This window comes from Odontesthes bonariensis, chromosome 20 (assembly GCF_027942865.1).
Source record: "Odontesthes bonariensis isolate fOdoBon6 chromosome 20, fOdoBon6.hap1, whole genome shotgun sequence".
NCBI classification, from domain to species: Eukaryota; Metazoa; Chordata; class Actinopteri; order Atheriniformes; family Atherinopsidae; genus Odontesthes; species Odontesthes bonariensis.
Window position 1 is genome coordinate 20656454 of NC_134525.1, and position 144179 is coordinate 20800632.

At 40.0% G+C, this 144179-nt stretch overlaps 4 protein-coding genes and 1 long non-coding RNA gene across 8 annotated transcripts; 3 read left to right on the forward strand and 2 right to left on the reverse strand.

Moving 5' to 3' along the window:
- Window positions 1-641: 641 nt before the first annotated feature.
- insig1 (insulin induced gene 1) lies at window positions 642-9224 on the forward strand. Its single transcript, XM_075452475.1, has 6 exons — window positions 642-907; window positions 1021-1368; window positions 2701-2825; window positions 3090-3256; window positions 3648-3747; window positions 6186-9224. Exons 1-6 carry the CDS (start codon window positions 850-852, stop codon window positions 6213-6215), a joined length of 828 nt encoding a protein of 275 aa, XP_075308590.1. The 5' UTR covers window positions 642-849; the 3' UTR covers window positions 6216-9224.
- An 11786-nt stretch (window positions 9225-21010) lies between these two features.
- en2a (engrailed homeobox 2a) lies at window positions 21011-25028 on the forward strand. The gene is made up of 2 exons (XM_075452792.1): window positions 21011-21939; window positions 23758-25028. Exons 1-2 carry the CDS (start codon window positions 21453-21455, stop codon window positions 24075-24077), a joined length of 807 nt encoding a protein of 268 aa, XP_075308907.1. The 5' UTR covers window positions 21011-21452; the 3' UTR covers window positions 24078-25028.
- A 1613-nt stretch (window positions 25029-26641) lies between these two features.
- Window positions 26642-48021, reverse strand: LOC142370298 (uncharacterized). 2 transcript variants are annotated; one of them, XR_012767838.1, is made up of 8 exons: window positions 47764-48021; window positions 47123-47194; window positions 45091-45148; window positions 44396-44457; window positions 32873-32976; window positions 30258-30331; window positions 29970-30143; window positions 26642-27206 (listed from the first exon to the last, which is right to left on the reverse strand). It is a non-coding gene; the product is annotated as an uncharacterized LOC142370298 (long non-coding RNA). The 2 variants fall into 2 exon arrangements; XR_012767839.1 differs by lacking the exon at window positions 45091-45148.
- Window positions 48022-54953: 6932 nt separating this feature from the next.
- rbm33a (RNA binding motif protein 33a) lies at window positions 54954-87549 on the forward strand. 3 transcript variants are annotated; one of them, XM_075452931.1, is made up of 19 exons: window positions 54954-55138; window positions 63593-63671; window positions 64397-64445; window positions 64829-64902; window positions 65028-65334; window positions 67124-67273; window positions 67651-67819; window positions 68346-68566; window positions 70369-70681; window positions 71876-71937; window positions 75283-75412; window positions 75820-76184; window positions 76593-76865; window positions 77083-77382; window positions 77666-78442; window positions 80133-80309; window positions 81547-81726; window positions 82110-82198; window positions 82356-87549. In XM_075452931.1, the coding sequence occupies exons 1-19, from the start codon at window positions 55120-55122 to the stop codon at window positions 82402-82404; spliced, it is 3783 nt and encodes a 1260-aa protein (XP_075309046.1). In that variant the 5' UTR covers window positions 54954-55119; the 3' UTR covers window positions 82405-87549. The 3 variants fall into 3 exon arrangements, with proteins under 3 accessions (XP_075309046.1, XP_075309048.1, XP_075309047.1); XM_075452933.1 differs by having other exon boundaries at window positions 82110-82172; XM_075452932.1 differs by having other exon boundaries at window positions 75820-76172.
- A 196-nt stretch (window positions 87550-87745) lies between these two features.
- On the reverse strand, window positions 87746-98063 carry shha (sonic hedgehog signaling molecule a). Its single transcript, XM_075452422.1, has 3 exons — window positions 97349-98063; window positions 93346-93607; window positions 87746-91619 (listed from the first exon to the last, which is right to left on the reverse strand). The coding sequence occupies exons 1-3, from the start codon at window positions 97646-97648 to the stop codon at window positions 90928-90930; spliced, it is 1254 nt and encodes a 417-aa protein (XP_075308537.1). The 5' UTR covers window positions 97649-98063; the 3' UTR covers window positions 87746-90927.
- Window positions 98064-144179: the final 46116 nt, after the last annotated feature.

Here is a 144179-nt window from a genome sequence, read left to right on the forward strand (position 1 = left end):
TCAGTCCTTGGAGGAGGACACTGAACCTTTTTTTTTTTTTTTTTTTTTTTTTATAGGACACTGAACCTTTGTGCGATTACATTATCGCTGACTGACGTGCCGAAGCTCCACATCCCCTACCAAGCCCCCTTCCAAGCCACACCTCTTCCAGACTGACCCATAGTTCAACAACTTTTCACCGGAACCGATAGTTCCACTAACCCCGTTTCCCAATACCTGCCTATATAGAGCGCCTATAAATGAGATCAGAGTTAGTTGTAGCAGGTGTAACACACTGATTTAGTGCGAGAGGAAGCTTTTTTCATTCATATACCCGAGGGATTAAGGCTTCAGGCTTGAGTCCTGCCTGGTAAAACACCACTTATAGTTTCATATAGAGCTGTAGGGTTTAGTTATTACAATTGCTAAGTATTAACATGTCCATCTTTTGTTTTATAATATCGATTTTTGATGCTGTAACTGTATCTTCTGATGACCATCTTCGAAGGCACGTTTTGCCATTCAAAGTATTTCTGTTTCTACTTTCGCTTCAGTCCTGCAGCCTCCTGATCTGTGCGTCTGAACCGGACGAGGGGGCGGTGGGGTGGCGACACGTCATATCATCCGCCGCGCTCTGATTGGCTGCCGCCTCTCACCCGACACAGCTGTGATTGTTTTCTGCAGAGGAAGCTCTTGTCCGCGGTATGAGCTCTGTGCGGTGGAATGAAGCAACACTGTGTTTTTTTCCCCCCTCCCTCTGTGCGTGTATTTACTAAAGATGATGTGAACAAACAACGTGATTGCGATCCGTGTTGTAAAGCTCAGGAAACCGAGGAGGGGATCCTGGGATAATCATTGGCCGAGGCGCGAATGAACAGGAGTAGAGGTTTCTGTTTCAAACAGACACAGAAGACGCCAGGAGATCAAGGTAAGGACCACGAACTGTGACCCTTTCTCGTTGCTGTTTTATAGCCTTAAAAACGCATTCTGACACCAATTAAATCTTCTAGTTGGTTAAATGTGTTTATTTTTAACAAACAGACTCAAAGTGCCAAATGTCCAGACTTGAGAACCACTGCTGGAGCTGCTCTTGTTCACCGAAAGCTGAAATTAAGCATTCATCTGGAGCAAAGTGGTTTGCATCCAAAGCTGAAGAAATGATGTCCATCATCACCACGGTGCTCGGCAGCGCCTACGGCTCCCTGCACGACGTCCGGACCGCCAATCTCATCCGCCGGGGTGTCGTACTCTTCACGGTCGGAGTGTTCCTCGCCCTGGTGCTCAACTTGCTGCAAATACAAAGACATGTCACCCTGTTTCCCGAGGAGGTGATGACAACTTTGTTTTCGTCTGCCTGGTGGATCCCACCTTGCTGCGGCACAGGAGCAGGTGAGCGGACTATAAGCTGATAGAAAATTTTGACTGGTGGGTTATAAATAGGTCTGGGGGGGCAGTTTTACACTGTTTCTAAGTTGTTAGCTCCTATTTGGGACAAAGGAATGTAGAGAGAGGAGGGGTCACAGTGCAGTACAATTTCCTTATTAACAGAAAATGAAAGTGAGGAATGTAATCTAGTTTAATTTTTCTTTCAATTGTAGTGACTAAAACTTGAGAAATCCCTTCTGCGAGGCGTATTTTCATTGCACGCCTAACGAGACTGCAAATAGTGCCATCTTAAACGAAATACGATAGAATCAGAACACCTTGATTGAGTCACCAAAGTCATCAACTTCTGTAGCATCACATGGTGATGTATCATCATTAGGCTTTGTATTCATTAGCTATTATTTAAGCATTCTTATCTCGGGCAACGTTAGTTCTTATGGTTTTGTCTGGCAGCCAGTTATCGAAAAACCTGACTCGGTACAGATGGTAGAGATTCTTGATCTCTGATTGGTCGCAACAACCGGACACGACGTGTGCTGTACGCTCATTGGCTGGTGTCATAACGGGTGAGCTGAGGGCCTTCCCCTTTTTGAGGCCAAGAACCAGGAAGCTGGGGAAAAAATAAAGAAGCATCCGTGTTAGACTCCTCCTCACATGTGCTGCAGGGAGGAAAACAAACCCGAACAAAAGGGGTATAGCGTCAAGTTTCACGGTCTGTTCACTTAAGTATCTGCCTCATTAAAGTGTCAATGTCAAGCAACAGCTTGTTCTGAGGGTTTTTTTTGTGTAAACTAAGTACATTTAATTCTCAGAAGATTGTTCAGAGAAGCTATCACGGTGCCATGTCTTTAATCCCTTACTATAATAATAATAATATATTTTATTGTAAAGTTTCAATTGAAAAGTTGACCAGTAACAGCAAAATATCATGCTTTGTTAGTTATTAGCATTCTTTCTAATAATCAACTTCAAAGAAAGGTGAAATTGCTGTGCTATTTTCTTACAGTAAACTACAGTAAAAAGCAGTTTCTTCACAATTTCTAGTTTTAAATGTTCTGCAGATATGTAGTAAAAGAGTGCCAAAACATACATTAAATGGACACACAAACAAACAAGTCGGAGACAAAATAAGTAAACTTTTTTTTTTTTTTCCTTGCCAGTGTTTTAAGCATACGCACAGGTTGTGTATAAATGAGTCACTAAGTATGGAAACACAAGCTCAGCAAAAAAAAAAAATCTCTTGCAGTAGCTCTCTGGCGGGATTTTCCATCTGTGGTAAACATAATTTTTTGCTTATCCTGTGTAATTTTGGCCTGTTGCTTCCTTTTTTTGCAGCTGTTATCGGCCTGCTGTATCCCTGCCTCGACAGTCATTTGGGGGAGCCACACAAGTTCAAGAGGGAGTGGGCCAGCGTAATGAGATGCATCGCAGTGTTTGTCGGTATCAACCACGCAAGTGTTGTATCCTTTCATGATGGACTCATCCTCTGCAGACTCGGTTATTTTCATTGTTTCCCACATCCCTTTTAATTTTTCATTGTTGAAATCAGTGGAAGGTTCACCAATAATCCATTTGTTAGCAGGGCTAGAGCAGTGCACCAGCCTGCATTACCCTTTGACGTCAACTGTTGGTGGAACAAACTGGTCGTACAAATATTTGAGTGAGACCTAATCACATGTCAGCTTCATACTGTTTGACTTTGTCCTTAACTTACCATAACGCAGAAACTAGACTTTGACAACAACGTGCAGCTCTCCCTAACGCTGGCAGCCCTGTCCTTGGGCCTGTGGTGGACATTCGACCGCTCCAGGAGTGGCTTTGGCCTGGGCATTACCACCGCCTTCCTGGCCACCGTGATCACACAGCTGCTGGTCTACAATGGAGTTTACCAGTAAGTCTAAAGGTTTCTGCAACACCACGGTGTTCAGGAACAGTTGTATAAGTGGGTCAAAGTAAACCCAGCTCTGGTGGGATTGAATGAGATAAAATACTTGGAACTACCTTTCTGCTTATAGCATGTGAAGCACTGAGGGTTATTTATGGTGGTCTCCTTGTCTCTTGGATTCCAAGTAGTAGTGCCTCAATGAGAATTTGTGGCATATGACATCCAAAATATGCAGCATAGATGGGTAACTGGTCGAAAAAGTAGCTGCAAAATATTAGAGCAACAAAGCAGAAAGCTCCTAAAAGTGTTGTGAGTTGTAATCCATTTATCCCACATTAGTAACAATTATATAATAATTGTTGGGGTTTTTGTTTTGTGTTTTTTGTCTCCTTTTCAGGTACACATCTCCAGACTTCTTATATGTGCGCTCCTGGCTCCCATGCATATTCTTCTCAGGCGGGGTTACTGTGGGTAACATCGGACGGCAGCTTGCCATGGTAACGTCTGCTGCCATTTCTAATCTGTAATCCTCTAAGTGAAGGATCAGTCTGATGTATTAATGCCTTTGTATGCTGCTGACACTGCCTCAGGTCACACTTGACATAACACCTCACCTCAACCCGTCTTTGGAATGTCGCCATTTTAGGATTGACCTCGACCAATATATCTGCTTATAAAGTGGCTCCATTACATACCTGAAAAGACCCCCTCATTCTGCGGCTGTTGCTCCGCTGTATTTCTTCACACTGATAAATCAGAAGCAGCACATTGGCATCCCGCTGTCTCCTTTCAAATAGAAAGCTTGCATTGTTGAATCAGAGGTACGACAGTGGTGATGGAGTGAAGTCTGACCATGCCAACACACCTTTCTTAAATCGCAAAATTTCGGAGTCCGCCGTGAGAAAATCTTTATGTTGTCTTTCGTGATAACAAAGTCTGTCATTGTTTCCAAACACATGGTGCTCACACCCTGTGTTCTGGAACCACGTAACTGAGTTATGGGTCCCAAAGTTTAGCGTTTAACATGCTTAAGATTGATCCTGTCCATTTAACACACTGAGCCAAGGGTTGCCCATCAATAGTTAAGAAGCAAATCACAGATTAAATGATCATGAGGCCTTAGTGTCGTGAATTTCGTCATCCTCAGCAGCCTGTGAAGGCCCACCGGGTCCCTCTGTGGCCAACTGCGTGCAGCCCAAATATTTGTCACTGATACTGGATCAGTTTCCATTCAGAGAAACAACATACGAGGCTGATGGTGCATTCAATTCAGACGCTGGAGTGTTTTGTAGCACTGTAGGACAGTCAAGCATTTACCCATTTAACATGATTACATTTGTTCTGCTACCTGTCGCCAGCTACAACTGTAATCATGAAGCTCCGGGATCTCAATGACAGCTATGTTAAGTTTAATTTAGTGGATCACTGCCATCCATTCGTAAAGGAATCTACTGATCCTGTGACCCGGTGATTGGAGGATAGATACATTGGATGCAATGGATCCCAGGACAAAAACCTGTGATATCCAATTGTGTTACCTAGTTTGATCATAAGAAAAAGTTTTGTCACATTTTTCTTTTCCTTTAAAGTGCTTCCAAACTGTTTTTTCTTTCTTTTCTTTTTTTTAAATCAACTCCAGGTTTTATGTGGAATCAAGCAGAAAGATATCTTGATATCGATCCATGGCCTTCTCATCCGCCCTGTCAAAATTCAGTGATAATCACATAATAATTTATCACTGTCAGCTTCTGTTACAAAAAAATGACTTCAAAAGACACCCTGCGCCACACATGCTTTATTTGTTACGCAGCTGAGCCACAGCAGCAGATGAGATTGTCAAATTGGTTAAGATTTGTTGGAAAAACATTGGATGCCCCCCTTTCCTTCATAATTATCCCATCAACTCAGCTTTGATGTCTTCATTAAGCGTCTGCCCGGAAGCCTCACCTCATTCTGTCTGTAAAGTAAGAGTCCCGTCACTCCCTCAGTTTGACTCAGTGAAAGCGTGAAAGCAGATTAAGAGCTGTTGTTTTTCACAGTCGTGCCGAGACACAGAGCCAGTCAGGACTCGGCTGACCAGAGGGTCATTTGCTACTTGTTGTTTTTGTTTGTGATGAGGCCTGAGGAATGTTGGCACAAGTTGGAACTCGTGGTTTTGTTCCGTGTTTTTCCCTCAGTCGCTCCAGTGGATAATTTATGAGAGAGATCAGAAGGAACGGGAGACTTTCCTTCTCAAAATTGTTTTTTGTGGCTTTTTTTCCCCCTTTCTTTTATTTTAAGTTTAAGCCACTTAAAGTGAAACAATCTCTTTAGCAGAATTATCCATGCAGAGTTAGAAAAAAATTCTAAATAAACCCCTGTGTAGCACTGGTAATAGATTTTTTTTTTGTTTGTTTTGAAGCTAATTAGCTGCTAAGTTTCCCATTTCACCAGTTACAGTCAGTGTGGTTTCAAAATTCATGGGCAAATAGGCTTACAAAACTGCCAACTTCTATCTGAAAGAAATTTAGAAAAATATTTTGGGATGGGTAAAATGAGAAGTTAGGAAACACGTATGCATTTTATTCATTTTGAGCAAGCAAAATTTTCTCCACTGACGGTATAGCAAGTTTCCACTTTCCTAGAAAAGGGAACAAAAAGAAAAAACAAGACACTTAGGGGAAGTTTTTAAATTTCTTCAAACAGCAGCTCGAACAGATCCATGGTTACACGAAGGATTAAAAATGTGTGAAGGTTTTAGGGAGCTGAGACTCGAACATGAGGTGTCATCAGAACATTGTAGCAACTTCTCACAATGCAGGAAATGTTGTTTTAACTTGTGAATGTCTGCTCTTTTTACATGTAACTGTTTGCATTGTGTGAAGAGTTCTAATCACCGGATCAAATGAATCAATATATTGCTAATACGGGATTACGGGCCTTCTTTATCTTTCAGGGTGGCGTTGAGAAACCCCACATGGACTGAACGCTGAACTGCACAATGGCAGAAAGATGGACAGCAAGGCAAAGGGCAGCCAAACTAGAGACGGATTAGTTATGTGAGGAATGAGAAGAGTAACTGGAGGAAAAAAAAAGACTCATTGTTTTTTGACTCCATCCTTTGTTCTCATCTGTCATGAGAACAAAGTGCAGGTCAGAGAAGCCCCTCATCTAACGTGCCATGTCCTCTGCACCTCCTTGCGGCCAAACAACCTCTCGCTCCCGTCTGTGTTCTCCATTAGCATTAAGGCTTCCTTCACACGCGACGGGAGGACAGCGTTTGCCTTTTCTGTTTTCTTGTTTGAAGTGAACAGTGAACTGCTTTCATTTATGGAGTGGACGTGTGCACTTGAGCGTGGGATGTACTGTATCCTGGTCTTAGCACAACAGACTCGATGGGGATATGATGTTTGTTTGAGTTTTTTTTTTTTTTATTAGCCTGAGTATAATATTATCATAAAAGGGAAATGTTGCATAAGTGGGCACAAATATGTCTTCACTCTCACATGGAAATGTATCCAGTGGCCTCAGTGGCGTCAGTGTGACACGGGGGAGATGTATGTTCCCAATCAAAACCAAATTAAGTATTTATTTTCTAAGCTCTCACTGACCCCAAACCAAATGTATGTGCGATAATGAATGATGCTGCTCATTTTTGAGGAGTTGTTTGGGAAATGTTTTACTTTCTTTCTGAGAATTGCTGTATGTCCATAGAAAGAACTCACAAAAGGAACTTTTTTTTTTTAAGAAACTAAAAAGATTCCCTCAGATTAAAGACTCGTGAAGATGAGACAAATTAGTTCTCCAATGAATGACAAACATGACGGCAACGATGCTATAACTGGTTTCTAGTTGGTAGTGATAATCCAGAAAGACTGTGCAAGAACAATGAGGCAACATAAAGCAAGGAGCAGGCAGCGCTGTAACAGTAAGCATGGAGGAGCATGGATTTGGTTCCTGCTGCTGTAAGTCTTAATTTACTGCGTGCAAGTGGGGTCATTGATTTTGATGCTGCAAACAAGACGAGCAGTAGCAACAGAGCAAATTCAAAATGCCCACAACCTTGTGGGAGACTGGCCATTTTAACTTTTGCAGAAACTGTACGTGATATGACTAGGATGGACTGAAATAGAATGTTCAGCGCTGCTAAAGTTCCTGCAATATCAGAAAAAAACAACCCATTCCTTGCAGGGACTTATGGGAGTTAAAGAAAATTTCTTTGGAGCCTAATTTAGACTTGCTTCAGATTCTCTGTTTTTGTCAATAGAGTGGCAGCTTTTTAAAAAAAAAAACATAACAGCAAGCGGAAGTGCTGTAGTTCCCTTTTCTCTCCATAGTCAGAACATAGTTTCATACCCATTAAGACCCGATGCAACATGTGGGTATTGCAGTTGTCTGAGAAAGCGCCTCAGGTCTAAATGGGTTGACTTGGGCCTCATTGATCTAATATGAGTAAATATTCAGCCTCTAAAACAGGCTGGGCTCATGCTCAAACCCCACAGGCTTACAGAAGTAGGCGCCTGGGTAGACTAGTCTGCGGCCCGGCCCTTATTTAAGTTTTTGCTGTGGAAATGTTGCAACAGAAGTGAACAGAGGGGAAACTGCTCGCTTTGGCGGACTTGTGGCTTGTTTGACTTGAGTCTAAAAAGTCAAGGTAATTTAGCTACGTATTGATTTCCTGATCTTTAGAAAAAAAAGCAAATGAATTCCAGAGTATTTCCTTTTTTCATAAATTTTGGTAAACGAAATGCAGAGAGACAGGGAACATGCATGAAGTGCCAGTGAGTTTACTACCCATCTTCCTTGTGGATATGAGCATTTTCACTTCTGTGTATTAGGCTTTAGGTGACATGCTGTAAAATATTTTGAGCACAAAATGCAAACTCCTTAGGTTACTCAGTGGAAATAAGTCGTTATTTTCCGGTGGATATGATATTCACAGTCTAAGCCGTCTGTCAGTACAAGATTATCTGGATCTTTTTTTTTTTTCTGCTTTAGTTCGAGTAAAGCAAAGAGAACTGTTTGTAGATGAGAAGGAAAGTTTGGACGAGTACAACACATGAGCATTAGTCTGGGCTGAAAATATGTCAGTACTATGCAGAGGCCACCAAGGTGGTTCTGGAAGAATGTACCAGAAGTATATCCAGTGATTTTTCACCTATGGTCTAAATGTCATGTAGAATGGCCCTTTGTTTCCCATTTACACATTTTTCTGTGTGATCTCACACATTTCCCACTTGTAGCTTGAAACTTGCTTTGATAGTTTGGGAACATACAGAATAAAGGGGAGGGCACCACGTTTCTTAAGATTTGCAATCCGTGATTGCCTGTGTATTATAGAATGTAGTGCTTCTGTCACTATAACATTTTAGGTTTATTTGTATAAAAAGAAAATTTAAAAAAAGACATTACTGCTTGTATATACAGTATAATGGCTTGCCAATATAATCAGACAGGTATTACCGAAATAGACCTACAGTATGTTAGAGTTTTTTGGGGTCTAGAGGATTAAGTGCAATCAAACAACACACGAGCCGATTATTCTTTATTTATTATTTCTGACAAAGGCTAAAAATTATAATTATTTGTTTGTAATGCAGTGTGGATCATCCAGAAAAAGCAATAACATCTTTGTTTTTGTGAAGAAGAAGTTTTTGTCAGAGATCACATGCCTTTGGGGTTCATACCAATGACTCTCATCAGAGAGACGAGATGACAAATTGTGTTGTGTCAAACTGTTATTTAGGTCTCATTTGATAGCGTTAAGTGAGGAAACCTGATTTATTTTTCTAAGTAATCTTTGTGGCAGACCACTTCAGGTTACGTCTGCTTTCATTCAGGTGTGCTAAACAGAAGACGAAGCTTCATTTTGTTGAAGTGGTGAAGCACCTTTTGTTGTGATGTGTTAGAGTATCCGTGTGTCTGATATTTCAGCTGTGTATTGTTTTTGCTACGTTGGATTTAAGTGAAAAATAAAAGAAAAAAACACCGACAAGGATGTCTGTTATCATTTCTTGGGTTCGGGGCTGGATTAAGGAATTCAAAATGTTTATTAATGAAGATGAGCATCAAGATTTAGCACTGATATTATCCATGAGAAATAAAAACAAACAATTCCAGCCTCCCATTTGTAGATATTTACCATTACCAAAACAACAAACTGATTAAAAACTGAAGTAATTAGATGTACTAACAGCTTCAGTTCATAACAATAGTCCACTAATGTTATTGAGCTCCTTAACGCTCAGTTGGAATGGAGCTGTCTGGTGTGTCGATGGTGGCACTTGTGTCTGCTGTCACAGCCAAGTTGAATAGATGAGGACGCTCCTTTGTCTCTGATTTCTGTCAGTCTTCGAAGCCATCATAATGTCTTTGGCTGTATATTCCCTCTTCTTCGTCTCGTCTGTAACACCCTCCCCAACCACCAAAATGCCCTGAAAACACCCCCCTCCCCCTGTGTGTCACAGGGATCATGAGGAACTGCCCCCCCTCCTTCTCCTTCCTCTGTCTACCCCCTCTCTGAACACGCCTTTCTGGAGGGCAGACTTCTATTTATACCTAGCGGGGGACTGACAGTTAACCTTTTGCACTGGGGGGAAATTTCTGGGAATGGGGCCAATATCTGTGGGTTATTTTGAATCAACCCCTTATTCTGGAAAGCTCTCTGTTCATCTACGTATCCATGTATCTATGTATCTATCTATCTATCTTTCTATCTATCTATCTTTTCCTCCATGTCTCTGCTGGGACAACGATCCAGCGCCACACGCCAGCTCTTTCCACTGCTTCCTCGGTCTCTCCTCGGGCAGAATAATTGGCCAGGCTTCAACCTCCTTTCATTTCCAGCCACAGCAAACTCAAAGACTCCATTAGAGCACCTCCTTATTGCCAAAAGCACCCCATCTCTCCCCCCTCCTCACTCCCTCCATCCTTCCTCCAAGGCAATCAGGGGAGCCGAGGAGGGCCTATCTCGCATATTGATTTGCGCCATCTATGGGTTTGCACTGGCAGACAGCTCTTTGCTGCACCTTTGTGACTTTAAAATTTCTGTTATGTCGGCCATTGATATAATGTAGTGAGTCAACTGCCAGAAAATATGAAGACATTGAAAGTTTAACAACTATGCACTCAATCGCAACCTTTTTAACTTCACTTTAACGTCTTAAAATCTCATCGTTCATGAGAGAAGTGGGAAACCATGCCCGTTTTGTGGAACATTCTCAGCAATCAAGATCACCATGAATGGGATAGAAGCAGTCTTTATTGATTTCAGGCGGAAACATTGCAGCAGCAGTCTGAGAGGTATACATGGTTTAAAAAGAAAAAAAGACTACAGACAACAATAAGAACACTGAGATAAACCCTAGTGCAAACTTTACAGTTAAACTTTCTGACAATCCAGTTAAAACCAAAGTAAATAGAGCATGTTTTAAATCAACACAAATATGCGAAGGTTGATAATGAATTTGTACAAAATTTCAGAAATAACAATATCATTAAAATCATGCATACGTGCTTATGTAACACAGAGGCTGTGCAATCTAGACTATGAGATCAAACCACAAAAGGTTGAACTAAAGTCACAGTTTAAGAGAAGTATGATACAATACGTTGGTTAAATTACTCCCTTTTTTTTAACTTTACAATTTCTGTGATGCAGCTATAACTCAAATACAAACTTCTGCCCAGGACAGAAGTGCTGTTCATGTATATATTCAGAAAAACTATTCGAGACTTAAGAAACATAGTTTAGTACTTCGACTGCATTTCACATTAGTATCCCTCAAAATATTGTGGAAATGGAAGATCAACATGATCATTTTTGTTTAATGAAATATACTATTAACGGCATTATGTTCACACCTGGATACAGGTTATTTTCCTCATGGCAGTGTTGCATTAAAAATGCATTCATTAGCCTTACAAAAGGTGTTGCTGTTGATCAAACCATTTATTCCCATGCTTCTTTTTTAGAGGAAGTTATTCCGCGTTGTCATATATTTCATATAAAGATAAGTTATAAGCAGATCCATCAAGGGAATCTTTCTCCTCCAAAATTCTCAGTTGAGTTCATATAAGATGCTCAAGGCTAAAATAAGTAAATATTTTCATGAATTAATACTTATTTTTGCAGCGTAACTTAGTTTTTTCTGCATTCCTATTTAAACAGTTGTCTTACAAGCTCTCAGATTCATCTTAAGGCCCTATGGGAGTGGCTAAAATCAAAGGTTTGGAGCCACTGGAGCGGACTACTAAACTTGATATATCAAGTTTAAGTTTACACCCACCTTGAGCAGCTACAACAGAGAAATGCTGCTTACAGATCGATGCATCGGTATTAATAAACTAGTTATGCAACACAGCTATTTCAGTCCAAAGTACATTATTTTGGCACTAGTGTACTTTCCCTCTGAGCATCAATTTCTATTGTCTTTCGGTCAACTCATCCTGCCTCTCACACACATTTAAAATCTGTACAGTGCTGCATACATGGTAGTTGCTTTGCTTTACATCCCTCCCTTGTGTTTAACTGATGTTTGGTCTTCCTTGGCTGGCTGAAGTTCAATCTTAATTTGTTTTGATGCACTGAGGACGCGGCGGAGAAACAAGTTGAGGGGCAGAGGAATAGGAAGATATTGAAATACATAGGCTCTGGAGCTTTTAGCCGTAAAGCAGAGTACAAGATAACAGTGTTGTCTCCTCAGTAGTGATGGTCTTTGTTACCACCAGATGACAGTGTTTATCCTCTCAGCTTGTCTGGACATGACATCTATGGACCCCTAGTGGAGGGACAGGGAACTAAAATGTCTTGGAAAGCAAAAAAAAAAATAATTGCCCTATCACTAAACTGTACTTCCATGAAAATATAGATACGTTTTTTAATAAATCACACGCTGTACATCCCTCATTTGAGAGAGCAATTCTTTTATGTTAAAAAATGCATTTCCAAGACAGGAAATGATATCGATAACTTAAAAAATGTATACACATTTTCCATGAAGCCTCTTAAAGCTGCTGATGAACATGCAAACTTGGATTCCAAAATATGTTTTATCAAACAGTGTCAGGAATATTATTCCTGGAATATTTTTCGCACACTGCAGTGAGTAGGCTGAGTCACATGCATGATAGAAAAGGTCAGTGGAATGGATTTAGTGTGGAGAAAATCATTGCACATTCTTATTTCTCAGCCAAAAGGTCTTCAGCAGCATTAATATCCTGCGCTCTCTGATAGATAATGAAAGATTGTGTGTGTGCAAGTGTGTGTGTGTGAGAGTCGTTTAGGTCTACTGAGTCTTCATTACACCAGAGCGGGGTCCACTCCTGTCCTCTGCCCTCACTCATTGCCTCTCCCACTGCTAGCCAGGAATAATGAATTACAGTCGATGCCATGGGGGGGCTGAGTGAGTGGCTCAGAAGTGGACTCCATTTTAGCTCAAATTACCTCTCAGATCCCATTCAAATAGCAGTCTCAGGCTGCTCTCTGCTTTCCCTCCATATTCCAGTCTAAAGAAGGAAATCATCCTTTTACCTCTTCTCCATTTACACATCTAAGTTGTGATTCCCACTTTTTTGGTGGTCATTTCTTTGTGCTCTTGTTTAAAATCACAGGAGAAATCAGGAGAATCCAAAAAACTAAATAAGCACAAACATTTACTTAAAACAATTGACTAAATCAGCTTTAAAAATGTAAACCCATCGGTATCAACATATAATCATCATGCGCAATTTACCATTCCTGTTGCTCCCTCCTCTTCCTTCCACAGAACAATAACAAAATGACAGCACAAACCTCAGGTGATGGCACATTATGCATGCCATCCAAACAAATCCCTCCCAGTGTAAATTAAACACACCCATTGCATCTTACAGCACAGATCAGACTCTGTAAAATCGACCTGGGTAATAACACCACCAGCTGAATGAAAGGTAATGGAATAAATCAAGGTGAGCATTTCCACTGCATGATCTATCCTGACAGGCAGACAACAAAAACTCTGCATTTTGTGAACTCGCAAACAAAAGGCTAAAAGTATACCTCAGGTCAACAACTGTGCTCATTGTTTTCTAGGGGGAAAAAATGAGTGGAGATAATTCAATTCATGATTGAAGAAGATTAGTCACGTTCTCTGGCCTGGGTGTGGGCTTCATTTGCTAAGGGAAGCGCTGTTGAAATATAAACAATTTGGTGGGGGGGCAAAAGCCCTTCCTGCTGTTTTGTGGCTCTACAGAGTCAAAATCAAATTTAAACACACACCAAAGCAATATATGTCACCTGTTTTTTCAATTTTTCAAATAATGGAGACTTAATCTAAATAACCTACAGCAAGCTTGCTGCCACACTTGCTAAAGGTCAATGTTAGTCATCTTTTAATTAGCCTTCATTCGTAGGCCTATAGGCATATGTCTAGTAAAAGAAAGAAAAATAAAAAAGGCATGCTTTTCACCTGACTGTTGAGAAACACACCAAGTTGGCAGACTAAAACCGTCCGGGAAAGTTGCCGTGCACCTAAGTGACACATTAACAGCATATCCGCTAAGTGGGGGGTAAAAACAACTCAGGTGCGCAGGGGGTGAAAGGGACTCTTCGGTAGCACATGGCGCTTTCAGGGGAGTCCTGCACTATTTTGGCGAGTTTAACGGCAAAGGGCGCGATGCCACACAAGAAGAAGGGTCAAGTGACCGCATATGAGTGACCTCCATCCACTATAATTAAAGTTGCAAGCTGGACTCGGAAACATAACCCAAAGTGTTTCTCGCGTTTGGAGTAGATTCCGATCTCGACAAAGAAAAGAAAAGAAAAAACTTGATAGCTTTGCTCGCCCTCACCCACCCTTTGTTTCCCTTCCTTGACACTTAAATGTGTAACTTTTGAATCACCTTGTCCTAATACAACATTTGGCTTGTTTTTTGGCTTTCTGTAACTGTTCTGATACAGAAACTATGGGTTGAGTGGAATTTATCAACCTCTCGTGAATTTTGGACAAGGTATTCCTCAATGGTACCGGTGCAAACAGTGTTGGTCTGTATTTTACCTTTCAGACTAACCTTTAAGAGATCTGAAACTAAAATAACACAGTTTGACAACAGTTAGCACGCAACTTCAGGCACATTTCGCGTCGTAATGAGTTATTTACCCGTAAAGCAGCTCTCAGAGGAACAAATATGTGTTTATTCTGCAGCAAGTGCTTTCCACCTGTCTGTTCGCCACTTGTTCCTCTTTTCCTCACGCGGCAGGTGCATGAGACATGCAGAATATCCAAAGCATTTAGGATAACCCGCACAGGAGAATGAAAGACCAAAAACTTTATGGGGGGCCACCTTGCAGAGCCGAGCGAGGATCGGTGAACATCAAGCTGTCTGTTGCGCACGGCTGCTGCTTTGTTGCTTTTTGCATTACACTGGCTTCACTTTGAAGTCTGTTTAGCGACACATTTTCATTCAAAAATGCCCATTCTTGTCCCTCTCGCACTAAACCTGCCCACCCTCGCCCCCATGACGCACGGCAGCTCATTTGTTCTGTATGACTGAGAATGTAAACCCATTAAACTTACAGAAATAGCCAACACGTGCAGCTCACTCCTTGCTGTCGGAGGTACAACTCCCTGACATGTGAAAAGTTCTGCAGACCAGCTGCAAAACTACAGCTCATGAGTAGAACTGACACCAGTTGAGCATCACGTACGATAGCGGTTTGATTTTTTTTTTGCAAATTACATTATAATTTGTAATAAATACATAAACTTGCCTTTAGAAATGCAGAAATTAGGACTTTTGATTACTTTAACGCGTTTTTTTGGACATATCAATAAAAGCGCAACGTCTCTTTTATAAGTTACTGGTTTAAAAAAAATAAAAAAGGAGGACAAAAATCCATGTGTACCATGTCTTGTGTTTTTTTCCCCCTAATATCTGATATCCATCCAACTCAAATGTCACTGGTTCCTAAATGAACAAAGAAAGATTACGCTCCAGTTAAGCAGAGGTGTGTTTGAAATGAAAACAATAAGGTTTTTTGTTTTTTTTAAATATATCGATTTGAACATTTTTTTTTTAATCAGACTATATGGCTGGGTTGTTATTCTATGGGCTCTCTCTGTGTCCCTAAGTAAAACCCAACACTTGCAAATACATTTTTAGTGTGCTGATTAACATCCTTCCCTGTTGCGATATTCTCTGCTGTGCAGCAACTTTTCCTTATAAGTTTCTTTTCAGTCACAGGCAACATGATCCATATCCAAGGCCAAAAACTAACACCATGGTTATTAAACCTGTCACAGTGTACATTAAACTGTATTTTCTACTAGTTTTATATTGATTCAGCCTTTGGTTACAACACAAAACACAACAAAGGGCACAGAAGAGATTAACAAAACAAAAGTAGACATTTCATTTTGGCTTCTCTTCTAAGCAAACATGTTTGTTCTTTTCTAAGAACAGGCAAAAGAAGGGTTGCTTGCTTGCTTGAGCTTCTTTCTTGGTATTTTACTAAATAGAAATAGCAGCCCTTAGAAAAGTAATAAATAGTGACCATCAAATGGCCGCTTTCCTCACATTAGTAAAGCTTTCGAGAGTTTGCTGATGGGAACTCAGCTGCATTCAATTAGCCTTGATCTAATTTAGCTGGGGCCTTAATTGCGCTCAGGGTGGTGCAGTTGTTTGTGCTAAGCTCTGTTTGAGACTTCTGTGGAGAAAAACGAGCCGCTCCTTTAGAACAATCCTAATTCAAATGAGACTTATCTACGCCACACCGATCAGACGGATTAAGAGTTATTAAAACCTATAAAGGGCTGAAAGCAGAAGATTCAGCGGCCCCAAAGTCCGCTGCGTGGCGGCTCTAGAGGATTTCTCTCTAAGCACAGTCGAACCACGGCTGAATTATATAGACATCATCTACCTGTAGTGGGATGTAGGATGAATTAAGATTGGGAGAGAGAAGGAAATATTTTTTCGTGGAAGTATGATTTTTCTCACACATGCTAAGCCAAACCAAAGTTTTGCATAATTTCAAAGCTTTTGGAAGAACTGGGCCAACAGCAGTAACTTCCCAGTAAGATGGAGCAACAGTGGACGGTAAACACAAAGGCTCCATCATAACTGAAAAGATGCCTTATCTCGATACAAGATGCAAAATGTGTCCCAAAATAACAGCCTTTGCTAAAACTCAAACCTTAATAACTTTTACTCATCTGTCATGTTCGGCTAAATTTCTGGGAAATTGTTGGGGGAAACAACGGGGCTCTCCCATTGTAGCCTACTTTAAAAAATATTGGGATTTAAACGTGTTTTCTAAACTGATCTACTGTTTGCATTGTCCACTACACGCAATTTCGCCTGCTTCCAATCTTTTCTAATTCGGCTGCCATGCTCTTGGCTGACCCGGGATGAAAAACAGGGGGCTGTCGGCTTCCAGGCCCACAAAAGGGCAGAGAGAAAAAAAAAATCATACAGGATCATCAAATAGGAGAGACGTGCTTTCAGGTTTTGAAAGGCACAGGAAGCAGGAGGATTTGGGTCGACCCCTGCAACGGTGACAGAGCTGATATCTTAGAGACCCCCATTCATCTGGAGGCAGGGATGGTGACCGGGAGAGGGAGGGGTGCTGGGCCTCGGGGTGCATCTGCAGAGGTCCCACCGCCCTCTGATCTGTGAGCTGGCACACATCACGGCGTCCATTCACAAATCCTCCTTCTGCGCGTCACCTTTTGTAGTACTCCATAGTACTCAGCGCTGGTGACGTTAGACAATCCTACCACAAAAAAATACAGAAGGGGAAAAAAAATAGGTTATAGGAACTCAAGGACAGAGCACATGCGCAATGCATGCGATTGATTTATCGTGGTAGGGGTGTGTGTATATGTTTATGTATATATGTGCGAGTGCGTGCGTGTGTGAGGAGGAGGGAGGGTGGGGTAGAGCTATAAGTGAATATGAAATAGACCCAGTCGCTCTGTAGGTAGGTGCAGAAACCCAACGTTTAAAATGTGCCTTTAAAAGCAGGGCTTTTAACCCTTTCCTGCAAGTCAGGGGAACCCCAGGAGCTTTTTAACAAAAAGCACAAGATTAAGGGGGTAAGAAAAGGAAGAATTATTATCATTATTTAGGAAAACCTGACGGACACGGTGGACAACAATCAGTGCTCCCCGTGAACAAAGACAGAATAAGTTACTATTTCATCCAGCCTAAATGGCCACATTCTCAATGTTCATTATCAAATGGTTGAATGAGCTAATGATCAGGTGATCCAACATGAAAAAAAGACAAATAGTGGTAACAAAAATGGTCACAAACATTACATCTTTTATTGGTGCTTTTGCGTTGATTTGCTGTTTGGAGGAAGCCTTCTAAAAAATAACGGTGAATAACTGCGCGGATATAATGACTGCATTTATGTTCCACATGTGAAACTACTGCGGACGAGGCCTGGTTTCACGTGCTGGATTTGCAGCAACAGCTGCGAGGCTGAACACTGGACCACGTTTTGTCTTACTGTGAAGAGGCTGCAGAGGCACAGCTCACAAAAGTCATCTCAGACAAACAAACAAAAAAAGCTTCGCCTGAGCTGTTTGTTTAAATCAAGCATTAGCTACACATTCAGTTTTTCAGTATCAGATAATATCCCAAGAAAAAAAAAGACATTTTTAAAAGTGTGTTCACCGCGGCTGGACAGGCCAGACACCGTGAGACAAAGGGATGAGCTACCACCATAAAAGCTTCCACTTGAAATTGCATTGTTTTTTTTTATAAATCAATAGGAAACAACAAATATAAGGAATTTAAAGTGGTCTCCCCAAAACACCAAGAGCAACCAAACAGCCAGTAGAAAGCTAGCTACGCCGATGCACATCGTGCAATAAAACAGCCAAATTAATAAAAAGACAACATTTGCTTTGAGCTTCATGTGATCCTGGTTCCATTTGATCAAGAAGAACAGCAGTATGCTATTGTAATTTGCCAGTTATTTGAATACAACAGCACTAATTTAACCCTTAATCAGCCAAGCCAAGATAGAGGGAAAAAGAAAAATATTTTCAACCACAACCAGAAAAGTCAACCAGAGTCTCGCTAACATGTCAAGTCACTTTTCTTTCTTTCTTTTTTCTCCAGAAGATGAAGCAACAACAATGATAACAACGATGAAGACGGCGGTAATCATAATGAGGATGGTTTTCAACACAGTCATTTTTTTTGTCCTTTTCATCAGTGTGCAGACCCAAACAAGTCAAAATGAGAAGACAACAGCGGCGATTCTGGGCTGGTGGAAATAAAAAGAAAAGAAAAGAAAAAGAGTAACTTATTTTGGTCTAAAAGCTGCATCCAACTGTACGATATTTTGCTGTTTCACTTGTTTTGGTTGTCTTTCTTTCTAAAAATCAATTTCCAAACAAAGGGACTCACTATTCACACCCGCCTTCCATTCAAGCCCCTGTTTTAAAATACGTTTTTACATTACGACACACTGAAATGAAGGGGTGATATTCCTTAAAAGTGGGAAAAAAATAAAAAATAAGATATAAGCGTTTGTATTGCAGGCCGGTTGATGTGTTGAAATGTGTAGTTTTTGCATTGCACAAAGGCTCTTATTAAAATTCAGAGTCTGAAATGGTGTCATTTCCTCCAGACATCCCTGTTTTGCTGGGAGGTTAGAGGCCAAGCCCAGGCGGTAGCGGCCTGTCTGTGAATCCATTGTCTGCCCCTTATTTAGCGCTCAACATTAATCTGCGCTTCCCCTCACAAGTGAGAAACAATCGCAGCATGAGAGTGGCCTGTCTAATTACATCTTTCACTCTCAACTTTCACTGTTTGGATTGGGCCCTTTGTGATGGGGCACATGTGCGACAGGAGAAGGTAGGTTTGGAGTAAAACATGTTTTGTTTTTTGAGGGCGGGGGGAAAAAGCTGCGTTATAGCTTTTGAAATAAATGAACTGAGCTACACAAAGATTCACTAAAACCCCGTGATGCTAGACTTTTGTGAGCCTGAACACAAACCCAGATTAACTCACTGTAAAGTGCAGGCAGTGAGACTTAACCATAATTGCTTGTATTACACACACATAGCCTAAACACACACACAAAAAAATAACTAGTTGATGTTTCCTGTGGGACAAAGCCGGGCCAAACGAGCTTAAAACACTGAATCTGTGCCATAAATACAAATGAAAACGATTATGGACATAGTCACTGACGTATTTTTCTGTTTGTCCAAAAGCATAAATTCAAACAAAACTAATATGTTGACACCATAACGCCTGGTCGGCCTCTAGTAGGCTACCAAAAATAATCACATTATACAAGAAAGTAGGTTATGCGCGTGGGTTAATTTTAGAAATGTGGATGCTCCACTCAACTTAAGGAAAAGACGATGCGTGTCTCTAATAGTAAAAAAGAAAAGAAAACACAAAGTTGAACTGTTCGAAGGCTTCTTACTCAGTCGCTGCCTTGCTGTTCCTCTGGTCCTCCTCGGATGCCCCCTTATTTTCGCGCAGCCCCGGCTCAAAAGCCACAAGAGAGCCGGCTGTGCGATCCTCGCTGGCCGGTGGCGTCCTGGGAGGGGAAATGCAAACTTAGTGCTGGTCAGCAAAGTTGCTCAAAGTTTTGTCTTTGGCGCGACTCTGGATCCCGAGCAGTGCGCACAAAACAGTTTGTTTGCATCACTGATTTTCTTTTAAAGGGATATGGACCCAGTTCTGGGTCGACCGCAGCGTCGCGAGAGGCAAACACCAGAAAATGAGAAATACCTTACACGCATCCCTGCGCGTTTCAAATCGGACAGGAAGGCTTCTTTAGCTGTCACGTTTTTAGTTTTGATGCATTTGGTTGCCAATTATGAAGTGACTGGAATCTACTTGATACAACAGGCAAATTAGAGTGGTAAAAAGCCACACTATATGAAACACATGCTGTTGCTATGGGAAGAAATTAATGTATGTTTGAGGTACAAATAGTGTTTTTTTTTTTAAACAAAAATGCTGTTACTGCGTCTTTAGGCATACGTGCGATGATAGCCATCCAGTAGTACTGTTTTTACGCATGTAACCTTGCCCAGGACGAACTGTTTTTAAGTTACTCTTCTCCCTCTTGATCTGAAAGCAGTGATTACAATGTTTAATGTAGAAAAATGTTGAATATGGACAATACTCAGCATACACTAGGGTTTTTAACAGAGCAGTTTCAGATGATGTTTTAAGGTATGCTAACATTTTGACATCACGGATTTTCAAATAGGCCAGTGAACGTATTTTTAGTAAAATAAATAAATAAATAAATTGTCTCATTTGTCTTCACGTCACTAGATTTTCGATTGCTAATTAGTTTAAATTAACTGCACCTAACTGTGGGCAGATATGAAAGTGGAGACGATGAAACTTATTATCATTGAGGTGCATTAGAAAATAGTGAAAATGTGCTTTCACCGTCATGTTAGTGGGAATGCCTGCCCTTAAAGCAAGGAACCCCGGGGGTCCTCGCTGCTCACTTTGACAACCAGTGCTCCATATCTATTGTTTTGTTTTACGCACAAACTGGTGCGCATCGTGTTTCCATCTCCCAACTAAAACTCCCAAGAAATAAAATAAAACCTGTCACGGCTTCCTAAACGCAGGTGAAATATTGGGAGTATCTGGGAGCATGCACTGGATTTAAATTAGGCTTCCTCCCCGTTAGTTCGGGACTCTTTCTCTTTACTAAGGCGAGAATGGGCGTTTGTAGACTGCTCTGGAGTCTGCGTCACGTGGCCTGGTTTCTGCCGTCCTATTGGTCCAAGGCACGTGTCTGGGAGGACGGTGGAAGAACGTCACTTGGGGGGCTCGTATTGAAAATAAGAACAAAACTCCAGAGTGAGAGTATTAGAGCATCAGTTTAGGAGCCTCTTTATTTACCCTTAGTTTAGTTTAGGTGTAGGCAATACTGAGCACGCTGAAATCGGATGACACTGAACTGGATGGTGCGCAAATGGCAAATGTTTTAGCTCTGAGAAATCAGTTGTAACCCGAGGTTGAGGGAATATATGTGAAAAAATTATGCTTATCTCAAAGGACACTATCGCAAAGCTTTGCATGGTGTCCATGGGACTCATCACTATCTGAGCTTTTTTTTTTTAAATTTATTTCTACTCGTGCAGTTTTTGGCAATCTTATTTCCTTGAAGTTCTTCGCAAATTTCATTGCAGCGGAGGGAGCGATAAAGGGGTTAACGAGAGTAAAGCGGGGAAAGTGAATCAGTATGGAAGAAAATGATCACGGCAACAGAGATGTGGTGGAGCGGCAGGAGTCGGCGGATGAATCCAACAGAGCCATCCTTCCCCTCTTACAGGCGCCGGGTAACTTGCAGATCCCTCATCGGGTTACCAATTTCTTCATCGACAACATACTGCGGCCGGACTTCGGACGGAAAAAGGACGGGAGCGCAAACCGCGAGGAGAGTAACCTGGCATCGCGGGAGAGCCACAACAGCCCCGCAGCCCCTCAGACAGAGCCGGTGGGGAGCACGGTGCCAGCGGAGGGGACTTCCACCCCGCACACGGTTACCGGAGCCAAGAAGCCTGCGATAGCCGCCGAGGAGCCTCTGAAACCCCGCGAGGAGAATGAAGACCAGTGCCTAAGCTCAGACTCAGACAGTTCCCAAGCCAGCTCAAAAGCATCCATGTCTCAGCCCATGCTGTGGCCAGCCTGGGTCTACTGCACCCGATACTCGGACAGGCCTTCTTCAGGTTGGTGCCATGCGTTTATCTATCTTGTATTCTCGGTAACCTGAAATACCCCGTAACACTGACCCCAGATGGCTTGACCGACTTCTCGCTGAGGAGTAGCGCGGAATGGAGCGAACCGTGCTGTGGAGCGCACAGTGAGAATTTACAGAACACAAATCACTTTAGAATTTACAAATACGTAATAATATATATCCAAAGCAGCCAGAGGGAGAGTGTATGAAAAGCGTGTTTTTGCACAATTTAGAAAAAAATGTACCACATGAATATTACATTTAAAACAGCTTTTATGTGAGAGTAGGCCTATTAAAAACAAACGAGAATGAATTCATTTTTTAAAATAGTAAAACTTTCTCAAATGCTTTTATATCAAACGCTTGACAGAATACATAAATACAACATATTTGTCGAACTACTTTGCACAGATTTCTTGTTTGCAAAATGCTACAATTCGGGTCTTCTTGCAGTGAATTTATTCGGGTTAAGAGCATCCTATTGGGGTCCTACATAGGACCGTAAACATGAGCCCGCTGATAGGCTGCTCGTCTTTCAGAGACGGTGCATGGCTGCAAGTTAATATTTGGTGCGCTTGTTTGGCTGTTTTGGTTTGCGGAACTTGTGTTTGGGATTGTACAAAATCTGTTTTCACAACGTTGCTGTCTGCTGGCCAGCAAAGTTCGCTTTTGATACCATTCATAATCTTTCTCTGAAAGGAAATACATCGCTACTGTTCAGTTGCCAGCAAGGTAGTGACTGTATATGTCTTAGTACCTATCAAAAGTGGAGTACAACTTGTTCTCATGCATTATGTAACGCCATATAGTGTGGCGTAGGCGACTACTACAAGTTGTAGAGCTGCAGTTTTCATATGGGCTGCTCGAAAAAAAGGGCACGCTCGCTGATTCACGAACTTTGAAGACGTATTGTGTTGTTTCCTGATTGTTTCGCACAGTTTAGGAGGAAGGCACCAAGCAGGCCCCCATCCAGATGGAAAATTAATCTCTCGCCAATGCGTGCTGCTCAGATTCTGTGCACGTTTGCCCATTGAGGCGCTTTTCAAGTGGCCCACAAAAAGTAAAATGCAAAGTAGCAGCACTGAAATTGATCCCGTTTTTCCACGAACACCAGCAACACAGAGGCTGAGCTGTGTCAGCGGTGCTCTTCCAGCGTTATCGACTAATAACTCCTTATTACTATAGACAGTTGCAGAGTGTGTTCAGTGTGTGGGCTTGTGTGAGTGTGTATGATGTGTGCAAGCATGGAAGAAGGATAGCAACAGGGAGGCATGGGTGCTCTCTCTGGCTTCTTGGATGTTTTTCTCAGTGAACGTGACAACACTTGGGCCCTCGTTCTTTTTCCTTTTCTTTGAAAGTTTTGAAAGAAAAAATAGTCTACTTTGCGGGGTCAGACGAATATATTTTTGCATTCATCATGGACCATAAAAAGTCTACGCGAACAGGCACATGAAAAGCCATTAGTTTACATGTATAGTTTGGAGAGTTAGAGCAAATCAAATTCTTGCAAAATACACTTTACGCACGTGTTTTGGACACATTTTGAGGCACTGTCTTCAATGCAAAGTATCCTAAGAGCATGCTGTTCACATGTTACTGCAGTATTTCTATGAGGAAAATCTAAAAATTAATCGATGATGCTCACAAAGTTGTTATTACGGCGTTTCCAAGACTATCCCTAACGTAAAGCTCTGGGTCTATTTTTCATTCTTTATCTCCATTTCGCTGGTGGCCATGTTGTGATACTGAAAAACCAATGCATATGTGTCTGTGCACCCCCACCTCCCAACCCCACTCCACACTACAGGGCCAAGATCTCGCAAACCAAAGAAGAAAACGACCAGCAAAGAGGACAAGCGACCACGGACGGCCTTCACAGCAGAGCAACTGCAAAGACTAAAATCGGAGTTTCAGACAAATCGGTATCTGACGGAGCAGAGGCGTCAGCACCTGGCGCAGGAGTTGGGCCTGAACGAATCCCAGATCAAGATCTGGTTTCAGAACAAGAGGGCCAAAATCAAGAAGGCCACCGGCTCTAAAAACTCTCTGGCCTTGCACCTGATGGCACAGGGACTTTACAATCATGCCACCGTCTCGTCGAAAGACGAAAAATCAGACAGCGATTGATTTCCAGAGATGTAACGGCAGCCTCCTGACGAAAAAGAACCTATAGTAATCCTATGATAGATGTTTATAGAGATATCACAGAAAGAAAAAAAAACTCTACAGGAATATTTTATGTTGCCACAGCAGATAAAAATATGACAAAGTACTTACTATAACTATCACTCACAATGGATGTACAATGGTTCCAGGACACAATAACAAATAAAAAAGGAACAATAAGGTCACTACCAAGAGTCCCTAGCTGAATTTTTAACGATACCATGGCTCTCTGTAGGTTCCTATGGGAATATTATAGTGATTTTTCGTTATATGGGAGGTTAAATCAAGCCTACAATGCAATAATATGACCGATTAAAGGGCCAGTGTATAGAGTATACCAGCATAAATTGTTTAAAAATAACAGAGAGATATTTCTGCAATATCACGTCTATAAAAGATGTTGTATAAAGGTATGTTTTCATTGTTTGTCGTCCCCGCCCCTTCCAGGAGGTACAACTGCTCACACCCTTCATTTTTATATACACAGTAGAATTACTGCTTTCCACGATGGTCATCATTTCACCTTTAACTAACTGGCACCTGACGTTTCGATCTGTCAGTAGTGAGAAAAGAAGAAAAAAAACAAGAAAAAAAAAAAACTGAAGTCCAAAGAATATTTTTCTGCTGCATCCAGGCTACTGTGAATTTAAATAAATGCTAACACGGTTTCTATTGCCATGCTTGGTTTTTCTTGGTTGTGTTTGGTGTAAAACTGGACAGAGGAAGGTGTTCCGTGCTAGCTCCAGAGCTAATTGGACAGACTTTGAATTTTTATACGCTTTGTTGTTGTAATTCACGGGATCAGTTTGTTATAAGTGACCGAGAGAGTAATTTTTTCTTCTTTTTTTTTTCCTAACACGCCACTTAACTAAAACGCTAAGTTAGGCTTTTGCTTACTCGAATTATGGTCGTCTCACAAAACGTGCGTGTTCCCTTCGTTATGCCAATGCATCAGTGCAGCTATTATAGTTTTAAACAGCAATATGAATAATTTTTGTAGCTAAGTGAAGGTTATAATGCTGCCTTTTGAGTCACAGAAAACAACTCTGTAGCATAAAGACAATGATGACAACCATTTTGCGCACTCTTTAGACTATAAATGCAGGTTATTGGATGTTCTTGGTAAATAGGCTACATTTTTATTACATATCCATATATCATAAAAAGAAGGCAAATCCGTCAGTGACTGTATTACAAATGTTGGAAATCTCTTATCGTTGTTGAAAGGACTTCATATGTGTATTTATATAGATTATATTGAGAAAAAAAAAATCTATCCAATGACCAGTGTTGCTTTAGAGTAGATTTCTGAGGTGTTTACACTGCTTGTTTATCTTGCAATAACTTCTTTTTGTTTTCTTTCCTTGTTTCTTTCTTTTTTTTTTTTTTCTTTGTGAATGAAATTGTTTATGGGGCCTTTGCATGAAAGCTGCAATTTGTTGTACTTGGGCAAATAACTGTGTTTATAAACTTTGGTCTTTCTTGACAAAAGTATGATCAGCTAAGTTTCAGACTGTATCCATACCAAATTATGGACTTTTTGCCTTTCAAAGTGTTTTTGTTGTGTATCTGCAAAAAGTGTGTGTGAATTAAAATCCACCAAACAGAAACACACTTTGCCTTAAAGTTCAAGTGGGAACTTTCTATGAAACAGAACTGTGCCGAATCAGAGAAGCAGTATTACTTCAAATGCAGACTACTCAAGTTTAATGCCTTTATGAAAACTGCTGGTACGACATTATGAATTTACTCATCAGCGTATATCTATCTATATATGAACATGTTTAAATGAAATTACAACACAGAGTTGTAGAATACAATGCTATTTTTTATTTTATGTTGGAAGTATTCTTTGGTATAAATGTACATAATTTGTATCATGTATTAATTGTGTAATTAACTGCCTCCCGGAGACTGCAAAAGAAGAGTAAATAAACCTTGAAGTTTATACACAAGTTTCTGAATCCTTTATGCAAAGCTTTGTATGGTGCTCTAAAACAGAGAAGAAGCCTGACTGAAGAAGTACATGTGACCCTTGATCAATGCTGAACTTTTTCAGGACTTTTTGGTCCCCTTAAAACAAATTTAGTACTTGGTACATGTGTCAAGAAAAGAGAAAAGAGAAATACATTCAGTGTTCACAAACATAACCACAGACAGAAATACACTGCATTGCTTGACAATCCTTTCCATGAAATCATTTTCAGTTAGATTTACAGAAGATAAAATTCATGGGTTTGGAGATTAAAACATTTGCAAAAGCATCAAAATATTATGCAAGGGAAAGCCTTGAACAATTCCCAGGCATGTTTCCACAACAATGCCTTATCTGCATTTCCATACTTGCACCACTAGTCTTTGAACGCCATGTCTAACGGCCGGTGACTAGCATTAGAGCAGATAGGGCTGCTCCCAACACTGTCTTCAAGACGGTCAGTCTTCCTCGCCGCCTCTGAAAGGAGCCTGTGCTTCTATCACGAGGCAGAAATGGGAATAGAGAGGGGGGAGGAAGGGGTGGGGGGATGAGAGAGAGAGAGAAAGAGAGAGAGAGAGAGAGAGAGAGAGAGAGAGAGAGAGAGAGAGAGAGAGAGAGCAATGAAGGTCAAAGCCCGTCATGGCTGCAGGTGGCTGGTTTCCCCCCCTCCCGTCCCTCAGTAACCCATTCTCCACACACAGCTTTCTCACTCTGCAACTCATACTCTATCTGCCTCTCTCTCTCTCTCACACACACACACAAATGTATCACTGGATTTTATTTTATTCTTGCTTTACACACACACCCACATTCCCAGACTCCATTCATTTCTGTTCCTCCTCACACCCGTTGTTTTGATCCTTCATTCAGCGCATCAATAGAAACCTTCATCAAAATATTCACAGGCAGAGGAGCTGCCTGAAGTTCAGACAGGGACACCAAAAAAAAAGAGAAGAAAAACAAAAATGGCTGTAAGGCTGCATGGACACATTCTCCTGGAACAAAAGCTATTATCTGAGAATAATTTGTCTCATATATGGAAGTGAGATTCAGGTGCAGGTGACCTCAACCCATCCATCTTTTAGGCTCTCAACTGCACCATGCAGGTCTTGCATCTGTCAAAACATAACACACGACAGTGTAAGTAATCAGCAAAGTGATATAAAGAAAATCTCCGTAGCAACTGCGGAAACTTTTAAAAAGGTGTCGAGCAAAAGTTTTTATCTCGCTGTGACTTTTCATGCTGTAAAAATGGAAGTGAGTGCAGGATAGATCAGGAAAGTATCAATGTCTACCTCTGCACACAAAAGAACCCCATCCTGCTATGACCTCTCCTACCATCCTCCCCCTCCCCTACTGTGTCATTTACCCACAGTTTCTAAATGCTTCCTACGGCCAGAGTGGAATCTGCTCAGAGGTGCCTGGGCTTTGTGGCGGAAACATAATTAAAGTGGTGAAAGATGTAAAAGGTGAAGAATGGGGATGACATCAGGCCAATTTCACACTTGGCACTCGAATGGCTACGTCCAAGCCAGGACTCTTGCCTCGCAACACAGATCAAAGCCCACTGTCAACGCACCAGTGCAGGAAAAAAAAAAGAGGCAAAAGGACACCTAACTATGCTAATCCCCAGGACGAATATATTTTAATCTTGTTAGAATACAAGTTAATGCCGTGGCTCAGTGGCTGAACTTTTTTTGGTAAGAATAAGAGGTGGACAGAACTACTTTTACCTTTTCTACATGAGGTGCCTCTGTCTGGCACCGCCGGACAAACTGTGAGAGTCTGAACAAACTTTCTTTTGGGCAAACTTAGTGTATTATCAAGCCACATACTGTACAAGCAGCAGATAGTCACAGGCCACTGAAAAGGCAAGCAGTTTTCATTAAGAACAACGATGGGAGGGAAAAAAAGAAGCTAAACATGCAGTGGCTGTGTCAGTGACCTGATCTGAATCCCCACTAGGGCACCTAACAAGCAAAGGAAATGAGTATTTTGTGGACCGGTTTGTCCCCTCTCACATTGAGCCCTCCTTTCTCAAAAGCACCTTGGTAACCCTTGATCTCTCATGTATGGAAAGTCAGGGCGCTGGGGCCTGCAGAAGTTGACTAGGCAGACAATAGCATGTGGATGCTTTCTGCTAAAGTCACACCCAGGCAACTCTCATTTCACACACCGTGTTTGAGTGACCCTTGAAAAAAAGATGCAAGACTTTTAAGCACAAATTCTTTCCGTTCATTTGGAGGAAATCCTGGAAAATAAGAAAAAAACCCACGACTTATTCACATTTCTTCCAGAATGCTGCTTCCATATTCTATTTCTAGAAGGTTTTTTTTCTGCTCAGTAACTAGAATTAGTGGATTACATTTCCCAAAGTTGTTTATAATGGTGCTGCTGCTCCAAAGTGGCTGATTGGTTGATGAAAACAGATTAGACTGTTTTGGACAAAATGTAGAAACAATTAAAGGATGAACGACTGAAGGAAATATCTTAGAGGTAGCTTTTGTAGGTTCAGAAAAAAAAAAAAAAAAAATAGCTGACGCGTTTGATTTGATCACAAAAGTTGCACCATTTGTTTTGTTTACACTTTAAGTCATGATGTATTTATGGACTGTATCTGAACATTTGTGATGTTTTTTAGGAAAATTCTTCTCCGATACTCTGAACACAGAGACAACGGATCACAACAGGCCCTTTAAATACTCTAAAATCTAACCCTAACATTTAAAATGACGTCTTGATTTTAGTGGGATGATTTGGCAAGTGGAAGTGGAGCATATTCAAAGAACAAACTAATAAAATCTTTATTTCTAATGCATGCAATGTCTCCAGATTTTCAATTTCAAGATATTTGCTCATGGACGAGCAGCAACCATGACTTTTGTTTCAAAATCAATAAACAGCTTGCTTATAATTTTCATGAGTCGATCAAATTCCTTGCGGACGAATACAGAAAAACGTGTTTCATCCAGAAAAGAGCCCAAAAGTCTAAATATATTCATCATACTTATTCGACAAAAAAGAAAGAAAAAAGAAGAAGCATTTTCCAATTTCAAATTTCTGGATCACTTTAGTTTAAAGCAAGTTTTGTTCAGGGCTGATTAGATTCCTTCCAATGAGAAATTACGATGAATGAGTTACATTTTCAAAACTTTCTCATTCTAATCATAGTATCAGTGTAGGTTAGATCACCTTCACATACTGTAACACATGGAGTTGTGTGGGATTTTTCTGTCATTTAGCCTTAGATCCTGTTGTTCAACTATTCTTATGAAAGGTTTTCATAATTTCCAGCTACAATTTGCTGGTCTTCAAATTATACTTGAGGTTTTTGTGGTGGCTCCTTTGCAGTGCAACAGTGAATATTCGTCCGATCTATTCTATAGTGGATACCTGCATCAAAACAAGACCTGTGTCATACAGAAGCTTTTAAAACAAGCTCGATTTTCATATATAAACATACACATTACATCCTGACCGGAGATTGGGTGTTCTGTGCTGTATCCGATGCACTGAAGTGAGAAATGTTGAACAGCGACCAAAAATCAGTGTGCGTTTCAAACATGTTTGTAACAACTATCAAAAAGCTAGAAGTAAAACATTCAGTCCCTTTGTGGGACAAGTAAACACAAAGCTGTCAGGTATCGATTTTTTTATGTGATGTGCTGCATTATTGTATCATAATTCACAAGTTGAGGGAGTCTAAGAAACAAAATACAGATCTTTTGAACAGATTGATTGGATCTTACATCACATTTCCTTACACATACCAAATAAAGATGTACAGTGTACAGTCATGCCAGTTCTGGCCCTTTTTACTGAGTTTTTGTTGCTTGCTGACACACAGCTAGACAGGGTCAAGGATACTTCTGACTCACCTCAGGCCCCCTGCTTTCCCTAAGGACTGGCCTGTCACTCACTTTGTGGTTACGGATCATGGCTGACAGAGGCACAAAGTGAGAGCTCGATGCTGCATCAACAGCAGCAACATCATCACCAAAACACATCCTTAGCGTGACATCTTCCTTCTAGTCCACCACCAGCTTTCTGCACTGTGGAAAGGAAGAAAAACACATTTACACACCAAGAGCCAATAATAAAGTGTCATTCAGCTTGAGGAGGAAGAGCTAAAAATAAAAATAAAAAAAAAGAAAGAGGATGTTTACCTTAAAATTCCACACACTGCTGGGTTGTATGTGGGATGCCTCACAATAGAGTTGTTAGGAAGAGGCATCCAGTCCTGCAAAGGTTCAAAATGATGAGGCATGATACTTAATTTCAGCTGGATATACACATCTTAGCTCTGTGAGCCACATTAAAAGGGACTAGAGATCACTAAAACAGTGTTGGGTTAGTGTAGCGTATACCCTTTAATTGGTATTAGTTAGATTACTTAATAAGCAAATATATAGAGCCATCTGACTAAGAGCAAACAGTTCCAATAATAACTGATCATTGTGTTTTGTTCTTTTGCATAAAAAAATATGGATGCTGAAATACTGTATCTTAACAGTCGAGAATGCAAAGGATACTGTGGCTAATGCACACAACCTAAACTAAGTCAAAAAACACACACATACATATATATGGAATATGAATAATTCAGATTCTCCACATTTTCTGTGATACAAAGCAGGAAATTATGCGATAATCAGTATCTCTGAGCAACTAAACCAACCTTTATCAAATCAGTTTCACAATTTAATGACAGCTAGCCTAAGAGCTGGATGAAGAGTTAAAAAAACATGAGTAGAAAAAAGGTAACAATGATTACCAAAATACATATATTTTTATAGATTTGTTCCTTTTGAATGCATTTGCATGTGAAACAAGTTGAGGCTTTATGTTAGGTTTCTACTTTTTAATCCGTTTCACATTAAAGAAGAATAAGGATTCAGTTGCAAGTTCATTAGGAACACCATACACTATATTATACTTCGGACATTATAGCAACATCATTTAAAAGTTAAAATTGTGCTGAATTCCTCAGTTGGTGTGTTATGGGAGTATGAACGTATATGCATGTGCATGCTCATGCAGAAGTATTCTATTACTTAGTATCCAAATATTAGATGGTAGTTTTTGTGACATTAATATTTTAGTTCCCGCCCCCATCTTCCTCAAAGAAAGAAAAAAGAAAAAAAAAAAAGACAGACAAACAGAAAAGGAAAAAAAAAGCTTACCCAACACTGTTGATAAAATCACCTCAAATGGTCAAATGATTTGTTGATTTGTTCTGGTCCTTGTCTTGTGTTTTGCAGCGATTGTGAGTTATTACATATTACGTTTTGGTTCTTTTTTAATGTTGTGTGTACAATTGAAATTGCGATGTTACAATTTTGAAAGTAATTTATAACCTGTTAGCATATTTTGTCCCAATATCAATCTTTTAGTGGATAGCAGGAAGAATAGCTGCAATGCCGAGGCGAACAGGAATTCAAATGAACTAAACCGGACTAAAACTGCCGTACGACAAATCCCACGTCATGTTCAGTTTGGGTTCAAACTATCGTAGAAAGGTAGTGTTCGGCTGTGTGATTACTTCAGATGATGGCGATAGTGATGCTGTTTAAAACAAAGGCCAAAATGACAAACATGTTAAGGTATGACGCAGTGCAACATGACCATGCCTTGGCAGCTTTATCAGCTTAAAGAAAAACTGAATAGAATCAAAGCCAGGATAACATATACAGCCATCTTATTTTATAACCAACATGAAGGCGAGATTCATAGCATGGCGGGTGTATTAGACTGCATCACTTTTATGGCAGTACTCCTACTGAGTCAGCAGTTGCATGAAGACATACTACAATAAATAATGGCTTTAACGGATGTCGGCTAAATCTATACAAAAGAAGTTAGCTATTTACTCATTTCAGCCATTTTTTTTAAACTTCTCTAGATATAACCCTGTACTCAGATGGTCAAATATACCTAAATTAATCCAGGGCTAAGTTGGCATACGAGACGAGCTACAGCTCAGTCGACCGTGCCTTAGCTCGCAGTAGTGGGCGTTTCCCCCCTTTCTCCCTCTCACTCATTTTGCTGCATGCTGCCATTTTAACTGCTCCTGAGTGGCAGGCAAGAGGGCGGGGTTGATACTGGCGGAGGCCATGATGGTGAAATCACTACACCCACTCCTGAAGTGTAGATTCATCATCAAATAAAGGTTCTGCATTAGTCTATATTGTCATTCTGGCAAAACCAAGGACATGAGCGGATGAGGAAATCACTGTCAGCATAGGGTAAACATTTCAACTGAAGAACAAAGTTATTACTCTTTTACAAATCAAGTGAGAAGAGAAATTTTGAAAAAAAAAAAATATATATATATATATATATATATATATATATATATATATATATATATATATATATAAGATCACGCTGATTATTTGTGCAGACTTATATAAAAATACCAAACTCATCTGATTGGTGAGAATACTACATTTTGCCATGTTTTCTGCCTCTTTCTTTTACATTGGTAAAAAGTGTGAGCTCTGAATGTTTTATGAAAAAAAGCACGTTCACAAAAGCCTGTTCTGCTGCATCTTGCTTCCATCAACCAAAAAATAAAATCACAGTCTGATAAAGAATAAAACTGAGTAAAAAAATGCAGAGATTTCCTCATCAAGACATAAAACACAATTCAAAAAGCCGAGCTCTGCTCAGAATCTGTTTAAAAGCAGTGAGTTGGGCATTTTTCTTGCTTTTGCCTTTCAAATTGTTTGTCGACTACAACATGAGAAGATGACAGAAACCAAATTCAGAAGTTACTTACTGTGCACGAGAAACGTAATGCCCATAAAGTGCATTCAGCTGGATCACAATTTGACCTCCTCTGATGTCTTGTATCCTAATTGAAATCATCAAGTGGGACAATCACTGAAATAAAGAAAAAGATTTGCCAGTAAATTCATCCCCGCGGTCTCTCAAAGCAGCATGTTTTTAATGTGGGTCACATCCATTCGCTGCTTTATTTCGCCACCTCCAACCCTGAAAATTAAAGAGAAAAAAATGCCTTCCCCTAGATGACCAGAGTAGCTTCTACCCAACTATATTTGAGGTCAAAGTTCATTAAATCCCCTTGGTAACACCACAGCAACAAGAAACAACGATGTCTAGACAGGTCATGGTGCCCCCCCCCCCCCCCCCCCCCCCTCCCCCCTCCCCTCTTCTCAGCAATGCCACCCCACCTCCCTGTGGTTCCTTCCGGAAGGAGGTGTCAGCAGCAGCCAAGTACAGGGTAAACAGGGCAGGGTGGGGGGGTGGCCTTTGGCCCGCATGGGGTCGGATCAGCACCTCCACCCTCCACTGATCAAAGATGAGTATCCTCCATGCCAGGGCCTTGGTCAAAGGGGGCAGGGTTGGGAGATGAACTCTGAGTTTCTGTAATCTAGACGTGTCCAGATCCGATTGTCTTCTTTCACGGCCCAAAATGGACCCTTCCGGTGCTGCTGATTACATTAGGGAGGACAACCTCTTTTCACAGGGGCACCCAGACAAAAGAGGCGCTTCCGTGCCCCTCGCCATCTGGTCCCAAAATAACAGAAAAGGTCCCAGGGAAGGGGAAAAAAAAAGAAAAAAAAAAAAAAAAAGAAAAAAAAAAGCCCAGCCAGCACACAGACTTAAATGAAAGGAACACTGTTTGAATAGATGGGATGCTTGGACAGATAAGCAAACATACAGTAAAGCCTCACATTTACAGAGAGATTGGAACCCAATCTACATCTGCAAATAAAGCTGTGTACGTTAGCTCTGTGATGAGTAGGCCTGCAAATTGAGAACTCTGCCAGACATACATATATACATGCATCATTATTATTGCAAGCCATCAATGCCCAGTGGCTCTTCATCAGCTTGAACTAATCTATGTCGTACCATTCAGGACCACGTTTAAAGATTTGGATGGAAATTAGATAAAAGGCACTAAAATGTGCGACGGTTCAGAGTTCCTAAAACAATGCAGTCAATAGAAATTAAGCAAAATAATTCAACATGTAGTACATTAGCCATAACTAGGGCTGAGAGAGCCAGTGCATGGAGTAGCCAAAGGGATTTTCAACACATTATGTTGATTGGCAATTGATTTCCAGCCTTAAATAATGCACACTGTATGTTTGCCATATCCCTGGTGGTTACTCTGCAACTTGTGTGCCTGTTTATGATGTGCATGTCATTAGGACTTCTTACTATAAGTGTGACAGTTTCTATATATTTTATATATTCATCTATCTTATTTTTAATACTGATGAAACTGTTCTTCAGCAATAGAGTATTTAGTCCTTCTCCAGGTCAGGTTTCCTTGAAAACTACACTGAATCCAAGTGCTGAGCAAAGAAGAGATACAAACTGGAATTCTCCAGCCTCATTTTTGATATTCTCACAGGGTTACTTCAGATTTGGGGTCCTTTATGGAAAAAGAAGAGCCTGGGTTTAGAATGGCATTACATTGTTGAGGTTATCAGCCAAATGCAAATCTTTGCCGTCAATCACTTTTCATTTGTTAAGTTTTTCAAAATCCAACTTGAGATGATTCTAAAGCACTTAATGATTTTATCTCTAAAAGCCTAAAATTTGTTAATCTTAGGAAACTACCGACTGAGGACTCCTCATTACAGTCTCTTGGAGATTATGTCAAATTCAAAATCCTGTATGTCTTTGTTCAGACTGCAATAATGTGGTCCGCTGACTTGAGTGGGCTCGTTTGAAAGGTTTGCAGGTTAAACAGGGAGGGAGGCACTTCAGGTAAGTAACCCTGTGTTATACTGTCACACGATGTATAACCTGGGACTTCTAGAGCTCTGTTTAGTTGATACTGATTATATGCTCTGTTATGCATGGTCTGTTTTTGTCTCCATTTGAGCCCAGGGAAATTTGGTAAATAAACTACCTCATTAGCAGAAAAGGTGATGATGTCCTTGATCTTGAATGGTTCTGTCAAGAGAAAGCTGAACATAAAGGACTGAGGGATAAAGTCAGATGAAGTAACTTTGTTCGTATTGTCTGCCATGCAGCTCTCAACATACACATGAAGTTCTTAAATGGTGTAAGTCATGGAACTGTGCTGGGTACAAAAAAAAAAAAAAAAAAAATACAAAATGTGTAATTAGTGCAAATCCCTGAGCAACTCAACCCTGAGACTTGAGACACTAACCATCGGCCATCGCTGTGATCAGCTGTCATCTTTTGAAACTCTGCCCATACTTGTAGATAGCAGGGCTAAGGTTATACGTTAAACCAACTCAGACAAGGAATTTTATTCTAAATAAATGCACAAATTGAGGGTTTTAGATGAACCTGTCAATCCAACTTTAACTGTAGGAGACGGGGATTTGGGAGATTTGATTAAACAGTACTGCAGAAACAAAATTTTTAATGAATCATGGCACATTTGCATATTGTTGGTACAACTAGGCCACGCAGAATTTCCAAGGCAAAACCCAAAGATGGGTTTTTAATGAAGTTTCTTGTTAGCTTTACTTGCACACCCGAGACACTCTGCTAAGATGAATTGATTGTAATGAAATTTCATGCAACTTTGAATTTTATTTCTTAATGCCTCAGAGTATACAGTACACCAAGTCTTACATAAGGAAAGAATGATATGTAGTTAAAGGGCAAACACAGCAATAAAGCGAATCATTTACAAAGTACCTGTTCATTTTCAATAGGTTCAAATTTGACTCTTTTTATTCCTTTTTCCCCTTTTTTGTTTTTAACAGAAAGTCCAAATAAATCACATATAGGCCACAAAGTCCACTATTTTTAATAGCCAAATAAAATAAAAAAAAAAAAAAAAATCAATAATAAATAATCATTTCATCTAGTCCTAAATGGTCAGAAGGCACAGATACACAAAATAAATTGAATGCAAATGACTCGTTTCTGGTGGGATTCTTGACAGCTACATCCTGAGTGGATTGGAAATTACCGTCTGTGTCTTAAAAGACCTACTTCAAGACATGACAACAAGCTCCTCTCATCCCTGCTGTGATGCGGCAACATCTTGCAAGTACTTTACATCTGATATGTTCATCTGTGTCATTTCCACGGGACGCAGTTTCTCTCCAAACAATATAGAAAGAACAAACTGATCAGGTGAGGTGCCGTGATCTTGCTGCAGTTTCTGTAGAAAGCTCAAAAGGAAAAAAAGATAGATATTTTACAATGTAGCATAAAAGTATGAGTAAAGCCTAGCTGTTCTGAATTACATTCAGACCAGAGTCAGACTGTCAGTTGCCAGAAACGCAAGTGTAATGATGACGCCTATTTTCACTAGGTTTGGTTCCTTCAGTGTGTCAATGTTAAACCTTTAAGACACTCACACAAACTCAAGCGGCCAACTTTGTTCGTCTTTGTTTACTCGAGGAGTACTTTTTGGCCTTGCAATTATTGATAGAAAAAAAGGGTCTATGTAGGAGAAGAGAATACCGAACTAAAGAACAGCTAAAGCCAGAATGTTTGCGGAGTTCGTTTGGTTTTTAGTTGAGTGTGCTGCAAGATCATAGCAATATAAAGACACTGTTGAATCATAAGAACACAAAATATTACATTAAATGCGTGGGAGTCTGACAGCTCTAGAAAACATCTAAATGTGTTTGAACTTCCTCTACTGGTGGAATACCAGCATGGATGTTAGAACCTTGTTTTCTATACGCTCAGGTGATTTCACTGCTCTTATATTCATGAACTGCTTTGCATGATTTTTTTCTTCTGCTCGGAAAAACTGGCAGTGTAAGGATTCACATGCAGCCACAGCCAGAAGTGAAGCAAACTCCTCATATAGTATGCACATGATCACACACCTGCTGTCTATTCCCCCCCCAAAAAATCTCACATTTTAAGAAAAGACAAAAGCGAGAAAACCAAAAGCTCCTCCACCTGCGGATCAAAATAAAACACCTGACGGATACCTTGCAGTTAATCACACATGTTGAATACTTCTACAGCATAAAGAAACAAAGACTGTATTTCTAGAACTTTTTCTCCAGTACTCTGCCTTAAGCCTTTCTAAACTTCACTGAAGATAGTAACAGCCATCAAGAGAGTTTGCTTACTTTTGTGGTTGCTAAATATTTCCTCAACGACACAATCTTTAAAGTTGTACGCTAATCGTTAATTAATGAGTAAAGCGAACCTAAATAACAGCAGCATTGCAGTCCAACCCATCCCAGATTTGTTGCATGTGTGTCTGCTGGGGGTTGCACAGGATTGGCAGACACCAGCTCGATATCACAGCAGTGGGATATGTGAAGTGAGTGTGACATATAGAGGGCAGGTGGTGCCAGTCATGTGGATACATCAGCATAGTCCCAATCTGTAGTGTCTGAACTCCATAATTAGTTATTTTTCTTTAGCAGTCTCCAAATTATGTCATCAGGCCTTACAGAGTCCTCATTATTCACTGCAGCAAACAAACTGCAAATAGCACTCAATCCTATGGAGACCTGAGAAATGCATTCCAGGGAGGGACTTGAATTGCTGTGTGAAACCAACAAGAACCAACATGACACCTGGCGTTTTACAGCTAAAGTGGGTTGTTGCACACTGCTGAGCACAATGGTGAGACATGCTTCTTAATTGTACGGGTTCTGAGCATACGGAGAGAGGAAGAAAACATCACGGCTCGTCTATAAAGGGCTGAACCTTTTTTTCTTTTCTTTTGTCTTTAAGATATCGACGTAGTGAAAACATGGCTCGGGCATTATCAGGGCTCATCTGCCCCTAATTGCCAGTGTAAAGAAATGTCCAAAAGCTTTCAATAGCATAAAATATCAGAGAAAAATCCAAAAAGAAAAAAAATGATTACGTTGAAAAAAAATAAAAATAAAAAATAAACCTTTAAAAGATGTTAAATTGGCACAAGTCACATAACTATGTTCTCTTTGGGGCAACAACTGCAATCAGTGGTGCTTTGCTGTCATGTTGGAGGTGTGGGGAAATATTCACAACAATCTGTTCAGATTCTAAAGCATTTGGGTCAAAGACATTCATTGTGATGTGCAAGGTGAATAAAAAACTTTAGGTGCACCAAAGGCAGACAGGTCTTAAATCTGAATTTTTTAGACTAAACATAGACAAGCTGAACATAATCTTACTATTTGGTAAAATGATTTCTTGTTGAATCTTTTCAAGGTATGTGAATGTAAAAGAAGCTTGTTTAAAAATGGGGGGAAAAAAAACAACAAAAAAAAACCCCACAGAATCGAGCTAAAATAGTACACAAGATGTAATGACAACTTTCAGTAAAATTCTAAGTATTCTTTCATTTCCTCTTCATTTCTAAACTTAAAATATCTGTCAGTAACCACATCAAAGTCACAACATTACAAACTGTTTTGAGTTTTTGGGACAATGTAATTTGAAAAGAGAATGCACGGATCCAAAAAAAAAAAAAACAACAACTCAGTTCTTTAGTATCAAATACAAAAGTGAACTACCACTTGTAGCTGTTCTTAAAAAGAAAAACAATACTTTATAATGAGCAACTATAACAAATAATGCAAAAGTTTAATGTTCACGAATGAGCAACAAACACTAGTAACTTTTGACTGTAAAGGTAATCAGTTGTTCACAGGCTCTCCACTATGATACGTGGAGTTAAGACAAACAATTCCAAATAAATAGGATCATATAAGCCAAAGCTTTTTGTTGCAAAGCTTGTGAATTGGTGTTACAGCTGGCACCTTGGAAATCGTACGGTGTGTACCTTTTCATAAAGGTGACATGTGCCCTGACTTAAAGCCTGCACAAACATTTTAAAGAGGATAATTAGTTCACAGTTAAAGGCAGCAATCATCCAGTGATGAGGATAAAAGGGCTCAAAGGAAAACGATCTGGAAATGGGCTGGTACCATTCACATCACAGTCGGATTCCAGAGGTTATATGCTAAGTCCTGTTAAGAGCCTCAAAGGGCGAACACTGAACACTGAGCACTTTTCCGTGACTGTTTAGAAACACAGCCAGAGTTTAAGCACACAAACATGAAAAATATCAATTTCACATTTGGTTTAACGCTTTCACACTTTGTGTCACTGACACCCAGAGAGAAGGGCGGTGGAAGACAAAACACAGCTCCTGGATAAGGATCATGTTAATGCCTATCAATTAGGATCAAAAAGGGATTAACCGGCATGGTTGCAGCGGTGGGATGGGAGCCCATGCAAAGTCACTGAATACTTGGGGTCGCACCCCCAACTTCATTAGGGCTGACCTTTCCACGCCATTGTGTGACAGGAGAGACCCTATAGTCTGTGGGTGCAGTCATAGCCACCTTAGAAGGCTTGTGGAGAGCCAAATATGAGACATGCAGAAAAGCTGCTGGAGATCAGTGAAATATGAAATATTCACTCTTAAAGTCCAGGGAGACTTATTAGGTTACTGCAACTTGGTGCAGGTAGGTATTTACTCATCAACTCCAACACTCAGAGCAAAGAAAATCATTTTCTTTTTCACCTTAGAGAGAAGTGAGATTTACTAATTAGTCATGGTGAAGCCTCCCCTCACTATGATGTACCGCATGGTTGACGAGCTCCAACACTACCTTGCTGTCTTAATTCATGAAAGGTCAAATGGCAAAGTGAAAGCAGGTATTCAAGGTGTGTTGGAAAAAGCCCCAATTAAGGAAAAATGCAAGCACACCCTAAAGTCTCGCATATCCGACTTAGGGGGAGAAACTTTTCGCAAAGCCCCTGCACTGGGGAAATTGTAATGCAGCTGCATGTTAGGAGCACTTCTTCAAAAGATATTCATGAATGTGAAAGATAAGAAAGAAAATAGGCTGACATACAGAAAAGATTCAACTCAAACCTGCTGTAAGGATATGATATAAATAAATACTAAATACTCATGACATAACTAACCCAGTCATGTCCAGCTTGAATTGCCTGGGTTTCTCTCTGGACCACTCAACATTAAAAGCAGTTAGTAGAGACAACATGTCCCAACTTTATGGTTACATCAGAGAATGGAACAAGTAACACGATTTTTCAAAGCATCTTTGAGAAATTCTGCATTTACAGCCGAGTGGCCTCAATGTTAAAGGATAAGACCGGTTTTTTGACATCGGGCCCTTGATTTCACATTATAACATGATGTTCTACTCACCCCTGCTTGTTGTTGGTCATTTGGAGCTGTTCCGAAGATATTCGAGAGGCGTCTGGCTGCTCTCTTGAGATATTCGGCCATGAAACGGTTTCCTATGGGCAAGTTTATACAGGCACAAACTATGCTTTTTATAATTTATTAATTACTGTACACTAGCACTGATAACGTGGAGGTGCGTCGCTTACTTAAAAAAATCCGGGTTACTGTAATTTTGAATTTTTGTCGTAAAGTGGGTGTTACTGACGTCATCGTCGTGCTACTGCCACAGACAGCCCACAGATCTGCTGCCTATTTATTCATTCGGCTAAAATTCAAAATTACAGTAACCCGGATTTTTTTAAGTAAGCGACGCACCTCCACGTTATCAGTGCTAGTGTACAGTAATTAATAAATTATAAAAAGCATAGTTTGTGCCTGTATAAACTTGCCCATAGGAAACCGTTTCATGGCCGAATATCTCAAGAGAGCAGCCAGACGCCTCGCGAATATCTTCGGAACAGCTCCAAATTACCAACAACAAGCAGGGGTGAGTAGAACATCATGTTATAATGTGAAATCAAGGGCCCAATGTCAAAAAAACGGTCTTATCCTTTAACTTGTAGTGTACCCTCAGCCTACTATGCAACAGCCTAACCAAAAGATTGTTCTCACTCTGGTAATAATAACTGCCTTATTTTTGTAAAAAAAATAAAAAATACTACAGCGATGCATCTTTAATTTAAAATACCTGTGGATTTTGATGATTTAAATGTCAGCCCTTAAATACTAATACTATATATTCCTATAATTGACCTTCATATGGTAACCCATATGGAAAAGTTTGCAAAGATACGATGTACTTGTTGTTTTAACTTTCCATACAAATGTTGAGCTGTCTGCCATGTGCAGCAAGGTGGAGTTAGGTTGGGTTAGACTGACAGTGATGCTTTTATGCTCAACAATGAAAAACAATATTTTGCCAACTCTAAGCCTTTTTATGAACAATACAGCCTTCATTAAACACTAAGCAGCAGGCCAAGTTAAATAAAGTTTAGAAGGAAAATCTTTACTTTGTCAACGTGACCCTTTTTCATTTGGAAGGCTTCAATCCAGCAGCACACGTTCACTTTCAAGTGTTGAGAACTCAGTGAAACCCAGAGTTAAATAAGCAGAAGTTCTTCTAAAGGCAGAGAAGTTTCTTCCCAGAAGGAAAGTACTTGTTCAAGCTGCTGTTCAGATTAAGCAGGCGTGTAGCCTTGCACTGCAGTTAAACAGTGGTCACCCTGACTCACAGCCTTCTTTGTGCTGTTTATGAGCGTGGTATAAATGAGCACACCCCATGTAGAAGTCAGTGCTGGATTTGCAGTCAAGTGAAAACAGGAGGCACTGCTGAAGCTGTCACCGCTACGCTGCTGACTGGGAACGGACATGCAGCATGTGCACATCTGAAGTTTGGCAGGATCACAAACAGTTGGAACAAATGCAGGCAAATACACAACATTTACACTGCCGTCATTGAGAGACCTTACCTTTCATGTGCCCCAAAAAGAATAACCGACGTTTAAATTACAGTCACGGTGGTTTTTCAAGCAGGCAGCCCTTTTTTTAAATGAGGACCTAATATTCATGAGATGCTGTGGCTTCAGCTTAAATTTAGAACCAATACTCAATTAATGGGTGGTGATAAACAAAGTTCTGACACCTCCAAGAAAGAATCTTAATGGTGGATGAACAGGATGAATTCCGTGTCGCTGAAATTTTATTTTAGAACAAAAACAAGATTCAAGAGTCCATAAGATGAGCAAACGCTATTCATCGTTTTAAGGCTTCATGAATACAATATAAATCAAATGGTAAAAAACAACTTATAAAACAATATGATCAATAGTTCAAATGAACAAAAAACATGGTTGTATCATCAGATGGGGTTTTTGTTCAAATAATTGCATCCAATTCAAAAATACTAACACTCAAAACAGTTTAAATAAATAATTTAACTGTGAAATGCCAATTCTCCTCAAATAAACTGAAGAGAATTTTGCAAAGTAACTTCACTTTTTTGCTCCCCCCCCCCGACAAAAGTCAACAGGTTTCAGTGTGAAATTGGGAAAAAATAAAATCCACTTCGCCAAACATTAATCTTTAGGTTCGGCAACTCTGACCTGCCTACTTTGGTCGTGACACCAAAACACATGCATAAACCCAGAGGTGCCTTTTTCTCCCCCTGTTTTTCGTGGCAACAGAGCAGAGACCCAGCTTAATGTTACTGACAGCCACTGTTGTGTTACGTGGCATCAGAACACTGTCTGGCTTTCACATAAGGTCTTAACAGTGAAGGAAAACAAGTATTCCAGAGGGTTAAGGTGACCTCAACCTTTCCATAAGACAAAAAAAAAGCAGTACCACATCACAGTGTAAAGTACTTTTAAATAAATGCTGCAATGGGGTGGTCGTAATTTTGAAGTGCAATTACAGCCCATGCAACTTCATTAACGTTTAAACCTTCATTTTCAATTCATGCAACATGAAATGCAAACAACACAGCATAATGTCATTATGGCTTTAATTCTAAATAAGCGCAATAAACAGAAAATAATTTTCAGATATTCATTACATTTATTGCATGCATATAGCTTGATTTATATAACAGAAATGACATGCGGCAGAATTAAACGATTAAAATAAAGAATAGATGCAAAAATGCGGTCGCCCAAAACAGAAACTGAACAGTTAAATTCCGATGACATTAAAGAAACAAATAGCACGACATTTGTTTCATATTAAATCGTGCGTTCAATGCATGACTCTGTGAAATAAAACAGCATTCTTTTTGTCGTGAAAATAATTTGTTTTGTCGACCAATTTTTATTCAGTGAATCTTAAAACCTTTCTGTTATATTCACTACGTGAAAAATTCCATTCATTAATAAATTAATTTACGTTGTGCCACTTACATTTTGCCAGCAATGTTATCTAAATACCTCATTGTTTGTAATATTATTTTTTTACAATCAACAGTATTAAATGTGTATCGCACACTACAGTTCAGAAGAAAAATAATTGGATAATGAAATGTTATGTTACTGTATGTTTGAATTTATTCATTCTTAAACATTTATGTTAAATTTTTATTTCTTATTTTAATAAACCGCATCAAACGCTGCACCAAAAGATCGTTTTGAAAAATCCAAAGAGAAAATTAAAATTAAAATACTCCGATAAAATGAAGTCTCGTCGATGTTTACCGGACCAAAATTAACTATTTTAATTATGAACCCCAATTCTAGCCATATATATTTCCAAATATCTTCAGCAGAAAAGTTTGCGTACCCCAGAAAAGTTTTGTCACTTTCCTACAGGCGTTACAGTGAGTTCTGATTCTCTTCGACTACAAACTACAGAACAAACCCTCCCTTTCGCCTAACCCTAAAATGGATGCTGATCGCTTTGAGTTATGGATGCCTAACACCAGCTATGGGTCACAGCTGTGCTCTTGGAGAATCAGCAAATGGACCCACGTGTTGGCAGACGGCCAGGAGACATTTGAAAAAATACAGTGAAGTCCTTGATTTAAAATACGCCACTCCAATATGTGTCATTACGCAGCAACAACTGGTGAGATAAACAAACAGCTATCTACAGCAGACAGTGGCAGGCCCTGCTGTCGCACAGAGCAATGCTTTGAAACATGCTCAGATTTGACTCAGTATATACACAGAAATAGGCTCAGAAATCTTTTCATTAAAGCTCAGGAAGCATTAGAGCCTAGATGAAAGCCTTTTTTTCACCAAACATCATCATGATGTTAGACCTCGTGACCTCAATGTGGGTGGAGACAATGAACCAATAGAAAAACAGGATGGAGAATCACAGTGCCTCTTGCATCAGCATTTTTCAGCTAAGCCTCAAGTGAAAGTTACGAGCTACATATCCATGATTGTCTTATGAAGAGATCAAAAATAAGTGTTAATAAAAAAAATATTGCAGCTGAGGAGTGTGTGACAGGAGTGGATTTGATTCGCCAATTCTCAATATAACATCATGAGAAATGGCATTGCAGACCAGGGAAGAACCTCTGTAAATACTGCTGCGTGCAGCGGAGTGATATTTCCCTCAGGCAATCACATTCACTCACTGCAGCATTCCTAGAATTGCTTTTCTCAACTTTAAACAAGCGTAAATGTGCTTTAATGAACAGGTCAACACAGATCTTACCATTCGGATGGGTTTACTCCCGGACATGAGGGCACGACAGTCTGCAAGAGACCTTGAATCTCCTGTGTGAACAAAAGAGAAAAGCATTATAAAACAAGTGTGTGGCTCAGTAAGAGGCAATACACACATTATTTTGTTGCAAAAACAGAAAAGTACAAACTACACTTCCAATCACAATACCAAAATAAATTAAGCATTGTGCATGCTGCATGTATCGCTTAGGGAATGTGAAAAAAACATTTAATTAACGGTAATTAACGGTTCTGAAACTTGTTTAAAAAGGGCTGAGTTGTTGTTTATCCTCAAATATTTTCTTAGCCGATTTATAATTCGAGACGCACACGTTAGCAACAATTTTATTTTAAGGTACATTTAAGTTATACACTTTGGTTTATTATCCGCATAAAGAGGCAATCACGCAAATCCTCAATTATCATCATGGTCACTATTTATCAAACAAAACAAAAAAGGATAACCTTTAATTTAACGGACAACAAACATATTACAAAAAAAATTTTAAACTCAGTTCTGATCGTACATAATCAATTTTAAGTATTTGAAAGGCCAAAACAAATAACTGTTAGCCACACTGTACTTTCAGAAAGGTGTGTTATAGTCAGTGTTTGCCAAATCATCGCTGCACACGCAAACTTAATTTAGGAGCATGAAACTCCTGCTTTGCGCTAATTTCTTACCTTCCTAACTGCAATTCCAGTCATATTTGCCAGATACTGGATCAGGTTTGGAACAGGCCTGAAAAAATGCTGCATGTTTTAAATGGGGCTGCACGTCCCAATAAAAACACAGTCCACAAGCACTCAAACCATTAGGCAATAAGACAGGGTGAGATTAAAGGAGCTGTCTGACAGCAGACGAGTATGCACAAAGTAGGTGATAATGAAGAGATCTGTCCAGGCTGGTCAATGATATGACAACAGATAAACATAGACTCAGCGAGTGGAAGTAACTTGTAATGTCAGAGTGAAGCTGGGGGCATTTTTTTTAAAAGGTAAGTATCATTTGTAGCCTTGTTTGCTCAACAAGGCTCAACAAGCCTGCTACAGTTGCTTTGACTTTTTTGTAATAATAATGATAATATAAAACCTGTAACCCTGTGACTACACATTACGTTTTACCTACAGTGCACACTGTGAATGAAGCAGTGTTACACAAAACATACCGGGAAAAAAAAGTTGCCGTTTACAAAACAAGACTTTCTGTGTTAATAAGAGATTTTAACCTGAAGATCACATGTCATATACATGCATAACAGTGATTTTGGTATTAAGATGGATTTCACTGGCTCTTAAAATAGCAGCACATGGGCTATAGTTATTGACACACTAAAAAAGTAAACTGTCTCAAAATATATTTTCAAAGCCGAGTAGCAGTGAGAGTAGCTTTTGTTTGTACTTTCATATGGTCTGCAGGGTTTAAGAGACACTCACAAGAAATATAAGAGTAGTTGGTTACTAAATACATTCAACAAGCTGCAGTGTAGTTTTCAGATGGTGTTGGTTTTCTGCGAATACTATATATATACATATATATATATATATATATATATATATATATATATATATATATATACACACACACACACAGATATATCATAAAAAAAATCTTTCAGAATTTGATGCCATGTACATGCAGAGCCATTGTGGTTCTTCTATTTTTTTAAAGCCCTGCAAGCATCTGGCAGTGATGAATCAGACAAAATGGCTACCAGGTGTCCCAAGAACAGACAGATAAGCAGCAGTCGAGAAATGGGGGACAGGGGTACAACTAATATTTTGAGAATCACAAAAAAAAAAGAAAAAAAAAAAAAAGGAAACTGGCCAGTTAAAAGGACTAAGTTGACCCAAGGGTGCTAACTAAAGTGTAAATAAACCTTCGACCAACAAACACAACAAATTAGAAAAATACACGAAAAACGTGACCTTCAGATTTCCCTCCATTTGCTCGTTTCATTATGGCGTAATTTAAATATAGAGCATCGCCATACTTCCCATGTTTTGATTTGTTTTTTCCCAAATATTTTCTCCTATAAGTCATGGGTAGCAACAGCGCTTTAGCGGCAGCCATCTTGCCCCAAAAGAGCAGACACTGGAAGGCGGGAGGAAGGCTCTCCCAAGTCATATGACTGCTCTGTCTGCAGACAACTGCAGTGACAGAGCAAAAGCGTCTAGACAAGCAGCAGATCAGGTACACTGGCACTGTCGCACACAGCTCACTTGGATTTTTTTTCTTTTGTTAAATCCTCATCAACATATTTCTTTCGCCTGAAATGTAAAGTGTTGGAAACTGTGTGACGATGAACCTCGTCAACCCTGGTCAGGCATTGTTCAAACTAGATCAATTCCAAAGTGAAGATATTCCAGGCTGCGGGAGGAAGAATAAATGCTGCGCAAAATATCAAAAACGTTCAATTTGGTCTGATGAAGCAGAGTTCTGGGTCGTGGTTCTCTGTGTGTTTGCATACCAAAACAACGGAACGATACTCTAAATGCAGTTTTATGGAAAACGTTTTCTTTGCTCTGAAGCATGTCGGGTGAAGTTAAAGATGAACACTGAAAACAAAGACTTCAAACTACAAGAAAAATAAAGATAGTTTTTTTGTTGTTGCGATAAACATCCCTATGAATCCACCTTCTTCATATTAGCAAGCACAGTCTAAAAGTGAATACACAGTTCCTATTTTGCCCTACAATGTATACAGCAACTAACCTCTCTGTGCTTTTGCAGGCTCCCTGCTGAATGGTGCACTCCTCCTGAACTCCAGTGATGAAGGATGATTTCCTGCAGAGCATAAACAAGGTCAGGACAGGACAGAAAGGTGACAGAGGGTTCATATTGCATCGTCCTTATGCCACATAACACGTGTTTTTCTGTATCAGATTAGTAGCCTAAACTGTAAGTGTGCGAGCAACCCAGTGCTTTGTAATCATAGCTAGTTAAGGCAGGGAAGCTGAAAGGGTTAAAACAAACAAACAAACAAAAAAAGGTTATGATCCACTGAAGGTTTTCTCCCTCAGGTGTCTGCTGCCTCGCGTCAGCACAGGTGCGTCACCTGCGCATCTTCCTGGAGTGGTGAGAATGAGGTCAAGTCCGCACAACAAATTAGCTACGGGCTGTTGTTTGAAATGTGGTGGAAAAGACTGTCTCCGTGAAACACAGTGCGAATCATTTCACAACGTTAAATTAATCGAGCCCCTCACAGTTTGTCAATGAACGGAATGATTTTTGATAGAGAAAAATGGGACTAAGAAAAAAAAAAGAACAAATAAACACCTTTTAAAGCAGTGGTGTAATGCTGCGGTATCTACGGTATGTTGGGCAGTTTGCACTCTGGCGCTTGCCTTGCCTACCTGTGCATAAAGAGTCTGCTGATGGACTGCAGGAGAAAAAACTTTCACACCGTTAATCTAAGAAAAAAAAATATATATATATTTTGACTGAGCGTGGCGACTCGTGGGCGAAGGCGTCTGAGGATGAGAGCGAAGATCACATTTCCCAGCAGGCGGCTTCCTTGTAAATGCGCAGAGGCATGTAAAAACTCCATTTCCAAATTTATCAATTTCAGACAGACTCCAGACAGTCTCCCAACGGTTACGTGCCTGGTTCCCTTGCGCGTGCACGCCGAATGGCGCGGGAAGTGGCGATAACAGATCCTGAGCGACGGCCCGCGCGGCCAATGGCGAAGAGGAGCCCGATCTCTCGACCAACCGCGACGGGCGACAAGTGTCAGCTCCCGCCCTTCATCCTCCTCCTCACCCGTTTGTTGACTGTGAGGGCGCTGAATAAAACAACAGTCTGAATTAAGCAGTTCATAGCATCGACATGTGGGTCACTGACTGCAGCTTATTCACTAAGGGAGAACAGCAGACATGCATGGCAGTCTGTGTTAAACAGAAATGATATCATATGTACTTATCCCAGTCATAAATCATTTAGAATAAAATAGCTATTGGATTGTAGACTGCCTCTTTATAGCCTACACACAAATACAATGACTTGACTGCATGATAGATAGATAGATAGATAGATAGATAGATAGATAGATAGATAGATAGATAGATAGATAGATAGATAGATAGATAGATAATGATCCCTTAAATAAGAAATATAGGTTGTGCCAGAGGTATGCAATTTGGCAAACCCTAATTTTCTTGGAGTACAAAAAGTTCCTATTTTCACATTAGGCAACAAAAAAAACCTCCTCAAACCTGAATGCAGTCATCTTCAAAAAGTCTGACAGGGTTAGTTCATGACAATGGTTATTTGTTTTTCTAAATGCAGTTTTTTTTTCCCCCATTCACTAAAAAAAAACAATCATTCCTCAGCCCTAGTATCACTTTTCTCAAGACAGCTGCTGATCCTCAAAAACTGACATCAAAACCTTTTTGTATCACACAAAACAACTTCCAAGTCAGCATTTAAATTCCGTCAAAGTCTACACAAGCCATACAGACAAGTTTGTTGTAAAGAACCTCTGTCCTTTGGATGGGAAATAACAAGTCTGGTCTCCTTCAGCTTTGCACCCTTTAATTTGCATTGTTATGGAAAACCGCTGGATTTGGATAGCACAGAATCATTGAGGTCACCATAATAGAGTGTGACAGCTCCCCTTTTCAAATCTATTTGGAAGTAAAATCAAAATTCCTGGGAAAGTAAATCCAGCGAGCACAGAAATATCGCATACAGCTTTAGTAACAGATGTGTTGAATGAACGTTTATTAAGATCTGTAGCAAATATTAAGTTGAATTGCACCTGCAAAATTTGGGGGGAGTTAGAAAGTACTTGGCCCTTTGTCTTTGTTACTGTTAACTTGTATACTATCAGAAAATATTGTATCTATTATGTCCAATACTTCAGTAACTTCCCGCATTATATAAACTGAATCTCATACTGTAAAAGAGAAAAGGAAAGCATTAGTCAAATCAACATTTTGTGTGTTCAGTCCCAACAGTCTATTGGAATTTAAAAACTGTTTTTGGGGGGGGGGGTTTGCCAGAAAAGTCCCTTTTTACGCTTTCTCAAATTAAAAATCTCACGGCTGATCCTCTCCATCGCCCTGCCTTTCAGATATTGACCTTGTGGTGTAACAAAATAGCCTCTTCCTCACTGCGGGACCCCATAATGAGCCATTACAATGAGGCTTCAGTTCAAGTTCACTGCTCACCTCTCTTTGGTGTCTCTCGGGGTCTTTGTTGACGTTTGTCAGCCCGGGAGGAATTTGGGGGGTTAGATTTCTGCTTGTGGCTCAACGGTAGACTCAGACAACTTTGACTCGCAGGCTTGAGCACAAAAGAGGAAAGTTTATCCACGTGATAAACAGGTTTTAAACTTAGAGGAAAGAAAAACCAAAGGAGTGAACTGAATAAAGAGTCGGCCACATTTAGAATTTAAGCCAAAGTTATCAAAATTTGAGAAGGGCAAGCATTTATACATTTTGCTGCTTTCGCTGGGGTACTGAAATTGAAAATGAAGACTCTAAATTTGAGGGTTTGACATGGTGATCTGTTGAGTTATGACTCCTGCGAACAATGGTGAGAAAAAAAGATAGAGCTGATGTTTGTTTTCTTTACTATACATGTGCCAATCTAATTTCACCTCCAGACAACAACAAACAAACTTTCTATGAGGCTATTTTTTTATAATTTCCCTTTAGGATTAATAAACATTAGTTTTCATTTTTCACTTGATTTCTTTTCATATTTCTACAATGATAATTCCACTTAAAGTTCCCCTAAAGTAGAGCTGGTATGTGGTATGAAAGATGAAAATGTCATTAATCAGCTCACGTTTTAGAGGACTGTTTTGAAGATTTCCAGAAACTCTAAGGTTTTAGGAGGCTTTTTTAAAACACTCAATATTTTGTATGACTCTGTTTTATATGCAGTGCCTTCTGTCTGTTTGACCTATCTTCAACCTGTGATTTCTTGCTATTCTGTGACGGCAAGTTTACATTTCACCCCCCCATCTCTGAAAGCTCTGTTGGTAGATTCTGGTGCCCTGGTGCTTTTCTTTTTCTAATTCCCGAAAAATGACAGATTAAACGTTTCATTAACACTGAAAGCAAACTTATCTCTAGGTTCCATCTGAAAATCTGTGAAACTGTCTCAAAACGCCATCTATTCACTTGTATTCTTGAACTCAACTTTCTCTTTTTTTGTGCGTGCAGGCTACAAGGATGTGAAAACAGATACATACAAGGGAAACACTTTGACAACATTTTGTGAAACTGTCAAGAATGGGGTATAGACTTGGTTTAATGGGCGAAGATTCAGTGTTTGTGGGTTTTAGGGGTCTAGCAGTGGAGTTACATACACGACTTTCCAACACTTGAGTTTGTTTGAGCTCGATTTGCACTATATTTAATTTCAGGCTTTGCTTTAATGTCAGGGTTTGATTAGGTTTTGGAATTGGAGCTAATTGATTAGAGTTAGGAAAACTTCATGGCTTGTTGTGAAATAGACATTCTCAAAAGATTTACTCCGTCATGGACTGGCGACCTGTCCAGGGTATACCCTGCCTGTCGCCCAATGACAGCTGGGATAGGCTCCAGCCCCTCCATGCCCATTGTCGCATATATGCTACAAACCGTTTGACTCAATCAACCAGCTGAGCTAGCATCTTTATTCCCCCAATGCCGGTTAGTTCATTTTCACTAGGGACCTAGGAACCTTTATATATATAAATATGTAAAAAAAAAAAGGGTGAATAAAAAAAACATTGTTTTTTCACTGTTATATTACTGTGTTGTTGTTATCTTATTATTGACCATTTAGCCTGGTGTTGCAAATAAGCAACATACCAAATTACATACAAAACATAACAAATTGACTCCAAATTAACCAGGATGCCTGTTGTCGCAAATTTGCAACATACCAAAATTTCTATTTATTTTTTGTGCAAAAGTTAAATTAATAATCTCAGCATTATTTACCATCTACTTAAAGACTAAAACACAAACAAAACATTTTTCTTTATATACAGCTATATAAATTCAGGCGTTAAGGGGTTAAGTGGGTATGGAAAATGGATGGATGCATGATGGACAAGATTTACTACATATATGTATATATATATAATTATATATTTTCATGTCCAAAAGTGTCATGGACATGAAAAAAAACATGTTACTGTAAAAGCTGAGTGTGGTTTAACGAATAAATAAATACATACACTATTTGTGTCCATATGAAGCATATATTTTGAAGAAACCACAACTTGTCCTCTGAGACCACTACTTGATAGCCTTCATTTGACAGATGATTTGAGTTCTGTTATCTTTGGCAAAATCTACATAACTAAATTGAAGCTGCTTTTCTATCTCTTTGTGAACAAATGTTGATCCAGTGATCTTCTGATCTTGCATTCATGTTTGGTCTGCCTAACTGTGCTGAGGATACAGCTGCAATTTCCACAAAGGACCATGCACTGAACCCTCAGAAACTCTAAGCACAGCTCTGATTTGACACTGAAAAAGACTTTCTTTGCTAAGAATAAATATATGACTTGTGACACTTTCCCTTAGTTCAGATGTTTCTTTTTACTACAACTTAGTGAGCAATGCTCTGTAGGAAACGTGAGGCAAAGCCATATTTAGAAGCTGTGAACACATTTCTGATAAGCAATGATGACCTTTTGTACAAAGGAGATAAAATGGCTAATTTAGCCCATTTTGACTGCAGAACTTGATGTATTTCATCATCTTAAGTATCTATCCATTCATTTTCTATACCGCTGAATCCGTCGGTCGGGTCGCGGGGGGGCTGGAGCCTATCCCAGCAGTCAATGGGCGAGAATCATCTTAAGTATTTCCTCTTAATTGTATTTGCAATAATTATTGTGTTTTTATTTGTGTATGTTTGGTTTATTCTAAATATGTAATATTTCTAGCAAAATATTTGAACTTTATGATAAATGAGACAGACTTTTAGACCATACTCTGCAATTTTCTGTTTGGTTACTCAGTGAAAACCTAATTACGGTTTCCACAATATGATTATCATTTCCATTTACAGTGTGACCCGAGAGGCCCAAAAGATACACAGGCTGCAGGCTGTTGTGAGGAGTGGTTTCCAGTCCCAGCTGACTGTCTCTGTTTGACGCTGAATTCAAAATTTAGTGTCTTTAAGGAGTCACTATTGGTTGGATTGTGTGAGCCGTGCAAAGTTGGCCAAGTTATTTCCTTGTAAATAATCCTGATTTTACCTTATTTTATTCCATACATTAGTAACAAAAATTTTGGACGATTGATCATCTTCCCTGTGAGAGGTCGCCTTGCAGGTTAGTTTGGCCTTCAGTGTACATAGACCTTTATGATCCAGATATCCTCGCTTCTCCTGAGAGGCCCTTATCTATTTGCTCAAGCGCACAAAGGAAACTTTTAGAAGGAGGACAAGAAGGTAACCATACAGATGCAACTCTTTGGAAAGACCATTCTTCTTTTTTCGTTGCTTGAAAGGGGTATGAGACTCAGATATATCAGGGTTACGTGTCATTTCTATTTTATGGATATCAGTTTTGTGTGCATTTCTATTGCAAGGCCTAAAGTTATTTTCTTTAAAAAAATAAAAATAAGTGTAATGAAGTTTTTCTTTTTGCTACTGCCTCTCTATCTGTTTTCATTCTTAGCCCCTGCTGCTAAGAATAGTCTGTTGGATGATTTTTATACATGATGAGGAGTCTTCATGAGAAAAATTATCATCGCTCATCACAGGGCCAACACAGAGACAAACAACCATGTATACTCACCCCAAGGAGTCAATTTAGAGTCACCAATTAACCTAACATAAATATTTTGGGGTGTTGGGAAGAAGCTATACTACCCGGAGAGACCCCAAGCATGCACAGGAAGGCCATGCAAACACTGACACTGTCTATAAAAATGTATGTGCATTTTTATCGAAAGCTTTAAGGTTTTAATATTTGACATCACTTTTATGAAAAAGTTTGATTCTTGTTTTATTGACTCCATCATTACCTTTTTTTTTATCTGCTGGCATGGGTCACTCACTGACAAACAGAAAAAAAAATCCCTTTTGTAAAGGTGTGCAGCAAAGTTGCTGAAACATCCTTACAAGACCTCAATGACCTGTATAAGGTCTTTGAAAAATTATATCTATCTTGATTGACCCAAACCATCCGTTGAGATCGTAATTTTATGTTAAGCTCGTTAAGTAGTTAAGCTGCTATAGGCCTAGACTGCTGGGGGCCTCCTATGACACACCTTTCCTTTACATTTGGCATTATTGTTGTCATTAACTTGTGTTTTTCTTTCTCAGCAGGTATCCCATGTCTGGTGTTACGGTGTTTGTTGTCACCTCTTTTCTGTCTTCTCAAACCCCAGCTGGTTGAGGCAGATGGCCACCCTCCCTGAGTCTTGTTCTGCCAGAGGTTTCTTCCTGTTAAAAGGGAGTCGTTTCTCTCCACAGTCGCCTCATGCACGCTCAGGACCGGAGATTGGACTGAAGTGAAGTTTCGGTGCATTCTGTTGGTTTCCTTTGCTAGGAATTTTTTTTTAATTGGCTCTGTATGAATGAATTAGACTAATTTTTAATTTAACAAATTGGATTTGATTGGATTATGATTACAATGAATTGGACTCTAATTGGTTTGAATTTGACAGTATCATTGAAGTGCCTCAAGATGACTTTTATTGTGACTTGGTGCTATATAAATGTTTAGGATGAATATTTATGCATTTGGCAGACGCTTTTATCCAAAGCGACTTACAGGTAGGCAGGTAGGGTAAGGGGGTCTTGCCTAAGGACCGCTACTGGAGGTTGTACCTTTCACGCAGGGGATTTGAACCCATAATAAACTGAATTGAGCGCAGATGTACTCAGAACAAATTGGTCCAAAGACTAATTTATTCCTGATGACATTCTTGTAAATGTTAATCTGTGTTTGTTGTTCTTATTGTTTTATGTCCTGTGTTACTGCTGGTTGCAGACCAAATTGCCCCCTGGTCATTATAATCACAAAGATCGTTTGTAACTTGATGTGATATATGATTTGTTCTTAAATGATAAAATGGTAGATATGAGACAGCAACAAAAAGAATAACAGTGAGGGGCATGTATAAATCGTACAAATCTTACAGCTCACAAAAGAAAAACATTAATCAAAGATTGTGATGCAGTTTCTATTTGTTATGCAGGTCTAAATGTATTACAAAGTAAATGAAAATATATTTCATATTACACCTTTTATTCCTGTTTACTATATTTCCAATTCAGCCAGGGGTTGGGAGAGAAACTTAGATACATACTGACCGCATTTACGTATTTACGTCAACTAGGATTTGACGATCTAATTGAAGTGACACTGAATGAACCGGGTACTTCATCCAAAAGTACAAGAGTTTTTTAAACCACATCAGTAACAATGAAGCGCATGTGGTAGCACAAAGCAGATACAGAGTGAAGTCAGATTCATAACTGTCTGCCAGTGTGTTTACCTTGTGTGCTAGACAGCTCTTGTGCAGCAAATCGAGGAACCTGCTGCTGTTTCTCCACCCACAATGCATCACCGCGCAAACACCTCTCTGCCATGTTTGTACCCAGGTCGTGGACAGACACCATTGCCGCAGTGAACAGGAGCTACTCCGTTGCAACTCTTCTATTTTGATCCGTCACAATGTTGAAGTACTGAAGAATAAATGCACCCTCCAGTTTTGTAGTCAGGCTTTAAGCGGGACGGGCATTGCACCATGTCAGCTGACGCACAGGGTGAGTAGCGTTTTTTTTTTTGTCGACAAAGCTAAGTCACAGTAGCTTGGAGCTAAGTTGAGCTAACGTGGCTAATGCTAATAGCGGTTTAAAAGACGGATGCAGGCATAGTAGGCCGCATCCTGCCTGCACCTCAGCCTGCGTTTGCTGATTTAATTCAACCTCGCTAAAACACCAGGGTGTTATTTTTCAAACTAAAGTAAAAACGGAAATAAGTTTCAGCAAATATTAGCTTTAGAGTGAATTTATTTGCTTGAAAAGTGGCTAATCTCCAAATAAGGTGTTGTTTAGCACGTAAGCTAGTAACCAAACTAGTGTACAACTTGTCGAGAAAATATTTCATTATTGCGTCTTGTGAGTTACGCAGAGGCTCCATTTGAATTATGAAGCCAGTTAATTAATTTGATTGTTAAAATGTCAACTGAAAATGCTGAATGCTAAGTTGATAACGCCTGGCGTTTGTTTTCGTACATAGTGTGACCCTCATCGGCGCTGATAATTAACTAAGCTAGGTCACTTTGATAGCCCAATGTAATAGTTTATAAGGACAAACAGATATAAGCCGTGTGTGGGATTTGTCATCCACTGTAAATGACTAATCCTGGCCATACAGTTTATTTTCGGATTCTGGCCTAAATTGGGGCTGGTCTTAAACGTGTATGTCTGCAAGAGGGCTTTATGACGCAGTTTACACGGCGTGTTTGCTCCATATGTCTTTCTACATTTATGGATTTTTTTTGTTGTTGTGGGTATTGGTTTATAAAGGTAATTAGAAGTTATTAAGCACGTCATAGTCAAAATAGGCCAGTAAAATTCATGCCCCGCGCCTGCGCGTCAACGACCTGGAAGTGGCACTGTGGACAAGTGTAAACACACTGACGATGAAAGATGCAGTTAATTTATTTAACGAAACGAGTCAGTTGCATGAAAGTACAGCGGAAGGGCCATGTTTATCTTAAAACACACAAGTTATATGCAATTTGAAATAGAACAATCGTCAAAATATGCTACTGTCGTGTTTGAGTGGTTTGTGAATTTGCTTGTTAGTTGTTACAGGCTGAAAGGAGCATTGTTTTGAATGTCTTTTGGACAGTAACTTTGTCAAAATCACGGATACTGTTCCAGCCTGTGCACTCCACACAGCCCTGTGAAACTAAAATCCCTTCAATCCATCCACACTATCACCTTATAGGTGTGATTTGATCCCATTTCACAGTAAGTTGGCAAGAGAGGGGAAATACAATGTAATTATCTTGAAAAAGGGGACATAAGAGGGATTCTTGGCTGCCGGGAATATTCATATAAATATTGTAGACTGTTTTTGTCAGACAACTACTTTGCACCTCGTCTGCAATTGAGCAGCAAGCATTGCTGGTGTAAAAACCGAGTCTTCTCCATAGTCTTGTGCTGTAAATTCGTTACACCATCCAGTAAAGTGCAATAGCTGGATAGGGGATTAAGCAGGTTTTCTGTAAATTATTGTTTCATACATTTTATTATTTCTTATTATTACCCTTTTACACTAGCCTGGGAATTCCCATGCTGCTTTGCGCTCGATTTCATTCTCACTGCAAAGTCAGCCTGGAAACCACCGCCCTTATTTTTGCTAGAGTTTGGGAACCAATCACAGAACGGGGGGGGGTGGCAGCAAGACGATGACGACGTCTATGCGCTACACCGAAGCTTGTAGAGCGTTAATCCAACATGACAGCGGACACAACGTTACCGTTCAATGCAGCCTTAGAAAGTGTTTCGGAGTAGATTCACCCTAGGGTCATTTGAACCGTGACATCCAGCCAAGTAGCCCACCCGAAGTTTTTCCGATATTGGCTGAACATCAGCTGAGTTACCGAGTTATCCCGAATAGCTTAGTACAAGCGCTAACGGACCCTGGCAGTATCTCCAAAATTACCACACTAAAATCACATGTCATGACACCAAACTTCTACAGTTGTACAAATATGGTCTGTACTCACAAAACGATGCATTTTGAAGTTTGTACATAGTCCAGGAGTTTATTATTATCATCAACACAAGCCTGATAGCTTTTCTGCTGCTAAAGCTTCGTTGACGTCACTTCTGGGAGCTGGGAGCTTCAAAGTAAGATGAGGGTTGATCTACTACTGTAGACAACAAAGCAAGGCTGCTCAATTTCTCCATTATTAAAATAAATTCACAACTCTACAACATAAAAAATCATGTAGAATATAGCATATAGGCCTACTTTGTTGTCAATTTAAGTAGCTTAGAGCGCAAGTTTACTTTTATTTTCCATTTTTTTTCTTCTTCCTCGTCGAATTTCTGTCGTCATCTGGTATAAGTGATACAATTGGCTATGAATCGCGCGCAAAGCAGCATGGGAAGAACCTGACGTCATTTGATAGACATTCGTAGCGCCCAATAAATGGCTCTAGGCATTCGTAAACCACGCCTCAAATACGAGAAAATGCACACCTAGTTCCCAGACCACCATCTCATCGAGATTGTGGACGCGTCAGCCAGGCTACTTTTACACATAAATACAGCCCAAATTAAATGACTGTTGTTTTCTCCTTGACTTGAATGAAGTTAAACTGAAGTCATTTAGAAACACGACAAACATGAGTTACTACACATAGTGTTTCCGGTATGTGAGGAATGAACACTTGGCTGCAGTTGCTGCTTACCAGCAATCTAGCAAAGTCAAAACTTAGTCTCAGCTCTGCAAGGGCAAATTGGAAAAATTGTTTCACAGATTTCATTGCCAAGGATGTGTTTCTGTATTCAATCTCAGAAGCAGGGCTCTTGCGTTCTTTTACACACTTTGGAACCGAGATAAAACTGCTTGTCTGTAAGAAATTTTATTGACACAGCGATCCTCACTTTCCTCGAGGCCAAACCTAAGTCATGGAATCATTGAAAAAAGCGGGCAGGATTGCTCTAACACGTGTTATAACCCACGTTGTCACAGAATCTTTTGTTAAAGTAATTGCACTCTGTCGGAAATAGAGCAGTTAGTCTCATGTGCTCCTGACAAGAGCAGAGAATGAGCGGATATATTGTTTCTTGCACATTAACATGAGGACATAGATGTTTTTAAATTTTTGTTAGTGATTCAGAATATGTTGACTTCTGTATTAATTTCCTGCAAGTGGGCAGCTGCAGGCACACTTTTCTTTTCCCGTTGGTTTTTTTTAAATGCCGGGAACAAATGTCAGCAAATATAACCTTCCAGGTAACTGGCTATGTCTCTATGAATTCCCTTATTAACAGCAGATATTGGAGGTCAATTAATTACAGAATGTTACAAATATGTTGCTTTTTTAAGTACAAAGTAGTTAAAAGTTAAGAAAATACAGTTAGTGCTGCACGGAAATATGATGCACATGTTGCTGTTCAGTTTAAAAAAAATATAGAGATTTGAATTTTGGTCCATATTTCCCAACCGACTGCTATGGCTGGCTAGTTGAAAGACACTAGGGGCAGAGTATGTTTGCTGCACCTAATCTTATATCCCCACCATATTTGTTTAAGTTAATAAGTGGGTTTCTGTCTTGAGTTACCATTCATAATGCAGGCTTCAATTAGAAGCTAAAAAATGGTGGTCTTGAGGTCTGGGCTTTTACTAGCCATTCCCATAGATTGAAAAGTTTTCCTTCAAACACTTGAGTGTAGTTGTAGCAGTATGCTGTGGGTCATTGTGCTGCTGGAAGGTGAACATTCGTCCCAGTCTCTAATCTCTGGAAGACCAAAATATTTTTTCCTTAAAGGCGGGGTAGGGGATCTTTTTCTGGAACATTTTTTTACATATTGCTTTAAATACTCTTCACACCCCCATTGCAACCAATTAATTAAAAGTTTTGACAAAAATATGAAAAGTTTTAGTGGCCTCTAGAACGTACAATCTAGGAAAAACAGTATCCAATCATTGTGAACGGACCGTTCACAATGATTGGATTCTGATGCCGTCTATCAAACTGCAATCTGCTCCTCCCTCCCCCTCCTCCCCCACCTGTGCGCGTACCCTGCTCCGTGAACGAATTACGCGTCCAGAAGCTTGGCAGGAAGCTAAACTAGAGCCAGCTTGGCTAGCACCTAGCATTATTAAACGTATAGTTAGCATAAACTAAATACTAAATACTAAATACTAAATACGGCAACGATCGATGCTTGCTGTCAGAACAGCGCTCGTGCACCTTCGTGCTCGTGCGCATTCATGTACTCTAGAGGCGTGCCTTCGGGGGGAAAGTGAAGAAAAGGGTTGGGACTTTTTACCTGTGTATTTTCAAAATGCAGCTTTGCTGGACTCAAAATCCAGGATCTCCTACCCTACCTTTAAGAATTTGCTTGTATTTATCAACGTCCATCATTCCCACAATTTTAACCAGTTTCCCTGATGAGAAACATCCCCAGAGCATGATGCTGCCACCTCAATGCTTTACTGTGGAGATGGTCTTCTTGGGCTGATGAGAGGTGTTTGCGTCAGACAGTATTTTCCTTGAAGGGCAAAAAGTTCCATTTTGTTCCCATCTGAACAGAGGATCTTCTTCCATATGTTTGGGGAGTCTCCCACATGCCCATTTAATGAACTCTAATATGCTTTCTTATTTGTTTATGTAAGCAGTGACTATTTTCTGACAGTTTTTCCGTAAAGCCCAGCTCTGTGGAATGTATATGGTATAGTGGTCCTATGGACAGATATACCAGTCCTCTTCTTTAGGGTATCAGTTGTTCTCTTTGTTGCCTCTCTGAATAATGACCACCTTTCCTGGTCTAGGAGCTTTGGTTGATGGCCCTTTCTCAACAGGTTTGTTGTGGTGTCATATTCCATTTTGTGATAAAGATGTAATGATGCTTTGTGGTATTTTTACAACTTCGTCCTTGCCCTGTTTGGAGAGCTCCTTGGTATTCATGGTGTATCCTTGGTATTCATGGTGTTACTTGCTTGGTGGTGTCTCCTGATCAGTGTGGTTGGAGACTCAGGGAGCCTTCAAAAACAGGTGTTCATACTGATATGTTGTGACACTTAGAGTGCACACAGGTAAGGGTGTGAATGCATATTTTAATTTGCCCGAACACATAGATTCCAGTATTTGAATGATGTAGTGACTCTTCTTTTGTCAAATTTCTCTGCTCAGTTAGATTAGATTTTTTAACTTCTTTACATGAAGGTGAATAACCAGAGGACATCTAATAGCAGTTGATAACTGAAATATATATATATATATATATATATATATATATATATATATATATATATATATATATATTTGTTTGTGGCGTGTTTTATCCTATTTATGACATGATTATGAATGACTTTGTACCCTTCCATCAGAGATTTGCTTCACACTTGCTTCTCTTCTTCACTTCTCTCCGGGAATAGGAGAATAGGACAAAAAAAAGACCAGTTATAGTGCTGGAGTAGCTCTTAAGGAGATGCACAGAGGTTGACTGTGAAGTTATTCACTTGCAGTGTCAAACTAAACGATAGTCAGATTCAGATTCGTCACTTCGATTTGAAAATAGACTTTTTAACTGAAAAAATTTGGTCAAATATAGATGTGATAAGAAATAAAATGAATGATGATCAGCTGCTCTGTTTTCAGGGTCATGGTACTGTGTGTGCTGGTTAAGTGACCCTCTGGTGGTTTAACCTCTCAGCATCGTCCCTATGGAGACCTGAACACCATCTTGGGCGTGTTAGTACGCTGGACATCTTGTTTGTCTCTCTCTTTAATCTGAGCAATGACAAACTTAGAAGATTATTTGGATAAAGACAGTAAGACAATCTCTCTGTAACTGTCATTAGTCTAAAGCCAGGTACTTTATTTCATTATTTTCCAATCGTTTGTGTTGTTGTTTAGCCTGCTCTTTTTTACTTTTTAGAATTGATTATTATTATTATGGCTTATTGGTGCATTTTAGTAGGAGATGCATGTAACAGGTTACATAACTGCAAAGCATGGGCAAGGCTACTAAAAACATTTCAGACACATTAATATAACCTTGTTACTCGTTCGAGCAATAGTTCACCTCCTATATTACAGAGTGCTGAAGTGTTGATATACAAGTCTGAAAAAAAAAGCCCTCGGAACTGAAATCGGAATCAAATCACAAAGTCAGACAGAACATGCTTCACGATATGTGTGCCGTGATTGTCCTGTGTTATTAGAGTTGTGAATCTTTGCTTGTTACATTATTCAGTTAGATTATAATTCACCTTTTAATGATTCAGTGCATCTAAATATGGATTCCGATTTCCTTTTAAGATGATTGTGGCAGTAGATGGGACACTTTTGAGATCAAATTATTACTTAAGCTTTTAACTCAGTTCAGTCTCGAAGTCTTGCATCTTTCAAATACTATCTGACTGCTCACTGCCACATTTTTGTTGAACGATAGAAGTAAAGATTAAAAAAAAAGAAAGATAACTGTCTTATACGAAAAGCACCATCCTTTCAGAGCCAGTGTCTGAGTGACCTTTCACTATTGTACATAATGGATGTCACGTGTGTCAGTCGCCTCTGAAGTCCACAAATTTCCCATAATGGCTATTCAACTAACTTTACTCAGCAAATCCTTTACCTGGACTTTAATTTGGCCATAGAGCGTAGATGGTGACATTTTTGTAGGGAATGGGCCTGCTTACACAGTAGCTCCAGAAACCTCTTTACAACCAAATATCTCTATAGATCCTGAGCGTTAAAAGCTGACACACATTGATGTGATTCTCTTCAATCCCTTGGAATTGGAACACAAAACTTATGGCGCAGTGTTAATTCTTTAACAACCTATCTTGTCTTCTGTGTTCTTTGACTTTACAGAGATTTATTCACGGGCCAAAATGGCTCACCTGGTTCCTCATATTAGTTGTAATAGGACAATAATACATTTTTAAAAGGCAGATCTTACTCGCTGTAGGAGCTATTTCTCTATTTCTAGTTAAGTATTAGAATTTAGATTTAGTTTATATTCTTTGTTTAGTTTTTGGTTGATAATTAGCATTTTTGTTTAATTTGAGTTTAGGATAAATTGGTTTGTAATTAATTTAATAAATTTTTTGTTTGGGAAATGGGCGTTTCACATAAATACTTGGGTTTTAGGGAGCTCTGGGCGTACTTGGGTGGTCATATGTTTTGTTTTTTTTACCAGTTAGCAGTTCTCAGTTGTCAGTTCGTCAATCAGTGGGTGAACAGGTGAGGCAAGCAGAAGCAAGTACGGGAATCAGAGCAGGAGAGACAAGAAGGGATCCTGTAAAGCTTGTCGTGTTCTGTTTTGCCTGCAAACTCGGAATAAACCCACGATGAACTACATTTTTTACGTTTTTGGACCTTCTTACTGCGTAAACCAGAAACCCACAGTGTGTCAAGTAACTATTTGAGTTCTGTTTAATTTTAGTTTGGTAACCTTTAAGACACAAGTTTTTTTAATTTTTATATATTATTATATTATACATAGACAAATAGTCACTACACTCGCTGTGTGCTTTCCATCTGGTTCATGGTCTCCTGTTACGTTAAAGTGAGTCCAGATATGTGCTTTCAAAAACCTTTTCATTACTGACTGCTTAGCTCTGTCTTCCTCCACTAAAATCACCCAAAACACCACACTGATGTTAGCGTAACAATGGAGTTGTGTACCACCACTTGTACTGCTGTTTCTGCTCCTTTTTTTTTAGTGTTTTAAGAAAGTTGAATGTCAAGTAATAATAACATGTGCGACTTTATTGTGTTCCACTGAGGCTGGAAAAATCTACATTTTTTGATTGTATACTGGAGCTGGGGCATCAATACAGAATCGTCCACATCCAGATGCATCTTGAGTTGTGTGAGGCTCATTTACACCATTCATATCTACATTTACAGATATATTTACATTGCACATCATTACATAAGAGGCACAAGAATTCCTGGAGGTTTCCAGTTTCACAAACATATGCATTGTCAGCAGCTGTACCGCTCCTTGTTGTTTCTGCCGCTCACCAAAGTGACTCAAATCTCGTGCATTATCGACTTGGTGAAACTGGCTGCCTCTTTATTTTTTTCACACACATGTACGCATCATAATGGTAACGCAGCAGTGAGAGCTCTATGTTCTTTGTACATACATGGCATACTGAAGTTGTGTTTTTCATTAAGTGCTTTTTTAAGGAAAACATGTTCAGAGGGTCTGAAAAGATGTTAAATGTTTGAACAAGAATGCTCAGATGGCAACAGTGTAATGTGATGAGCCTTCCCTCCATGCATGCTCTTTTATTTTTCTGTGTGAATGAGATGGATAGATGGATGTCTTTCCTGTAAACTGTGCTGCCGGTAAACATTGCATTTGTATCTTTGCAGAACAAATAACACTTGGTTGGCATACATCGCAGTCACCATCCTTCTAGTCTACATAGATTTAGAACTGTGCTTGCCAGAGTAGTTTTACTCAGCTCATCTGAGAGGGAATGTTGAAGAAAAAATATCTCTGTTGCAGATTTTGGCTTTGATGAATACGACAAACCCGGTGCTGAGCGGTCACGCAGGAGGAGAGGTGAAGATGATGCTCTCGAAAGGTAAAACATTGCATCATGCTCTCATATCTTTAAAGAAATACTGCTGCTCTGTATTTAACGTGCAAATATAATATTTTTAACTCCCATCCCTCTAAAAAGATGGATCTGCATTGTTTTAACAGGGACATTGTCCTGTGAAAATTGTGTATGCACAAAACAACAACTGTTTATGAGCAAAGAACAGCAGCATTAGTGATAGTGCATTTTGCTTTTTTGATGAATAAATTAATGTTTTAACTTTTTTTTTAAATGAACATTGTATTCCTTTATCTGAAAAATTCCAAATTGTATTATTAGGTTAATTTTTGGGTCTTTTTTTCTAAACTGGATACTGACAAGCAGTTCTGATCTGTAGTCTTTTCTAACACTGCGATCTATGTCTCACCCTATAAAACAGCTGAGATATCATATGTCCTCATCTCTCTGTGATCTGTAAATAAAAACAGTCTTCAATCAATCAAGGAGCCAGTCTTAAGATGCCTAGAGCCATTTGACTTCAAATTCAAAAAGGAAAAAAATATAAGAAAATATTCTAAACAATTATTTAAAAGTTACATCTTTCCTCTTTTATTGTATTTTTCCAAATAAAATAGGTATCAGACTGCTGAAAGAGTTGACAAATATTTGACCTTACATTAGAATAAGAAGATTGATATCCAACAATATATAATATAACTGTTGTATGATTCTACTGAGCTTTTCCTGCCTGTCTTTATCTATTAAAGTGACTTTGAAGAGGATTTGTTGGGGGAGGATTGGCTGTCCAGTAAAAAGGTAAGCGTTTTGGTTTATGTTTGGCACAGAAACCTTAGATGTGTAGTATATCTTTTTCTGCTTACAAGGGGCAAAATAACATCCAAAGCAGTAGGCGATAGCATTGTCCGAACATTTAGAGAATAGTCGTGAGGAGTGGACTTGAAGCAGGTGGCTCCTCCACAGGGGGAATTGTTCATGTGAACCAGGAGGAAGTGCAGTGGACAAAAAAGCACTATGTTGACCTGCCCAGATTGCCTTCACCACATGGGAATAAAGCATCCTTTGGGGTTGAAGGTGGCCCCCTGCCCCCACACCTTTAACACACACACCAACACAGACACACAGTTGAGGAAGGTTAAGGGACAATTTTTAATCATAATTTCCCTTTCCTATTTTTTCAGAATCCTTCAGAAGTGTCAGATGAAGAGTTAAACGATGATCTTCTTCAAAGTGATGATGAAGACATGAATATAAGGTAATAAAAATCAGTATTATGTCTCCAGATTTCTCTTTTTAGTTCCAAGTTGTCCTAATTTTTTGGCTACTGTCGTACTTCACAGGGTTTTTATGAAATGTTCTATATTTTTTGTTTGTTGCTAGTGGTCAGGATGTCGACCTCAATGCCACATACAGCATGGGTACATCCTATGGCCAGCAGGACAACTCACAGGAAGCAGACTACACAGATGATGTCGTGAACCTGGGTGCAGAAGGCTGTGAAGAAGGGGATGTAGAGGCGGAGGGGTACCAGCAAGAGGAATATACAGAAGAATACAGACAGGAAGACACCACAGAGATGACCGTAGACCAGATCGATTACTCCGGAGAGCGAGCGGACGGTGACTATGGCTACCAAGATGAAGTGCTAGACATCCAAATCAGTGAGCCCATAGATGGTGAATTTCAAGTGAGTTCTCACATTCGCTTAGACTCATGTTGAGGCCCATGTGCACACACACACTTTCTCCCACTCCCCTTCCTGTCCAACTCTATTGTGTGCAAGAGATAATGTCAGTTTTCTTGTCTAGCTAAGGGGGCAGTCAGGATTGAAAATCTATTCAGGAGAAGGAGATGTTGGTTGGCGTTTTTGGACAGAGGACGATTAGATTCATTATCACCTCTTGCCAGGAAATTTCTCCATCTTGCTGACAAAGTTTTGTTGACAGCTTGTTTGGCGTAAGGTAATGCTCTGCTGTCTGCTCCAAATCCCAGTGCCATTGTGACCTTGGGCCTTGTATCTTTGGGGGAGGAAGAAGCTGCTTTGTGTTGGGGAGATGTGCTGCCAATCGGCAGAGGTTAATGTGGGGGGCTTTTTTCTCTGGCTTTAGACTGGATCTGATAAAGTCTCATGCAGGTGAAAAGATTATTGACCTTCCTAAGGACACTCCATACAGTTTTCTAATGATTGATGTGAGTTTCTCTTTTATTCGTTTCCCTTTCCTCTTAGTCTGTGCTAGGAGGATCAAAGATAAGAGCAGATCCATGTGCAAATGTCTGTTATGGTCCATTTACCATGGACTGATTGTGTTTGGCACCTGACAGAGATATATTAGCCTACCTCGTTTCTCCAAACAAAGAGGAGATATTGACCTTAGCCCAAGTGGCTGCCTATTTTAGATTTTGGATGGGTGTCTGCAGGTGTGGATGTGTATTTGAATTTTATGAAATGGCTGTTTACAAGGTCAGTAAACTGCTTGGCCTTGACATTTTGCTCACCATGGTTTTCATTGAGCATTGTGTGGAACAGTTTAAAGGATTAAGCTGCTGTGTTCCCTAGAGGCAGTCTGTCCATTTGTCTGGTTTACTAAGAGTCTATTTTTTTCTGCATTTATATGTGTTGCCGTTGGCAGGTTAATAGAGTACAACACAAAACACCATCATGTGACCCACAGTCTGACCTTATTTAGCTGTTTGTATTTGTTATTTGGTATGAGGAATGCTGTAATTACTACCTACGCCTTTATCAGTTATGTGGCACACTTTGTTGACTTTTCTGGAACAGCAGAGTTGTTTATTTGGAATCAGTAATGCTGTTTAATTAATTGAGTGTATCAGCGGTTGAACTGAAATCTTGTTACGGGGGGAATGATTTGCCATCTCTCAGAATCTCTGCATCTTTGCCACGTTTTTGACACAGAGTCGTGAACTTACAGTGCGGCCAATAACAGAGTGATTTGTGAGGAGTCAGTCAATGATGTGTTCACCATCACTGAAGCAGGGAGGAGTGTTTTTATCTGCGCCTGCATTTCTGTATATCATGTCAAACATTTACATCTCATTGAATTTCAAATGCTGTCAGGAATAGTAATGAAGCCTTGCTCCCACTGTTATGGTAATTTGCGTTAGGAAGGGGTGGGGCTCCCTGGTGCCTCCCCAAATCCTCCCCAGTAAATTTAGGTGTATGCTCTCTGTTTCATATTCATCTCTTTTCATGAAGTTCACATTTTATCTGTCTAAAATGCAAAGTTTATATTAATTCAGCCCATTTAAAGTTTCTATAGCCAAATGTCTTGTTTTAAGCTTGTATTTATTTGCCCACTTCTAGAACAATATTACCAAGCTTAAGTGGATTTTTGTCATTTTCATAGAGATTATTTTGATTTTAGGAACGACTGAAATGAAGTGGCGTATTATTGATCATTTTCAGAGCGCTCCTGTTATTTAATCGATGCTTATTTTGTGAATCGTCTTGAAAGGATGAAGAATACCAGACCTCCTATGGCGGTGGATCTCTTAATGAAGATGGAACCACACAGGAAGCGGACACTGAGGAGGTGGGCGTGGAGCAGCAGCAGCAAGATGAAGACAACATTGCTGAGGAACATCGCATCTACGACACAGAGGAGGTATGCTAAGACTCTCCGTGTTGTAATTGATGGTATTTATTTCTTAATACGCTGGTAAAAGACCAGACTTTAGACTTTATTCTTTTTTTTGACACATTGAAAATGTATTATAATTGTTAAATGTATGCAGGAAGCAAAGGAAATGAAGAGGAATGATCATAGGTGTTTGGCTGGAGTTTTGGTCAATTTATCTGTCTTCAGTAAAAGTTATGATGATTTCTAGGATATAATGTTATTTATGGAAAATTGTGATTAAATTAAGCAGCATCAAGAAGTAAGTCAGGTGACTCACCTCTGCTCTGACTGTGAGCAGAGGTGAGGGAAATATTTGGACAATAGATTTGTGAATTTTAACAAATCAGAAAAATGTCCCCCAGGGTGAAAATGATACTCAGCCTGATGACGAAACAAAGGAGGAATCTAATGAGGAGGAGGAGGAAGATGAAGAGTCTGGCCGAATGCGGTTCAAATCTGAGAGGAAGGATGGGGCTATTGTGCGGTTGGCGGATGCAGGCAATAAAAGAAGAAACATTCCTGAAACTCTAGGTACAATATCTTCCTTCCAGGGTTTTATTTATACTCGAATCTCTGACGGCCTTGAATCTCAACCTTCAATCTTTTTTTTTTTAATCTTTACTCTTCATTAAACATTCACATTGGGGGGGAAAAAAACTCATTATTGTGTTTGTCTGTTTCTTTTGTCAGAGGGCGACACACATCAGAAATTGTGACTGAATATCAGCCCATTAAGACTACGTGTTAACTCGCAGTTGCTTAAAACATTTCCAGACAGTCGCTCTGCTCTAATAAAATCCAGATTTTTTTTTTTTTTTATATATAACCACAGCACCATCTGACAAAATCAGACAACATATGTGCACTGAATTCAGATATTCTTACATGTATGATGATCTCCCACAGAGAACGTCAGAAGCAGCAGAATGATGTTAAACATATACTCACAGAGTCATTGGACTCTTATTAGATCAGTAATGATAATCAAAACCTTTATTATGCCCAAAGTTTTTCCAGACCGCTTATGCTCTCTCTTTCCTGTACCGTCTATCGTCAGAGCTGTCAGAGAAGGCCAAGAGAGATTTGATGGAGTTTGAGGAACAAGAACGGCAGAAGAGACAAAACCGTTACGGAGGCGGAGGCAGAGGCAGAGGAGGGATGCGAGGAGGCAGAGGAAGAGGAGGTTTCCCAGTGTTCGGAATGGCAGATTTCGGAGGAGGAAAAAGAGGAAGAATGCATAACCAGATGCCTCCATTGATGGGAAACATGAGCATACAGGTAAAGTTTTGCAGTCATCAGCCTTATCAACTTAAATTATGTGTGTGTGTGTGTGTGTGTGTGTGTGTGTCAGAGCTTCACTGGATAAGAAGATTTGAAATATATTTTAACAGTCATTTCAAATTTAGATTTGATCACTGAAAGAGTTTGACAGTTTTTTCAAGGTTACATGTGTATAATGGCACAACAGCTTATGTATTCTACATTAATAGGACATCACTCGCTTTCATACCATACTTAAGATTTAAATCAGAGTTGGATTCATAATATTGTATTCATTATTGAGCACAAAAAGAGTAGAACTTTGTTGTCTTTCTTTAAATTTGTAGCCCAAGGCCACAGGTAACAAAGCAAAGTATCAACTGAGTGTTTTTCCAGTCGCTCACAGCTGGAGCGAACCCCCAGGGTTAAAGTAGTTCTTCCCAAGGCCGCATGACATTTAACTCCAGCACTGGTTTATTTTTGGTTGCATTAATTAATGATAATAAGCTGTAAAATTCAAAACAAAACTCTAACATTGAACATGAAAATTTAATGACACATGGATGACTGTCCAACACCACAAACATTCAGTTTACTGCAGTTAATGAGATTGCGCTTTTTGCAATGTACTCTGGTTGTCAGGTTGCCCATTTGACTAATTTGGTCACTGCTATGTTTGTTTGTTTGGCCAATTATCAAGGACCAGTTTGAGACAGACTAACTTCAGACTAACTTTTTTTTGTTGTTGTTGTGCAATGGCAGCACGGCTGCGTTAGATTTATGATTTTAGGTGCACCAAAAATTTTTTATGATGACTTTGGTTGATGCTCAAACAACAAATGCGCTGTTAACATTCCTGCTTTGGCCACTTTCTATTTCAATAGATGCAGTGCATCACCTACCTAAGACACAGTAGCTGAGTTTGGCAGTCACTCCAAAATACATAAAGTGATATTTTCTATTTTTTTAAGTTGGCTCTGACTTTGATGCTAGCTCCAAAACTTTGGCTAGGGTGGAAGTTAAGTCATCTTATCAGGATTAAGGAGACACAGCTGCCTCCGCAATGGTGTCAGGTCTAGGCTGGAGCTTTGAGAGTTATATGTGTGACGGAAGCATAATATTTGTCTATTTAAGAGGTAAAAAGGCTTTCAATACTTATCTTCATCTTAAGCTACCAATGGCAAGTACTTCCCGTTTACCAATAGCTGCTAGCATGTATGTTAGTTAGCCCCAACCCTTTTACAGTATAAACAAATACAGAGATAACCTACAGGTTGAAGTTTCTTGAGGACACTCGACAAAGCAGAAGAATCTTCAGGGCCAAGTCAGAGGTGAAATCCTGCCCCTGTCTCTGAATAGCTCTGCTATTCTTCTTCTTTAAATGTGAACTAGTGTTGCTACTGAGGAAGAAATTAAGTGGGATTCCACAGATTTTTGGTCACACGTGGAACCAAATAGCTCAACATTTATCAGTCTGTGTATCCTTGATTGAGATATTTCATTGTTGGCACCCAAACTGAAAGCTGATGTTGTTTTTTGTTTCCACTTATTCATTGCTCGAGCTCTCTTTAAAAATGTTTGGTAAGCAAGGTTGCTGTCTTTTGTACAATTTCTGAAGTGGACACATACTCTAAATCTTTAGAGGAGACTTGAGCAAAATTGCCGTTTAGCATCAACTTGGTTTCTGCAGATAAATTGAATCGGTTCGTCTTCACGTGGCTTTAAGTGGTGATGTAAGAAGCATCTAGAGAAAAATGTGTTTTGAAGTGTTTATTTTTTTCTCTCCCTCCTCTTCGATTCCCTTTTTTTCCAATTAACAGCAATCCTCCCGAATGCTGCCTCCTCCTCATCAGCAGCAACAGCAGTCCCATCATCACCACCCTTCACGTCCAAGAGGACTTCCTCCCTTCCAGGAGCATGGTCGCCCCATTCCCCAGCAGCCTCTTCAGCCCCTCATCCCCCCTCACATGGCTCATCGCTCTCCGCCACTGCGACCCCAGATGGAGCCACAGCCACGAATGATGAGCCCCCCGCCACCCAACTTCCCTCAGCACCACCAGCAGCAGCCCATGCAGCCAAAAAACATCCACATTAACCCCCACTTTAGAGGGCCTGCACATTCCTCTGTACAAGGTAGGCTAATCCAGCATCAACACAGTGCCTTTAGTCAACCTTTTTATTTAACGTAATTAAGAATAATTCCGTTTATTTCCAGGGATTCACCATAGTTCGGCCATCTGTCCATTAGCAAGGAGACATATTGGGTTAATACAGGTTGCCTCTTTAAATGACAAAAATATTATACATCTCATGGACTGTGCAAAGATTTATTATGAGGGAAAAATTGGGCTTGTCCCTAGAAATTTTTCTTCACAACGACTTTGACCATTTCATGTTTATAGATTTAGTAGATTCACCAAATTTCACTGTAGATCTCATATAGCTTAGATAACTGATAAAAGAAATCTATAACTTCCATCAAAAATCCAGATATTGTTTCTGTTTTTCAAGCTTGTCAATTTTGAATGATGAGTATCTCTAACAATCCTAATTCTTAGTCACCAAAAATCATGTAGCGATACTTTATCACAAAGATAGCCTGTTTATCTGTGGCTCTTCTGGCTGGCACTTATCCTTCCCTTCTCCTGAAACGTGTCTGGATTAGAATGTTGTTTGTTGTTCGGTTGAATGACAGCTGAAAAGTTCTCTCTGCTAGTAATGGCTTTTCCTCCCAATTTCTCATCACCATTTTACTCTGCCAGCTAGGTTATCTGTCCAGGCCTAGATTGAAATTTTGTTAACAAAGTTTGGGTTTTGCTCCCCAGAGAAAGCTGTGTTCTGGGAGATCAGGGATTGCCCGTGGTTAGGAGTGTTGGTGTGCGTTCATGCATGCAGTTGTGCATCTTTAGTATTTATTCACACATTCATTTGTAAGAGTCAGGGATAAGACTCGAGTTGAATGTTTACCAGTTGTAGCTGCTGACATGCAGTCTCAGTTTGCCTTGTTATTATTCAGAAAGCCAGCGATATGAAAATCAAGTTTACTAAATTGCATTGTGTCAAAATGTTGTGAAACAGCAGATATCTTTTTCGTTTTTAACAAATTACTCAAGTATTTAATATTCCCTTGAGTATTGTAAAAAAGTGTAAAAATGTAATGGCAACTCTGAGCTGAAATTTAACATGTATGTGTGCGTAAGAGCCTTCAGCTTGAAGATATCTCTTCCTCTACAATCACACTCTCTCTCTGCTTGCTGCCTCTCATTTTCATTTTTCTCCCCTCCCCCCCTCCTTTTTTTGCTCTCGCCCCTCTCTCTCTCATTGCAGTGCCCTTGATGCCTCCTGCTCAGAGCCAGCCCAGACCTGCTGTGGGTCCTCAGAGGTTCCCTGTGAGTAGCAGCTGCTCCTCTACCTCCCTTTCGCCTCACTTTCTCTCGGTCTTTACACGGTCAGCGTCCCTTATTTTATGAGGGCAGTATCGTTACTTCAATTTGACTGTCTGCACTGGCCAAATACTGTAAAAGCAAATCTGTAAACACTGATATGAGTCTGGCCACACAACTGGAAATGCATGATAGAAGCTTTAGGCGGCAGACTTTTGGCGGCTCAGGCTGCAGTGACGGGACTTACTTAGCAGCTCTTCATGGATGGTCTGGGGCTCAGACTAGCCAGCCTGGCACATAATGGAATTGTGAATACAGGATAATGCTGCCAGTTAAAAGTCGCTCTCCTCAATTTTGTGTCCGAAAGGCATAAACCTTTTCTAAAAGCTATCAGAATTAGTAAAACATAAAGTCGTGGCGGTGCCAGGGCCTGTATAAATATGTACAAACATATGATTTTCAAAATTTCTGTACTGAGGGAAACTGACTCACTAGGAAGTCAACCACGTTAAGTCACTCCATCTTTCTAGTAAATGTTTTCTGGGCATCAGGTGGTGGTGATGCTGACTGACGTCTTTCTGGAAAGTGCATTTTTAATGGATTTATGCAAATTAGCTTATAGAAAATAGCTGCATCCAATTGTATCCATGTGGTTGGACCAATGAGCCAGACTGTTCGCTGGAGTCGGTCTTTATTTAAAAAAAAAATTATATATATATATATATATATATATATATATATTATTTCTGTTTTTTCCAACATGCACTGTCAATATCATGCTATTCCTGTTCGCTGAAGTATGCAATCATGCTAGGATCACGCTGAATACATGAGCCGGGTAGCAAGAAGCAGTTTAGGCTCCGATCACACGGTAAAAGGTGGAGTGGAAAGGAAAACTGGGCGGATGAAAAGCATTGTGTTGGATTCCCCAGCTGTCAGTCATATTTAGGCTGGTGTTGCCAAGGACACAATTTGAAATGCAGGTGACATACCAACCGTCAACTTTCCATTTATCAGTGGGCACCTGATTACTCGTGATTATCATACATTATCATCCCATCAAATTTAATTGTTTAAAGGCCAAACGAATGGGGGGTCATAGCCTCCAGTATTACTGCATTAAATTTTTGCTGGTGGAGACTGCTTTTGAAATATTAATTTCAACGCCAATTAAAGTCATCAGGAATAATTTATTCTGGTCACAACTTTATTTATTTATTTATTTTTTTTACTACTACAAAAACTGCTTTTAAGGATTATTATTGATTGTTTACAGCTCATTCTCAATAAAATTATTGATTCATGAAATTATGAGAAAAACGTGAAACGCACTTTTTAAAGGTTAAATGGCCAATTTAAATAAAAAAAAAAATAATTGATTTGTAGAAATTTTAATAGTAGATGGACTTGGTCTTGTTTCCATGGTTTTTGTTTTATTTTAAGGGTACTTATGTCAGTTTTGTGGACATTGCCACATGAGGCCGCAGCATAGAAATGATCCAATTAACCTGCATCACAATCTGTTGGATATGCAGTCTTGGCTTGTTGCCGCCGGTGACCAAGCCTGCAGTATCGGTGTCACCCGAAGCCGGTGGACAGGGAAGGGGCTCACTGAAGCAATATGTGAGGAAGCGTTAATGAGGCAAGAGACTCGTGGTATGTGTTAAGGCTAAAAACAAATCACGGCCAACCAACTAATCTTCCTGGCACGCTGCTTTCCAATGATTGTTTGCTAAGAGTTTCAGTTGCAGTTATTATTTCATTTATTGGCCAACTATCCTTCATCATGGTTAACTAGACAATAGGACCATAAAACGAGTTGGGAGAAATATGACCCCCTTTCAGCCCCTTTACACGCAGTCATTATGATAGCTCGTGGTGTTACACAAGTGCGAGGGGCATGACCTCGTTGGATGGCTAATTTCAGTACAATGCAATAAACAGTTGCGTGTATATAAGTTTTGGTCATTATCAAAGAAAATTAATAACAATTCAGACTGTTAAGATACATTCCTTACAAGATGCACTTACAAGGGTTAAACAAGGGACATTCAGAGTGCTTGTTTTGTCTGATAGTCAGAAACCTAAAGCTATTCAGCCCAGTATCGATGAAGAAAAGCAATAAATATTACCATTTCATCAGTTATACAAACGTTTGCAGATTCACTTTCTGCGATACAGTGGAATTATCATTTGACGGTGTTCTCTTTTCTTTGTACCTTTTATGAACCTTTGTAATCATCTTTATGCCCCTTTTTTTATAATTAAAGAAAAATACCCCTTTAATGACATTTTCGATCTTTAATTCTTGATCGTTCACAGGCGAAATGCTATTACCTATACTGGCTAAGATGTTGCCGTGAAATCCAGAAACAAAATATCTTTTTAAACTCAAGTTTCTATTCTTTATGAAGCACTTTAACATCTGGCCTTTTACCATTCTATTTGTCGACGCTCTCAGTTTTGAGCTGTCACAGCATCAATTACATATTGAGCAGCCACCACACTGTTTTATCAAGGATTAGAAGTGAGAGGATGAGCTGTGTTATTTGAGGGGTATTATATGGACACCAGAGTCCTCATTGTGCAAACCTGGCTGCATGACCTTTTAGAGCGGTATGATTGTGCCCCCATTGTGATCCCCTGTCTTTGTAAGCCTCTTTGATTAACTTAATGTTAAGCAAGTTTTTGGGACTTTGGCCTTCTAGCTTTCTAACACCTCTTCTCTCTAAATACCTCCACGCAGCTGTGGAATAAAGATGGATTAAGCCTTGATAGCATCTTAAGTAATTTACAATAGGCTTGAAGGAGGCAAGCAGCCCATTTGTGGAAGTGCCACGTGTTGAATAGCAGGTTAATTTTTCAACAGAGTTGGCTGTTTAAAAGAATAAAGGAGACAGTTACACAGGGATTCGAATTCCAAGGAGGGATTAAGTGGTTGTTATCTAGTTTTTCTTAGGTAGATTGATTGGGAATTGTGTGCATGTGATGTGTAGAAAGCTGTCGAACATACGAAATGGTTGAAACAAAGATGAGGGCACTCATGCCCTCCTGAAATACCCTTTCCTTGTTAGAGACGGGCTTTTAGAAGGTTTTATCTACAGAGCCTAAAGTAGCATTAATGCGGGTATGCTCATGAATTCATGCTGAAGGATTTCTTTGATATTGGCATGCATATTGATGTTTACAACTCAAGATTCTACATCTATTTAATGATCCCAGCACTTCAATTACAAGCGCTCCCTGCCCAATGCAAAACTTCACAAATTCCCATTTTTTATTAGTTTAATTTGCTTGTGATTATTGAGTTTCCAGAATGGCTTATAATTCATGAGTTTTGTGCTTTCTCAGGGACCAGGAGACTTCCAGCAGCACATGCCAGGTAATTTTGGTCAGCCTCAGCGGCCCCCTCATCACATGGAGCCTATGAGGAACCAGCCACCTCAAGGCCCCCAGGACAGAGAGCCGCTGTTTATGGGAGGTGAGTCTCACATCCAGCCTTGACGAGGGTTACAAAGCACTCTTAGCATATTTAACCCTATTCATCACCTCTAGCGCTATACCTAGAGGGTATGCTTCTAGCTCTCTGCTGCTGCTCTATTAGCAGAACTCATGTTATATGCATGTGTGTATACATACATCTGAATGAACCTTGGAAATGGCATTAAACATACATATTTATGATTTTTAATTCACATTGTTGATGCAGAATTAAAAACACAACTGCTTGTTTATTCTTACACCTTGATAAAGTTGTCTGTTTTAGTTTCCCTCGCCTTAACACTACACATGTGGTATTACAGGTACTGAAGTTGGCTCTTAAGGGAATAAAAACAACTGATATGTTTGCTATGTTGTTGATATTTGGTCTTCCTTGTGTGGGCACAGAATGTGGAGATTCATCACGGTTTCCAGGGCAGCACATGTTTGATCACCAGGGCCCCAACCCTCTGATGAACAGCAGCAACAACCTCCACCAGCAGCAGCTGTCTGGTCAAGGCCACATGGGCTTCGGCCCACCAGGACCACCCTTCAACCACCCTGGCCAGGGCCCACTAGGACTTTTTCAGAGAGAACCCCCAAGACCAAACCTCCCTCCCCACCAAGGTCACCAGGGGATGGTGAACATGAATCAACAAGGTGGCCCCCCCAACCAGCCCAGGCCTTTCATGGGCCCTCGTCAGCCATTTGGCCAGCAGGGGAACCTTTTCCCCCCTCCACAAGTTCAGTTTGGGATGCAGGTACGACTAAGAGTAAGTGATTTTATTCACTAATACATGTTTGTGCTGCTATGTCATCCAACAGTTGCAACACTGCTTCTCTTATTCTTCCTGTATTATCCCTTGCATTTTATTGACAAATATGGATGTTCGATGTGAGTAGTTGTCATATTCACAGCTACTAAAGTGTTGATTAAAAAGAGTTGCGTTCATTTGGCACTGCTGCACTTGTCAAGAGACATAGACAAGAGCTCCCTCTAGTGATTGACTCGCATTTGTACTACTACTGTGTGGTTATACGAGGACATGGGGTAGGGTTAGTCATGCAAAAATTTCCCCGTCTCATGCTTTATTAGAATTCAAAAGAAAGAATCTTCCTGGTGTTTTATTAAAAAATGAAATTGGACATGTACATTCTGCTTGTTTTCTCTGATATCACAGGGCTTAATGCACGGCCCTCCTGCCTCTCAGCTTCCACATCACGACCCACTGCCATCACATCCCATGCATCAGCAGCAGCAACACCATAGGCAAGAGTTACCCCATCATCATCATCATCATCAGCAGCAACAGATAAATCTCAGTGAGCCTCGCTCCATGATGCACCATGGTCAGAATCTTTTCCATCAACAGCAGGTGCATGGTAGCCCCAGGCAGATGACTCCCCGCCCTCAGAATCCTCAACAGCGCAACATGTCAAACAGACAGAGAATGGTGAGACATTAACGTATTTGCTAATCTGTTTTCCAGTCAAACCGATGTTATGTGTGTTTTCTGTGTTATCATTGTGTCATTTTAAACACCAGCCGTTATTCTGTCTTTGTATTTTCTCAATAAACAAATCGCAGTTTGATGGAAAAGCAGAACCGAAGGTTCATTAAAATCTCCTTGATTGTAAATCAAGATTAAATGTTATTTTTCCCCTCGTCAGAACACACCAGTCTCCAAACAAATGCAGCAGCGCAACAGCAACCTCCGGGAGCTCCCTGTAGCACCTGGTAACACAAACATGAACAGTGCCCGCCCAACCCCAACCTCCCCCGCTGCCAACATCAAGCCTGTTGCCAAGACAACACAGGGGATGCGTCCTGGGCAGAACGCGCAGCCGATGTCTGGTGGTGGCAGAGGAAGAGGCCAAGTTGCTGCAAAGACTGACTTACAGCCATGGGGAGCAGGCAGGACAGTGGTTCACAAGGAAGTCCCAAGCACCCCGTCCAGTATAACACCACAGGTCAGCATTTTGAGATCAATTTTTTTCTTCCCTGGAACAAGGAGAACAAATACAAAGAATGCTAAAATTATTTTGCACAAATGTATTTATTGAATATTTCTAGCAGGAAAAAAATGGGTGTAAGGGATTCATTAAAAATGAAAGCCAAATAAGAAGGTTTAGCTCATAATTATACATTTGAAGAATTGGATTTTTGGTTTGAATAGGGCACGGTCATCAGTAGCTTCACTTCCAGTATGTAAGCACTGGTAGTTGTATTTTCAGCTTGTATTTTGTGCAACAGGACCCCAATGAAGATGAGGAAACGAGGCAGTATCGCCTGAAGATTGAGGAGCAGAAGCGTCTAAGAGAGGAGATTCTAAAGAGGAAAGAGTTGCGACGGCAGATGCAGGCTGGTGTCAGAAAGAAAGAGCTGCTGCAAAGGCTTAATGCTCAGACAAACGCACCAGGCCAAGGCCCAACTGCTGCACAGCCTCAGCCAGTACAACCAAATCAGCAAACGCAACAGCCTGTACAACAACCACCGCAGCAGCAGCAGCCGGAACAAAAACAGCAACAGCAACTACAGACACAACAGCAGAGACAGATCCCTCAGAGAACTCAGCAACCATTAAATCACACATTAAAGACTTCTAATCAGGGTAATACCATACTTCCCGGCAGTGCTGCACAGACCCAAACACCTCGTCCCAATGTCAAGACACGCTTGCAGATGGTAAAAGGCAGCACACAGCAGCAACAGACCCCCGGTCCCAGCCCCAGCCCCGGCCCCGGCGCTGATCCTGAACAGCAGTGGAAGCAGCCCCAACAGAATCAGCAGCAGCCACAGCAACGAAGGAACAGTACTCTGCAGAGTGTAAACAGACCCCCCGCTCAGGTTCAAAATGTACAAGTTCCTCAAAAGAACATTCCTGGGACTCCTTCAGTGGGCCAAGGCTTGGTTCAGACTCAAGGACCTAAACCCGGGGCTAAAAGAACTGTGATGCAGCGTGCCAAGAATTCTAGCGTCGAAGGCCAGCAGGTGCCACAAAAAGTCAGAGTCGTCAAAATTGGAGGACCGGTGAGCATATGATCCGAGTTTTATCTGACACCTTCTTTTGTGTTCTGTTCTGACATTTATTTGATCCCCGTCTGCAGGTTTTACCCACAAGGGAAACTTTATAGCATTTCAAATGAAATGCCATTTATTCCCCCCACTGTCTATTTTGTAATCTAGATGATTTCTAACCTATGGGAATGACACTGTGATGTCTGTGTCATTTTGGCAAAATTGATGTTAAGAGTTTCTACAGTTAAGCTTCAGGAACTGATATTTAAGTCGCAATGTCTTCACGTACTTTTTACCTTTATAACAAAGAAAGGTTGGAGGCTTTGAAGACCGCGGTTTGACATTTATCTGTAGAGTTGGGGACGCCTCATCACTGCTCTTAAAGGTTGATATCCTCTTTTCAGGACAGATGAGCATTCCCTTAAAGATAGAGGGTAAAATAAGAGTCCAGAATTACCACGGCTGGCTATTTTATACTCTGTTGATAAGTTAGTGCTTTGGTCTTAATTGCGCATTAATCTTTATTGAAAAACAACAAAGGCATTGCATGTTAAACATTAATACTCGTCACAGATGAGACATGTTGGTGGAATGTGATAGTATTTAAAATAAGCTGCTTTACGACTTTGTCCCAGAGGATAAAGCCACTGCGCCAAAATCGCATGCTGGCTGCAGATGAAGATAACTGGATGTCAGTGTGTTAATGGAAACCTGTGCAGAGCTATCTGATTTGCTGCATCTTGGGGGAAAAAAAAAAAAAAGTGGAGTTGGATGTGAAGTGGAGAGAAAGAGAAGGAAACAGAAAGAAACAGCCAAGGCTCATGGCTGCAGTGAAAAGAAGATACTCTCTTCGTCATTGTTCTGTTGTCATAAATGAGAGCTTGACAATGTTATCTCCTCTCCTCTACCTCTTTTTTTTCCTACCTCTTTCCCTCTGTCATCCCTCAGTTGCTTCTTTCCATCAAACCATCTCTCAGGTGCAAGGCAACAAAAGATGCCAATCCAAGACCCTTGTAATTAATCTCTCTTGGTTGAAGGTGGGAGTGGAGGGGGTGTAACATAATACCTGTGTAAGAAAGTTGCCACTTTTGAGGATTTGGATTTGTTTAGCTTAGGCACGCAGATAAGAGGCAAATTATATTTTCATCAGGGATAATACAAAGCAGTGCAAAACACAAAAGCTTGGGAACGGGGGGGGTATGTGCGAGGGGGGATGGGGTACACATCGAGCGGCTGTCGTTCCAGTGTAATGCAGCTTAGCATTTGATGGGTGCAATCAGGAACTGTGATTTCTATAGAAGGGATTAATCCATTTACTCTCAGCTGGGGACAGGTCAGAGATAGCGCCTCTTTTCTTCCCATGTATTGATCTGTCACATCTTTCTGCAGAGTCGGGGAAGAGACGACCTTCAATTCCTCTCTGCATGTCAACAGAGTTGAGCTGTGACTTTATTTGATAATGAGACCATCACCTTGTTCGGTTGATCTTTATTCTCCGCTGCCTCTCTGATAGAAATCCAGTTCCAGTGCTTGCTGATTTTCAGTTTGCCTCGTGGAGAGTTTTGCATTTCTCCCTGTTGTCCATAAAAAACTTTACCTAAATGATTGATGTGAACATGACTTTGTGACGCTTGCAAACAGAGATAAAGGCATGAGGTTTGTTTGAGATAGTAATTTATCGTATACTAATTTTCCCATCCAGAGTGGAAACGGGCCTGAGGCCACCAGCAGCCCAGTGCAGCAGCAAGGTAACTGGCAATCATCTCCACTCAACCAGGGTGTTCAAAGGAAGGTTACAATGATGGGACAGCAGCAACAGACACCAGGTGGAACACCGCAAGCTAGCCGCGGGGGCATGGGCAACCCACAGCAAAGCAGGGTATGTCATAAATAACATCTTTGTTACTGTTTTTACACCAAAAGCAGCGTCTTTAAAGAGGCTTTTTAAACGAGGTACATCCGCTAAAACAAGCCAGTTAAATCTTTTCTCATTCTCAGAGGTAGTGTGTATCAGTGCTTTTGAGGGCTACAATATACTCATAACTGGAGTTGAGTCCAGTGAATGCAACTACCATCCAGGCAGGAAGCCTTTAAGTTGGAACAACATGAAGGGATGGCATTACGTCATATCTCGCTGTTGAGCACAACTTTCTATGATAATTAGGATAGTTTATTTTTGACCGGTGTTGTTGCTGCCTGTTTCAGAGCCTCCATGTGAGACATTATGATTGGTAAATGTGTCCTCCTTAAAGGGAACACTGAGCTGTGCCCACTCTTGTTGCACTGATTACAGCGCCCTCATTGAAAATGAATGTGTGCGCCCAAGTGTTGTGTTCCCAAAAATGGCAATTTGGGATCAGAGCTGACGAATACCTACGACTGCTGCAGAGTTATTTGACACAGGACCGAATACAGGCTAAATATTTTATCGTTGCAGTCAAAGGTCAGTGATGGCGGAGCATCTGCTGTAATAGAAGCCAAAATGTCTCCTGTAAAGTTGCCTGACCCTGGCGTTCAGTAGATGTACCAATCGAGCAGTAGCTGCAGTAAGACAGGACAGTGTGCCAGGTGCAGGAGTATTGACAAGCTGAAAACAGTGTAACACGGGGCAACACAAGGTCCCCTGGCCTCTCTGCACGCCTGTCACCACAAGGCTCCTGTCACAGATACTATAGTCACTGATGCTGACAGCGTAAGGCAGCCACCACTTCACTTGTATGGCTCCTCTCCCTTTATGCTCCCCCACCCCAAACACGCATAACCATATTCCCACTACCTCCTCTTCTCAATTTTTCAGTCTCTCCCTCCTCCTTTTGCTCTGCGGCTGGGGAAACATACCTCTCACTCACAAGCTCGTATGAAGATATGTCATGTGACATGCATCATCTTCAGACATTGACAAAAAAATAAAAATATGATGAGTCAATCGTGTGGAAGTCTGAGTGACGCGAGAGCAAAATGCATTGCGTTTTTTTTTTCTCTCCACGTGGCTGAAGGCGTCAGCATCCTCGTTAAAGCAGGAAAACGCTCAGCCTGTGCTCTCTGTTTTTCTGTGAAGCGTTCGTCACATTTCGTCTTCATGAGGGTAATTTCTCTCACGCCTGCTGCTGGTGTAGGTCGTTGTGTCAGGCCGGGGCAGAGGCGCCGCTCCGGTGGGTCGAGGTCGTCCAATGGCCACCAGACAGAGCCCCAGAGCTGCTGAGAACCCAGGCTGCACCGTGTCCATAGAGGGCCTCTCCTCGTCCACGACTGACTTTCAGCTGAAGAACCTTCTTAGGTCCATTGGCCCCATAGAGGTAGGCGACAAATACCGCCCCTCTTTCATGAACTGAATAAATTGATTTTATTTCTATATGGACTTTATTTGAGAATAGTTTTTGTTCAACAAAATTCTCGCCTGTCACTCTGCTGAAGTTTCTGCTTATTTCTTTTTATAGAAGATTCTTTCCTCAGGCTGAATACTTAGAAAATGAATATTTACTTGCACTCAGCCCTATGGAAATAATTACCTTTGCTTATAGCTGGTATCATAGCGCCCTCTGTTGAGGGGATTTGGTAGTGTAGATTGAAGAAGTGAATTAATTATTCCATTTTTCCTCACCACCCCCGCTCCCTCTTGTGGATGAGATGTGTATCCAGTTGCATTCAGTTTGTCTTCTCCCCTCTCTGTCTACTGCAGATGTTCAAAATGTTACCCCAGCAGAGGAAAGCAATTGCCAAATTTTCCACTCCTCAACATGCAGTGAGTTTCCAAATGAGCTTCCATAGGTAATCCTCATTCCACCTTCTTTTTGTTTTTATTCTATAACCATGACAGTTAAACTAATTACACACCATGTTAGACTAGTTAGCTATTGTACAGTGCAGGCATAAGTATTTCAGCCCGGAGTGGTAAAACAACATCATTATCACCATTACCACACAGGCACATGATTGATTTATCCCACATTGATGTGTCACTGATTGACGGATGAGGAGCCCAAAAGAGCCAGGGGAAGAAGTCTGTTACAAGAAGCCGCTTTTTCCTGCTGTGGGAGTCCCTTGTGCGTAGCTCCACCTTCTTTTAGGATTATTACTTCACCTCTTTGGGGTCATCCACCGTCTCTGCACAGAGTTCATCGTTCGTCTCCCACCAGCGCGGACCAGTGGACACAAAGACATTAGCTGCGTGCATGCATGTGTTTAACTTAGCCCGCCAGGTGGCTGTAGTTGTAAAATGTCACTGAGAAGACGCTGGACAGTGGATCCGTCTGTGATGTAGTTTGTGGAGAATTACCTTTTTTTTCTTTTTTTTCTTTTTTTTTTTTTGCTATTTGTTTCGTTTTTTGCATCTTACACTGACACTTAAGTAGAACTTATCATGGTGTAATGGTTGCTCCCCTCTTCTGTGACAAAAAAACAAAAGGACTCGTTGCATTTCAGATGTGGCCACTTGATAATCTTTTTTTAGATTTTATTTGTGGTTTTGGTGTTTTCATGCAGGGGGAATGGTCGTGGCAGTAAGTGGTCAGCCTGTCCGTTTGGGCTCTTTCCTCGCAGTGTTTCTCCGGCTCTGTAGATGGCAGCATTTTATCACGAACGGTGCTTTCTAATTTCAACTCAAGCCTGCTGTCAGGTGGGGTCCCCCCCAGTCTTTTGTATTTTTGGTTAATGGCACTACCTGGTGGGGATGTTCCACACAGGCACAAAAGTAGCCTGGGTGTGAGGATTTAACATTTAACAGCAGTAACTGAAGTTCACTCGCAGACACTAAACAAACCGTTATTATTCTAAATTCGCTGTAGTTTGGAGAGTTTCGGAAGGCTTTGTAGGTTTATGGTTCTGTTCGATGTTAGTGCTGCTCCCCGGATCCAAAGATTGTCTGTTTGGTCTTCTGCTGTTTTTCTTTGTTCAGAATATTTTTCGCTCTTTTAACTGTTAACTAGATGGAATGTTTTTTTTCTAAGTCTGCCATGTCTTTGATATGTTTTAGTTGTACGTCTGATTGTGGATTAGTTGGATTTAGGTGTCAGGTCTGTGCTCAGTTTTGCATTGAGGGGGTGCTCATGTAGATATATATATATATATTTTTTTTTTTTAATGATTACAGCACGTTACTTGTATATTGTTGAAGAAATGTCATATTCAGTAAGTTACATTTCTGTCAGTGTCAGTAGGAAGACACATTCCTGCGAGGTTCTGCTGAGACACATTGCTTTTCTTCTCCTTGGAATTGGAATAAATTGATCCTTCACCTGATAATTTGGTGCCTTTTATAGCTAAGCTGGTTGGAGTTCCTGAGAAAAAGTATTTTGAATAATTCTCATAGAGGATTTGCTTGAAAAGAAGGGATTTATCAGAAAACTTTGCCCTGTAAATTGGATTTTTTTTCTTGTTAAACTGCTGGGATGTGTCTTTTTTCCAAATATACCGATACCTAATCATCTCAAAGACCTCAAGATTTTCAAACATGTTTCACAAATCAAGCGGCTGGACTTGTCCATCACCTAACACGTCACTTGATACTTATTTCCCCTGTTTTTCAGAAGTCTACATCAATGCTTTCAAATCCTTGCTGCGGCCGAATTTCAATTTGATTCCACGATCCATTTCTTATTATAAAATCTGTTAATCGGACTCGTCGGTTTGGCTCATTTTGCGTTTTTCTTTAATCTTTCTTTCCACTTCGGTTTAGTTTATTCTCGGTTTAAACTATAATTATCCGAAACTCGTTCCGATATCCACGTCGACGATGAGTGAAGCACTGACGGACGAAGTTGAAGGGGGCAACCATTATCTATGTAGCGATCATGTACATAAGTAGATATCTACCCTGTGGAATTTTCCTTTTTCTTTTATTCTTTTTCCTTGTGTTGTTCATGTTGTATCAAGTTAAACCTTTTTATATGTAAGGATATACGCCAATGTGTCCAGACATAGATCATTTTACGATTGGTTTGTTTCCATTTTAGAGCCCAAATGACTGGAACACATTTCTGTTTATAAGACATTTGGCAAAAAAAAAAAAAAAAAGATTTCAAGGGAAAACAAGAAAAATAATAAAAACATGGCCAATATACCGTGAAACATGCAGGTATGTGAAGCCGGTTGAACTTTAGTCCAAAGATGTGTGGTTGTGTGTGATGTCCATGTGTCTGGTGCCTTTATGATGAAGTATCTTTATCTTTATTTGTGCCACGTTTCAACCATTTGTACCTTACGGAATCTGTAAGTTAGCAGGTATTCACTTTGCATTCTATTATATATATTTATATATATGTATGTATATATATATATATATATATATATATATATATTTATACTTTTCAGAAAATTTAAGCTACTTCAGAATGGAGCTGCTTTTTTAAATAAATCTATATTTTTCATAGGTTTAAAGATGATAGCAGTAATATGGAAACACTACCTCACGACTAAAGGGGAATGTCACTGAATTTTGACACTGAATTCATTGGTTTTCAGTGAGAAATGACAGACATTTTGGCCCGGCCAGTTTTAACTGTGATGACAACCTCGTGTGCAGTCCTCATAAAATATATCGAAGTCTCCCGTAACAGCTCTTAAATGTTACTGGACTTCACTGGGAACTTTTTCTCTTTTTGTTTTTGGTTTTTGGGCTAATAATACTAAAAAAACTGGAGGATTACATTTAAAACTATTCAACGTGCTTTCATGAAATCTACCTCGTGCTGCTCATTTGGGTGACATCACAGATTAAGTTCCTGATTTATTTATTTAATTTTGTTTACAATTTAAGCAAAAGCGTTTACATTCCCAAGTACTTGTTTGCCGCTGTCTCTCCGCATGTGCGAATCACACCTAAATTTAGTGGTATTTCCCCTTAAATTATTCGTTATTTAAATTAAGTCTAGTAAGTTTGCACAAATGGGACTCTTGCCAGTAAAGTCTCAGTGCTCATGAGTAGCAGGGTGTCTGAAAAATGTCTCCCCTAAAATTCCTCCTCCTTGTGAAAGCTTGAGGTTTGCGTGGTTTTAAGGTTTTGTTTTGTTTTTTTGTTTTTTTTTGTATGTTGCACAGTTGTGTCTAAACTGACCTCTTTATGTCCTCTTCCCTTTGTTTTTTTGTGTATTTGTGTACTGACTTTGTGCATTTACTGTGTTTGATGTTGTGGACGACACTCGAGGTTCAGTGCTTTGGTAAATCCTGTGGATTTGAAATGGAGGGGGGAGTAAAAAGGAACCGAGTATGGGCAATGCCAGTCGTAGCGACAGTGTTATAAGACCTCCGTGTCTTGTAATGACCCAACAGATTCATGTTGAATCTATTTGTACCTTCAAATGAAGAATCATTCACACGTGTATGCTGTGAATCTTAAAATATGTTGAGGCGATCTTAGAATAATTAGCCGATAGCCGACCTGTCTGTCAGACATCAGCGGGACTTTCTGTTCTCCTCATTATGGCTGCTGATAATAGATATTACAATGTCTACTCTATCTTCAGGTTAAAGATGCAACGGGTTGGGTTTTATGTAACACTAACTTTTTTTATTATCAGGTCCATTTGGCGATTGAAGGACTCAGCGGTTTTGCCGCTTGGCTTGAATAATAAGATAACGATGTTCTGTTTTTCCAGGTCAACCGACGAGGATGCAAACTGAAACCTTTTTAAGCACCATATCAAGGGTTTAGCATGTTTTCTTAAACCAGCAAAGTGTGTCATAACCGGGCCGTTATTTGCCCGCTCAGTATTTTACTCGTCATACATTTATTGTTGCGTTTTCTGACCGAAGCGTTTGCCTGTCGATGAAACTTGGTTCATCCTCTAACAGCTACTTGGCTTTTTGGTAAAGGTCCTCTTCCCTGTTTCATGATGAATTCAGTTGACTGTTAGGAGGAGATTGAAATCATCGGGCAGTTATTCCTCCGCCGAAGTGACAGTTGCTGCTTCTGTTTATCCGTTACCAAATTACACAAAAGCAACAAGCAGAGTCTTGTGAAAGTTGGTAGTCGTTAACTTTTAACGTGTTAAAGCCGCCATCGACTTTGGTGAAGGTTGAGTTGTGCTCAACATCCAAGCAGCTTCAGTATTGTGTCTCCTTTGTATTTGTTTTTGTTTCTCTCCTTAACCTTTTTTCAGACTTGTCCTGCAGTATAATCACGTAAAAGCGCTTAAAACAGTCATTTTTGTGAAATGAGACGCGGCTAATGCAGAAATAGCCACACAGACGTCCTGAAAGTAGAACATCACAGCTACGTGTTGGCTTTAGGAAAAACATGCGGAACAACTGGTATGGTCCGACGCTGGTTTTTGTCACACTAGGCCAGTTTTGACTTTTAGCTGCGCAGATGTTCTGCACTGCAACGGTGTAGATTGGGATTAACGGGTTCACTTTTTTTCTACAGAATGCCGTTGGACGGAGAGCAGCCGAGTGATATCTGTATCCCCCTTTTCTGTCTCATGAACCTAACTTTTAAGGTTTCATTTCAGCTCCGCGGTGTCCATCCCCTGGAAAAGAGGCTTTCACTTGAACTTACTTCTCTTCCTTAACAGCTACTGTTCTCCCAGCTTACCGTACATAAGTTTGACTGTTGCTCGTCTTTTCCTCGATGCTGCTGTTGTTAGATGAACTTCTGTATCGAGCAGGGTGGCCTGCCTGGATTACCATTGTTTGTTAGCCCAGTGGATGGAGGTTCTCCATCTCTGTGACGACAGCCGGGGGGGTCACAGAGCAGACACATAACTCTAAAGCAAAAGCCCTTTTATGGCTTTCTCTTCACCGAAGTACATCCCAGCTTCTTGACATTCATTGTTTGGGTCGGATTTTGAAAAGGACACTACTGTGAGTGCCGGTGTCAAATTGTATGATGCACCAAATAGTGACTGCAAAAATCCACCCTGTTGACTTTTGACTGAAACTGTTTACGAGGCATCTTGTGTGTATTTCAACCCTCACTCTGGTGGTATCACATAAGAAATCACTTTTTTTGTGTTGCACTTTTCTGACATGATTGTTCGAGTTGTGCTGATGCTGTAAACCCAGATGTCTCTCCACTGATGTCAAAACGTTAAGATATCAACTATTGTACAAATGAAATGTACTATGTTTGATAAAAAAAATTAAACCGATGGAAAATAAACTTCTTTTAATGCACACGGTAACATTTGTGTTTTAATTTGTTTGACTTTGGGCTGTTCACACTAAAAAAAGGACATGAATAGACTGAAATTAGTCTCATTTTGCCCCCAACAACACTTAGAATAAACAGCAAGAATAAACTAGTGATTGCCTGTTCCTCTTAGTTTCATTCTAACCTTTTAGAGGGAGACGGTGATTTTCCTTCTATGAATCTCTCGAGTGCGTAGTCTGAAACTTTTGAATCTTTTTGGGAAAAATGATTAAGATTTGATCAACAATTAAAGCTTTTATTTGAAAAGCCCCGACACACAAACCCTTATATGCACAAAGATTTGCATAATACTCTGTAAACCCACAATTAACTCAAAACACTGGAGTCGCTCATCAAACAACATAACTAAGACTGTTGCAACACTTACAGTTGGTCGTGTATTTTTTTCTTTTCCTTTTTTCATGACAGTGGTAAGTGGTTAATGTAGAGATTTTTGAATATGGAGTATATGATGAGTAAATGGGGGTGGGTCTGGGACAAATACTTAAAATATCAGCAGATTCAGATTAATTGTCTGACGTTGTCCCAGTTGTCAACCCTGGTCCTTTGTATCCGCTTCTGTTACTCAAGACCTGTAAGTATTTCAGCTTTTCACTGTGAGATCATCTCACAAATCTATTCATTTCTAATCGACCTGTCCTCCAAAGTTCAGCCGTCTCCTTCAGATAAACGATGATGAATATGTACTGGTGTGTTCAGGACCCCGTAGGTTTTAAATTCCCTCCAACGTGCCACCTGCAGGCTTCCTGGACAGAACAGGCTCTGCCGTTTGCAGAGCTCCCTTAGAAACTGAGTTTTGTTTTCCAGAATGCCAGACTGTTCATGTTTGCAAATGTCAACATTTGTAAAAGCCGTTGTTGAGCTCCAGCAGACTGAGGGCCCCCAGAGGGATTAGAGAAGGCTCTGTTTACCTGCTCTGAGGAATGCTGCCCTGCGCGGACGCTTTTGTATCTGACAGGGACCCAAGGTCACAGCGCTGGGAGAGATGGGCCGCTTTGTCCCTCCCTGAAGTTTCCACCTCACAATATCAACAGCAAAACACAATGTGGGAGAAGAAAATGGAATTCCTGCTCGTGTTGCAACAGTTCTCAGAAACTCAGGTTCAGTGGCCCCTTTTACCTGTGATAAGTCTTAAGTGAGTTAAGCAACGCCTGTTTATGATTCCTGTGTTTTCATTGTGGTCTTACGAAAAGTTCCTTTTATGACATTTGTGTTTTCATTCATATTTAGACTATTACTCCACATACATTCATTGTTTGCTCTTATAACGACCAAAATGGGAGGCACTGCACGACTTTAAATCACCTATTAAATCAATTTAGTTACGTATCAAACTGTAACTGACATGTGTGGCCCTTTTTTCCTTCTAAAATTGAGTCAATCTTCGTGTAAAGTATTTTAAACTGAAGCTGTTTTACAGGATTTTCACATCCGCAGTACCACCGTTTCGCCACACGGTGTCGCACCTGTATCGAGTAATGACCTCCCGAGCGCTGTGGAGACACCGACGTCGGAATCAATTTGGCAAAGATGTACCCTCGAGAAGACAAACATACAGCGCCGAAAGCTCACTATTAAGCGCTGAACGCACACTATAAGTCTCTATGAAAATACTGGAGGATTATGTCGATTTGCTCAGACTAACCGAGCTGTGATTTTGAACTACAGTCTTTATTTGACCTGAAGCAGCAGACACCGCGAGGCAGACTCGGGGCCAACAAATACAGTTCCTGTTTAATTTGTCTGCAAGTTGGAAGTTATTTGCGGAGGGCAGACCTCGTTAAATGTGACACGGGGTCTCAACATTTCGCAAGCATGCAAAAGGCAGTTCAAAGCGCCATATCGTCCCATTTTTTATTTTTTTTTTTTTTTTTTTGAACGCCACCAAATAGGGCGAAAAGTGTTTGCTAGCCCTCCCAGCAGGCCGAGCTAAATCAATTAGCACGTAAAACAGCTGTTTCGTGTTAACGACAGCCACCCAAAAACTCTCCCTCTGCTTGTCAGAAAAGGGTCACTGGGCCCAAGGTTAGATATCAGTACACACTTAGCTGATTTTTGTCATCATTTCCCGAATTTAAGAGCGTGAATTTGGTCGAAAAACATGCCTCAGTGTAGCGTTTACTGTGAAACTCGTTTACACAAAGACAGGTAACAACTGCAAGTTTGAAGATTTTCTTTATCTCTTTTTGTAATAAACATATAAATAATAAACTCTAGACATTTTTTTTTTTTTTTCTGACACATTGCCCTGTTATGAAAGTTAACTGGTATGGTCTGGCTATATAGACTATCCAAACTGTGCATCTGCCGCAGGTCATTTCTATAGAAAACTATTTCCCTATTACAAAATATGACAAAGAAAAATAACATTTTTAGTACATTTACAGGAGTTACTCATTAATTTATTCAACGAAACTGTCTCAGTACTACTTTAGCTGTTACTGAATTGTCAGAATCTGCATTTTGATATTTTTTCTCAGGAGAAAACGGGAGAAGGACCAAAAAAAAAAGATAAAATTACAAACACACACACGCGCACATACGCACAGAAACGCACAGGGAAAAAAAAAAAATCAAAGCAGAGAATGCAGACATGAGGCAGAATATCTGTCCCTCTCCGACAACTTAAACCAACAGTTTACAAAATGATAACATTCTTAATAAACCAAGCAGTACAAGATGTTGCTTTCCAGTACTTTCCCAGCTACTGTATTTAAATTAAAATATATTCTCATATCTTACACTATTTCAAATAACGAAATGTGATTCGGTACCGATCTGTCAAAATCTAATTTACAATTCTGTGTATAAAAATATAATTTATGGATACCCCGCGAAGTTTGTTCTCCCCCAAAATATAACAGTCAGTTGCACATATATGCACATGTGAACATTACAGCCTGTCAAAGTCAGCTCCGGTCTACGTGATCTTCGTTCTCTTTGCGGTATTTTTGTTTTGTTTGTTTGTTTGTTTTTGTTTGTTTTTGATTTTTTTTATCTTTTTTTTTCTTTTTTTGCCTCTGAGATATACAAAAATAGATTATGCACAATGTGCTGCTCGCACCGTTTCAGAGTCCATTTGTGTGACAGCAGCAGAGTTCACATGAGAATAAATTATTCAAAGAAAAACTTTTTAAGGCTCCATTCATTCTTTGAAAGGGGACACATCATGGAAAAGTCACTGAAATAAATATCCCAACTCCGCTGGGGCCTTTGTCTTGTTTGTTCATTTTTCTTTTCTTTCCTTTTTTTTTAAATCATTATCACTTTTTATTATCTTATATTTGCATCTACTGAATAGTTCACGTGTCCTACATTTCAGTCTCATTCCGCTCCTGTTGTGGAGGTTTCAACTCGAGTATACTGACATCCCGAGTGGATGGATCGAGTGGCTGTCCAAGAGCCATGTCCCCAGTTGATAAAGGATTTTGGAGTACCAGTGCACTCCGTCGTTCTGTGCACTGGCCTCGGGCTCAGAGCTGAAAAGGAACGAGGACACCCAGTGGGCGAGCCTGACAGGTGCCAGGGCCCAGTGCGCCAGGTCGTGGTCCTCTATCACTGCGTAACAGGACGCAAGGACCTGGTCCACCACCACGGTCCCCTGCGCGGTCACCGGCGCAAAGGAGCCCTCGTGATTTTGCTTGTAAATCCGTTTCACGCTCACAGGCACCAGTAGACTTCGCTCGGCGTCAAACACGAACACCTTCTGCCCGGGTTGGACTTGGCTGGCGAAAACCGCCGACATCCGCGGCTCTGCCCGCTCCTCTGTGGAGTTGTCGTGGCCGATGAAGACGAGATGCGCGGCGGTAAGGGTCACTGTCTGGCCAGACTCGGTCTCGATCACGTAGAAGATCCGCCTGGTCGTCGAGTCTCGATCCAGGAACATGATGAAGTCGGTGTAAGTCGGGTTTCCGTGCTCATCTGCTGCCAGGACCCTGTCGCCGGTTCGGAGGTCTTTAACCGCCTTCTTGGTTCCATCCTGAAGGGTGACCGTGGAGGAGCCCGGGAAGCACCCGCCTGACTTTGCTGCCACTGAGTTTTCTGTTGAAAGAAGAGATTGTGTTGAAGTTTTACTGGGGATAAATCGTTTCTCTACAAACAATCCAAGACACATAAAACACCCCAAAGCGATCATATTTGTTATTTTGAAACACTTTTAGGACTTAAAGGTGATATTACAGCTGTTTGGAGGCATTATGTGCTAAGAATTATTCAAAAGCCCATTCAAGAACACTCTTTTTGTTTTTCCGCATTTTTCCTGCCTCTACACATCTTGGTAGGCCATATGCATTTTGCATATTGATGCCTGTCGACTCCTTCATGCCAGATGCGTATTGGCTTGGCCCACGTTGTCTGAGACTGAAAACCTGAAAGCCCCGGCTCATCTATTCTTAATTAAAAAACCCAATAAAGAGCAGGCATTGTTATTCTAAATCAGCTTGCGGATCGAGCTACTCTCGGTAAAGAACACTTACGCCTTTCCCAGCTACTCTTCCCATATTTACTCAGGTGCAGAAACCTCCATGTGACAATTCACACAAATAGGCGACTCACAACTACTATTTACCCAGTGGAGCCACTTTTCCAAGCCTCTCGAGTTGTAGATTTGAATTTAAATGAGTGCCGGGACTCTTAAATGCTTTCTGTTGTGCAACATCAATGTTCCCCCCTCTGTCTACCACCTCTCCCAGCTTTGTTATCAGTCTTGATGACAATAATTTTGGCCTTGGTGGAGCTCTTCACATACCAGTCTCCAGGATCACACTGTCCTGCACACAGAAAAAAAGGAAGGGGGGTTCCTACTCAGAATTTGGGGCTTTTAATCTTCTTTTAAGATTCCCGAGCATGAAATAAGGTGACAACTGAAAACCAGATTTAGCCAATTCAACATTGTTCAGCCAAATCCTTTTGGTAAAGTCGCATGACCCCTAATGACACGTCGGCCTGGCCTTACACTGTGATCTCAAAACGTGTGTGCGGAATGAGAAATAAGGGATTTATCAATAAAGTCTGAGCAAAGAAAAGCGCCATGGTTCATCAATCGGTGTGTGGAGAAACCATCTCTGAGCGCCATGAGTGTCCTGTAGCGAAGGCCTAGATTATTACAGCTTGAAAGGAGTCTGACAATGATTAATTGAATGTTCACCCTGAGAAAGGTTAAAAAAAAAATTCAACAAAAAAAAAGGAGACTTTAAAGGAACGCCCTATCAATTTCCTCACGTGTGACCGGATCAAATTATTCAATAATCCAAGTCAGCGTCATATATTCTGTCGGTAATTTTCTTATTTCTTGCTGCAGAGAGCAAATGTTTGCTTTTCTAGGTCATCCCGAGCAGCCTTGTGAGATGATGGTCGTGGTTCCCACCAGGAGACGGTGTGGGGCGATGTAAGATCGAGGAATAGGCTGCATAGGAAAAAGAGCTCCCAACGCCACAGGCTGGGATGTGTCTATACATCACTCATGAAAACATCTATTTGTAGTGTCTTCATATTAATCAGACTCATTCTTAAGATTAATTTAAGCAGTCATTTTCCAGTATAGATTAACGTACATTATAAAGCACATTTTTTCATGAGCTTTTCCATGTCCCAGTTGTCTCTGTGGCTTAATTTCTGACCTTTCTAGACTGATAAATTCATGGAATCAACTCTAATTAACAGTTGATGAAGCCGGATGAAACATTACTGCATTCTGGCTGAGCTGCACCTGCCTCTTGAAGATACGTGTGCTTATATTTCTCCGCATTGCGCGCGTTGGCAACCATACCTGCTTTCACAGAGCAGTGGATGTGGGCTTTGGACTCATAATAGACCCAGTCAAAACCGGCTTCCACCGCCAGCCTGGACAGAGTGCCGTATTTGCTCTTGTCTCTGTCTGAAGTGGTGATGTCCACGGCCCTGCCCTCGTAGTGAAGGGACTCTTCAAAGTGGTGTCCGTCCTCATCCCAGCCCTCAGTGACCCGCAGCTTCACCCCGGGCCACTGGTTCATCACAGAGATGGCCAGCGAGTTCAGCTTGTCTTTGCATCTCTGCGGGAGGGAGAAATGGATCAGTGTGAGGTCTTAAAGTGTAGACAGTCAAGTCTGAGTTACATTTGCCAGCCAAACCTGTTCTCATACTGATACAGTTTTGTTGCCAGACAGTTAGAGATCACCAAAATACGATTTTCAAGCACTAAGAATATAGAAGACAGACCTCTTGCTCCACTCAGATAACATTTTTCTGTCTGTTCTCCCTTTTTTTTTTTTTTAAAGATATACTTGCATGTTCTCTGAAATGATAACAATCAAATATTGTATTAGGATCCACTGAGGCCTCCATCGCCACCTGACACCCCTGATTCCTCCCAGCTGAGGTGAAACACTGGAAGTGAACTGAAGCTCTGATTCTGAGCTTGCATTTCTCAGTGTGAGCAGCAGCGTCAGAGGGCACATCTCGGGTAAGAAAGCTGCTCATGAAATATTGATAAGGCACTGCATTCGCTTCACTGGCCTATAACATGTGGGTCTTTGGTCTCGGGAAGGTGCGAGCAGCTTCCCTTTCTACCGAAAAGCGTTGTCTTAAGAACAACATTAATACATTATAAATTCATGAGCTCCTATTAGGCAATGGGATGAGGGGGAGCTTTGTTGGTTGAAACTTGTCTGTTTACTTTGAATAAATAATTGATACGCAGGGGATGATGATGATGATGAAGAAGATGATCCTCTTTAAAATATCTGGAGTTTGTGCCACATATAAGAGCCCCCTCCTAGCCTCTCTGCGCACTCAATGAAGATGCTTGGCCTTCTCCAAGACAACTATTCTCGACGCCTAACCAATATGTCAAATAAAACATCACAAAGAGTCTTTTCAGTCCAAAAGCAGAGGGAAACTTTCATTATTCTCCTCCTGCAAAGTCCTGGAAACGTGACATGCCTCCTTAAATAGAGGTGTTTTGGCTGCTGACTGACAGACCTGTGAAATATCCGAGGACTGTGTGGGCGCACAGAGGAGTCTATGTGTGACCCACTGTCCTTTCCCCGTATGGACAGCTCGAGGTTTTAAAGCAAGAATGTTCACACAGCACTACAAACTCCAAGAGCAGAAAAAAAGGTCCCTCATATATCAGTCGCTGTTTTATGAAGATAACACACTTGTAGAATGTGAATAAAAAAACAGTTGTAAAAAAAAAAAATCAACACTCAGAGTGGGACTGTCGGACTCAAGAACCGTAAAGCTTCACCTATTTATTAATTCATTAGGTCGTGTGCCGCAAATCAAGCCAAATTCTGCTCAGCCACCATGAAGCCCAGCAGGGCGCCTTGGACTGGCGCTTTGTGCTCGGGGTAAAGTTGTTGAACAGCCTGCCTCTTAATCTTTTCAAAAATGATTTGGTCAGAGGAAACACTTATCAGCTACCTGTCAGGCCAAACAAGCCTTCAGCTCATCTCTTTTCCGACTCGTTTGCAATGTGTGCAGTGACTGCAGGCTCCTATAACGCCGCTACACACCAAAAAAAAAAAAAAAAAAAAAAGCGCTTCTAAGAGCCCTTTAATCAGGCAACATGGCTTATTTCACTGGAAGTAGAATGTGACAGCATGCCTGACAGAGGTCTAGTTTGTTTGAATGAAAACGTCTAATCAAGCACTTTCTTAGATTAAGCTATTTTGCCTACTGTTTCAGTTTTCTGTGGAAAAGTCCTGAAAACAAGGGAAACGTACACGACCCAGCAATAACATGTCTGCTTACTGTGAGACAAATACAACTTAACATCATGACGTAATATGTGGAGGTATAAGATGGTGAAAGTGGCAACAGACTGTCTGTAAAAGTCGGTGAAAGTCTGTGGGAGTGAGTTGTGCTCTCTCAGTAGTGAAGCAGCGCTCCTCCTTCAAGATTATAGTCCTGGCCAGACTTCAGTGGATTGATTCATTAATTCATTTATTGCACACACCTGACGGAGCTACTGCAAGCACGTGCCTTGTTCCGTGTACAACATCTGTTTCCTAAAAAGAAAGATAACGGGAGAAGTCCGTCGTGTTCATGCGTAAAAACCCACTGGATTCCTGCACAAAGCCGCGGAACAGAGTAAACAACGTTGGCACAGCGTAAATCCCCATGTGATAATGCTTATGTCACTTGAAGCTGCACATGGGTTTACGTGTTTTAATTTGGTGGCTTTGCAACGTCATGCACGATAAGAGTGACCTGTAACTTAGTGTAAGCTCAAGATGTGAGGGGCAAGTGAGGGGCACCTAAAAGCCCCTCCACGTACACTTTAAACTACAAGTTGGTGTTTTCTATAAACTCGCAGATTCTGCGTGAGAAACTGGTGTTGAATCAAAAGCCACAAAATGTGATCAAAATGAATCTGCGCAGACGAAGAAAAACGCACCAAGGTGAACACATAAGCCTCAGATGCACCTTTTAATCATGTGTTTTCAGAGGATCTCCCCCCTTCTTGGTATGTTTTGATTCAGACCTACTCCTCTGGCAGGTGGGATATCTTAGAGTTAGTCTCTGGTTAAGGTAGAAGGCTCTATATCTTGAAAATAACACTTAAATAAGTCTATTTCTCCTCACCCCAGAGGTGAGGAACCTCCAAAATCATATTCGGGGCTCCCTGAATCCCCACTTTAGAAAGCATCTTGACAGGCCAGTCATTTCATGAATCCCCGTGTTTGAGAACCTATAGGTGTCTGACAGAGGAGATATGGAGGTCTGAGATGGGAGGGCGAAAACCGCACGCACGGTGAATATTTAATTTCATGCATGGTGCGAGTTAGGGGTTCAGGGACTCCGGCGCGCGCCCGGCTTCATCACCACCAGCACCACCACCATCGCCACGGGCATTTTATTCTTAGTGAGCCAATATCACCCAAGCGCCTTGAATAATTCACCAGGATCTGAGTGCTAAAAGTCATGCTGAAGAGACGCGGCATCCTGCAGCCTGGAGAGAAATCAAGGCAACTCTCCGCTGTATCGTGAGCCTTGTCTTATTTGCACTGAACGAGCGTTAAGGTTCGGTAATCAAGGTGGCTGCAAGAGGATACAACAGAAAAAGATGCCATCCTTCATGCAAGTGCCCCGTAGGAGACACCATCGGTCCTTGTGCGCCTTTCTCTTGTAATTAACCGGGTCCCACCCATTTATGAAGTCTTCCAAGAAATGTCACAGCTTTCATGCACAGATGCACCCCACGCGCAGACTGAATTACAGCAGCCCGGGCAAGAAAATGTCTGAATGAGCCACGCCATGCCTGAATAAGCCCGGTTGTTTGAAGCGGTGCACATCGCCAGCTCCCAGAGCTGGAATTAAGAGAAATGCGCTTAAACAAGCTGCAAGGTAAACCTCAAATAGGCACCAAATACTTACAGTCTCAATGAGATGTAAGCTAACACGAATGCACGCATGTTGAAGCAACAAATCGAGCCCCATGCAGATACAAATATAGATATGAGGAGAGGAGCACATAAATATTTTAAATACACTGTCACAACCATGAAGGCCGAGTGTCCTGACTGTCCGCCTGCACATCACTTCTCCAGCTAAATTTCTATATTCGCCTCCAGCCTGCAGCGTTTGAAAACTCCCATGCTGGTGCATAAAGTGCATCTGCCTTTAGAGTCAAGTTAAAAGGCTCAGTGTGAAGAGTTCAGCAGCGGGTAAAACAGACTTCACTTAAGGTGCGCAATCAGTCTGACAAGGAGGTTGTTGCAGTGCGCATTGATGGTGCGTTAGGAGACGGGCAGTAGGGGAGAAAAAAAAAGGTTATTCTGTCTCCTTACCTGAGTCATTAGCCTGTCGGCACCGGTGTTCTCCTCATCCTTGAATATGATGTCTGTGTTATAATTGGGAGTCAGTTCTTTAAATCGTTCGGAGTTTCTCGTGATCTTGCCTTCGTATCTGCCGCTTGCCCCGAGGGTCTTCTCCGCCACGTTGGGGATGAACTGCTTGTACGCAAGAGGTGTCAGCTTCTTCGGGTGTCTTCTCCTGCCGTAGCCCCTGCCCGGTCCGCATCCCATCCCAGAGGACACCAAGGACAAGCATATGAGACCAACCAAAACGATTTTGGTCCAGAGTAGCATTTTCTTTTTTTGTCCTTTAAGATCTCTAACGAGTCACCGCTGCTATCTCAACCGTCTGCCTCTCCCGGCTCTCACAATGTCCTTGTCTCCTCTTCTACTTCGCCTTCGCCTGGTCTCTACCGCGGCAGGTGCGGAAATGAACGCCTCAGACAAACGCTAATAACGGGGCACATCGAAGGAGGGTTTAAAAAAAAGTAGTAAAGGAATTATAAGCCACGGGATCTCTAGACGAGCTGCAGCCGCTTGTGTGAGCCGACCGCTTTTACCGCTTTGTATTATAGCACCGATCTATATAGCAGGGGAGGGACTTGATTGGCTCGCCTAGACAAACCCTCCTGATGTTATCCCACAAAAAAAAAATCTTAAAAGATTTCTCCCACCTGAGGTTGCTCCTCCGTTGCGGGGAGGAGGGGCTCCTCCATGGGAAAACATCAATTATAAACCTTCTTTTTTCACCCTCCCGTTTTCCAGCTTTCAGAGGAGAGGAAGCACAGACAGGACAACTTACACAGAGCTGGGCTCAAATCTGAAGCAGTGTAGTTAGTTGGAAGTGATTTCACTGTGAGTCTGAGCCACACAGACTGCGTTTTCAAGGAGAAAAGAACTGCTCGTGGACGCGCACTGCGCACACCTGGGCTGAGTGATTTTGCTGTGACCCCACGTCCACAAAAAATAAAATAAAATAAATGAATAACATTTTTTAAAGATATGACAGAATGGATTATTTACTTACTCTAGAAATTAGTAGATTGACGAATATGCCTCTTTTCTTCTTTGTTGAAGCACGTGCATGGCAAAGTGCGTAAACGGGCAAAAAAAGACATTCCCTTGGATACACTTGGTATCATTTAGGTGATTCAAAGTTTCAAGAAGTCTGAGCAAACATACCGGAATTTACATTTTGATTCGATACTCTTCAGACTACACTAAACCTCTTAAAAGATTACAAAACAAAGCTGCGCAAATATATTTGCAGTGCGCTCACAGTGCACCCAGTGCACGATTTTTACGCATTTCCGAAACGGGACTGACGTTCAGTACAATGATACAGAAGGAATAAAAAAAACATTTCTAATTCATACACGACACATCTAAAGGAATTTATTACTGGAATTTGCCTATCCTATGTGTAAATTGGACATCGTATGAGTATTTTGAGCCCCAACCAAATCTCTAACACAGTAAGCAACTCTGCTACTACATTATTAACTGCCTCGTGGTTGTGCCCAATACACATAACCTAAACTTTTTCTTTTACTTTAAAGGAGAAGAGCAGGGGTGCACTCACATGACACTGTCATTCATTCTCCACCTGCACTATATTTTGTTTCTGCCTAAAATCAGGTTTGATTTCAGTCACCACCCTCCTGCTTTAACACAACACATGCACATGCTGTTTGTTCCTTTGATTAATGTCAATTGAGAATTTTTTTTTGTTTTTTTTTTCAAACTGCTTGGCACCATTAGACCTAAAACATCCCTCTGTTCATATTCAAGACATGAGACAAAAAAACATGTTTGAAATGTGCAAGGCGGAAAATTGTTTGTCTGATAACAAAGAGTAATTACAGGCAGAGGGCTGTTTTGGGGGCAACTTTAGCTCTCATCACACAGACAGTGTGCCACATATGCTGTGAGGTGAGGACAGATACGGGAGCCTTTGGTGTGGCTTCGGTCTCATTAAACCTCACTCTGGCTGACCTCCAGTCTGGTGTTGTTCAAGCCTGTGCCAGGCTTGTGGCAACCAGAGAAGGTGAGACTACCTGCAGCTCACTGAGACCATGAGAATCAGTTCTTGGCCAAAAGATGGTTGTGCACCTGGCACGCTGCTTTTTAACTCTTAGAAAGAATATTTACTTCCAGCGATGGCTGTCACTCTGCAAACCCTTTTAGTCTGCCTGTTTCTGCTGTCGAATGTGAGGATTCTTAAAATGTCTTCCTTATAGACATTTCAGAGGCTGCCTCTGCAGAGGTGCTACTCAAACACAGAGCCGACAGTGGCTATGGTGCCCTGAGGGACACCAGAGGCACTGTTTGGCCCCGGGTCAGAGTATTAGTTCAGGTGTCACCGCTCTGAGATAAAACCTGGTATGCCATATGACTGCCTCAAACCCACAGAGATGGAAACAGGAGACAGCAAGAATCTTCCGAGACCCCATGAAGGATACATGGAAACATATTGATGATAAGTGAAAAAAATACAGAGACCAAACAGGGTTCTTCGTGAATTAACCAAGTGACAAAATGTGATGCCGAGGGAAATGAATAATGCAGAAATTGTAATGAATAATGGAGCCTAAAGAGCAAGTAGCGCTGATGGGTTTGAACTTGAGTTTCTCCCGCAGAGGAAACCAACCATCTCTCATCCAGTCCTGGGGCAAAGAGTATTTGCAAACATCACACTTCAGTGTTTGGTTTTGGCCTATGCCAACGGCAAATGGGCGGAGTTTGAAGCTAAAAGGAAAGGAAATCACTACAGACAGGGTTTTGACAGGGTAAATGTGGCAGTTTTGAATTGTTATTTTATAGTGCATTAGCGAGAAAAACACCATTGAAACAATCAGCAGCTTCCAATATTTAAGCCCTTATTTGTTATTTCCTTACTCTTTTGTGAACAGTTACCTCAGGTTTGCATATGATTGTGACACAGCAAAATGGAAATTCAGTTTATGAAATAATTCTTGAGGGATTGAGGCCCCTTACACAATTCATATTAAGCAGCCTGTTGCATGTGATGGCTAATCCAGTATGAGGCGTGAAACTGGCCAATGAGTCATCAGTTTCTGCTTCCCTCTTTGTCCCATCAAACCTCGAAGCCCCCTAAACTTAAAGACCTTGCATGCACTTCTACCTCTTCTGAAACATCCTAATCTCTAAGCACTGACTTCCATTAAAATGCTCCTTCTCTAGCCCGTCACTCAAAGGAATTAATAGATATGCTTAGAATAAGACTAAATCCACACCCACGTTTGATTTCTTGTGCCACAGTCTCGATCAAGCACGAGTGGGATGCAAGTTTAACCAGTGTAAGTCCCCCCAATTACCGCTTTAAAGCCTCCTCCTGTCTGAATGTTTTGTAACATTGTTAGACGGATTAGGACTACGGAATAAATCACGCACAAACATATAAGTAGTGTCAGGCTTCTGTGTTGTTCTCCTTTGCTGCAAATAGGGTTTCCTTTCTTTCAGCCAAATAGAAAGCCGGCCCTACCGCAACTCTTTGTGGTTGTTTTCATGCAGGTGGGGTCCACATTCAAACCTTTATCCTGTTTTGGACCTTTGACAAACAGTTTATAGCACAGACACGTTGCCATCTATCCCATGAACATGTGTACTCTTTTGTCAAAGTAATAAAGTTTGAATAGTCTTTCTCAAAATGGTTTATCTAAGCCGCACGCAGCCAGCATTATGTTGAAGAGTCAGAATTGAACAGATTCAGGTGCCCTGAGGCTAATCTGTCAGGTTCAATGGAAATTTCACAATACAGTATCTAGAATCACAGCCCTCAGCATGCCCTGGAGTCTGTAAAGGCATTTTATTTGCACTTTCAAGCCGCTCCCAATACTTAAACATTAAACGCCAAGGCTAGACAGGCAAAACCACTTTGAACTGCAGGGCAGGGTGAACTCTGTGGGAGGGGAAGGAGGTGAGTGACTGGAGAGCGAGGGGCTGGTGTTTGTGCGATACTCCACCAGGTGAGTCAGCACTGGCCGTCATGCAGCGCAACACCATCACAATCTTAGGCAATGGTGATGGAGAAAGGAGGGGCTCAGGGGATAATGACATTACACGTGTTAATACTTTTAGACATAACTGTGTTGAGAGTTTATGGCGAGTCAATGTCTAGTCATTACATTTAAACTAGTTGTTTTGTCTGATTTGAGCCTTTATTTTTCAAATCTCTCAGAGAAATGGTGCTACCAACACATCGCTTGTGCAACAACAAGAGCCAAGTAAGTCAAAGTAAAGCTGGGTCAAAATATTTGATTGTAAGATTTAAATTGATGTCACTTCAATAATCTGATTCAAAACAATCGATATACTTCTGAATCAGTCCTCTGACGTATGCTTTTCTCTGTAAATATGTAAAGGTTTCTCCCATGGCAACTAAAGCTTTAGTTTTTTTTCTTTCTCTTTTATATACAGGCAAATGTGGTAAGCTTGGTATGACTCAATTTTGAACTGATTCATAAATTGAACCACATTTAGTCTTTTTAGACTTGGTTTGAAATGCAGGTTATTTGTAAAAAAAATAGAAAGAAAGAAAGAAAGAAAAAAAATAACTCTGATGATATCATCAAGCCATTTTCATACATGCATGGCAGGCCTGAATCTATCATTACACTCATAAGGTGTATTTCAGGATACATATATCATTTGGATCAGATGTTGTGTGAACTTCAACCTACCAGTTCCCTTAAACCAGTTCTGTGTGATGTTAGGTTTAGCCCTTGTCTACTGTTACTGTCAAAAGAATTCATAGAGAGTGGGTGTGTATGCCAGTGATAATTTGATAATGCGACTGGGGTAAAACTCTTATCATTTGACAACATGAAAACGCAAATGAAAATTCTAAATGAAAATTTTGTTTGTAATGGCTAATACCAAGATTGTCAGACAAATTCGAAGAATGGCAACCGACTGTGTTCTTAACTACCAAATGGGAAGCTGACTGCAGCATACTTTTTGCATATTGCCTGCTTTTATCAATGATGCTCCATCACCGGAGCCAGACAGAATATTTCCAGGATTGGGAACAAGTGTGGCAGAGACAATCCCTCATTCCGAATTACATTTGCACCCTGACTTTTTCTGTTGTTTCTGTGAGAGATACAGCATCAGACTTTTGAAAACTCTCAGCGCTACAGAATGAATGTGATAAGTTATGTGATATTCATGTATGAAATGGTTGGGGTGTCCATTTAGGCCAAGTGTAGAAAAATGTGCCAGAAGGGTACGAGGACCTCTTTAAGTTTTGCTGTGTTATCCTAAAATGGAGAATGGATAAAAGAAGAGTGCAATGAAGAGATCCTGATCACTTTGCGGAAAATGCAACACCTTTGGTTCAGGACTGCACTCTCTGAATGTCCTTCTAGTTTCCAGATAATGATACTTTTGCTATAGAAAACCAGTGACAGTGACTGAGCTTTGTCTGAGCTTAATCTACAAGCTTACATGAAAGAGTTTTAATTAAAACACCACCAGTGACTCAAAGTCATTAAGTTGCAAAACAATATTTAAAAGATCGAAGTGTCAATCTGATCTGAAAGTACCAGCTATACAAATTAACATCTTAGAGATGAGCAATATGCTTCAACATGAACTCCTCAGCACTTGGTTTCATTAAAGTTAGAACACTGATTCTATCTCTCTGATGAGCCACGACTGCTTAAGTCTGTGCCATTTCTCCTCAGGCTACAAAGACAGTGGTAATAACTCCCCTCTGACTAAAATGAACAATTGGAACACAACAAACAGCAGGAAAGCTTCAATCCCACCCTGTTAGCAGGCTACTACACTACATATGCCAACCGCAGTAACCACCTATCTGTCTGAGTCACTTCATATTATGCAAAGATGCTGCTCAGGCATTCTTCTCCTCAATCAGCTCTTTCTAATCTGTCTTGATAATATCTGCAAAAAAACTGTGTTTGCATACAAAAAAATCTTTCATCAAGTTGGCATGCAAATATCTATTTGTTAGCTTGCAAGTTTAAATTTGCATATTTTAGTTTAGGAAGGATGATTGTATTCGCACCCACAGTGGATATCTCTCCCCTTCAATATCAGATAATCTCAAGTTGATTTGCCGCAGATATCTAGATTTAGCCAAAACAGGAAGTGCACAGCTTGAGTCACATCGAAGTTGATAGCGATCAGCTCCACAGCAACTTATATCCTTCCCGGTTTGAGCATTCATTCAGACTTTACTAATCCAGGAAACTGGAGTTACTGATCAAAGTTATTGCTTAGAAGGAACAAGGAAGCTGATCTGAGTTGCCATCTCACCCATATCTCACTGTGAGTGGTGGCTTTGGATGAACACAGATCTATGTCAGCTTGATATCTAATGGTGATTCAGAGAGAAAGTGCAGATAAATTCTGAGTTAACTATATGGACAGAGAGAGAAATTTATATATTTATACATATATTTTCAGTGTATATATATTTCTTCTCAGCGGCATTGATTTTTTTCTCCCATTTGGCCTTTGACAACCAAAACTGTATAAAGAACTTTTATGCTGTCCCTCCATTTAAATAAAGACTATTCTGCTGATTTAGTGTTGGACTTTGGCACTCTCACGATAGATAATTAGACTGAAAATGTGTATTCCCCTCCCGCATTATTTCTGTACAGCGTCTGAGGAAAGTGATGTGTCTATTGAGCTGTAATCCAAACTGGCAAGGAAAAGAGTACACATTTATCCTGTCAGCACCCTCTAAAATCAATTCATGTGATCAGAGAGGAACAGTGAATCCTGCAGAGAAGCAGCAAAACGTCAAACGACATGAAAAAAATGTGAGCGATAACAAACACTCGACTGTCTCCAAGTTGGCACTTTGTATGTGAGTGTGCATGCTGTATGCTGGGGCACGCACGTGTGTGGCTGCAGCAGTGGGAATAACATGCCTGTAGGAGCTAATGAACCCATCTGTGTCAGCAGAGTATGGAAGACAGTCTGATTTGGAGCTGAGAGTCTGAATGAGCCCAGATGAGGAGCTGGAGCCGGTGCTGATGGGAAATGTCAAATGCTGCACAGAAGGACAAGTCTGATTGGAACCCAGACTGCACTGCACCTCCGGCCTGCACCTTGTCAATGACCCCTGCTGCTCATAATCTGACACCCTGAATAACAGGATCCACCTTGAGACATCTTAACTCATTTTTGTTAACAAGCAGAAACTCTCTGTGAGAGGGAATCATAAAAGGACCAAATCTCTTTATTGCAGCTTCATAAAGAGCCAGCCTCTCATACCTATTTTTATGATTTGTTTAGCCAGCAGGTTGTGTGGGCTCGGGGTTAAGCGGCTTCTGTTTGTGTCCCTTCAGAAAGCTGTCGTGAAATGGCCTGCATTGAACCTCCTTTGATGTATGAGTGATGGAGAGATTCAACTGACCACAACATAACACACTCAGACGGATGCTAAGTTCAACTAAACAAGCTGTATTAGTAAATCCACATTCAAGATTAAGCAGAACTCTGCTGTACAATCTAACACCACATGTATGCCTTTTTTAGATTTGAGTCTCATCATGAGGGAAATTAGATGAATATTTCTAACAAAAATATTGAAGATAGGATCTATTTTAGGGCACGTCATAAAGTTATCCTAACCCTAATCAATTCTTTTTTTCTAAACCTAAACATGTGGTTTAAGACCGACACACCAAGCCGACAATCAGCTGAAAGGAACGTCTGATGCATATGTAAACGCCTGTCTCTCATGTATTTTAGGTGTATATGACACCATCTACACTGTCAGACCTTGTCAACATTTTTTTCATTTGATTCAGCATGTCAAGTCGGCGCTGGGTCTGTCAGTGAGTGAGATCAGTCTGATTGACTGCTAGGCGTACCTGCTGATCCCATTTTTTTCACTGTGGTTTCCCCTTGTTTTACATCTCTGCCTCTTCTTCCACAAACATCCGGCCAAGTATCACTGATGTCAATTTGTAAGCAAAGTTCTCACGAGCCAGATCTTCAAACTACCAAATGAATTCTGTGGTGAGCGATCAACAACGGTGTGATGATAAGTAAAAACGGATGACTGCTCCTTTTTCCCCTGAAGGATTTCATCTTCATGCACAGGTGTGCTTAACTGGCAGTTGGACATGGTCTTTGCATGCTCAAGTGTTGTTTATCTGCCCTAACACTGGCAGCTGGAGGAGAACCAGTAGGGGGCCCTTTCATCGACACTGATTTTCGATGATTTGGTGTAAAAGAGCCATATGCCGCCGAATCTGCCGTAGAAAGTGAAAGTAAATGTAGGTAGAATGTCCCCTGAATGACAGTAATGAACAGACCTGCATTGCCACAGACTCTAAATATGGACTTTGTTTTGCTTTTTAATGCTAATCACTCCTTTTTCAAGACAAAATGTTTTGTGTGTGGAATCCTATAATCCTATGGTTATTCTTGTGTGCGTATTGTTTTCCATATTTGTCACATAGTCCAGTCTCTCATTTCGGCTCCATCAGAGTTTCTTAAACCGCTGTCTTGATAGAAATTCATTAACATCATGAAAGTCAGTCGTATCTCGTATCTTTTTGTATCTCTCTTGGGGAACTTGATCATTTTGGTCAACCAACACCAAAATGACAACTATATTAAATCTGCTACAGTATTAAATTTAAAGCAGGTGGGAAGTACAATGAGGACTCAGTTTAATCTTTAATGATAAAAATATGACAAGCTAAGCTTTAAACAAACATTTAAGTTAGACTATGATTTAATTAGTTGGAAAACCTTTTACTTGTGCAACCCAGCCTAAATGTTTCTCCTTTTTTTTACCTGCTAAATGTGTTGCTTATTCATCAGCTACCGAGCAAACATTTTTATTTTAAAAAAACATTTTATTTTAGCATTTTTAACAATATTGCATCATCGTCTCAAAATTGTGCCGATATGTCGCGATTATATGAACATCTGCCGGACAGCCTTCATGCAAGTTGGAGAAGGGATTGTTCTCACATCACGGACATTTATTTCATGGCCTGTTGGTCACAGATACCTTCAAATAAACACAACAGACTTTTTCACATTGGAAGAACCATATAAACAAGCTCACTATGCAACTTCTGATGAAACAGGAATAGAGTTTATAAGTAGCTAAATAAATGACATAAACGTAGCCTATTTTTTTTACAAATTTGACTTCACATCATGTGACCGTCTTCTATCTTAAAACATTCGTGTAAGCAAAATGTCAAAAACAGCCAAAACAATGAGCTGAAAGCCAATAAAAAGGTCGGTGGAGCTGAGGATAACTGCAGCTGGGTGATGACTCTGCTTCTCCTACTGAGCCGTTCACATACATTGTTAATGAAAAACTTACTTGATTAGGCTCTCTTTAAGTTGGCTTATCTCCCTCGACAAACAATGATATATATAAAATGATAGATTATTCTCGTGCTTTTCACTGCTGTTGTTGATTCACAAGCTGAGGCCAGGCACATTCTTTTACTCTCCACCAAAGTTCACACAGTCTAAAGGCTGCCTCTCCTTCTCGTTGCGTCTGTGCACAGCTCGGTAAGCCTGGGCTAATCCTATCCTGCCACCGCAAATAAAACCCCAAGCACTAAATACATTTCAAAAGTACAAATGAGGAACTGGAGCATTGCTTTAGGTGGGATGTATGGAGAAGGGGCTGCAGGGGCATGTCTGAACAAGCCCAAGGCAACATATTTCTTTGTGTTATTACAGAAGGTCAGACCTCGTTGGTAGCCCAACTGTTGCTTTAAATTTTGATTTCTACTTTGAATTAGACTGGATAAAGTGTAAGGAGTATTTCAGTTTGGCTGCTCCAGTTGTAAGTGAACTTAAGCCCACTTCCTGTCTACAGGTGGGAAACTCCTCATCCTTTATCTTTACTGCCTCAGAGAACGGCTGCCCCGTCAGGCGCACAAGGGAGGAGTTTACGGGTTGAACGTTTTTTCCAGTGTTCTGCTGCAGGTTAGAGGTTTATAAAAGGCTTAGATCACAGGAGAGGGGATCACAGAGCAGACAGTGCAGGTGTTTGAGGAGTGAACTAAGGGCTGTTTTAGTGCCGTGTACATTTGAACATAATCTCAAATCGTACATTATCTTTCAGCTTTGTGAAGACGTGTTCTATTTGCAGATCAAAAAGCTCAGGAAACGGACTTGCTCACACTGGAGATGATGGCAGCTTTTTGCAGTGCAGCCAATCTCACAGAGATTATCTTTGCTCAGGGCTTTTATTATTTAATAGTAGCACAAATTGATTATTGTTTAGGGCTCCTCAAATTGATGTTTATGCTTTGTTCTTGCAAGAAAGGTGTTTTCCCACCTTAGATCTTCTCTGTTTCTTGAATAACCTCACCCCACACCACTTGGCATGAGTAAATTCCACATTTTGGTCAGTTGCTACATGGATTTGTTGAGTTATTTTTTCAGTTTAGACGATTATCTGTTGAGTCTGTCTGTAAAATCTCACCAAAATATTAGCAGATGGTTTCCAACTCTGAAGTTTTTTGGAAGGCCTGGGCTGCTGTGAGACCTCGCCACATCCTCTGCTTGCGTAGTTCCCTGAAAACTGACAAGATGGTGTGCAAAAACTCACCCACTCGCTACATTGTCAGATAAGCTGCCAACCAGACTGGAGCTCAGCACTCAAAAATGTGTTGAATTTACTAACCTGAATGCATTTTCTTTAAATACAGAAAGTCAGAGACACAGAGAGAAGCGCTACTGTCCAAACAGGTAGACACTGGGACTCAGAGGGGTGTTAAAACATCTCACTCACGACTGTTAGTTTTTAGTCATGATTTTTATGGGTGATGTGATTCAGTGGAGGGAAGATCATCAGGAAAATAGCTACAAGACCTGCATAAAAGGAGTAAAAACAGATTTGTACTGGGTGTGTCTGCTGCTCATGTCCCTATCCGTGTATTTGTCTGGCTCCATGTCTGGGTCAGAGTTTGAACAATGTGTACTGTGACACAGAGCAGGCTAATATAGGAAGCCACACAGCGGATAGGCTGAGCAGAGGTGCCTCATGGCCTGTTGGCGGTCTCTGGTTGTTATAGGCTTCCTCTGGAAATCTATTTCTATTCAACTTTCAGAGGTTTTACTCCAAAAGCTGATGGTTGATCCTAACACACACAACCATTTCTAGGCTTATCTGCAGTATTTGTAGAGTGAATTCTTTATTTAGATAGTTTAACAATTACAATCACAGTCTTACAAGAAATAACGCACATTTTGCATAGACAATTCACTGCCTGAGCATTGTCTTTGGTGATAAAATTTTTTCCAAAATACAAGTTTTTTCAGAAATATAAAATCAGTCTTTCGACTGAATGACTGCAAATGGCTTTATATAATATTTTATCCAAAAGCTGTATAAGTACACAAGGTCATGAAAGTAATGAATGCTGAAATATAGTGAAATTCAAACATGAATGAAAACGAAAATAGATTTCCTAAAGCTTTCACATGGCAGTGGTAAATAATAATAATAATGATGTGCATCTCTGTTCCCTCAACTATGTTAAGAGCTTTTTTTGCATTAAAAAGGCATTTAAGGCACTAATATAAATGTAGCAAGAGAATAAAAGCAGAGGAAATGGAGGTGGAAAGTTTGCATAAAATCATCTCCTGGTACTTTTACCTCTGCTGAAAAGGTGGCTGTTAACAGACCTTTAAGGAGGCGACAGCCGCAGAGTTTAAAGCTTTTACAGAGCAGTAAGTGCATCACAGAAAAAAATAGATACAGGAGTGAAAAAGGAGAAAGTCAGTGCCTTAAATGAGGGTATGATCGGTCTGCTTCTGCCGCTCTTGTCGTATTAAGAACCACAAGGCAGGCAGAGCTAGAATATTTTCTTCTCCCCTACTGCTCGCCATAATATTCCCCTATCAGAGCACCGTACTTCACTTCTGCTCCTATACCTCACCCCATCAGAATAAAAGGGAGAAAGAATGAGGGAGCAAGGAGGGAAGACAATAAGAATGCATAAAAGCACAAGACCTTTTCTGCTCATCTTATATGAAAAAAATCATATATGAAGGCTTGTGTCAGTTGATTCAAAATTTCTCAGAGGTTTGTCTCTCCTCATGAATGTTGAGGATCAGCATGTGAGAGGATCAACAGATGATCTGGGGGCCAACAGGGGGCACTGGGGGCCTAATCCACAAAATTGGGAGCAAGCAAATGTGTTTCCTTTCACTTCCACATTATCACCCTACACCTACTATAAAGTGATAAACTAATGCAGATAAAATGACTCTTGTCTCATCTGTGAATATTAATCTGGGTTAAAGCAGCAATCAATCTTCTTTGCTCGATGAGACTACGGACAGGGCTGCTGCCGCTGCTGTCTCAACCATCATCAGCAAGTCACTGATGTCTAATCAGGACTTGATTGGCACCCTGGGTGGAAACGACCTATGAATCAATCAGATGTGAAGTGCTGTTTCAAGGGCTCAGCCAGCTCCCTGCAAGCATACATACTCCTGTTGTGTGTCTGTGGGTATTCACATGCATTTAATACTGTTCCTTTCCCACATGTATACTTGGTTTAAACATTATCTTGGAATATCTGCTTATTATCGGAATGTATTCAACCTAATCAACAACTTTAAGAGGCTTTCTCTCTAATTATAACTCTCCCCGCTTCTGTGATTTATTTGCTGTAGTGAATTATGATAAAGTACATTGTTTTCACCAATTATCTTGGATAGAGAGACTGACCTGCTTCCCCTTTCTACCTACTGAGCTATGGTTACCAATGGAAACAGTGCAAGGCTAACATTTACTCTTTTGTGTGATGTATTGCGGTAAAAAAAAAAAAAAAAATGAACAAAGCAGAGAAGCATACTGTGTGTGAGAGCGACAGGGAGACAAGGCTCTGCACAGACTGAACTTTCCCAACTAATGTACCTTGTGAGCCTGGCAGTGACAAAGATAAATTAGCCAAAGAAAGAGCAGGGGACGCTTCAACAGCAACCGACCCTCCGACACCAATTAGCAGATTGATTATGCGCCTGAGAGAAGCGGACGCTTGTCAATCAGCGCCACACAAGAGGAGCGACAGGAAGGAGCTGGTGTGGATGTACCTGGAATGTTAAAGGAACAAGAGGCAGCTCCAGGGGACCCATACAGAGGCACTGATCCATAGGACTGTGTAGTGCTCAACACTGACACACTGAAACAGCAAAGGTGCAAATACCACTATGCTACAAGGAAGCCTGAATACCTTCACAGGCTGCAAACTCAAATACCTGTATGACTGGAGGCACACAGACCTGTTGTGATGGCTGCTGGTGTACCCAGATTCCTGTACTGTAAGATCTGAGTGGATTACTGCAAACCCTCTGCACTACAGAGAGTTTGCACACATGTGTATTCTTGTTTCTGTTCAAGCACACACGCAGGCGCACACATCCCCACATTATCCATCAACTCCTGAGGCGCTCGGTAGTGCTGTCCTCTGGATGGTGACAGTCCTGTTCGCCTTCATTTAGCAAGGACACACCAGCAAGGACACAAGGTAAATAAACACCAGCCGCTAAATTTAGTGCTGCCTGACTGATAGAAAGGCCCAAAGAATAAGAGAGAGTTCCTCTTTTTTTTTTTAATTCAGATACAAGCAGACATCAACTGCTGCTCTTAAGAGGAGGTTCAAACTAGGTTACCTGCATTCTGTGAATAGCAGAAATGAGAATTGCTGCAGCTCAGTTTGACATATAATGTCATTTATGCAAAAACACACGCAGGCAAGTCAACAGTTAAAAGTCCACCCAGCTCAGTGGGGCAGTTAAACTTGGAGAAGATAAGGGCAAAATTAGATTTGGCTGAAGGAGGAGACCATTAGGTCCTGATTCTCTGCCCCTCCCTCACAATATATAGTCCACAGTCACTCTTAAAAGGATGAGATGATGACATCACCTCCATATTCAGAATACCAACTGCATGAAAGAATGAAAAAAAAAAACGAGAGGAAACAGAAACCAATTTGTTAGATTAAACATTTCTCATGCCGCCGCATGATTTAGAAGGTCTGCTGACCGCAGTAGCACAAGGTTTTACCTCCCCTCAGACACAGCATTCTGTCAATCTGGCCCAGCCAGAATTTCTAATTATAGGCTACATACGCAAGAAGGTCAAAGGCTTATTAAAAGTCAAGATTAAAATTCCCATTGCATATTATAAGCTACCTCCTCCCCTCACTAGCAATTATTTGCTAACTCATGGCAGTACAGTGAGCAATATTTCTGAGGAGGAGCAAGTTAAAGGATGGCAAATATGTATGTGTGTGTGTGTGGGAGTATAATAGTGTTATAAATTATGTTCTGCAAGATATTTGACTGCGCCTGCATCTGCCTGCTGCTGTCTACTTCCTTGTCATAAATCCAAATTGTAATTAAATTATATTGTGAATGAATGAACGTTTTTTCATACAAAGTAAATCATTCACTCAGATCCCTATTAGATGTTTTCAGTTCCTGCTCAATGGAAAACCTGCAGTGTGTTCAAACAGTGCCTGTGAATGGGTAGGCCACACGTTTAGGAAAAACACACCAAAATTAAAAAAAAAGAAAATCGAAATTCTTTCAAACCAACCGAGACATTTTGGACAATCTATTTCAAAAACTATAAAGTTTTAGTTTGTCAAGGTACTATGGGACTTTTTGTCATACTGTGGCTGCTATGGTTTGTTTCTTTTCAACGGATAAGTAATGTTTATCTTAAGTATTCCTTTTCAAAATGCGCTGTGCATATCATTAATGTTTGAAACGTGGTTTTTTGTTTGTTTGTTTTTAAGCCTGTTAGGAGCTCATATTTGATCAAATTTACTTTGTGTATGTGGAACTTAAGTGCATTTCTCAGAAGGTATATTTCCTGGTTGTTTATTTGCACAAAAAAGGAAAACAGAACTAGTTTGATGTAAATTGATGTAAACTAAATCTGTTCCCTGCCATGTATATTTTAGTCTTTGCTTGCAGATTGTCTGAAAGTCTAGCCTTGGAGTAGCATGTTTTTGTGCCATAGAAGCTGCCTCCCAGTGTCAATGTGGGTCATCACAATAAACATCTTTTTCTCCCTCTTTCTCAGAGAGACTTCTTTACTCAGCCTCTTTAAAGAACCTCCCAAAAGATGTGCAGACAGACGCTTCAGTGGACCAGCTAAGCTGTTGCTAGCAGACATGGTCTGTTATGAACCAAGGCCATTTCCGTCAACAGGATCGATCTTACTCTGAAAAAAAGTCTCTCCCTGTTTTTCTTTTTCTTCGCTGGACTGCTTCCAGGAGCGTCTAATCACCTCGTTGTGCTGGTACAGATCAAAGTTCACCTTCCATTACAGCATTATAGCGCCTTCATCATAATTGAAAAATTGATTAAAGAATAATGGCATGACACTTGTTTAATCAGCTCGGTCAGAGCCAAGCAAATAAACTTAAACATGCACACGCACACACTGTCTGGTGTGTGGATAATGAAAGCTGCAAGGTGCAAAGCACTTTATCAAATGAATGGCTGAAACAGTGCCGACCATAGTTATTATCAGTCCAGGCTGGAGGCTGAGACTCCTGTGAAGACAGGGATGCAGCTGAGAGTAATCTCTCACTGGATTTAATTGCTAGGTAGAGAGCAACTATAGGAGGGGTGGGGGTGATTGAGGGGGATTGCCATATTTATGAAAGTAAACATGATACCTCGCTTCCATGCTGCCTCCTCACATGTGGTTTCCCAATCTCAGGTCATCTTCCCCGCATCTGTGCCTTATGAAGGCAACTGCAAGGGAATAAAGTATTAATTATGGCAGTGTGGTTGAATAGTGTCTAGTGGTGGCACCGCATTTTAAGTTTTGCCCTTCAGAATTCCTGTATGTTTGAGCTCAGACGCAGGACTGAGCATGTTTATGGTCTGCATTGATGCATTCAGGGTCTAAAGAAAACCATTAATTTGTATTCATGTATTCACAATACAACAATAACCCTCTCTGTGGCTCCAGAAGGGGATAACACCAGCTATTTGACATCCACACCGTGATCAGTTTACCCTGCCACACAAACATGTTTGTTGCTGACCCCCCTCTTCTTCGTCTGTGATCTTTTGGGTTTGAATACTACACAACAGACACACACCATCTCTATTAGTCGGCTTATCTACATTGTAATAATAGGGTCACTTGATATTATGCGGTCATCAACATTGCTTCAGTCATGGCATCTGCTCAATTAAGGGAAAAGCTACCATTTTCTATGGTAATTTTCGAGTCTCAATTTTTGTTTCAAGTTTCCGGCAACAGCTTTATCATCTGCAGCCTCACCTTGTTTTTAGTTTTAATTCTAATCTGCTTTTGATGTGTTCTTCCACGGAGGAGAGGAAGTTTAATGCACAGGTATCAGTGAGAATTACAGACGGGATCCTGCAAACTGTCAGCCACACTTTCTTGTGGCTTGCTAAGTAGAGCTGGCTGTTGTCGAAGATGAAGGGCCACCGTGAAGTTTTACATAAATGATCATGGATGATTTTTTATGTTCTCTGTTCCAACCTTTGAAGACAGGATGTGTTTCCAATGCAAGTAATTAGCTCGGGGCATGGCCATTTTCATCCACAGTCAAACGCTTTGACGGAAAGTTACCAAACCATGAAAATGAAAAATCAATAAGTTGCAATATTACCCTCCAAACTGCATCATTCTAAATGTGGATGGGAGTCGGTTGCAGTGATTACTTAAATTGCGTAATGAGGTCATCAAAGCAAACTTAATTCGAGCCAAGCCCTAAAACCATTTCTGCTTAACTCATAATTCAGAAATGCCTTTGTTGAACCCATTGCTCGCTCTGCATTTTCAAAGAGGATAGTGTACGTAAGATTATAAATGGAAGAAAAATAACAGACTACAAAGCAATTTTGCTCTGTTGAGTCCAACTCTGATTTCTGTGCATGTGTTATAGTTTATCAATGTAACTCTTTGTCCTGTTCATCACTGTTATTGTCTTATCTGCCTCATGCATCTGTCACTTTTTCATTTCCTGGTGAGACACTTAAGGTTGATAAAACTAATTGAAAAGCAAGAATCTGAATCAGGCCATAGATCAGATTCACACGTTTTTCTTATCCACACACTGAAGTGTATTTCTACAGTGTCTGCTTGCAATCGTAGGGCGATGCATTGTGAAGCACTAAATGTATTCCACATGCTATTTTTCTCCTATCTTCTTTCAACATATGTTCAATGGGCAAGTTGTGATTTGTTTTTCATTACTTTGCTAAATTTCCTCTCAATTCAGAGGCACAGATGAAAGCTTTGAGATCCTCAAAATTTACTTTCATTTGCCCAAATAACCTAAGTTTATAGTAGAGCTCGAGGGTTTTTTGCCTTGGAAATAGTATAGTTGTTACACAAATGTGATGCAAACTTAAAAAAAAAAAAAAAACTATAGAAAACAAGTATCAGCCGACTAATTTAGAGTAAGCAAACTAGATTTTGTGGCGTCATTAGAAGGGGGAGGTGTGGGTTACATTACACAGGTTTGTAATAAACTGTGGAGAGGGTGTAGTGTTCATTAACTGGAAAGAGGAAGACGTGAACCAAACTATTTAGCTGGGCTTTATTAAAGAGAGAAATAGAGTCTACAGGAATTTTCAACTTGACGTGTACTTTTTCATCTTACTTAATAATGATTATGTTTCTTCTCCAGAAGCAGATATAATTTAGTTGAATGAGAACTTATCTTTCAAAGATGTTTTGATTTTCCAATGCTTCAACTTTTTTTTTCCAAAAAAAAGATAAAAATCACCAACCTGACATGCCAGATGGTTTGTTTCACTCAACCATCTAAGAAGTCCTCTGCAGAATCTGTTAGAAAAAAGCCAGGCACCTCCAAAATAGTTAGCAGGTGATTGGAGGAGGCATCTGTCTGCCAAAGTCATGAAGCAACCAATTAATAAAGTATTTTGACTGTTTTCATTTTCTTCTTACCTAAAGTATCCTTGTTAAATCCAGTTTACTAATTTAAATCAATCAAGGAGGTCTGAATATAATCTGTTGTTTATTTAAACCAATATTGCTAGCCAATTGACTTTTTTCTGTGTCAATAACTCAAGTACATAAAGCTACAAACCATGTGAAATCCTGCCATTTTCAGCGCAGTCACTGTCAGTGTTGATCAAAGACTGAGCTGTAAGCTCTTTGGCTAAAAGTAATAAATTTGACAGGTGATAAAGCAGATGACATGACAGTAAGTATCAATTCATTACAGAGTGACTCGCCCCTGGATGTGCAAGCTGTCAAGAGTGCAAAAAATGCATTAGCCATTGCTTACCTGCTGCTGATATATATACATATATATATATATATATATATATATTTTCATGACATAATGAGATAAATTCTCAGTTGTAAACCTGGCTGTCAGTCCATGACACTGATAGTATACTCAGAGTATATTCAAAGTGAAGAAACACTCTGGTGGCTAAAGCTGTTGGCAGGAAATAAACAGATTGTTTGCTAGCGTGCTGATGGTAAGGTGTCCGTACATCTAATGTTAAAGCTGCAAAAGGATGCCCTTAGAAACATTCACAGTTTAAATAAAAAATGATCAATGATGCATTATTCAAAGCCGATATTTAGTGCCCAAAGATTTTATTAAAATTAGCCAAAATATGAAAATCCTGTTCATTTTTTTACAAGTAGATGCAATCAAGGTGTATGAGAGCACAAGTCAGGTCTGATTTTTAATGTTAATAAATTACACATATAGTCAAATCAAACATGAAAGTGAGTGTAGAGGCCGCCAAGAAAGACTGGTTTCATGGAGATGGAGATGGAAAAATCACTGATCTTTTCACATGTGGAGGCAGGTGTTATCCAATAAACATCACGAAAACAACAAGTTGCCCTCAAGCAACTGGGACACCACCTCTTCTGTAAAAATTTTGGAGATATCACATGCTCTTCCCTCACATGAATGCATGAATCAAACAGGACTGAGGTTTTTCTGGTGTGTGTTACACTGGTTTTTATATTTTTCAAATATTGTAACGCTGGAATGTTACATATTTACAGAATAATATGTTTTATAACAAATTTATTCAAAATTCAATCGTGAACACCTACTCTGAACTCTTGCTTGGGTTGCTGAAAGACTCCAAACCTCTGTTACAATGTTTCAACTACAGTCTGACTGAGTAACACACTCCTTGCTGTTTCAGCTTCGGTGATGCCTCTAATGTCAGTGTAGCCTGAGCATCTCCATTTAACTGCCAGCCAGTGATGTAATGCCTCATCCAGAGACAGAAACATATGATATTACATCACTGGTACTAGACATGGGGAGAGAGCACAGACATGTACATAATCTACACAAACGCACACCCACACACATCTAGGATAATTAAGCTTTTGCTGCTCAGCCTCCATTGTTGACATTCAGCAGCCTTTCAGAACCTTTGAATGTGGTGCTAATTTGGCAACGATGGTGCTTTTTATCATTTAGCAGATGCTTTTCAATCATGCTGTGTGTGTGTGTGTGTGTGTGTGTGTTGGGGGGGGGGCATCTCAGGATAGTCTACAGGAGTTTGGTAAGTTGGTGTATTTCTGGGTGGGGTGGGGAGGGTGGGAGAGGGATGAGGAAGCTTTCAATGTGTCTACACACAGGGTGGGAATGACAAGACCAGGGCGCAGGAAGAAGCAATTATATCCCCTGAAGAGTTGTTTGACAGTTTTATAGTGTAACATCTATTTTCTCTATCCTCCATATCGACATCTGTCTGTGGTAAAAAAGTGCCGTTAGTTTCCCTGAAACACATCTCAATAATTAATGTTATGTTTTGAAAATACACTGAATAAAATACTGATGGATAGAGATGTTTGGCCATTGTTTTCACATTAATCAGAGGAATAAGAACATTTTCTTGTGAATCTTTTTAACAGGCTTCTGGGATCAAATGTACTATCTTTTGAATATAACATATTAAAATACATAATATAGATAGATAGATTTTTTTAAAGACTCGTAGTCCAGATCGATCACATAGAAAAACAATCAATGATAAGAGAAGAAAAAAAAGAAGAAAAGTACGTAAAAAGAACATTCATTAAAAAAAATCTGATTATACAAATCTGATTTTAAAAAAAAAACAGAAAAAAATCTGTACAGTACAGTGTTAGTTAAACTAACCAGTGCAAGACTGCATATAACAGCCTTTGTAACAGATTACCTTCACCTCAATGCTTGAAAAACAAATGAGTTTATAAATAGTCTTTATCCACATATGCAGGTCGATGTTTCCATTATTCTTATCTTTTCTGGTCCAGGGCTAATAGGAAAGGAGGCACCTCGGCATGGCCATATACAGCATACCCGAGTTACACAAGTGATCAATAAGGAGTTCCCAGATGTGTCCAGGACAGCAAATATTTACCTCTCTATGTTTATATGCCAATCAAAGTACAGTTGCTCCTAATAACTTCCAAGAAATTGCTCTTTATTATATCTAACACAAACATTGGGATGTTTTTCTGAATATAAGGCAGCCATGTGTGATCCGACAGGACTTTATTGTGTCAAAAGTTTATTTTTGATTATTAAAATGAAATGTTGAGTCTAATAAGCTGTAAACTAATTACATTTTACCGGTACACTAAGTAAGGTTTGATCACCCGTCCCATCACTGCAGTAAGCAGACAACATTTCCTTGCACAGCTTGAAAAGCCTCAGGTCACATTTTCCCAGCCAAGTAGTTTCCTCTCCAATTAACTGCTGAAACACGGTAGGCCTACATAAATCACAATATTGTATACAATGTCAGCATAGGCAGAGGTGTCATTAATTAGCACATCAGTCAGATGAGTCAAAAAAATCCTCTTAGATTTGTTTGAGCATGCAACATAAAGTGTTTTTATCCCAGCTCATTAAAAACCTGTAAGACTAAATATGTCCATCGGGAGCTTGAAAGGGATTCAACTGTTTTTCCAGGAGTCTTTTAATGATCATATGATCTCTTCTGTATGAAAGCTCACTCTTTGTTGTACAAATTTTGTGGATTACAGACATATTACACCTGTCTTTATTGACTTGTGACAACATAAATGCTTTAATTAGATCTGATACATTATTAAAGCTGCTTTCAATGGAGCAATAATTGAGCTTGATGGTTAAAATCCTCATAAAACAAAAATCTTGCAGCTTTTAACTCAAATTACTTTGTCAATACAGGCTTTCATTTGGCTGTCGGTAAGACATTACTATGTCTGCTATTCATATTATCTGTCACAAAGTGGTATTTGTTTTTCTGCTAAAAGACAAATGTGTGAAAAATCCTTGCTTAAACATATTTATACTTACTACCAGAATTTAATTCCCCTGTTAACAAAAGAATAAATTCAGCAGCTTTGGAGGTTTTGTCAGTCTCATCCCTTTGTCTTTGTCTTTGATTTGCTGTCATTAAAGATGTGAAAACGTTGACCGTGTGTGTTTGGAGCAATCTGTGATGAAAGCTCTCACATATGTAATGTCTGAATAAAATACTCCTGCTTACAATATGCATATATGTGCATTCATAATAATACTATTAAATCTGTTCCTTAATGTGGTGGCTTGTCGGAGTCAATAGACGTCCACAATACAGCAGATACTCTTTCTGTCATCTTTAAATGTGCTGCAGGATTCAGTGGCTGCAGTTTTATATTCTTTATGGAGAGTTCCTGAGTCTTTCAATTTCATCATGGATCCAAGAAAGTGCTTACAACTCCTCTGTTTAACTTACTCATAAACATCTTATTGCACACAATCCTTTGGTACAATCTTTTTTACATTGTGTCTTTATTCAGGGTAATCTCAGACTGCCTACTTGGCAAACATTTGGTGCATATTATGTTGCAGGGCAGCTGTATTCTTTTGAGATTCACAATATCACAGTGATGCGAGAATCTATCTCCCCATGCTTGAAGTAATGTACTTGTTACCAAAGAACAGGAGTTCAGAACAATCAGAGTCCCATGGTGCCAACTTTGGCCATGATTCAGTGTGATGACAGATTGCCACACCCTTAGAAAAAAAAAAGAAAAAAAGAAAGAAGATTATTGTGCATCTTGTGCAGCATAATCACAAACTGCATGCAGTATTTCATTGAATGATTATAATTGATAACAAATAGACAAACTGATTTGTGAGAAAGTCAACTCATATTCATCAAGCAGACTGTGGGTGGTTTGTGACTCATAATGAGGCTGATCATAAAAACAGTAAAAACAATTAAATAAATTAATCTGAAATATTATTTTACATTTTGGCAGGGTTAACTTTAGATGAACATCAGACATTATGTCCTCTCTAAGACAATATTGATTATCACATATAGTTTGGCAAAATTTGAATGACGTCCTTGCTTTTCTGCAGAAGAATTTTTTTCGCTGCTAAACCAATCAGCTATGTACACTGCTTCAACTTCATTGTATTTAAGTTAAATTCCCTCTGCAGCATGTCCTCAGCCTCAAAGTCTGTTGAGTTGTGTGCCCTGACTTGGCCTTTAGCATATCCATGCTCCAATGCACTTCTGTTGAGAGAGTTTAATCCAAAGACCTACCTCTAATTAAATGTTTATTGAACCAAAATTGACCACAACAAGTCTCTGCACTCGAAAATCAGACGGCTGTGGAAGCAGACGCGTCTGGAATCAACAAGACCTTGTTTAAAGTTGCATAAATCCCACGTTTTGACCATTCTATCATTTAGAACAATTGAAGATAAAAGCTGACACACTGTCTGCAGGATGAAGCCTCATGCATAAACAGGAAGATGTTTGTAATAACGCTGCCATACTGTATATATAGATGCACTTTTTTTTTAATCCACCCAGCCTTTTCACACAAAGCAAATTACATGACTGGATTGTTATGACGCGTGCACTTCCTTATATAACATAGGCGTTAATGTATTACAGCTTTTGTAAGCAGTGAGAGTTCTGCTTGTCTCTCACAATTACGTTTGAGTGTCATCACTATTTAGATGAATACCCTGTAATATTATTCCTTCTCACTGTGAATTAGGGACTATGAAAATTACAGGCTGGAGGGCTGGCTCACAGATTTATGAACTTTAAGTGCTGATATTGATGGAAGAGTAATGGTAGACCTCAGCCCTGAGTGTAAATAGTGTCTAAGGTGATTATACTTTTATCACGTGGGGGCGGATATGAAGGAAGGGGGGAGGGGGGTTAAAGTGTAAGAGTAAGACTTACACAGAGGGTTACAGCTAGGAAAACAAACACAGGGTTAGTTGCATTGTGAGTGTCATATCTTCACTTTTTTAGTCATCAGTATTGGTATGCGCTTGAAAAAAATGTACAAAACAACTGTAAATAGCTGTAAATCACAATCTATTCCAGTGTGCTGATGAAAGTCTTTCTTTGATCTATTTTTATCTTCCTTTTTATTTGATTCTACTGGCACAACTCTGTGACTGCATCAAAAACATTTTCATAGATATGTATATTCCTGATGTATCAAATCATGACATTTGATACTTCAGATAAATTTTTTTTGCATTGCTTCACAAGAGTGCAATACTGAACTCGTTTTCTTTTCTCATTTCTAGAGTCTATATGTTTCCTCTACAGAGTGCCGGAACAAGTAGGGTTATTGGCCACAGGTCAGTATTAAAAATAATCTTCTCAATGAGGCTGAGACAGGGAAGGGTTCATCTTTCTATGAAAGACATTGTGGGGAAATAACTTAGTAATTTGACAAATAATTCATGTAGAATTTGGGGGTTTCATGATCCGTAATATAATCAAATACTACAGAGAATGAGGAGAATTATCTGTAAGCAAGCGGCAATCTAGGCTAAAAGCAATACTAAATGGAAGTGACCTTCAGCCTTAAAGACTGAATTTATAAAATTATTATTTCATGGAAATCACATGGGCTCAGGATCACTTCAGAAGACTATTGTCAGTGAGCACAGTCCATTGGTAACTCCACAAAAGCAATTTAAATCTCTCCATGCAAAGAGCATGCACAAATACGATGTATTGATTTGTGTTGAATTGTGTTCAGCAATAAAACTCATCGGTTAGGCTTGGACAACTAAACTACTTGGTCAGGGTTGGGAAAATCTCTAACACTGCTGCTCACAAGCCCACTGCATGGCCATCATTCAGGGTGAGGACTTCTGCCCCTTCAGCAAAAGACTAATGTTGTGTTGCACACGCGAAAGAAAGAAACATCTGACTAAAATGCCAATTTTTCAAAGCTAATGGGTGTAACGAACAAGATAGAAAACATGCTCAATCAGTTTCTGTCTTCACAAGTATTAGTATTTCTGTTGTTAAGTTGTTAGGGCACAATTTATGCTGAATGATACATCCAGGTTTTACAGTGAAATATGCTGCCATACACAAAGCTGCTCTTTCAGGTAAGATTTTGCTTATTTTTATAAAGCATGGCTGAGTAATTGAAGAGTTTGGGTGCTAAACTGGTCAAGTAGCTCTGATCTGTCATGTTGAAAACTAACAGCATTATAAAACAAAATATAGAAAAAACAAAAAAACTCCAGCCGAGAAGCTGAAATAATTTTTTAAACAAGAATTAGAAAATATTCTCCTAGCAGAACAACAGCAGTTTCTCTCCTTCGTTCCAAAGCGCATCCTACACACAAGTTTCTGTGAAACATCATCACAGAGGTCTGTGCACAGCTAGAGGGCAGAAAGCAGCTATCATCCAGGTTTATTTGGCAGCGCCAAGAGCTTAAGAAGGGATGACAAGATAGTTAATTGTACCACTCATCAAAAAGATTAATGGGAATTATTCAGTATTCCAACGGTACGATAGCCCCTTGCCAAGAACAGAATATTGTGGATCCAGGCCAGTAAAAGGGCAGACTGGGGTCCTGGAAGTCCCAAAGGCAGAGAAAGTTTAGTTTTTTTTTTTTTTTTGCATACCAATAGTACCTACTGGCATGCAAAATGCTAAACTGTGATGCATTGACACAAGACTACACCTGTAACTACACGGAGGACATAACTATACGCCTCTGAGAATTCATTTGCACACAGATTTTTCCTTTGTAGAAACGCTGGATTCTCAAACTTGGAAACAACATGAATCGTTTTGGGATCTGATAGTTCCTCAAAATATTTGATGATGCATTTACTGATACAATCGGCATGGTCCAAGCAAACAATTTTATCAGTGCCAGCCACTCTCCTGGACAAAACAAGCTGTCACTTTTTCTCTTGTACAGTATGATGCGAGCCACAGTTTGTATATCGGTGTCTTCGAGCAGAATTCTGAACCCCACAAAAACCCCAGGATGTGCAAGTTGCTCTGGATAAAAGATCTATCAAACTGAGTGTAAAAACAGTAGGAGCCGTTTTTTTAAAGTGTGTCCATTCTGTTTTTATGGATGCCAGGTTGCATGGTTACAGCACATAAAATTTGTAAAACTAGTACACCGAACAGTATGTTGTGTGAATCCTCACCAGCAGAATTGATTTGGGGTTGTTTGAATCATTTACATTTTGATAAAAACAAAATTCAAGCATAAAATGTTCAAATAATATTTTCTAAGACTGGCAATTTATTCAGATAATATTCTGACAACTGGCAAATTTAGGAAAATTCTTATTCTTACAAGTGTAAATATTTAATGAAATACAAAAAAAACGTTATATTTTGGAGAGCCTTGGGCAACAAGTTATCACAAACCAAGTTGAGTATCTCCATTGAATACTGTTCAGCTGAGTGTGCGATCTTAAGATCTGGCAGTGGTCCACGATCTGTTCAGCATGGCTCCACAGCTGAGGACTCATCGTCACAGAAAAGCAGAGCACAGCCTGAAAGTTATTCTCCTTCGCTACATTTCCAATCAATCTGCCTGGCAGCTCCTCTGTTCACAGTTAAGCATCTGTTAAATTGTTTTGGTTAATTTATATCTAGAGGCTCTCGTTACGCAGATCTCCCAAAAAAGCTTTCTTGACACCCATGTCGAAGGGTTAAGATTTTTGATTTTCATCAGTGAGCTGTGCTCCCTCCCCCCTCCTTCCCACACTTCTTCCATTTGGCCTCCTCTCTCTGCTGAACCTATAGCTGATATCTTTCAATCAAGAGCTCTCCTGTCCTTGCAATCACAGTGTCATTGTTCATCTCATGTTGTGGAAAGCTCTTTTGACAGAGCGCTGTGATGAATCACCTGGCTAAGGCTTTTGGAAAAGAAGCCTTCAGATCCCATCGCCCTCTTTTTCATAGAGTTGGAAAAAAAACAACATTCAATTCATTTCTCTTGCTCTTTCATGTCTCCTGCTGCTTTTTTCGTTTCGTACACAGTGTTTTACAAGTTTTTCACAGCAAACCCTCCTCTTTTCTTCTCGCTGGGCTTCACAAAGCAAATATCTGGCGGGTTTAGTTCATAAAGGAAACGCTTTTACTTGCTTAAGGTGCTGACGGCAAGGCACACTCTGTTATGTTGGAGGCTTAGAAAAACAAAACTTTGCAGGGTAAGTCTCAGCCGCCAAATTAAGTGGCAGAGGCTTCTAATTCTTCTCTACTCACTCTGTGGAAAAACGAATCCCCTCATTCTTTTGTTCGATAAGCCGTAGCAATGTAGAGAAACTTGTGCTCTTTTTCTAAGTTTGCCATGTAATTCTGCAGGTTTTTTTTTCTTCTTCTTATATCAACTTCTAAAAGTGAAAAGAGGAACAAATATAAACTTGCAGGAGCAAGTGTGAGCACATGATCAGGTCCAAGGTTGATGTTTTTCAAAAGGCTGAACACATCATAGAAGAAGCTAACTGTGCAAATGACACTCCCTCAAAACAGATTTTAAAAAAAGGTGATTTAGAGCAGCTGTGATTTCACTACAGGAGAGCGCAAAGAGCTTTCAAAGCCTGCAACAGGTTGATTACAAATCTAGTCATACATGTGCAACTTGACTAGTGAGACATTTTACCTGTGATCAAAAGGTATCTAGTTAGGACTCAGACTTAGCTCTGTCAGAGAGCGGCTGGGTAAAGGTGAGAGATGTCATGCATGGCAGGCAAAGGGAATTCATAGATCCAGAGGCATTGTACCTGCCAGCTGTGCAGCCATCACTCCGCCCAGTCCTCCTCATGCAGACATCTCTGAGTAATGGGATAAAAATTTTTGGACTTGCCTCCAAAAGTTTAACCTTAACCAAACACTACGAACTTTAGTGACACCATGTTATAATGCTCATATATTTATACTTTAAAAAAAATTCCTGACCACACCAAACACTGCGCTGATCTGCCAAACACCTCAAGGCATGACTTTTTGTACACTATTGAGCAATTAAAATACTTTTAACAGTGCAGCGTTATTATAATGCTGTCTTGATTAATGTTCGACAAAAGTGCAAGCACAGTGCTTTGAAAGTACTGCATGCACAAATACAGAACTGGATATCAAATTAATTTGAGAGTTTGTTAGAGTTTGTGAGACTAAAGGATGGACGTTTTTGTGAGAGCACATTTAAAAACACTACTTTAAAAAGCATTTTCAAAAAGTCTCTTCCTGTTTCTAGCAACCTGAAGTGTCCTGATTTCGGGGGCATGTTTGAACACTTCAACAATTGCTATTTTGTCACAAGTACTTTTTAGAGCTTCTTTCATGGCTGTACTGAATGAAGCGATGTGCACGATCAAGGCAGAGCAACTTCAGCAATGTGAAGTTCGGAGTCCTGGACAAACCCTCTGCTGTCTGCAGCGGGAGGCCCGACACCTGGGCAAACACAGCAGCCCAATGATCTGTCATCAGCTATGGAAACCAGCACCAACCTGGTCGCTTTTGTCAGCGCACAAAAGAAAATGCCTCAAATTAATTTAGCACTCGGCATTCATCTTCTGTTGAGGCTTAAGACCTCATCTAAGCTTGCGAAACAGCACAGAGCTCATGGGGCTTCATGTAAGAATTTTGGCTCTTAGGTGAAGCCAAACGCTGTTAAGACGTGACATGTTGACTGTCTAGTGAAGTATGTGTATCCTGTTAATTCAGACAGTTGGTAATACCTGGGATCTACAAAGCCCTCAGATGTACTTCTGTATGTACCCTCCTTCTCTGATCTCTTTTACTCAGCCTTTCCTCCACAAGCCAGACCTCTTGAGGACATACAAGATAATTGTCCCTCAGCCTTTTCTCTCCCACAGACAACTTCAAACAGAGCATTGCCAGTCCAAGATCATGTTGAGCTCTACAGTGATGACTTATAAGGGGCTCTAAGATGACACATTGAGTATTTGTTGGCTGTCGAGGTGACGCACCGCTCAAACCTGAAGTAAATATTCACAGCCTGAAATGCAAATGCTTAAAATTCAGAGATTTTTCAAAAATTGTGTTCTTCGCTAAATTAAAAGAGCTCAATGAGGTTAATGGAGGGCATCTGTGTTTGCTCAGAATTTCCTGAAATAAAAAAATTAAAGTAACAGGATTCTCATGTAAAAATTATCTAACTATCCCTGGTAGAAACCTAAGCGTGTTTAAAATGATAAATGTGGCACATTTGTCAAATCATTTCTAACATCTGTACAGCAGTGGGTGCATTTCATACAAACACTTCTTGTAACTTGCTCAAAATCCTGGGGTTATCTCTCAAACAGCACAGTCTCACCTCAGCTCATGAAACTGTCATAAAATGTAAACTAATTTGTGTGTGTGTGTGTACATGGACATGCAACTGATTCTAAAATGAAAACAGTGGATATTAGGAGACTGGAGAGGGTGGTTGTACCACACCTGTCATACATGAGACCAGCATTCATCTCCCTGACCAGACTAACAGTTTTTAAACTTCACATTCATCTTTTCCTGATGTTTATTTTTGCTCACTGTATAGTTAGGTTTAGACAACTAAAACCCTTGGTTCAGTTTAAAAATTAAAGAAGCAGTGTCTAGTATGAGTTGATATCAATATGTCAAGTTATAGACTACAACCAGCTAAATATATCCTGCCTCAGTCTCTCCATCCATTCATGTTGGGTTAATTATGTTGGTCACAAGAGTCTTTCTTTAGAGCAAATGTTTGGATTGTTTGATTGGGGTTCCAGTTGAAAACATGGCAATGCAGCTGAGTGAACTGTGAGAAAGTAAGCAAGCACTGTGTACATAAATGACCTCTTACAGTAACAAAACACAACCATTTCTATTTCCACTGGATTATACTCAAGTAAAAGCATGACTATAAATATCAAATTAAATTGATGTCAATGGATCCTCCTAAGTATTATACACTGGTTTGATTTGGGCTTTAAAAACCGTTTGGTTAAGATTGGGAAAACGTCACAGTTTGCCCTGAAACAGCTCTTACGTTTAGTTTTCCAGTTTATTGGATGATGAGTACCGCCCCAAAAGAAAGCAGCACAAAATATGGTGCAAGAAGAACCAAATACACCACAAACAGCATTTACAACTCTCTGCATTAATAGAACTATTTTCATCTGTTGACCATTTCATGATTTACTACAAGATTTACTGAGCTGAAAGTGAATATGTTTGTCAATGAAATATTCAAAATCTCCCACCATGTTGTCAACATAACAGTAGCCTCTGTAAGTGTTATCTGATGTAAACTGTCTCTATGAATTTGGAAATGGATGTGAAGTGTAAAAATGGTATTCCTGTAGGTGACGGCTGAATTGTAGAAACAAATGCATTTTAAACCTAACTATGATCGTTTTCAAACCCTGACCATGTCATACTGTCATGGTCCTGCACTGGTTGTCTGCGGTTTTGGGTACTTTTCCTTCTGAGTCTAGCTTGGGATGGACAGGCTGTGAATTCTCCTCCTGGGGTGGAGTCTTGGTTCTGGCTCTGCAGTTGTCGCACCTGTTCTTCGTCAGCCTGAGCAGCTTTTAAGGACCAGCTTGTGCACCCTGTCTCTGCCAGATTGTCTGCTCCTATGACGTGGTAGTCAACAACTCACTGTACAGGTCTCCCACGAATGAAAGTTTCCTCTTGAGTTAATATTGGTGTTTTCCAGTGCTCCCTAGTTGTTTGAGAAGTGACTCGCTCACCTGCGCTTCGTACTTGTCTCCTTCGAATGAGCCAGTTCCAGTTATTGTCTCCTTGTGGACAACTTACTGTACCTCCTCTGCTCACCTGCCTGCCTATCCTCTGACTCCAGCACCCACTGAGGACTACCAGTGACTCCCATTAAAGCTCACTTATTAACTGCTCCAAGTAAGCCAAATCTCCTTATATCAACTTCACTTCTGGACTAACATCTTGGATATTCTTTGGATAGACCTACCTGGATTAACATGACTCCCTTCTCCTTCAGAGACTCAAGGCCCGGTGAGTCCTTTGTTTTCGTAGACGTACCATTTGTAACAATAAATTACTAAAACTATAAAACAGTCAGCGTTAGGTCTCATGCACATGTATCCACAGTTTAAAACAAATGAATGTTTGTCCATCATCCATCCCCATCCACACCTTTTTTTGTGGCTTTTTGTAGGAAACACTTGAAAATGTCTCTGCTCTCATAGTGGTACTTCCCTCCAGCCAATTGTAGGGGTGGTACTTTTAAAGACACTGTTATGGGTTGTATTTAAGGGCATGAAGGAGCTACCCATGATATTGTCATCAACTGGAGAATTTCTTGCACCTTCCATGTTACCATCCAACCTACAATCACATGAACGGCCAAAACAAATACAACAACAAATATGTTGTTTGTGATCATCGTCGATGCAGAAACGTTCTTTTCTTTGAAAGTGTCTGGCAAAACAAATCAGGAGTATAAAAACCATCCACTTCAAGCAAATTACATTGATATAAGACTTACACTAACAGCATGTTTTTGAGCTATTAGAAAAAAATTTTTGAGAAAATTGGAGGATGATTCATTGTGTAAAAAAAAGGAACACAATAGCACTGTGCCGTCATCCAATCAGAAAACGAATGAGATTCACGTGAAAGAGTACTTTAGGTCAGTTATAGCCCAAAACTCTCTTCACGATGTAGATTGCATTTAAAGCATTAACAATACCGATAGACATTTACAATTGATTTTAATACTGGTAAAGCAGCAACTCACATGTCAAGGTATGAGTTAAATGCCAATCTATGTCTTCTCTTGGTTCTTGACAAGCCTTTATTTATTCCTGAACGCTCATCACGTTCAACCCGAGTAATCCAAAAGCATTTTCATGGCAAAAACCAACTTGGATTGAGTGAGATTGTATGTCTTTTTGTAATGTGGCTGAATTGCCCCTTTTCATTGTATATTGTTAACATAAGCTGCATTTTGTGTCAAACCTGCAGCCCTGAAGGAACATATTTATTGCAGAAGAGAGTGCTATAGACTGCCTCAAAGCATAGCACAAAAGGAGTAACCTGAGTGCCATTTCCATGGTAACACCGTGTGGCTTGGATGCAATCAGTGCTGTGCAGCTACAGCTGTCACACAAAGCCATTCAGACAGTCAAATGACGAGAGACCTTGAGAGTAAAACGGACAGAGAGCCAGTGTGACAGGGCCCTTTCTTCTTAGTACTGCATTATAAGGCACGCTGCTCAGACTTGATCTCACAGCAGAGGAACTCATCTTAAGCTCTTTAAACTAGCCAGTAATCCACCAATATATGCAATGTGACATGAATCTTTTGGCTGGAAAGGAGGGCATGCTACTGCATCGCATTCAGGTCACCTAATTCCTTGTTAGTGTTATCCATCCCACATCCATGTTATTATTCCTAACAATACTTGCTTTCAGATCAAGCACTTAAAATGGAGTTAGTGTATCATCTGGATTTACTTGAATGGCAAAGGGAATTTGGCAAACACATCAACACGCAATGTCAGGTAACGAAAGAAACAATGCCAGGAGAAAATTCTTTTAATTCTTTTAGTTCGATACATTATAGACTACTGCTACTGACCTTAAATAATAAATAGTTCAGCTCAGTAAAAAGCAAGTTCATTCATGGTCACTCACTCATTTTGGAGCAGTACAGCTGCTAGTTAATTTTCAGATGTGCTTGATATTGACGTCAGACTCTAATCTTGAACCAAAAATGACATCTTAAAGGTGGCTTGGGAATAGGGATCTTAGCACTTCACCTCTTTCACCTGTGCGTCATGTCACCAACCGTAACTTAATTTTGGAAACAAAATTAACATTTAAATTTAGATCTACAATAGGTAGGGAACTAAAATAATTTCATTTTGTTGAGATGCGGCGTTAAACATGGTTGAATGGAAAAGGAATGTTAAAATTTCAGTTTAAATCCTCTTTGAGGGAGTTATAAAGTGTTCACATTACACTTGTGTGGTCTGTTCACTTTAACTAAAACATGCAGAGTATTCAATGTTTGTATAGGGGAGAACTATATCTTTAACAAAAACTGTAGTTATTTCAATTGATTAACATATGAACAGAGGTAAGCGTGCCATGTTTGCCTATTCTTATTAAAAAACACAATTACATCGGTTTGCTCTTTGAGAATAGTGAAAATAATGTCTTTGTGTCATTTATGCTACTTTACCAAACTTTTCCTGTCTGCTATATTGGTCACTTTACTAGTACTCAAATTTGATACTTGCTTATCAACATGCCAGCCTTTCTATGAATGCATTTCTTTGGTAAAAAAAAAAAAAAAAGCTTAATGGATTTATAAGGAGCTCAAAAACTATTAAGGTAATTCATGAGACACAAACTGAGTTATTTATCATTCATTCCCTAGTTTACAAATCCTTCCCAGGTTTCCTTCGATGTCGCCAGAGGATGAACAATATACTTTGTCAGCAAACCCAGTCTCCTGGCAGGCTTCCCCGCCGGTTTCTTTTCAGCAACAGGTTAGCCACAAGGGCAGATTAAGCCTTCTCCCCTCCCCAATCATCCAGTAATACCAGCAGGCTGTATAGAGCCCATGTTGGGTTTTGCCTGTTGAATGGTGGCTTATGGCAGCTAAAGACCTCTAGAGGGGGAATCCTGAGGGGATTACTCTCACGTCCTCCATGAAGTGGGAAATCAAAACAGAGCGCCAGGGGAGGATCTCAAACATCCAGCATTCCGCCACATGCACGCACACACTCACACACATCTGCACTCATTTGCCAACATGCACAATTACACAGCCTCACAGACACACATGTAAACTTTAGGGATATTGGGCACTCCCATCCCTTTTACCCATTGACACCCAGGGTTTTTGATACCCAAGTATAGACATCTAACAAGGTCCAGCTCCTCTCTGAGAGGATTAGTGTAAGTCGGACTGATAATGAAATCATGGACTGAGTAGCTCTTGGGAGGATTTCATACAAAAGAGACCTGAATTACTTTGTCTTTTCTTTTTCACATCCTTTCTCCTCTATGGTGAGAACATTAAGAACAGTATGAATTCTGCAGTGCATGTCACCCTGTGGCCCCGCGTCCCTCAGTGCAGGGAACCACAACACTTCCACCGTCCATAAAGGAGCTGCTTAGCCCACTCTCATCAGCAGCGGAACATATCGTCATGGCATTAATCTGCTGTAAGGCCTGCATCTTCTTTCACCACAAAACTTTGACTGGGATTACACAGACCATCAGCTTTCTCCTGCATAAATAGAATAGTGAGGTACCAAACCGAGGCTGCGCCACGGTGAATTGTCAAGTGTCATCACGATCTTCTTAATTATCATTGAAAGGCAAATGGAAATCATGTCTTCATTTTCTCCTCGGTTCTCCTTCTGGCACCACAAATTGAGGGTTTTGCATAAATCTTTCTGTATAAAAGTGTGATTTTTAAGGATTATTATAATTAGGTCATATAAATATGAATAAACTTTGCATTGCATAAGTTTCCTGAATTACTGCACCATTTCATGACATCACCCAAAATTCTGTGAATTGAAAGTAGGGGTACTATCCTGTTTGTGAGGATATTTATGGAGGATTCTTTTCTAAATACAAGCAAGCAACTTGGAAAGAGACGGAGCAGTGTGATTGTCATAATTTCTTGTCCAACAGTTTATGTCTCAAACGTACTGACTTGTACAGGGCAGTGAGTTGTCCATGTGATTCTCTTAATGCTCATAGTTCTTTTTTTTTTTTTTTTTTTTACTGATCTGATCATCTTGATGCTAACTTTAATACAGAAAGAGCTTCCCTCGTATGTTCTGGCCTGCTGCCAGAAATAGTAACACAGGCTTTCTCCAGCTGTCTCACTGTACCAAATCATGGTGCTTACCCATAAGATTACATCATAACATCAATATACAATACTTCATCCATGAACAGAATGTGACTTAGTTACATTACAATAACTAAATAACATGGATAAAAGATGATTTAGAATATACTCCTGCCATACAGACATGCAGAAATCATCAGAAATCATATTTTCTGTATTTTCACGCGGCGCTGCAGCACAGCTCATTCACTCCGGTAAGGACGTCCATTGTACTCAAGGTCGTTGTCCACGTCATCAAAATCTGATAAATATCCTGTCATGTTGAACAAAACTAGCAGTAGCAAACTCTGTGTGAAGTTAGCCGACTGTCACAGAGCACGTTGTAAATAAGCTGTGCTGCAGCGGCGTGCGTCGATGAAGTCATCGCACTAGACACGTGTGTAGAAAGCTTCCTATGAGCCCCCGATAGCCCCGGATAACAACAACATGTCAGCTATGAGCTAACAGTGCAATAGTACGTGTTCAGACATTCATTCGGTTAAAAGTATTGGTGAAATAAAGACAGATAATGCCTTATTTAGAGGCTGTATTGTCTATGCCCTGTTCACTCCCGTTATATGAATATACGCGGATCTCGAGTGATCTGAATATCTTCCGAAAGACGCCGACTTTCACCAAACTGGTATCGCTGAGTAGATGAACGTATTTTATGCCAGAAATAAGGTCCAGGTTTAAAACAACCGAACTTCTCCTTTAAGTCAATCATTAGATATCATCTAACAGCAGGTCATTTTATTCCATGTCTTATGTCCTATCATAGGATGTGATGTCATATTTGATCATAAAGCTGTCGCTGAATGTTATGGCTCTCAGTTATGTTTTTTCATTTTGTGGAATATCTTTACACATCATGTTACTGTATGTCACTGAATGTGTGCATTAGGCTGTGGCGTGGGATATAACTCCCACATGACGTCATAGAGTGGCATGTTATTACTTTGTCCTGCCATGGATTTTTTTCTGCTACATTATCTTACAGAATTTCAGATCATAACAATAGTAAATGCCATTACATTATGTCATGCAATGTTACATAATGTCCTTCATTTTGTGGACTATCATCAAACATCATTCCATTAAATGTTATTTCAGTTCATGTCATGCCACAGAGCGTCACACTAACTAATGTTTTTGCCACATTAGTTTCAGCCATGATACGTTATGTCACCTTATGTCACAGTGTGCCATGTTATCACTCTGTCCTGTCATATATTTTCATTTGATCATCTTATGGAATGTCATTGCACATCATATCATAGATGATGTCTCAAGACAATACTCCCAATATGTCATATTGTATGATGTCATATCTCTATATGTCATGATTACATTTTGTCACGCTATGAAATATCTTCATGTCCCGACACATAATTCACATCATGTCGAGGATAGTCGTGTCTGTTATGCCTTTTTCATGTCTCATTATCTTAATTCATGGACTGTCATGTCAGATTATTGCATGTCGAGTCAGCTCACATTAGAGACTTCACATTATTATCACGCGGCACTATGTGGTCATGTATGTTATTTCAATGTACTTATGTCGTGTGTATTATATTATGTCCTTTCATATCGTGTCATGTTCTGTTATGTTAGATTTTGGTACACTTACATTTTGACGTTTGGTATGCACAGCATTACAAGGAACATATTTGTGCAGACACTTCAGTAGAAGCCAAATTAAATTCAGAAGAACACCATTCAAGGACCTGTCCACCCACATCATCACATCATCAAAGGAGGATTTTCAATCTTAGGAAGTTATCTTTTAGCATTTACAATTGGAATGAGTCATGCACAAACACCCTTTCAACTGGCTTTGAAGCAACAAAACCATAAACAGCTGGTACTTGTGAGAAGAAGGTTACATTTTTGTTTGGCAAACATTTATAAATGGCTTGCCCTTTTTTAGTGTTGGTCAGACAATAAAGATTTCCTTGAGGTGTCAATTCACAGTTGTTGTGAAACTGACCTGTAGCTTGTGCACACAAAAGTGTGGAGAGAAATGTAGGTCAAAAGTTAATTCTTTGGTCTGGCAAGTGAGGCTTATATCGAGAAATTTCTCAAGGACCTCAAATCTGCCTGCACACGCTTGCTCAAAACATGTACCATGTGACCCATTAGGCTATTATTTGTTTGAGTATGGGATACAGTCACACCTTCACCTTATGAACTTAATGGTCTTCAAAAGACAAAGTCCAAATGTCAGTGCATGCCGCTATGACGCTTTTGTTGACTTTAACCAAAGGCAGATATACGACAAGTGCAATCATATTTGTCAAACACATCCCTCGTGGAGGGTCTCAAAGAAGAGAAGCAATTTAGGGATCAGGACGGGAGAGTCACCTGTTGAGAGACAGAGGGTAAAAATAATCTGTAGGGTTTCCCAGCATGCTTCTGTTCATAGCCAGGAAGTACAGTTTCAGGGCTTAATGTTGCATTCCACAAGTTGCCTCGACTGTGATCTCACAGGAATGCTGCTCTCAAAGTGCGTGAGATTAATATTTAACACAACATAGGTTGAAAATGCTGCTCAGAGTCTGTGGTTTGAATGACTGTGTTTTCATAAGAGCTCAGTTGCCACTGTTATCAGGTTCTCCTTCATTACAACGTATTTAATATTTAGCATTTAGTATAACAGCTGAGAAGGAAATCATTGGGTTTCTTTCTGTATTATTCTGTGGTCTTGGCCTTATCATGTAAAGTGCCTTCAGATAACTATTGTGGGTCGCTTAAAATGGGAACTTTATGTCGTCAGATTAATTCAAATTTAGCGTCAATTTAAAATCACAAAGGAAGTTCTTGTCATGATATAGTAATGTCATTCCATTTATAGAAGGACATTTTAATAAACTCCTACCAACATATTTATTGTATTTTTCATTAGTTTGTTAATCACTGAGGAATTTCTACACATACTTTCTTTGCTCTGCCTTGCTAATGTAACATGCTGCAGGGATTGTGTAAAACATCCAATAGATGGATAGATAGATAGATAGACAACTTTATTAATCCCTTTGGGAGGTTCCCTCAGGGAAATTGAAATCTCCATCTCACTTGCACTCAGAACTGTTATATACAGAAATGTACAAAGGACACAAAAGTGGAAAACACCCAACACCAGCACCCTTATAAAGATAATAATGACAATAATAATAATGTTATAATAGTAGTATACTAGTAATTGTAATGAAAATAGTAATAATAGCAATAATGATGATGATAATAAATAATAATATACATATATATATATATAAATTTAAATATAAAGTAAGATTAAAATTATTAAAGGAAGATTATTGCACACCTCAGAGATTATTGCACAAGGTACCACTACAAGGTACCATTTACTTGAAACAGGAGCAACCTGGGCCCTTGTCAGATCCGCATATCACTATAGCAACAACAGCCTCGGCATTGAGATTTGAACAATGCGGTGGGGCAAATGGAGCAGGCTGAGACTGGAGACGCAGGAGAGATGGGAAACTTCAGCAATAATGAAGATGTATTGGATGTCTGCTGCATTTCTGCTATAGATTGTTCAAACTGCAAATCTGGAATTCAGTATATTGTCCTGGAATACAGAGGGAGTTACAAAGATTTGTTATCAACTATGTACTTATCAAATAAGTAAAAATTAATTGTTATAGACTTTTAGGTAGTGCATTTTCTATGTAAGATGTAACGTACAAAAAAGATAAGATAATACTATGTCTAATGATCTCATACTACTTCATTGAAGTAATCTAATTAATCAAAAAAATAGTAATGAAAGTGAATTCCCTTTAATAAGCCAACTCACATTTTTGCTATCCTTGTGAAGACAGATGTAAAATAAAAGATGGTGCAGAGTTACGCATGCCGTGCAGTTTTGAATCTGTATTTCAATGTGCTTATTATTAGCACTGCATCCTCTGCTTGATTGCTGTTCAATATTTATGAGCAACGAAACAAATCTTTCACTGGAAGCAACAAAATCATATTGTGAACAACCTGCTGTTTTTAAGCCTCATTCATTATGATATCATATCAGCTGTTCTGAAAAGGAAAACTGTTAAGCAACATACATTTATTTCATTGAAACAGACGAATTAGATTTAATGTTTCAATGTGGAAATTTGTCTGTTGGTATAGAATATAGAGAGTTCCACAAAACAGAAAAAAACGTACTCCCTCTGAGCGATCATTGCACTGATTGGGTGACAAAGATGAAAAAGGTCTTTCAATAACTTGGACTAATGTTGTGCCTTTGCTCGGCCCGGCTGTTGCCCTGGGTGCGTGTGAAATGCTTGGCGTGGACAAAGTAAACCATGGCCGGTGCCCATGCTCCATTGTCCTCAAAGCCTCCTAAAGAGGTCTCTTCACAGGTCCAGCAAACACACTCTCCAGACTCTTGGCATATCTCTGAAGATCCTCCTTTTGTGTGAGGAAACACATTACTCTCTCAAGGAGAGGAACAGGGGAAACAAGGCAGCGCTGGTGAAAAGGCTTAAGTATTTCACCCCCCACCCCTGTTGGACTGCCTCTCTTCCTTGCCAGATGATAATTGGGACTGAAACACTTTTTTTTTGGTCGGAGCCTAATTCAGTGAGTAAATTGCAACATGGGAAAAACATGAATGGGGCCCAAGCTGTGTGGTGACTCAGCCACAAGAGACGCTAAGAGATGCTCTTTGTGGTTGTCTACAAAAGGGAAATGTTCTGTTAATCAGCATTGTTATATAAGTAAGTGTGCTTTCCTTATGAAACTACGTGACTGGATGCTCACCCCGAGGTTCTGAATAAAAATTATCGAAATGAGGCAAACCGAATATATATACACAGCATGTGTGAACACATTGTTATGGATGTAAGACAAGTCAAAGCTGCAACATCTGTCTGCTTCTCAACCCGTTTTCCTGGTTTCTTTCCACTTTTTGTATCTCAAACAAAGAAACGCAAAGTTTTGCAGCGCAGCTAGATTAATTGGATAATTCTCACAGAGGTTTAAGTCCATGCAAGTTGGCACAGAAAACAAACGACAATGCTGACCTGACCAGCTTATGCTCAAAGTTCCCCTCTGCTTGTATGAAGAAAAAAAAAAAAAGGCAAAGCAGATTAAAACTCAATGAAGAATGTAAAAAATGCCTCTCTGCATGGATCAGCAACAGTTTAAACTATCCCACTCGGATGTTTACTTCACAACATTGACATATAAAGAAGTTACACATTGTGACTTAAAAGGGAATCTGTGCTAGACATATGTGTCTGCTCAGAAAACTGGACTGTTTAGGAAAGGTGGTGAAGGACTAGGTTACATCGAGTATGACGCGCAATCGCAGTAGCTGTGTCAGTTTAAACAGAGGTTCTCATTTTCATATGGGAATTTCCAAATTATACTGCCAAGTAAACAACAACTCCAGATTTCCAGAAGCCGGAGTTGCAAGTGTCATAACTCACAACGAGAAAGCTGAAATTATTTTCTCAAGTATGAAAACACATAAAATGTAAATTATGTCTTAGGTGGTGGTTTTTAAATAAAAATAAACAATTTACAAGCCAGAAAACATGAGCTCGAGAGTAAAACTCCTTCATCCTGAACGACCACATCGATCACTTGTCATGTAACTATGAAAGTTTTTTGTTTCTTTGTTTCTTTTGTTTTATTGTTGTGCCTGTTTGTGAACTTTTAAGGAACTGAACTTCCCTGAGCCTAACCATAATCGCATTGTGTCATTTCAATGACATAGCTGACGTTCACAAAGTATAGGAATGCTTCAAAATTAAAAAAGCTATAAATAAAGGTTGGTGGAGGAAGAATTTATCAAAACTTTCTTTGTTGCATTTTTGGAATTTAGTTTTCACTTGCTGTTTACTTTCTTTTCAATTCGCCGCTTGGTTAAGTTTAGGCTTCAAAACTTTTTGTTTAGGGATGGGATAAAATCACGATTCAGATTTTAAAAACATCACATTAATCCAAATGACACAAGAATACCAATTTCCTGGTTACCACAGTGACAAGTCCACCAGAGATTTTTCTTGTACTTATTCTCAAAACTATGTTGTCGATTCATTTCAAAATGGAAAACAGGTCCTGATAACTGATCGCAGTAGCAAACAGTCAATAGTTTCTTGGGGGAGGAAAGTTTCAATTTGCCATTAACAGTTAATGTTATTAATTATTGGTGTAGCTGTGTGAAGAGAGATAATGGAGTTGAGATTATGATTTCCGTCCCAGCATGTGGCTACACAAATCCAAGAGATTTATGGAAACTAGGATGGCATAGAAATAATTTCATAGTTTCACCAGCTGGGATGCAAACACAAGTTAACCTTTACGGTATGTTTTGGTATACAGTTTTTTCTCTGTCCTTCATCAGTCAAGGAATTTGTGCCTCTCCACTGTGAATCTTTTTCTTTACCTATTGAAATGACAGCATAGGCTTATTCTTCAACTCATACAAAAACCTGTTGAGATGCAGGTTGGTTGCTTGTCATAGGAACAGCAAAATGTGACTTCCCTTAAGATCAGAAAAATGTGGTCATAAAAAAGCTCCAGTAGATATCACTGAACCACTATTTTCTAATTCAGGATCACAGGACTACACCATAGAACACATTTCTAGCACATCTGCAAGAACAGCACCATCAATCAGAACAAAGTCATGGATTGGAAATCTATTTCATGTCATTTGCTTTTAAAGTTACCTACAGAATGGCAAACTATAAATACATTGTGCATGTGTGCATGTAAAATGAGGTCAAAATAATGCTAAGCTGAGGAAATTATGAATGAACCTGTCTTGTTACATCGGTACAGCAACTACTAACTCCTTCAAACCTTGGGCAGGTTCAGCTTATACCTGGAAATAAAATGAAAATATGAACAAGAATATACACAAGTATGGCCGCAGGCAATCTGAAGTGATAATTTTCCAAATTGCTAGTCTCCTCTTTCCTCTGTCTCACCATGCAAGCTCAAATCCCTCACTCAGACAGACGACTCTCTCATTACTGCTCTCTCCATGCACATCATGTCAACAGGTAAACAGTAGCTGTACAACAGTAAGCTGAATTTGCATCGAAACTAAGCTTCATTCTGTCATAGTATTACAAAAGGGGTTGGTTTGCATTATTAAGTGAAGTCACACCTTTTGTTGAGACACCGTCTCGTTGTAAGATAGGGTGGGTATCTGGAAAACATCACTTCACATCTGAAAGTCAGCTAAAACCAAAATCTACTTTTTCGCACTAGTCACACCTAAACAAACATTTAGTTACATAATTTTGTACTTATGCTTGCAACTTTTATGTAATGGGATCACATTAGCGGAACATAGCGTTTTTTTTCTCCACCGTGATCCTGGGAATCAGCCTTGCATTTGCTGATGTATTCTGTATATCCATCACCTGCAATGGACAGCAAACCAAGGAACATAAAGGATGATAATCTCCTTGGAATTCCTCTGCATTTTCTTATATAGATGAGAGGAGTGCTGGACATTGGGGTTGAGAGGTCAACGGGACCAGTTTGCTGAGGCCCATCTGTCGGCCCCTGCACTGTTTACGCACCATCTCAGGAGTGAAAGGCAAGCGTCTCAAGAGCTATCCTGTTCTCATAACACAACAGCGCTTCATATAGTTGGAGGAGCCACAGAGGAGAGCTGGTGGTGGTCTGCGCTCAACGACCAGCAGCATTCCTTCTATTCATCATCTGCTCGTCTGATGAGACCTGCAGACAAAAATCTAATAAGCAATAGAAAGAGTTTAGAGTGAAGAGCTGCTTTGATGCTTCAGAGTTTAAGACATTTTCTTTGCTGATAAAGGCTTGAAATACATGAAAGCGTGAAAGTTTCTCACAGTAAAAGTTTATTTTGAGAATTTTCCTGTCAAGGCAGGGACATTTATACACTTTAAGAAATTAACACGACACAAAGTTATTTATAGAAAAATACATGAAAGAGGTCAAAAATAAAAGACCAACCAACCATCAGAAAATGTTCGACAAAATAAAAAAGATATACAGTTTGCATGCATGTCTCGACATTTCCTTTTTGCCCTTTTCAACTACGTAAGGTATTATTACAATATATCACCATGAGAAATTAACTAACACAACAAAACATACTGTGTCTGTCCCAAATTGAAGAGAAGGATTTCCACTAGTTTCATGTCGGTGTGTTTATCGGTGTGCATCTGTTTTCTCTGCTCCATAGCAAAGTAAGTCTACATTCATATTCAACCATGCTTTCATTCTTTTAAAATGACACATTTCCATCTGGATGCTTGCCAGGTGTAAAATACTCTAAGTGAATGTTTCATACCTGCCATTTCATGGAGTCGTTTCATTCACAAAATCTATGATTATACATTTTAATAACACCATGCCATTCCATGTGAGAAAGGATGGCTGACTGAATATCAAATGTTGATGTATACAAAATGAGATGGTCTTCCCACTCATTTGAAACTATGATACTGTATTTAGAGTGCATTTTGCCTTAACTTGTAAAAATTACAGCCCTGGCTATGTGTTTAAGAGGAGCTGACTACAGTTGGAAGGCAATATATGAAGCACATGACCACATTAAACAGCACTTTAATATTTGACTTCAAAGGGGCACGGTAAGAGCATCAGGAGAAAGCACTGACAGCAAAAACAATAATTTCACACATCATTATAAATATTAGTTGTATCTTAAATATACTTTTAGTTGGATTTTTATATTTTCATCATGATGAATGCATCACGTGAATGTCTCATCTGCAGTTAAGATTGGTGTGGTTGAGTACAAGCAATTAAATTAATTAAAGGTAGCCTACTGCATAATATGAAATATTTCTGTATTGATATGTCTTAAAACAATGAGACCAGTGACAGTGTCCTATATTTCGCTGACTTGTATACCTACATTTTCCTAAATGCTCGGAAAGCCCAGGAGATCTAGAGTTTTACTCAGTGTCTGCATCTAATCTCGTTTGCAGCTAATTTTTCTGGCTATAATGTTGTACAGTCATATAATTATACTTAGTTACAGCATTTTTTCTACCTCACAGCCTTTTTTTTCAAATTTTGCTACATCATGATCCAGGAAAAGCCGGATTTCCTGATGTGACACTTCAGTATTAATTTAGCTAACTATGATGAGTGACAAATGGCTCATTCTAGCCTCCTAAACTAAGGAGATGACCAGCATTCCACATAGTTATAGAATGCTTTTGCTATGATTGTTTTGATTGCATATAACAGCAATGGGATATCCCACAGCTAAATTCCCCCAGTAACATCAGCAACAGTAGCTGTAAAGGTAGACTCATCTAACGGTAAACTAGCATATAGCAATATGTTTCCTGACATTACTTGAGGCTGTTTCATGAGTATGAAATGACAGACTTAACTAAGATAACATGGATTTAAATGTTAATGAATGAAATCATCCATAAGCATTGTTTCTACTTAAATAGTATCTGGTTTTCATCTGTGAAAAAATAACTCCTATGATCCCAGGCAACTTCATGCCATGCCAGTACCTCACTAATGTACTCTTCCATAGACTGTATAAGATGGACATAACAAGAAACTTAAAATTTAAGCCAAAGTGGAAGTGCCGCAAATCTTAATTCTTTAAAAGTACCGGTAAGGAGCAACTGATTATATGGTATTTTATGGCCAAAGGTTATGTTCAGTACTGCATAATATCTGGCAGTGGCCAAAATATTGAATTCAAGACTCCACAGTCCAGAGGGAGACATTGTGTTTGCTACGTCTCTGTTTTTACACAGTTTATAATTGTTTGTTATTGTTTTATTAGAGACTTTACAGTGTACACTGTGTGTTTGATAAGCAGGATGCAGAACCGCAATGCCACAGAATATGATCGATTTATATGTGAGGGTTTTTGCTATTTTGTTAGCTTAGCATTGGATAAATCAGGAAAATAAGTAGCTTTGGCTTATACAAAGATTAAAAACATCCTCTAAAGCACCTATATAGGTCTGTAATTATAATCATTTGCTCAATTGTTTGCAGCTGCTGAAGGAAATCATGTGTTTTTGTCAGCCTCTGTGAAACTGCTAAGACTTTGGGAAGTTACTCCAAGTCGAGAAGTAACCAGAGGTACAACCGTTATGTGTTGTTTTTACATAGCATTTTGATTTGAGAACAGAAAGTGCTGGAAGCTAACTACATAACATTCATACAACTTTGGCTGCTATCCACCATTCAGTAAGTCTGAGCTAAATCTCGGCAAATTAATGTATACATCACAATGTATAAGAAGAAGAAGGAAAATAACGTATATTTTGTTTGTTTGTAATAATTACCCTATTAGAGGCAGTTCCCTCAATGTTCAATGCTTTATGACACACCTATTTTCAGCTGCATTTGAATAAAGCTCCAAATCTGAAGCTTGAGTTTCAAAACTTAATCACATTTTAAGTACTGATTTTATATTGTTCTTATTTCTTTCTTTTTTGTTTAAAATGTAAATCATGCTTTTTATTTCTACTGTTTTAATGTATCTGTAAAGTACTTTGAATAACCTTGTTGTTGAATTGGGCTGTACAAATAAACTTGCCTTGCCTTGCCTTGCCCTGCCCTGCCTTGCCCTGCCTTATGTTCAATGTTCAAGGTTATCAAAAACGTCAGTGATGTGAACCCTGAATCTGAAGTGATAATTTCTCTTTGTGTTAGAGTTTTGTGAACTGGGGAAATTCCTATTGTTGGCAGATGTACCAGGAGGCCTTGGAAGTCCTTTAGGCATCTCCTGAGCAAGTCTCAGCTTCAAGAGACATTGCCTGAGGAGCTCAGACAAATCATCTGAACTCAAGCTACACAATACGTCATCACATATGGAAGAACTATGAACTGTCTCATGAGGTTCAAATGTGGGGGGGAAAGATGTACAATTATGTAACTTAATTCTATCAAGTAAGTAGCTAGTACGTAAATATAATGGAGACGGTGACAAATAGGAACATCAAAGTCCCTGTGAAAAATTTAGACTTACTTTGTGTAGACAGGCATGAGCAGGCCTGAACAAGCCTCAATGAACATTTAATAAATCTTACATTGAAGAAGGAAAACCCTTAGCAGATTGATTAACTGCTGACAGCTTTATGACAAAATTACTATTGTTGCACTCAAAGCACTCATCATTAGTTAAATCAATGGTAAGGCATGATCATTTATAGTACACCACGCTTCTAGAGTCTCTGTGAGCTCTTTGATTTGGTCCAAGTCTATCAGCAGTCCCCTGCTGTACAACACACAGCCTCTTCTAATAGACAGCAGTTATGACAGGATCTGTCATGTGACACCTAACAGAATTCAGAGTGCCTTATAAGGGCCTCAAAAGGGTATGTTTTGCAAAGGGTTTGCTGTTTACTTTTTCAGTTTTCATAAAAGCTTTGATGCATTTAAAAATAGCTTAGGGTGCTTAAAGGTCACTAAGTGCACTGAATATCATATTATATAATATAATTATTCCTTAGTGTCAAACACAGTGTCAAACTTACCATCAAACAGTTTCCCTTTTATTCTGAAACACTGAGAAGTGATTGGGCTCTAGTTGTCTTTTTATTTCATATTTGAGAAATGGCTGAATTGGTACCAAAGTTGATCTTTTCACTTCAGTTCACTTTATTTATATAATGCCACTTCACAACAAAAGTTGTCTCATCTCAACAAGTTCAGGTGATTTACTTCAAAATAAAACTAGTTCCATTTTAATCCAATTATATAACCCAATACATTATAATACAAACACACAGATGTAAGTTGGCAAGCTTTCTTTACTGTTAGACCCTCTAAATAAAATTTAGACACAGTCAGCATTCTTAAGCTGCCACTTGATCATTTTGGTCTTTTTGGAGCCAGTGACCAAATTTGAATTACTCTTCAAAGAAAAGTGTTTTTTTGAAGAGTAAAACTACTGAATGATTTTCAGAAGGACCATCAGCACACTGATAGGTAGAAGCAAATATACCCAGTTTTAGCTGAAATGTGAAAAAATGTATTGACTTGTACAGACTTGAGAAGTAGATGCTCTTTGAATGGAAGTCTATGGGGTACTGTGAGTGTTTTACATCTAACAGATGTCAATGGTTTTGCAATTAAAGGCATAAAGTGCACTGTAAAGGTCTCCTTACCAGAGAGAGTAGTCACTTGTGTGCCTCATAACCTGTCCTGCATGTGAGTCCCCTCCATGAATTATGAGGTTCTATGAAGTTCTTTGGCTAAAATTTGTCCCATAAAGAGAGGAAGAAGATGAGAGACAGTTAGAAATAATCCTCTTTATATGCAACTTGAAGGAATCCAGTTTAGGTGTCGCTTTCAATTTTAGCTGAATTTGTTAAAAACTGAGATTCTGCTCCTCCAGTGCAACACCCAGTGGTTGTCTAAAATCTTTTCTTGGTCCTTCAAGTGGAATCATCAGATTTTTGTCAAGGAAAAAAAACTTCCTGCTGTGGTTAGGGATGGGATCATTGAGAGCTTAGTCACAAAAACAAAACGATAATGCTGCCAGCCATAAAATCAAAACAATGAGTCAAAAGAGGCCAAATTGTTTTGCTTTGTTGTGATTTTTTAAACTGCAAAGTTTGGGGATAATCATCTGTTGTTTTCCTCACTACCCTTTTCATACCTCTCCCATTACACAAGTCATC

Excerpts from the sequence above, each read along its gene's own strand:
- insig1 (XM_075452475.1), top strand. The coding sequence starts at position 850 with ATGAACAGGAGTAGAGGTTTCTGTTTCAAACAGACACAGAAGACGCCA. Across the intron at positions 1,369-2,700 it reads TTGCTGCGGCACAGGAGCAG|CTGTTATCGGCCTGCTGTAT; the intron begins GTGAGCGGACTA and ends CTTTTTTTGCAG. Across the intron at positions 2,826-3,089 it reads GTATCAACCACGCAAGTGTT|AAACTAGACTTTGACAACAA; the intron begins GTATCCTTTCAT and ends ACCATAACGCAG.
- en2a (XM_075452792.1), top strand. The coding sequence starts at position 21,453 with ATGGAAGAAAATGATCACGGCAACAGAGATGTGGTGGAGCGGCAGGAG. Across the intron at positions 21,940-23,757 it reads CTCGGACAGGCCTTCTTCAG|GGCCAAGATCTCGCAAACCA; the intron begins GTTGGTGCCATG and ends TCCACACTACAG.
- rbm33a (XM_075452931.1), top strand. Across the intron at positions 64,903-65,027 it reads GATGAAGACATGAATATAAG|TGGTCAGGATGTCGACCTCA; the intron begins GTAATAAAAATC and ends GTTTGTTGCTAG. Across the intron at positions 78,443-80,132 it reads TCGTCAAAATTGGAGGACCG|AGTGGAAACGGGCCTGAGGC; the intron begins GTGAGCATATGA and ends TTTCCCATCCAG.
- shha (XM_075452422.1), bottom strand. The coding sequence starts at position 97,648 with ATGCTACTCTGGACCAAAATCGTTTTGGTTGGTCTCATATGCTTGTCC. Across the intron at positions 93,608-97,348 it reads CCGACAGGCTAATGACTCAG|AGATGCAAAGACAAGCTGAA; the intron begins GTAAGGAGACAG and ends TCCCTCCCGCAG. Across the intron at positions 91,620-93,345 it reads CCACTGCTCTGTGAAAGCAG|AAAACTCAGTGGCAGCAAAG; the intron begins GTATGGTTGCCA and ends TTCTTTCAACAG.